Here is a 144179-nt window from a genome sequence, read left to right on the forward strand (position 1 = left end):
GGTAGTCAGCTATGTGAAAATGACGTAGAAAGGGGCAGGATGGAGTAGAGAGATACTTTAAGGGGCTACTTCAGTCATCTCTGGGAGAGATGACAGTGGTTGGTTGGGATTAGAGTGAGGATGGTAGAAAAGGAGAGAAGGGAATGATCTGTGATATACTTTGGAGGTAAAATTGATAAGACTTAGTAATGGTTTGGATGTAGGGGATGAAAAAGAGAATAGAATCAAGGATAATATCTAGGTTTTTGAGCAACTTAAGGGATAAAAATGTTATTCACTGAGATAGGAAAGGCTGGGGGAAGAACCAGTTTGGAGAAGGGAGCATGTTAATATTGAGCAGTCTGCTGGACGTCCAGGAAGTGATTGCAAGGAGACAGACATGTGAGACTGGAGCTCAGGGAGACTTCAAGTTGAAGATATGCATCTGAGAGTCGTTAGCATACAGATGATATCTAGAGCCAGGCCATCAGATGCGATCTCCCGGGAGAACGGGAGAACGTAGAAATGGAGGAAAAATAATGCATTGGGTGAGCTGAGATCTTCCAAGGATTAAATGTCAGGAGGAGACGGAATTGCAACCAGCAAAGGCTATTGAAAAGATAGTGATATTGTTTGGGACTACCCTGTGTGTGACTAGGCTAGAGGTGGAGGAGTTAAAGGAGCAAGTAGGCAGTAAGGAAGCCCACTAGGGCCAGACTGTTGTGTCTAGCACTTAACACTGTGGCTGGCACATGAAAGGTAGCCATCCCTGAATGGAGAAGTGAGTTTTTCTGAGGCTCTCTAGCATGTTCTGGCCCATTTCTAGGTGTGGGGATAAGAAGTGAATATTTGGATTGGCTGTTTCCCAGTGGACTGACATCAGGGAACCTTCCATCTTACTTTATGAAGGCCCACTTTTAATAGAATTTAGAGAATTTGCTAATGACTAGTAGAGGCATTCCTTAGATTTAAATTTGGAAAGAATCAGAAATCACCAGCTTGCATTTTCCAAACCATTCAAGATGAAAATACTCGGTAAAATAGTAAGTAATATATGAACAAGCAAACACACAAGTAAAATTGAACTTTTATAGAAAACCCCAACAACCCTCTTTAGAACCTGTGGACTTTTTTCCTACTGTCAAAGAGATCAGTCTTTTACAAAGTTCCAGGCTGTGTGTGGGGGAGGAATGGGGTGGGGGGGGGGCGGCGGCAGGGCGAGAAGGTAGGTTATGAGCTACTTTTAATCTCTTACTTACTAGGTCAGAAATTCTCATTAGCCTTGGAATTTCACACTACTGTGTTTGACTATGATGACGCACATGTTTGGAAGGAAAAAAAAAAATGTGTAGGATTGAGGCTTAGGAAGTTAAATGACTTGCCAATAGTCTCAAAGTATTTAAACCCAAAAGCCATGTCTCTTCTCCCACCCTTTGCTGACCCCAAGAAACTTAAATGATGTGGAGGTTAGAGATGACTAAGATTTTTCAATTTACTAGTTTTAAGATACACTTCATTATTTAAAAAATAACAAGCAAAATCTTAACAATATGGGTAGAGAAAATTAAAGGGGCATTTTAAGCCCTTCTAAATGATGTTGGTTCTGGTATTTTTTAAATGTGTTTAACATGAATGAATCTGTCTTCTTTTACAGGAAAAATATAGAGGTGCATTCCAGAGGTGACAGTTCATGGCACATATAGTTAGAGCATGCTATTTGGCACTCATTTCTGTCATCATGTCGCTGTTGGTTAAAGCAACAATAGGTAAGAGATTTCTGTAATCTATCTGTGGAAGGATTTGTGGTTTAAATTCTCAGTTACAGATGAAAAACATGCATTTGTGGTAAATGTTCTGGTAGTTGGACTTTTGTGGTCAATTGCCCATCTAAGTGGATAATCTGGTTCTATGTATGTAACTAAATAAATTTTATTTAATTTATACTAATCATTAAGAGTTCACTGATAACATTTCCTCTTGAAAATGGCTAGGTAGCCAAGCTCAGCATCTTGAATGAATGTTTTACATTATAATGTATTCTAAGAGGGTATTTAAGTTTGAAGTCAGCTATTTTTTAAAAGCGGTGGCTGGCATTTTCTTTGCTTCTTTCTATTGGGAGCTTATTTTTTACTTTCTGGACTATTAGGATCAAAGAAGATCAAACAAGCAGAAAACAAACATAACTAAGATAAGAGAAAGAGATGTCATTTTAGTTCTGAAAATAAAATTGAGAACTTTTTATTTTAAAAGAATTTTCAGTACTTCCTTTATTTGCTTTAAATAACATGTTTTTTACATCAATTTCTATTTATGGCAGTTGATCCAAGAAATCTTACAATTACCTCCCCCCCCCCCCGCAAAAAAAAAAAAAAAAAAAAAAAGACTTTCAGTGAAGATTTTTATATCACATATAAAAATTCAGAGTGAATCTATAATTCTGAGTGGGTTTTTTTTTAAATTGGCAATTACTAAGTACCACCAAAAACTGTTAATTCTGAATAGTTGTCATATTTATTTATACAAAAACTTCAATAATAAGAATGACCTGTCTTTTTAAATAAGAGTTTAATGTGGTAACTGGCATATAGTGAATAATATGGAGAACTCTCTTTTTTCATATTAGCCGTATTGGGTAATGGTTCATCTAGCCCAAGGTCTTCCATCTTGAAGGAATATCAAAATATGGCATGGTAAGACCTAATTTCCATCTGTTGCCAACTACAAACACACCAGAGCCCCTGAATATTTTCTGTTATAATATAATGTTATAGATTACACATACGTTATTAGTATACTACTAATATAGTAAAAGAGGGAACTATTCCAAAATCTGTCCCTAAGTTTTTGTAATAGCCTTTTAAAATTGTCTCTCTTTGGAATGAGTATTTAAGTAAGCTTCATAAATCATAAATGGGGATGGAAACAAATGTGATTTATTCTGGGAAGTACTTTTTAGTAGTCTGGTGAATAATTTACATACAGAGAGATTGGCTTTTCCTGGAACTGTGTTCTTGAATGTTCTTCCAACCCTTTTTTCTCACCACTTTCCTATTTATAGTTCTGGTTATAATATTACTGTTTTGCGAGGAATGCATGTTTTATTTCAGTTAGACTTTAATATGGTGGCCTTCTGTTCTCATTGTGCATCACCAATACAGCCAGAGCAATGGTGGTTATTTATATTTCCAGGATTTGATGGAGTTCATTTTGCCCTGCATTTGGGGAATGAATGAACCCTCCATTTTGGAATGGGTTGCTTATATGCCAACGTGAGTATTGCTTTTGTGTCTCACAGCAGATGTGTGCAAGAGAGGAGATGTGACTGTGGAGCCTTCCCGCGTCCTTCCACTTGGATCTGCTGTCAATATTTCATGCTCATTAAAGCCCAAGCAAGGCTGCTCTCCGTATTCCAATGTTAACAGGTTAAGCCTCTACAAGTTTCACCAAAAAATAAAGTCCCAGCATGGCCACTCCCTCAGTTCGCAGGTCTCAGATCTTCCTCTGGGCACCACAGTGTTTGTCTGCAAACTGGCCTGCAGCAGTAGTGAGGAGATCCATATATGTGGGGCAGAGATCTCAGTTGGTGGTGAGCATTCCATTCTCAATTCCTAAAAATTGGAGATCGTTTGGTATTTGTCATGTGTTAAGCAGAAAGCCCAGTATAGGTCCATGTCCTTTCTTCTCCCACCATGTGGATATAGTTTATCTTGATAGTAACATGAGCACCTCAATGTGGGAAGTCCAGAAATCTATGAAATTGGGGTCTCATTTTGTAAGGCTCTATTTCCTCCCTCTCTTCTTCCCTCTCTCCTTCCCTCTCCTCCGTCTGCTTTTTGTCCATTAACAGCATTTACCTGTTGGCCTTGGATGCCAATGGCAGGAAAATGGATCTCTGCAATCTTCATGCCTTCTTGACTTTGAGAATTTGTTCAAAACTATAACCTCCTAAAAAGAAGAAAGAGATGTCTCTTTTGGACTTACACAGCCCAGGCTGCCTACCCAAGGCTGAACACTTCTCCCCTCTCTAACCTTATATACAAAAAAATAGTTCTTCCATCCATAGTCACTCCTGGCCACTGATACTTATACTTAGCAGAGGTTAAAAGAAAACTATCATTATACTTATCTTTTCTTGGGTTTTCTTGAAAACTGCCTAGGGCAAACCTGACATGCTAACACTCCCTAGGAGGAGGAGAGTTGTATAGTTCCAGGGAAGCAAGAGTAAGGGAGCCAGGAAAGTAGCGAAGCAAACACAAGGTGGTTAAGTTACTGCGCTGGTCACAGAGGCATCAGAAAGTACAGCTGGTTGCTTGGTCACTAGGAACATCCCTAGAAAGAACATATGGAAATGCAATGACAGGAGAAAGAGAGAAGAATTGAACTGTCTGCCTTTGGTCAAAGCATCAGCTGCCCCTTACAGCTGGCTTACACTGCTGGCCCCTCCAGGCAGCTGCTGGGAATAAGAGCTAAGATGTCAGAGTTGGCATCTGTAGCATGAGCCACAGTGCACAGAGTGAGCCAGCAGAAGACCTGCCTGCAGCTTGCAGCCTGCAGCCTTAAAGGCCCAGCCAGGCAAACCAGTGAGCATACATGGGTCCTGTGGTTCGTGTGCCCCTGTGGTTCCAGGGAAGGTCCAGAATAACAGGTGAGAGGCATGAAGAGAGGAGGAGCAATTGCTACAGCAGGCTGACCAAATGCAAGGACAGGGTCCCTGTCATAAAAACAGTGATTTAGAACTCAATAAGGCTCTTTCCTGGAAAGGTGAAGCCTCTTCTCTGTGACCTATAAGGATATGGTTGGTGCCAGCCAGTCTTCCCGGAGGGTCACCACAAGCATTGAGCAGAACACCAAGCAGTGGCCAAACAAATCACTGGGGGACAAGAGACATAAACTAGGTCCAGTACTCCTCTTTCAGTTCAGAGTCTCCTGTCCACACCCTTATGGATCATGTACTCTCAGCTCTGACAGCCTGTGGCGTCATAAGAGGAGCATGGGCTTTGAATTCCAACCCTGCCACTAGCAACGCACCCTTCGACAATTTCAATTCTCTGAGCCTCAGTTTCTCCCTCTGCATTATGGAGATGCTAACACCTACCTCCTAAGATGGTTTCAGTGATTAGATGACACCTTGTATGCAAAGTGCTTCATCTGGTACCAGACACATAGGAGGTACAGAGGTCATGAGTGCGGAGATTGCACATCTGTCCAGTGTTACTCTCTTCTTTCCCTTAAGAGAAAGCATGAGCATTGGTTATAGACAAAAGGAAAAATTTTCTAAAAAACACCAGTGGTCCCCACCTCCCTTGTCTTCAGAACTCCTGAATTTTTCACCCAGGTAATTTGCCATCTTTCCAGACTGACATTGCATATTTGTATTAGACATTCCCAGCTCTGTGATGTCCACAGTGCTGCTACGTTTTTTGTTTGTTTGTTTGTTTGTTTTCTGGTAGCCTAACAATAGCCTCGGAAGTCGTATCCTTGCTAGATATCCTTAGCCATTTTGTTCCATTTCCTGTCTTTGCTCAGATAAATTGGAGTGCTGCAACTCCTTTTCATGTTTTACTTTTCCATCCACGGTATGCGTTTGTGACGGTCTGCACCAGCAGCGGACCTGGGGAGGTGGGGAGGAGATCTGTCAGGTGCAGCTCAGTTGGGTGGTGCTGCCTGCCTACCGGAATGTTGCTTGTGCAACGTGCTCAAGTCGTAACCACACCATGAAATGGCTGCTCTTTGAGCAGGTTTAGCACCTTTGAGGTCAAGGACTGACTGGAAGCAACACCTTTTTCTGAACATGGCTAGTCATTCCAGGAAAAGACACAATGAACGTTGGTTTCACCCAGTGTAGTAAGAGTAATCCTACCTAGTGAGAGAGTACGCAGCCTAGCCCATGGAAACTACTCAGTGTCTATTTAAATGATTAATTTATAAATGTCCGTAAAGTATGGACTCCAAGTGAAGCTGCAGAAATTAGATTTAGATGGTACAGCTCTGACGGGCATGAGTAGGGCCAATGGATAGAAATGTCTTGGCAGTACATTTCAGGTCAATGGAGAAAAAGAGCCCCCGATTTTTAAAGATTTATAATATGAAGTGGACTTTATTCTGGAAAGGTAAACTCATCATCACTGGGGCCATGGAGGTAGCATTGGGTATTCAGCTGCCAGGGAGAATAGTAAAATATGGTGGTGAAAGGCTTGGACATGAGTCAGCCACACCTAGGCTGGAGCCCTGCTTCTGCCACTTCATAGATTTGGAATCTTTGGCAAGATACTTACCCTCCAGGTCTTAGTTTCCTCTTCAATCAAGTGAGGATAAGAACAGTATGTACCTAATGTAGCTGCTGTGACGTCCACTGGAGAAAAGCCGCACGTAAAACACTTAGCACAGGACTTGGCATATAGTAAGTGTTTGACCATAGTCACTGTTATTGTTAGTAGAAGAAATCCATGCCTCGGAGGCAAATTTGAACTTGATGGGATCTAAAATAGCTACCAGCTTGTCTGGGTATGGGACAGAGAGAGGAAGTATTGTTATCTTGTGGACAAATAATAACAATGTGACTGAATTATCACTTTGTGTGGCATTTCAAATATGTGGCTTTGCTCTTTATTTTTAAAGTTGTTCCAGAACAGCCTCAAAACTTATCATGTACACAGAAGGGAGAACGCGGGACTGTGGCCTGCACCTGGGACAGAGGACGAGACACCCACCTACCTACTGCGTATACTTTACAGTGAGTGAGAGGCTGTTCTTGCAGGGTTTTGTGGGTCTCTGTATGACATTTAGAAGTATCTAATAGTTCTAGTTTAACGGGTGAGAAGAAGCAATAGACAGCTCTAGATCATTAGATGTTTTTAAAAATAATGCTAGCGTTCATAAATTAAAACTGGTTCATTCATCGAAAGTGTGGGAACTGATGCATGGGTCTGAGGTCTAACTCAGAGTTCTCTTCAGGGCATCCGAGGCCAATTTTTTGCACGTTCTTCCCTGCTCTAGGAGGGTTAAACTGGCTGCATTATATCACTTTTCTTGCAGACGCTTGTGGTCATGATATATAAATAGACTCTTCCTTGGGGAGCTTTCCATCAGCCTGGTAGAGTTCCTTTTCGAAGCACCTTTGTCTGACCTGCACGAGCGTCCACAGAGAGAGTCTGGGAGTTTCTGTTTCTTGAAGTTGATTCCATAATCCCATCCAAAGATCCCGCTGGGTTGCACTGTGCCTAAGTGAGCAGCAGATGGGGAAAGGAAGTGGGCCCCAGGGTTCTGGTCTGTACTAGAAACTGGCACTTCTGTGCAGTAAATGCCAAGGTGGACCATGAATCCTTTGGATCTGACCTAAGGAGCCAAGACGTCAGACAGGGTTTGGGGAATTCAGGCAGTGCAGGGATGCTTACTCATCTCTATGAATGTCCAAAAAATAAAAATAAAAATAAAATCTCAGTCCTACCAAAGAAAGGGAGAGGGGGAAGTATGGTCCTATTTATGACCATAGAATACAAATATTCCCATAGTGTACCCTCTAGTAATAAGACTGACCCTAAAAATATGTCTAGAATTTTAAGTTTTGAACGTTTTGTTCTTTTGTATTAAAAGGGGGAAATAGCACATAAAATATCCTGCTAAACACAGATGTCTTTTATTCACAGGTTAAATGGACCAAAAAATGTAACTTGGCAGAAGACGTGTAATGATTATTACTGTGACCATTTGGACCTTGGAATCAACCTAACCCTGGAATCACCTGAATCCAGTTACACAGCCAGGGTTACTGCTATCAGTGATCTTGGAAATGCTTCTTCATTTCCATCCACATTCACATTCTTGGACATAGGTACATTTTATTTCACTTTTGGTAGGTGTCATACGTTGGCACATGAACATTATTTTAAAAATCACTTGAATGCCCTATATGTGATTGTTTCAAAAGAGGTAGTGGTTGATGGAAAGTGACCAACAAGCATAGGCATAGGATAAACATTACTTTGATGCAGGTAAAAGGGTGCATGACCCTAGAGCTATATAGAGATGGTTGTAAAAATTCAACATTATTCTCCATATTGGACAAACAGGAGCCCTTGGCTTCAAATCCCACGAAGGCACCAGCTGCCAATAATACTATCTGTCTGAGAGAGGGTCCTGTGAGGTTATCTCAAGAAGCTCAGTGTAGGCCATTCTTGGTAGAGATGTCTTTTTACCCCCATGGCTACTCCACTCTTCTGAGTTAGGCTACATGTAGGCCTGCTGGTCTGGAGCAGCTGGTGCAAACTATAAATAAAATGTATCAAGGTTTACATGCCCCTAGCTCTGTGAATACTTACCTCTGCTCCTCTCAGCCTGGTTGCTGGAATGAGCCATTCCCAGCACATTTCTGAGCAAATATAATTGGCCCAGATGAATCAAAGACCAGTCCCAGGCATTCCCAAATTCTGCCCATCCCAGGTAGGACTGGGTTTCTGGCCTGCCTGAAGTCCCAGCCTCACACTATGTGTTTCTCTTCTCTCTTCCCACAGCACCTCTTTGCATACACACTGCTAACTATAAGTCTGAACATAGGCATTTAGTATGCATTTTCCTATCACACTTCTCCTCATCTACTTTGCGTCTCTTTACATAGGCATCTCTAAGCCACCTTCTTCCCTCTTATTCTTTTCTTCTGCTCCCCTGTTCCTATGTCCCCTTCTTGTGACTTTTCTACCAACATTTCTTCTCTTCCTGAGGGGATCACCTCTAGCCACCTCTAACTCAGCATTGGAACTCTCAGATTTGGCACATCAGGTTTTTTTAAAAATCATTGAATTAAATGGAATCAACACTATCATTGCTGTCGGTGGTAGTTTATTTGGTAAAAATGAGGGTACATTAAGAGGAATTGTTTTAAGGATTTAGAAGTGAATCAGACTTTTTCTTCTTTCTAAAAGCCAGGGACTTCTCCCTTGTTTGTTTCACCAGATTGGGTGGTCATGCGTCTTAGAGATGAATTTTGTTCAACTCTTGATAGCTCATGTTAATACATAAGACAGTTTCTGATTGTGGAGCCTGAATCACACCTTTTTTTTATCCTGGTTACCAGTGAGGCCTCTTCCTGCATGGGACATCAGAATCAAATGTGCAAATGATTCTGTGAGCAGATGTACTCTTCAGTGGAGAGATGAGGGGATGGTGCTGCTTAATCGACTCAGATATCGGCCCAGTAACAGCAGGTCCTGGAATATGGTAATGGTCTTTAGAGTGAAGGAGGAAAACAGGGAGGGGTCCTTGATATTATTGCACAGACCTCTGTCTTTTCCTACCAGCAAAATATGTAGTTTAAGAATATTTGCCCAAAAGTATATACTTGAGTTATACCAGAAAGCCAGATATACTTCTGTTTATGAAGAAATATCTTGAATTCTGATCACTGATTTTTTAAGTTGCAAGCTTCTGTAGACCAGTATTAATTTTCTATATTTTGTGTCTAGTAAAGGACTCATTTCTCCTTGTTGTTTTTTTTTTACCCCTGCCCCATTATTACTTTTTAGTAATTTTTTAACATATTGGAAACAGAAATATTAGGGACTGTCCATAGAAGTTTATGTGGAATTTAATATTCTAAAGATAAAGCCCCACACTTTGATATATTAGGCATTGATTTTTTTACAATAAAAAGTATAGGATTATAATTTCTTCCAGTATTTTTTAAAACTATAATGTCTTTTTTTAAAATATATTTTTATTGATTTCAGAGAGAGATAGAAACATTAATGATGAGAGGGAATCATTGATTGGCTGCCTCCTTCATCCCCCTACTGGGGATCGAGCCCACAACCCAGCATGTGCCCTTGACAGGAATCGAACCCAGGACCCTTCAGTCTGCAGGCTGACACTCTATCCACTGAGCCAAACCAGATAGGGCTAATCTATGTCTTATAATGACAAAGGATCAGTTTCATATACAGCTGATATTCAAGAGATGTATAGTAATTAAATATCTTAAATATTTTTATATAAAGTTTTCTATTTGAACCCAGTTTTGTGTCTTTATAAGTATTAAAATATGCATCACATTCTAATTGTGATCAAATGTAGAAACTTTTCCAAGGCCTTTATGAAAATTGGTAGTTTTCAACTTATACTTCCTTTTCAGCTAGTTTTAGGAATCCCCTTGGGACTTATGTAGATAGGTTCTTAATCTCAGGAGATTTTTTTTTTTCTAAGACAGTATTATTTCAGTGTATTAAGTAACCCAGCCATTGATATTTCTTCTCATTGAATGACAGATCTAAAAAAAAAAAAAAAAAAAAAAAGAGTTACCTGGTCTAGTTTTTTACCTTTTTCTTAAAATTCTTTAAATTAATAGAGTATTAATATGCACCTTAAAAATCTTGTCTGTTTGAAGGTTAATACTACAAATGCCAAAGGAAGACATGATTTGTTGGATCTGAAACCATTCACAGATTATGAATTTCAGGTTTCCTCTAAGCTACATCTTTATAAAGGCAGTTGGAGCGACTGGAGTGAATCATTGAGAATGCAAACACCCGAAGAAGGTATGTGTCAAAAAAAAAAAAAAAGCAGAATGGAGGCAGGCGTGGGGGAGAAAGGATGGAGGGAAAGAAGAAGATGCAATGATTTCCTTGGAATAGAATCACTAAAGTACTGATACTGAGTCAAAGAGTATGATTGCATTAATTAACAAGTTAATTTTCATAGGAACTTAAGTTCTGAAGCTGTCAGAGAGATTGCTAGGAAATATTGCTAGGAAATATTTATTAGGGAAGTCCTACTCCTGTTTGGCACATGTCATGTTGATGACAAGCTTAAGCTTTGGTTATAACTTCTTATTTTTTTAAATATATTTTTATTGATTTCAGAGAGGAAGGGGGAGAAAGAGAGAGAGATAGAAACATCAGTGATGAGAAAGAATCATTGATGGGCTACCTCCTGCACGCCCCCCAATGGGGACGGAGCCCGCAACCCGGGCATGTGCCCTTGACCAGAATCGAACCTGGGACCCATCAGTCCCCAGGCCGATGCTCTATCCACTGAGCCAAACCAGCTAGGGCATAACTTCTTATTTTTATTGCACTTACTATTTTTTTACTTAGTATCTCAGTAATTCTCTCTCTTAAATTACAAAGCTAAACCAGTAATTAATTGCATTCTTTCATAGTTAAACCTTGATTCAGTTTACTTTTTGCATTCTATGAAAATTAATCACAGAGCCACTAAAAGCTTGAAAGAAGGAAGATTCTGGAGACATAATATTTTAAAGTAAAATTTAACATCCAACAATCTTTCTCCTTCAAATACTGCAGCATTGCACTTCTTCAAGGCTTTGACTCACTGCTCAGATGAGTGCCAGCAGACTGTCCATAGCTATGAAGAGGATATCAAATGTATTTTTCAGTCTTATGGGCTTTTATTTTTGGCAATCATTGGGAAGATAATTTTACTGAAGTATAATAAAATATTTTTATTAGAGCAAAAATGCTTCTATGAACGTTATTCCAGTAATTAACCAATCTTGGGAAACAAAAGAAATAGCCATCTGAATATTAGTATTCAAAAGCTCTCAATTAGTTATATAGCATAGACTTTTCATAATTTGTGTAAATTTGGCTCAGGAAAAATTAGCACATAATACATTGCTTTATTATCTTGAGGTTTTATAATATTAATACTTATTTGTGAAACTTATGGATCTGTGTGCATATGAACTAACCTTGTGATTAAGTTACATTCATTTTCTGTGAGCTAGTAATGGCTTTTGGTAATTGATGACACTTATCAATGATTTTTCAATGATATTCAAGCTCCTAAAGGACCTATTAATAAAACATAATCCCTGAGATAATTGTCTATTCTTCCCCTATTCTTGTATGAATCGCATTTCTCTATTTAAAAAAAAAATGTTTAAAAATGAAATCATTCAACAAATCATAATTTATTTCCTCTCATTTCATAATAAAAATATCGTAAATTAACGTTGAGCCAATTGCTGTCTGCTTAAATGCTTGCCATTTTCATAATCCAGAGCTTATTCTTATTATCCTTGTATTAAACATAGTCAAAGTAATGAATTTTTTAAAAGCACTTCATGGATTTGATTTTATTTATACACAGTACAGATAAAATTCTTGAAAATGAAGTTCAAGGTAGTAAATATTTGTTATATCACATTAGGCTAAACTATAAACAAGGGAAACTCTGGACTTGTGAATTTTTACCTTCGATAATGACCTGTTTAGAGATGTCAAAAGGGTTTTCTTTTAAGTGTTTATCTGTTGAATTAAAAACTCTTCAAGGTAGGACAGTAGTAACTTTCTCATGTCTTATAAAATAAACCACTATCATAACAATGAGTGCAGCAACTTGTTATGGTTAAGAATTTGTGGATGGTTGTGAATTGAACCAAAAAAGCTGGCTCTTTCAGAGTAATTGCAGGCATTCATAAAGAGAGAAACCCATACTCTGAGATATACCACGGTTACCGAGCTCTGCTGGCTTCCTTTCAATGTCTAAATCTCCCTTTTTGGTGTTTGATCTTTCTGTGGATTGTTGTAGGATTTCTTTTCTCTTACTCTAAGCTGCATGGTTTTCACCTTTTACCACTATTTCTGTCATCAGTTTCTTTATGAAACACCAACTGATGTAAACCTAAAAGGTGTGAAATTTTTTTTAACACGCCTTCCTTTTAACCCTTTAAATATAGACTCATATGCTAACTTGACATTTAAAAAAATTACTAGTAAGCTTTTTTTTTTTTTTTAAGTCACTCTAAAACCAAATAATCCTTTGCTACCAAAACTGAGAGCAAAATGTCTCCTGGTGGATTGGGTACAGTTATTTATATCAGCAGGAAATGAGGTTGTTATTTACTCCGTATGGCCTTTTCCTATGCCATTAACTTTAACTCCAGCAATGGTCCTCCATAAGAAACACTTTTCAAATGACCACTACGTAAGGGCTAGGAGGAAAGAAACCATTTTCTGTGTTTAGGACAGTCCCACAATCAATATCCATCAAAGGCAGGCTTGATACTGGGAATCGAGCTACCATATTTTGCTTCTAGTGGGGAAACACTTTGAGTTTGGGCTGCCTGGGGTCCAGACAGGCCTGAGAATAATACACTCAAGTGCCGGGGAACGTGATCCCTCTCCACTCAGAGCACACAGGAGGAATTTTATGTCATTTTCATGTCACTGAAAAGGATTTTTTTAAAATTTGTTTTCAACCATTTAAAAATATAAAAACCAATATTATTAGTTCACAGGCTGTACAAAACAGGGAATGTGCCAGATTTGGTCCATGGGCCATAGTTTGCTGAGTCCTAATCTAGCTAAACTTGAAAGTTTCATACTTGTGCCTTCTTGCTCGAGGCTTGAGGAAATGAGAATGAATGGCTTTTTACCTTCTAAAGGGACTTAACGTGCAAACATTTTCATTAGAAAGAAAATGTGTTGTTGTTGTTTTTTTGAGAACCAATGCAGTCCCTACCCTTTGGTCTTCTTTTGGTCTCCTGTAAGCCCAGCATGTACCCTGGAAGAAGTGAATGCAGGCACAGCAGATGATAACATCTGAAGGCAAGAACCTATCACGGAGAACTTGTTTAATCAAGTAGGCGCTTGTACGTTCTATTTGAATTGAATTGTTTGAAACTAAATTTTAGATAAATGTAGCACAGCCTAAAGAGTGGACATCATGGAACCAAGGCAGTGAGTGACTTATCTCTCTTGCCCTGCTTAGAGCATGACTTGGACCAAAAAAATTTTTGTGCATTTCACTTAGTCCACTACCTGAAAGTTGAGATATGTCTTTTCTATATGGACTGTTTGTCAAATTCTCTAATTCCACTGTTCTTGGAGATCTTTATTCTTCAATTCACTGCCTGCTAAAACCTCTGTGGTGGGATGGCTTTCCACCCGATTCAGTTGCTATTGTCCCCAGCCCTGCACTACCTTGGCTTCAGATATAGATGCTGAGCTGAGAGAAGCAATGGCTTGGCTCTGATTTGGTTGCCACACAGACAGTTTCATAGAACCCTAGAATCCTGGGATTTGAGAGTTGAAAAAATCTTTGAGGTCATTTAAGTCATTTAGGCCAATCTCTTGCTTAGTTTAGGGTTGTTTTTTTTTATATTGGTGACTCTAGTTAACCCTACTATTTTCCCCTTTATATTGGAGGTAGTTTTATCTCAGGAAAGCTGATGTCCATTTCACAATATTTGTATATTTAATCATTTGTACCCATTTGTTGTTTTTTTAAGATTAATCTAATAATTATTTAACAATCATTTGTTCATTTGTTTATTGATCGATTTGATTGATTGATTTCAGAGAGGAAGGAAGAGGGAGAGAGAGCTAGAAACATCAAAGATGAGAGAGAATCATTGATCGGCTGCCTCCTGCACACCCCCCACTGGGGATCGAGCCTGCAACCTGGGCAGGTGCCCTGACCGGCAGTCGAACTCGGGACCCTTCACTCCACAGGCCGACGCTCTAGCCACTGAGCCAAAGCAGCCAGGGCTGTACCCATTTGTTTTGAAATCACTTTGACATATGGGCCTTTGACTTTCCTCTTCCCACCTGCCTATGATAGCTTTAATCTGTCTTTTGCTAGATGACACTGTGGTTAGAATTTTAAGTGATTTTGTGAAAGTTGACTATCAGAGATTCTCTTTAATATTAGCCCTTACATTGCATGAAACAGCAGTGGTTTGACACCCTTGGTCATGAAATTCTACACTTTGAAATTCATACAGGTTCAACTAATGATTTATCTTCCATAGTGACTTACACTGCAGGTGGCCACCATTAAAATTTCAGTTTCACTTGCAATTTCTCCTTTGAAGAGACTATGATTCTAGAATTTGGGTTTTGGCTCTGTAATAATATGGTAGGTTGTAGATCTTTAATGAGGCGATGAGTTTTCCTTTAAATTTCTTACCAATATGTAATTAACTGAAGACATTTAGTGCTTCGGTACAAGTCAGCTGGCTTTGACACTGAGCACACCCAAGTGTCCATATCCTGATTATGTGTCAATGTCCAGATTACCTGATTTGTGAAGTGTTTATATCTTTGCTCCACATAATGAGCTGTAATAAAAGAGCAGGGTCTTTGGGGACCTAGGCTCAGATCTCAATTTTGTCATTTACCAGCTCTATGTCTTTCATAAATCGTTTAACCTTTGTCAGTTGTAAAATATGAGTAATCATAGGCACCCCCTGCAATGTGTGGGATTAAGTAAGATAATGTGTATAAAGTGTCCAAATATTACCTGGCACATAGTAATTTAATACATGTCAGGTTCCCTTTTCTTCTGTTGCCTGTTCATTTTTCTCTTTGTCCATCTGGACTAGCAGGAAAAAAGTCCTGGCTTGATTCCTGGGTTACTCTTCATAACCCTAAAGGATTGAGAGTTTCAGGATGTCTTATGTATGTATTTCTTACTGCTAAGTCCTCACTGGTGGAAAGAGGGGGGAAAGAAAAGAAGCGAGCCCTAACTGGTTTGGCTCAGTGGATAGAGCGTCAGCCTTTGGACTCAAGGGTCCCTGGTTCGATTCCAGTCAAGGACATGCACCTTGGTTGCGGGCACAGTAGGTAGTGTGCAGGAGGCAGCTGATCGATGTTTCTCTCTCATCGATGTTTTCTAACTCTCTATCTCTCTCCCTTCCTCTCTGTAAAAAATCCTTCCTCTCTGTAAAAAAAAATCAATAAAATATATTTTTTTTAAAAAGAAAAGAAAAGAAGTGAATGTTTAGAAAAAAAATAAAAACAGAAAGAAAAGAGGGCAAGAGAGGCAGGAAGAGGAAGTGACAAAGGAAGAGAATAAAACATGAAAGAGGGGCACCCACTGGTGTGGAAGTGTTGTAGAGAAATCATAAGCCTTCTCAGAACCAGGCAACTGCATGGTGCAGAGTGAAGACCCCAGGCTCTGAAATTAAACAGACCTGTGTGCAAAGCCCGGCTTCTCTGATGATTAGTTCTGGGACCTTGAACAACTCCTTTACCTCTCAGCGCTTCAGTTTTCAAATGAAGAAAACGTCAGCTAAGTTTTATGAGTGTTTACCATGTATCAGCACTCTTCTGTGCATTGAAATTCTCCAACAGACCATGTGGCGTGCAGAATTATGATCCTCACTTGCCAGATGAGGAAACTGGCTTAAGGACATAGTTAACATTTGTTCAAGGTCACAGAGCTGGGATTTGCCCATAGATGTTCTGGCTCTGGAGCTCACACTTTAACCGCTGCCCTGAAGCTACCCACATCGCGGTGGTAAGGAGGACGTGAGGTGCAGCTGTGGATGGGCCCACCCAGGATCTGTCCATAGTATGTGCTGGTGCATGTGCTCCCGTCCTTTCTCTCTTTCTCTTCTCTCCCTGGCTGCTTGTCTTCTGTTATCCAGATGGAAGTTAGTTTTCTGGAAATTTCCTTCTGGTTAAAAGGAACCTGCTACTCCAGAAGGAACCCTATTGTAGACTCACCTCAAATACATTCTACGTGTCACTGTTAAACAAGTGAGGTTGGCCCACTTACACAGACACACACACACACACACACACACACACACACACACACCCTCCCACTCTAACACATAGGAGTTGATTATTTCATTTCTTTTCAAGCATGTTTGATTAACTTTCTTATATTAAAATAGGTCATATTTGATCATTGTCTTAAAGATTGGTGGATATTTCTTCTATCAGTGCAGCCTGTGTTTTAGCATCAAGTAGATAATATTGCCTGCTTTGTTCATTCATCATGTAACAAAGAGTTATTGGGAGCCTATTATATTCTAACTATGGTGCTAGATAGGAGAAATATTAAGATGCATGAGATAGGCCTTCCTTTCAAGTAGATCATTGTCTAATAGTCATAAAACCAATTAATTTTACTATAGCATTAGGTCAGGAATGGAGATTAACACAAAATTTATTATTTGTATTTTGTACTTTTACAGGATCAAAAAATGTGTTCCTTATGATTTCTGTCTTTGGTTTTGTTTTTGTTGTTGTTGTTGTTTTTGACTGATAATTCCTTATGCATTCCAATAAAAAAGAAATAACCACACATGTTTCGAGTTATTTTATTAATATATGTTTTAAGAGTAAGTTATGAATCTAATTTCCTCTGCATCATTTTATTTTATTTTAGCTTTTAAGGTAATTGTGAGCTTTCTATGGCCAAAGATATACATGCTCATTGTTTAACAAAAAAAGAAGAAAAATACTGGGGCACAAGAAAATTGAAAGTATCTTATAATCCTACTCTCCCAGAATCATTTATGAAATAACCCATTGACTTTTAAAGGTTTTTTAATGTATGTATATTTATATATATGAAAATATGTTCTTTCCCCTTCAAATCAGAGCCTACGGGGACATTAGATGTCTGGTACATCAGACAGAACACTGACTACAGTAGACAACAGATTTCTCTTTTCTGGAAGGTAAGTTTTCAATGTCAACTTAAAATTCATGAGAATTGCATATTTGTGTTTTTTTGTTTTATTTTGTTCTTATTGAGCTATAAGTAACATATAAAGAGGATTCTGTATTTGAACAGTATGTTTCAGGATGGAAAATGGCCCTTTTTCACACAGTGAGGCTTCAGAGACTTGGTTGGTGCTCATTATCTCAGCCGTTTCTTCATGACACTCGCCTCAGAGTCATTTACTTCTGCCAGATAGGGGTGAGAGCTCTGACTCCACACAATCGCATCTTTTCCTCATCCACTTCCCCATCTTTTCCTCGTCAAGGTCCCTTCCATCCCTACGTATGCCCACCCTCGGACCCCACTACATCATCTCTTCTGACTCTTGCCCCCTCTATCACCCTTCTCTCCTACATACAGTGTGCCCAGCAGTGACCAGGCCACCGGACTTATGCGCTTTTGGGGAAATTAAAAACTGGAAATCTGTGGGTGTGGATATTTAGGAATATATTTTCTACTAGAGGCCTGGTGCATGAAATTCGTGCACAGAGGAGGGTTGTCCCTCAGCCCAGCCTGTACCCTCTCCAATCTGGGACCCCTCAAAGGATGTCCGACTGCCCGTTTAGGCCCGATCCCTGGGATCGGGCCTAAATGGGCATTCGGACATCCCTCTCACAATCCAGTACTGCTGGCTCCCAACTGCTTGCCTGCCTGCCTGCCTTCCTGATTGCCCTTAACCGCTTCTGCCTGCCAGCCTGATCACCCCCTAACCACTCTGTTGCCAGCCTGTTTGCCCCCAACTTCCCTCCTCTGCTGGCCTGGTCACCCCTAAACTGCCCTCTCCTGCAGGGCTGATCACCTCCAACTGCCCTTCCTTGCAGGCCTGGTCCCTCTCAACTGCCCTCCCTTGCAGGCCGGATGCCTCCCAACTGCCCTCTCCTGCTGGCCATCTTATGGTGGCCATCTTGTGTCCACATGGGGGCAGGATCTTTGACCACATGGGGGCAGCTATATTGTGTGTTGCAGTATTGATCAATATGCATATTACTCTTTTATTAGATAGGATAGAGGCCTGGAACAGGGGTGGGGGCCAGCTGGTTTGCCCTGAAGGGTGTTCCGGATGGGGGTTCCCTTGGGGTGTGGGGCGGCCTGAGTGAGGGGCCTGTGGTGGTTTGCAGGCCAGCCACGCCCCCAGGCAACCCAAGCGGAGGCCCTGGTATCTGGAATTTATTTTCCTTCTACAATTGAAACTTTGTAGCCTGGAGCGGAGCCAAGCCTAGGGCTCCCTCCGATGCTGGCAGCCATTTGTGTTGGGGTTATACTTGAAACTTTGTTGCCTTAAGTGGGTGGGCCTGGCCAGGGTGTGCAGAAAGCTTTGCTTCCCCTGTTGCCGGTGGCAACCCTGGCCTGCTCTCTCAAGCTCCATTCTGCCGCCATTTGTTTGAATTTGTTTACCTTCTATAATTGAAACTTTGTAGCTTGAGTGGAGGCTTAGGCCTGCAACGGCTGGCAGAAAGCTTGGCTTCCTTTGTTACCTAGAAAACCTTGCTCTCTGTGGCTGTAGCCATCTTGGTTTGGGTTAATTTGCATACTCGCTCTGATTGGATGGTGGGCGTGGCTTGTGGGTGTGTCAGAGGTATGGTCAATTTGCATATTTGTCTATTATTAGATAGGATGGTCATTGAAAAGGGAGAGGGAAAGCTGCCCTACCTCAGGAATACAAATAATACTGAAAAATAATAGGAACGGGAAGGGAAAGCAGATCTTCCTCAGGAATAGTAGTAGAATAGCAGGACGTAGGGTAACCTTCCGGAAGACAATGTGGCTAATGTTATTACAGGATGTCAAAGTTTCACAGGGTGCTGAAAGCCGGCACTGTCGCTTCATTTAGTCCTTACCCAAACCCTGTGAGGTAGGTACTAGGCATCCCCACTTGACAAATATAAAAACAGGGTTTGCCCTAACCGGTTTGGCTCAGTGGATAGAGCGTCGGCCTGCGGACTGAGGGATCCCAGCTTCGATTCCGGTCAAGGGCATGTACCTTGGTTGCGGGCACATCCCCAGTAGGGGGTGTGCAGGAGGCAGCTGACCGGTGTTTCTCTCTCATTGATGTTTCTAACTCTCTTTCCCTCTCCCTTCCTCTCTGTAAAAAAATCAATAAAATATATTTTAAAAACAAAACAAAAAAAACTGGGGGTCAGAGAGAGGAAGTCCTTCCTAAAGTCACCCAGCTTACTGAGTGCAGAGCTTGGATTGAAACTTGATCCAGAACTCTTTCCGCTACATCCTTTGTTGAAAGAAAATGCTCTTTGAATTGAGCTACTAATTAGCATGCTCATAATAAGAGCTGTTCAGGTGCACCGTACTCTTCCTTTTTTCCCAAAACCTCCTCCAGATAAGGGTAAATAAACAGTTTGGAATTGTAAAGCTGGTGAGCACAAAACCAGAAAGGATCAGAGTAAGGAATAAAAAGTCCTCTGGTGGAATTAGCATGATCGATTTGGATAGTTGCAATCTTCTTCAGATTTAAGGAATGAGCCAGGCAATCAATAAGCTCTTTATCCCTCTTTTCCTTCCTCTCTCTCTCTCTCTGTATCACACACACACACACTCACACAAAATGTCTGGTCGAAGAGGGGACTACTATAAATAGCATGGTGAGTCATAGTCAAGCTCTTAATTTCGAAACTAAAACCAAAGCTTAAAATTTATTTTAAAAAAATGTATTTTTTATTGATTTTTTTACAGAGAGTTAGAAACATCGATGAGAGAGAAACATCAATCAGTTGCCTCCTGCACACCCCCTACTGGGGATGTGCCCGCAACCAAGGTACATGCCCTTGACCGGAATTGAACCTGGGACCCTTTAGTCAGCAAGCCGACGCTCTATCCACTGAGCCAAACCGGTTAGGGTAGCTAAAAATTTATTTTAAAATAAAGCCATTTGTACTAGCAAGACAATTCTCCAAGCAAGACATTTAGAGCAGTCATATCTGTGCCTATGATAGGAGAACCCAGCTGAATTCTTGGCTCCTGGTTTTCATTTTCACAAGTAAATGACTGGTTAAACCCAAAATTCCTCCTCCCATAAAGATTTCTCCTCCCAAAAGGTCTTCAACATACATATGCAAATTCTTCTCTGCTTCTCATTCTGATCTTGCCCCAATCCTCACAAAGTATAGGTTATAAAATGAGGTTTTGGAATTCAAAGGGACTTTAATCCTCTTCCAGTCCACCCTTCCTCTCATGAACATTGCTCCCGTATTAGCCAGGACAGACAGATGTCTCTGCTGGGTCCTCCTGAGACAGGGAGCATTCCACTCTGTCTGCAGTCCCTGCCAGGATGGGCATTTCCTGTTGTTAGAAAATCTTCCTGTAGGTGGGGCCAGAATTGTAGATGCTTGGACTGGAGCTGGCTGGAATAAGAAATCAAAAATGCAAATACTGGGAGCTTCTGGAACTTGACTGTGGTCATGACAGGGAACCTGCAAAGCCTTCAGTGACCGTCCAGCCTCAGAGGCTCCTGGGAAAGTTGGGTCTAGTCCTCAGTCTTGTAGGGCCATTCCTGGGCTAAGTCCTTTCCGGCTAAATCCTTTAGTGCCAAGTCCTGGGCAGCTTCCAGGGCCCCAAATAGGCCACTCACCCGAGGGTGGGAATAAAGCACTGGCCGGAGTCACCAAAGTGAGCAGGCCTGCTTTGGACCATAGAACCACCAAGTCCCAGACTCTGGCGCCAAAGGGAATTTAGCCAGCACGCAGTCCCACCACCTGTTTTACAAATGTGGGAACAGCCTTAGCCGGCTTGGCTCAGTGGCTAGAGCATTGGCCTGCACACGGAAGCGTCCCGGGTTCGATTCTGGTCAAGGGCACGTACCTCGGTTGCAGGCTCCTCCTTGGCCCAGGCCCTGTTTCTCTCACATCAGTGTTTCTCTGTCTTTCCCTCTCTCTTCCACTCTCTCTAAAATCAATGGAAAAATAATCTTCGGGTGAGGATAAACACACACACCACAACACACACACACACACACACACACACACAACAAACAAAAAACGGGGCGGGGGGAGGGGGTTGGAAATGCGGGAACAGCTCTAGGGAGGTGAAATGATTTCCAATGAGAGGGCCTGACCCTTCTGTCTGGACCACTCCTGTCCCCCTCGTCCTCCCGGGGATTCCTCATGCGCACCCAGGCTGGCTTGAGAATTGACCAGGTGGCGCTGAAACACAGGGGACTCAGACGAGAAAGAAACGCTGCCACCAGACCAGGTGCTTTGTGGTGGGGCCCCAATTAGACTTCACTGGGGAAAGGAAGCACAGACATGCAGGTGGTGGGTTGGGTTTTTTTTAAACTGTGATTAATACTGGGAAACCCAATGAGGGGACACCCCACCATGGCGGCGGGGAAATTTCGGATGTTGGGACCAAAGGAAGCCCCAAGTAAAACCCCATTAGTCTGTGAACAAAGCGAGAGCAAGTTTCTCTTGCAGCTGGGGAAATGTGAGGTGACCTTTCATTTTTGCAGGATGTTTACATTAGAGGAGAACAGCCAGGTGCTGAATGGGCACAGTCTCTGTGAGTGTGGGTGTGCATGTATGTGAGCGTGAGTATAGGCGGGTGTGTATGTGAGTGATGCGGGTGCATGTGTGTTATATACATGTGTGAGTACAAAGGGTATGTGTGAATGCGTGTGTGAGTGCGTGTGAGTGATATGTGTGAGGGATATGAGTGAGTGGGGATGTAGGCATGGAGTTGTCTGTATGAGTATGTGTGTAAGTGCATGTATGTGAAGGTCTTAATCCATTTTGCTGTACCAAAATACCATAGACTGTGTGGCTTATGACAACATCAATCTATGTCTCGAAGTTCTGGAGTCTGGAAGTCGAAGATCTGGGTGCTAGCATGGTCGGGTGAAGGGTGTCCTCTGGGTTGCAGATTTTCTGTTGTGTCCCCACATAGTAGAAGGGGCTAGGGAGCTCTGTGGGGTTCTCTTTTATAAAATCACTAGAGGCCCAGTGCATGAAAATTCATGCACTGAAGGCGGGGGGTCCCTCAGCCCGGCCTGCCCCCTCTCATAGTCCTGGAGCTCTCAGGGGTGGGAGGTGACCTGGTGATCAGGGGAAGGCAATGCCCCATCACACCTCTGCTGCTGCCACTGCCAGCAGCGCAAGTCTCGGCCGGCCCTGGTTACCTGAGCCTCGGGCAGCCCTGGGTGGCTGGGCAGCCGCCATCCAAGGCTTGCCTGTGCTTTGGGCCAGCCCTGGGTGGCTGGGGGGCTGAGGAGACTGGGGGACTCTGGAGGCAGGGCTGAGGGGACTGGGTGCCACAATCTTGTGGCTGTGGGCACCGCCATCTTTGAGGGTGGGGCAATCAATAGCATATTCCCTCCTTATTGGCTGTGGGCGCCGCCATCTTTGCAACGGTGTGAGGGTCAATTAGCATATTCCCTCTTTATTAGATAGGATTAATCCTATTCATGAGGGCTCTATCTTCATGACATAATCACCCTCCCAGAGGCCCCACCTCCTGACACTGTCACCTTGGCATTAGGGTCCCAATCTTGGGGACACACAAACATTTAGACTATAGCAGTGAATAAGTGTGAGTGTGTGGGAGGTGTGCATGTGGGTCTGAGTGTGGGTGTGAATGTGTGTGAATATCATCTATGTCTGTATGAATGTGAGTGTGTGTGTGAGAGTGAAGGAGACCTTTGCTTTGTTGTTCTGGTTCCCACATAATTACTTATTTTCCAAGCCCTTGGTTTCTCCTGAAAACTGCATTTCTTCAAAAATATCCTGTACTATTTTTTGCCATAGTTATTTTTAAGAGAAAAAATATTTTCTCCATTGAAGCCAAAAAGTACCACCTAATCCATGGAATGCAATAAAAATACCTGGTATTGTTAAAACAAATGTAATAACATTTAGAAACTGTTTCTCTGTCATGAACAACCTGTTTTGTGTGAGAGGCCTTCACAGGAGGCTCTTAGCAATCCTGTCCCTCAGAGTCCCTCTGTCTCTGTGCACAGTTTCATACTGTTTCCTTTGCTTAGATTAAGCATTTCAGTCTGTGAGTCCAATACACTGTCCTCCAAGTTAATACAACATGTATCCTTTAAGAAGAAAAATCACCCTTTTAAAAAACTTTTATTTATTAAATTGGACTGACATTGGTCAACATGAACATTTAAATCACCTTGAATATACGTAGATAAGGATATGGATATAGATATAGATATGGATATGGATATGGATATGGATGTGGATGTGGATCTATATATGGATATGGATGTGGATATGGATATGGTTATGGATATGGATATAGATAGATACATGTGTAGATACAGCTATAGATACATGTGTAGATATAGATAAGAGATAGAGGTATAGAGATACAGGTAGGTAACATATGAAAAGATGATGGACAAAGCCACATTAACCTTTGTAGTTTCCTCTGTTACTTTCTTCAGAGACCTCTCACTATCTTGATCATAACAAATTAGAATCTTTCTGAAATTATGAGGCCTGATTTATTTATTTTTATAAATATATTTTTATTGATTTCAGAGAGGAAGGGAGAGTGAGAGAGATAGGAACATCAATGCTGAGAGAGAATCGTTGATCGGCTGCCTCCTGCACGCCCCCCACTGGGGATCAAGCCCGCAATCTGGGAATGTGCCCTGACTGGGAATTGAACCATGACCTCCTGGTTCATAGGTAACCGCTCAACCAGAGGTTTGTTGTAAATCCCCAGAGAAGACTGGCCGCCAGGAGCCTGAGGGCTTATATAATTATAGGATGTATGCAATCTCAGAATCAATATTTAAATACAAAAGGCACCAGACAGGAAGATTTCAGTAGTTTGTCACAAAATTCAATTCTGTCTCTTTCCTTTCCCCAATCCTGTCCCATAGAAGGCTGGCACAGCATTTCAGAAGACTGTTTAGGTTTCTTTCTTTCTTTCTTTCTTTCTTTCTTTCTTTCTTTCTTTCTTTCTTCCTTCCTTCCTTCCTTCCTTCCTTCCTTCCTTCCTTCCTTCCTTCCTTCCTTCCTTTCTTCCTTCCTTTCTTTCTTTCTTTTTCTTTTTTTTTCAAGGCAAATATCTTTACGCCTGCAGGAGGGTGCGCCTGCATACGGTCTGGGAGCACACGCACACTGAGCAGGCAGTAGCTCCACTTTTTAATCCTGACGCACATGACCTGTCCCTCACCCTTGACTGGAGCTCAGGTGCACAATCTCTCACGATTGGCTAATTTAAAGGGAGGGGTTGACCTTTGCTGTTTCAAGATGGCGGCCCCTAGAGGAGCTGCAAGCCTGCGGCCAAGATGGAGGCTGCCTGAACTGTTCTTTGACAGAAAAGATGACTTGTTTATTCTCACAATTCCCCCCTTTTCTTTATTTAAACTCTTTTCTTCAAACTCGGCTGACATTCATTGACTTTCATGCTCTGCAGTGTCTCGGAGGAGTCTGATTTGCTGTTTGGTCCATGTGGTTTCAGTTAACCTTTGAATAATACATGGGAGGATGTAACATCCCATCACTGTAGCTCCTAATTACAGGGGTGAACATGGACACTATCGCTCCCTTCCACTTTCCAAACCGTAGCTCTAGTGAATGGGAGAAGGGAACCCCGATCCCAGGTTCCAGCTCACTCATCACTAAAGCTGCCTTAGGGCCTCAGTGACTGTCCGTCTGACCGTGTTGTCAGGGGTGAATGTACAGCACTGGCCCCCAACATTATACATATTCCTCCTCCTTCTGCCAGAATCCTATCCAAGGCCAACCTGATTGCTTTCCCTGGCTTTCTAATCATGCGTATTATACCAGCTGTAAAGTAGGGATTTTTTGTTGGGTAGCAGAATGGCGTCAATGACAAAAATAAGAGAGTAGGTAGCAGAGAATTAACAGAAAATAGAAAACTGAGGTGGAAAGGGGAGTTAAAATTTCACTCTTATGTAAGTTCCCATTATTTTGCTGTTTTTCTAGCTGCAAAACAGGATAGAAATTATGTGGGGGTAACTACCGTGAGGTGTGACTGGGAATTAAATCGGTTCAGTGTAGCACAACTGGGCAGTGTCTGCCAAGTGCCAGCTGGCACCACAGTGGAGAAGAGCTCATCCTCTCGCCCGGCCAGCGTGCTCAGTGGTTGGGTGCCGTCCTGTGCACCAAAAGGCTGCCCATTTGATTCCTGGTCAGAGCACATGCCGAGGTGCAGGCTTGATCCCTGGTAGGGGGCATGCAGGAGGCAGCTAATTGATGTTTCTCTCTCTCCCTTTTCCCCCTTCCCTTCTCTGAAAAAAAGAAATCAATTTAAAAAAAATCTTTAAAAATAAAAAAGTTAATCTTCTAGCTAGAGCTATACTACCTGACTTCGGGTTCCCGCTTTACCACTTAATGGCTGTGTGTTCTTGAGCAAGGTGCTTAACCTCTCTGTGCCTTATTTTCCTCAAGAGTAAAGTAGATAGCCCTGGCTCAGTGGATAAAGCATCAGCCTGCAGACTGAAGGGTCCCAAATTCAGTTCTGGTCAAGGACACATGCCTGGGTTGCGGGCTCGAACCCCAGGAAGAGGTGTGCAGGAGGCAGCCAATTAATCATTCTCTCTCATCATTGATGTTTCTCTCTCTCCTTCTCCCTTCCTCTCTTATATGTTCTTTATAATCAACTATGTGGCATTGGTGAGACTTCCTTATAGAGCTGTGGTATAAGCCAAGTCAAGATGGCTTTTCTCTCCGTAAATTGACAGAAGAGTCATGTGACTATGATGGGGAAAGTACCAATTATGATGATTTTTGTATTAGAGTAGGTGAGAGAAGGGAACTCACCCAGTGTCTTTACACCTGCCGTGGGCCAAGCACTTTTAGAAACGGTTTACTTCCTTTAGCCCAGTGGTCGGCAAACTCATTAGTCAACAGAGCCAAATATCCACAGTACAACGATTGAAATTTCTTTTGAGAGCCAAGTTTTTTAAACTTAAACTTCTTCTAGCGCCACTTCTTCAAAATAGACTCGCCCAGGCTGTGGTATTTTGTGGAAGAGCCACACTCAAGGGGCCAAAGAGCCGCATGTGGCTCGCGAGCCGCCGTTTGCCGACCACGGCTTTAGCCCATTGAATCCTCCAAAACTCCTATGCTGTACATAGATTTATCCTCATTTTACAGATGAGAAAATTGAGCCTCAGGGAAGTAAAATAACTTGTCCACAGCTGCTATGTGGTGGAGCAAGAAAGCAAAGGGTCTGCCCAAAACAAACAAACAAACAAACAAAAAAATCTTCACAGAAGTTTTTATTTTTAAGTCCTAAGAAGAAATAATTTATCAATTCAGAGAAACACCCTTTCTCTAATGTACTTTAAAACAAAACAAAACATAAGGGCCCTGAATTCGGACACGTGTTAGATTTTGTCCTCTCGTGGATTATGTTCATCGAGTCATTTCTGATGCTGAAAGCCTTTTCAGGCAGCAGAACTCTTAGAACAGGTTTATGAGGGGGCTGTTCACTCTGCTTCTCAGACAAAGTCCAAAAGGCTAAGTTTACTAAGTTAACGCATTTCCCACTGGACAGAGCAGGAAGAAAACTGCAGGAGAGGGGCAATAGGACAGCTTTTCCTTCTTTAGCTTACTCTTACCAATAGGAGAGTGGCAGTGGAAACACTGACTTGAGACCAGCTTCAGTGCTGCCCAAAAAGGTACAAGAATACCAGGTCTTCCAGACACTCTCAGGGATGCCAGGAATGGTCCAGACATCCCTTCCTCTCCCACATCCACCAGGGGGCGCACTAAACTCTCACGTTTCTGTGGGGGCTACTTTTCTGTGGGGAGTCAGTTTCTTAACCATTCCGAGGTTCAGCATCCTCATAAGAACTAAATGTAACAACAGATATAAGCTCTTGACTCATGGCATGGCCCGATAAATGATAGTTTCTCCCTTATCACTCACCCAAATAAACAAATCTATAATAATAAAAGTGTAATATGCTAATTAGACCGGACATCCTTCCAGATGACTTTTCGGATGAAGCCGGGGCTGCGAGGGAAGCCTGGGTCCCGGTTGTCAGAGGGAAGCCAGTGCCAGCAGCCAGGGGAAGGAAGGCCTACTCTTGCATGAATTTCGTGCATCGGGCCTCTAGTACTGAAATAAAAGTCAGTTCATCTGGAAAGACCCAGCTGGCTCCTCAGGTAGTAGTTCTTCTGGGTTCACAGCTGGTCCCCTTGTGACTCAGGGCCATTGTCTGGGGGGAAAAAGAATTCCGGATCTCCACCTCCCCCAAATTGCTGACCTCATGTTCACTGCTGATGCTCCACATCAGAATATACCACAACCTCACAGTTAGAGACACTGCTTTGCAATTTTGGGGCCGAAGGGTGGCTGGGGATTCCAGCTCTGACACATGGTGGCCCATACTTACCCGTTCATCACTCAGACTCACCAGTGTGAGGAGCTCACGTCAGAGTAGACAGGCCGCTAGTCTAGAAGCCAGGAGCCCTGGATTCCACTCTCTCCTCCTCCATTGATCCCTTGAGTGGCCTTAAGCAAGTCACTTCCTCGCCCTGGGGCTTAGTTTCCCCATTGATAAAAGGAAATGTTGAAGTAATTGTTAATCTGTGGAATCCCTTCCTGTTCTGCTGTTCTGTGATGATTCTCCATTCCGTCAGGGCCACGTGCGATTTAAGGGTGATGGATGACATACATTTTTTGCAAATTTTATGTTGCTATTAAAAAAAAACAAAAACCTCAATTAATTATCCTGTTTTAAGCTGCTACTAGCCCAGCTGGATAAATACTTGTTTTCCCATTGGCTCACTGAATTTTTTGTTTCCAGGATCCTGTTGGACAAGTTAGGCTCAATTTTTAATTTGGTGCAGGGGTCCTCAAACTTTTTAAACGGGGCCAGTTCACTGTCCCTCAGACCGTTGGAGGGCCGGACTATAGTTTAAAAAAAACTATGAACAAATTCCTATGCACACTGCACATATCTTATTTTGAAGTAAAAAAACAAAATGGCAAAAACACCCGCATGTGGCCCGCGGGCCGTAGTTTGAGGACGCCTGGGTTAAGGAAACCAGTTACGTGAGAGATTAATCTTTATCCCGAAACTTGAGCTTCACATTTTATAAAAGCATAACTCACGAAATACATATTTGTCTGACTACCTCAACCCCACCCTCACCTTCTCACTGATACTTTCAACTCTAAGTTACGGGATATGGAAGAAAAATGCAAAGTATGGTCCAGGCCCTTTACTGCCCTCTGGGAACCATCACTCATTTTCCAGACTCACACCTCTGGTCCCTGGATCACTGTGATCAGCTCGATTTTCACAGCATTCACTAGGCAAGTTCCGTAGACGACTTGACATTTCCCCCCTTCTTTCAGCATTCTACCATAGCACTGACTGAGAGTGTTGAGGTGTCTGAGCAGGACAATGAGAGAGATGATAAAGGCTGGTTTGCAAGGTGTTTTTTCCAATTAAGGCTCTGTTTGCTTAGTTGTCAGAGTGGACCAAAGCCTCTGTGTTCCTGGCAAGAATGGAGAGCTTGGTGAACTTGGTTAACTATGGGGATGCTGTCCGGTGGGGCTGCTTAGATTGGGGGTGGGGTAACAATCCTACCTCTGAACCTGAGAGGAAACAGATAGTGAAGGACAGAATGAGAGATAGCTGAGGGAATGGTCTTCCCTAGCCAGCTTTTGCTTTAATTTACCCTGTTATTTTTTTCTCTTATGACAAAGGGCATGTTTATTAGTAAGTTTAGAACACCACAATTTCAAAAGCACTCCCTTATTTTAATTTACACAACAGGCCCATGGGGATGGCTGTGGTGGACATTTGGAATGATGGATATTTTCTTGGTTCTTGCCCAAACACACAAAGATGTCTTCTAGGGAGAGGCTGGACGTGCACCCCAAAGAGCCCTCAGCAACGTGGTATTTACCTGGTGCATGGACCATGGTTTAAGATCCAGTCTCAGGCCTTGTGGATCCAGAGAGGCACCTAGGACAGGACCTGCATTAACCACGCTCTCAGAGACTAAAATATAATAAAAAGCTGCATGTTCATGGTTAATTTATAGTGAAAAATTCAGCTGTTGGGCAAACCAGAAGGCTTGAGTCAGCGGATAGGAATATTCTTTCTCAGTATGCTAATTATTTTGGAAACCAAATTATAATCAGAAGGGCAATTTATTCACTTAAAGTGAAAAACACCAATTTTAACCGAACCAGATGTTCATGCTGGCCAAGCCTCTGCTGACAGATAAACTACAAATTATTAGAAGATTGCTTAGGGAGTAGGGAATCAGAGAAAGGGGCATTTGACAATTTTAAGGTGTGTCTTTCAGCAGCTTGAGGCCACCCTGCACCCCATGGAAGGAATGGCCTTGCCAAGAAAACTGTAATGCTTACGTCTGGTGAGCTAAGCCTTCCTCTCCATGCAGTAGGCATGGACGGCCACTGCCAATGCTGACCTTGGCAACTCTCCACTCTCATTGCTTCTGTTTCCCATGGTCCTTGTCCAAACAGGGTTACAATGCAAATAATTAGTTTTCTGCTTACTTTCTGGGATTGCTCCCAAATGATCTCAATTGGAATTTTTGCAGTTCCAAAAATTCGCTGGGTTCACATTTAAAAAGAGTGTCTTCGTTTCCTAACACAGATGACTCATCCAATTCATCCAATGGATTTTACTAGTTTAGCTCTTGAAAATCTTGTTTTTTAATTTTTATTTCATGAGCAGCATTGTGCTTTCTATTTAAAAAGGTGTGTGTGGCCCTAACTGGTTTGGCTCAGTGGATAGAGCATCAGCCTGCAGACTGAAGGGTCCCAGGTTAGATTCCGGTCAAGGGCATGTACCTTGGTTGTGAGCACATCCCCAGTGGGGGGTGTGCAGGAGCTGGCTGTTCGATGTTTCTAACTCTCTATCCCTCTCCCTTCCTCTCTGTAAAAAATCAATAAAAATGTATTTTAAAAAATAATAATAAATAAATAAAATAAAAAGGTGTGTGTGTGACAAAGTTAGAAATGGAGATTCAGAGGGGCTGAGTGTCTTGCCCTGAGTCACATAGCTGGTGATCAGTAGAGCTAGAACTCAAATCCAGATCTTCCCAGTTTAGAGCCTGCTCTTTTTCCATTGAATGCAATTGAGTTTTCTACCGGTAGGAAGTTTCATTTTTCAGCAAGAAAGAAAAATCAAGGTGCTGTTAAGAATTAGCTTTAAAAAATGTTAAGTGATATTTTTCTCTTAATGGTGGGGATGGGCAGCAGCATAAAGTGTGCAGTTGAGGAGCTGAGAAGAGGTAAATAAAAAGGTCATTCAGATGTAGCCACCAGCTGCAGGGGACCATGAGGTCCAGGCACAGAGCATCCAGCGACCTTGTCTGAGCCTACATAGTAAGTGGATGTGTTTTGTTGCAGAATCTGAGTGTATCAGAGGCAAGAGGAAAAATCCTCCACTATCAGGTGACTTTGCTGGAGGTGGCAGGGGAGAAAACCACACTACAGAACATCACAGAACATACCTCCTGGACCTGGGTCATTCCCAGAACTGAGAACTGGGCTGTGGCTGTGTCTGCAGCTAACTCAAAAGGCAGTTCCCTGCCCACTCGTATTAACATAGCGGACCTGTGTGGGGCAGGTAAGTACCAACTTTTCTTTAATATTCTCTGTGGGAAACCGTGTCTTACTTATCTCTTATCTTCCCCAGGCTCAGTTCAGGGCCTGGTGTGGGTAGCCCTGGAATTTAGACTTTTGAGTCAACAGCTTTCAGAGGTTGTCTTTTTCACTCAGCCTATGAGTGGCCTTGGACAACTGAATTAACACTTCTGGGCTTCAATTTCCCTGTCTCTAAAGTGGGGATTACATCATCTGCTTTGCAGGTTATTGTAAGATTAAATACAGAGACTAATATATAGCAGGTGCTTAATAAATGTTACCGTACTTTCCGGCATATAAAACGACTGGGCGTATAAGATTTTCCTGGGTTAAAAAGTCGTTTTATACACCGTAAAATATGGTATATTGGGCTATATTGATGGGATTAGATATAATGGATTAGATATATTGGAATACTGTATTTTCCGGCGTATAAAATGACTTTTTAACCCAGGAAAATCTTATACGCCCAGTCGTCTTATACGCCGGAAAATATGGTAGTTAAGGAAATATTAGTTGCATTAAATTGAACACTAATATCTGGCTAATTTTTCCAGAAGCAAGAATAATATGGGCTGTCAAATTCTAGAAGAAAGCATTTTATACCTATAGTCAAAACACATTTTAAAACCAATCATATTAAAATGAAATTCTGGCTGTAATGAAACTATAGTAAAAAAATTTTTGTTATAGTTCTTTATACCACAAATTTAGATATGAATCCAGTTATCTACATTGAAAACCTCCCAACTAGCTATACACATTTTATAGCTGCATTCTCTGAAAACTAACTTCTTTGGATAAAAACCTATAATTAGTAAAAAAAAAAAAGTATAAAAAGAAAGAAAAAGAGGTGTGGGGGAGGGAGGAAGGATGCTAATGCTATTTCTCAAGGCCTTTTTCCAAAAATGTCTGATAGAATAAAACTCTAATAAGATCCTTCCTTAAAATTCAATGTAACAATTTTATCTACATGTGAGTCTAACAATCATCATTTTGAAGAAGCTTCTACCAAAACATGATTATTTTATGTATACTATTAATTCTGGGTTATATATCTTTTCAGTCACATATCTATAAACATAGAGACAATAGAGTAGTGAAAATAAGTAGAAGAAAATACAAGTAAATATTGATAACCTTGGATTGGTATATGAGTTAGGAATTGCTCTTAGGAGTAAGGGTTGCTCTTAGCAGAGGCCTGACCACAGTGACTTATTTATTCTCACACATTAAAGAAGTCAGAAGTAGCCAGCCTTCTACAGGGCTTTGTGACATCATCAGGACTCCAGCCTCCTCCTCCTGTTCCTTCTGCCAAGTTGGCTTTCGTCCTCAAGATGGATGAACTCCTGAACTCCGAGGTGGTTGCCTGAGTTCTAGCCATATCCATCCAGGCGGCAGGAAAGATGGAAGAGAGGAAGGCACACCCCCTCTCCCTTGAGGAGCTTTGCCCCAAGTCACATACAACATATTTGCAGCCATTGACTCTAATGGGTCACCAGGTCACACCCAGCTCAAAGGAGGCTCAGAAGTGTATTTCAGGCAGCAATGTTTCCTCGCTAAAGAAGATGAAGGCTGGTGGGTATTTGATAGGCCACTGGTAATCTCGCCTCATGTGTAATCCGTACCTACGGCAGAAACCTGATGGAAAAGATGGATTAACTATGGGGAAAAAAAGCTTAAACTTTCTGCGTAGTAAAATTTAAAAAGTTGAAAACACCAAAAATGAAACTTTAAAAATATGAGTAACAATTTTTTTCAGAGTACCATAATAAAACCATGTTCCCATTTTCAGATCTAACAAATGTTAACAGTTGGCCAGGTTTTCTTTTCTATTTTAAAATCATTATTTATTTGTTTGTTTGTTTGTTTCAATTACAATTTACTTTCAACATTACTTTGTATTAGTTTCAGATGTATAAATAGAAATTTAAGAAAAGTATATATCACTTTTTTTACAAAAAGAGGATTATCAATCTAACTTTTTAAAAAATATATTTTTATTGATTTCAGAAAGGAAGGGAGATGCAGAGAGAGACAAAAACTTCAATGATGAGAGGGAATTATTGATTGGCTGCCTCCTGCATGCTCCACACTGGTGATCAAGCTGAAACCCAGGCATAGGCCCTGACCAGGAATCCAACTGTGACCTCCTGATTCATAAGTCAAAGCTCAACCACTGAGCCATGCCAGCTGGGCCTATCTAACTTTTTAAAATAAGAGATCAGGGATATGAACAACAACTCAAATAATAAATATAAGAAGAAGAATAATGACATGAAAATATCTTCAGCCTAATTACTAATCAATGAGATGCAAATTTTGAAAAACCATGAGAAACCAAATCAGACTGAGAAAGAGTAAAAAAATAGTATAATCCACATTGGTGAGAGATTAAAGTATTCTTGTACCCTGCTAGTGGGTGTGTGCACTGGCATAACTTTCTAAAGAACAATTTGGCCATATGTAATAAACTTTAAAGATAAACATACCTTTTGACCAAGAATTTTTTTCATTAGGAATGTATCCTCAGCAAATAATAAGTACTTAAAATATATAGGCAAAAATATGTTGGGGGAAAAAAAGTGAAACAGTACAAATAACCTAAATGTAAAATAATAGAAGATGAACTGGGTTAATATATCCTGACTCTCACTGGCAGTAATTTCATACTAGCATTAAAGTGATGTTGTAGCTATGTTTTTATTGCCATGGAAAGATGCACATAAGTACAATGGTAGGCTTCCAATAGTGTATGTGGGATAATGTCATTTAAAATATGTATTTACATGAATATACATTTTTCTCATGTTAAAAACATTTAGTGGGATATAGATGGAAATATTAATAGAGGTCATCATTGCATCATGGGATTGCAGGTGATTTTTCTTCCCTTTTGCTTGTTATACTTTTTAATTTTTTTCTTTGATGGGTAAGGACTACATATGTAACTTTTTAAAGTGAATTCTGTGGGAGAAGAACTCAAACCATTGTTTATATCCTGCTGTTGTTGAAATGCAGTATGTCAGAATACCTTACTTCTTCAGACCTCACTGCAGAGGAGTTTTGGGGATATAAGCTTCATTATTAATTTTCTGGGCCCATTCCAGACTCTTTATTTAGATTTGATAACAACTTCTCAAAATGACACATTCTTTATTTTAGAGTTGGCCTCTACTTTATTCATTCAGTAGTCCTTTATTGAGCATACACTATCTAAGTCAACTGAACTCCAGCAGTAGGTTAAAAAATAAGATCCTCCAGTTATATTTACTCAGGTGGAAGGGCAGACATATAAACGAGTAAACTGTAGTATAGTAATTGTGAGATTAGAGGTATGCACAGGACGCTCTAGGAACAGAGAAAAGCCAGAGTATGGGCTTGGAGAGGAGGCAACAAGGGAACAGGATATGGAGAAGACCACTTGGTATTAGCCAGGTGAAGGGATGCAGGTGTGCAGGCAGGAGGGTTTGTTTTAAAGAGGGATCTGAGTGAGCATATAAGTAAAAAAAAAAACAAAAAAACAGAATCAGGGGTAGGGAAGAGTTGAAAATAAAGGGGATAATTGATGGAAGGAAGACCCTGGGGAGCTGGAAGTTGATGGAACCCAGTGACATAAACAGTTAAAGGAACATTTCTTCCTCTCAGAATGGACAGGTATTAAATAAGAATGAGGCTCAGTAAGGATGAGCATGTAGAGAAGGTACGGAATGACACTGAAACAGTTCTGTACAACTGAGCTGTCTCTAAGAAGGTCTCAGTCCTGGAAACCTTGGATTCTCAAGAGCCTTTACCACTCCTAAGACCACACCTGACCCTTCAATGTAAAGTTGTGCATCTCAGAGTGGCCAGAGGACAGATTGGCAAATTACATAATCCCATCCTTGATGGCTCTTGTCTCACACATATTCTGAATAATCTGTAGAAATATTGTACCATAATTTTGTGTGTCCCTCTCTTTCAGTATGTGTTCACACTACTCACAATAGGTAGAATTATGTTGATTTTGAGAAAAGTAGGGACAATTTTATTATCCAAGGTGCCTGCCATCACATTGCATATCAAGAAGCACTAGAATGTTTTTGTTGATTTATCATGAAAATTGAATGTGTGCCAAACCCACAGTCAACAAGTAAAACATATTTCACACCAGTCCTTGTGCTCAACAATTTTTGAAACTTTGGGAAGAATCAAAAGCCAGTAGAGTCATAAACAGGATCAGACAGATGTCAAAGACTTAAGCCCCAGGAGGGGAAGTAACTTAGCCAAGATCGTCCAATTAGTGGCAGAGCTGGTCAGAAAAACCAGGCCACCTGTCTCTTTCCAAATATCTCCTGAACTTCCTAACTCTATTCAGAAGCTCTCAGTGGAAATGGAGATGGGAAGTTGAATGATTGAGGCTAAAGGAATAGTTTGAAGGGTCACAGAGAGGAAGTGACTTGTGAGGCGAGATCTGCAGGAGAGAACAAGCCCTGGCAGACCTCAGCGGGAGGACATCCAGGCTGGTTCCTGGCAAGTGTAGTGACTCAGAGGCAGGGCAATGCCAAGTTGATTTTCTTAGCTAATTCCAGAGAAAACAGTGGTCAGAAAGGCTCTGGCTATGTTAGCCCATCACCTGCCAAAGGGTCTTGTGAACCTAGGTGTTCAATAAATATTTACTGAATGAATGCATTTCATTAAAAAAATATTCCTGGCATAGGAAGTCAGATACTAAGGCAAATGCAGATAAAGGAACCACAGCTGGGGAATTCCAGTTTGTGGAATTAAGCAGGTTACAGGCTCTGACTACCATGTCCAGCCCTGAGGACGCCAGGGGATGGCAGAGGCCTGTGCAAAGGGGAATAGTGATGAAGGGAAGGGCTGAGGCAGCACTTTCTGTTGCACTCCTTTTTCTTGCCTGTGTTGTTCTGATATGATCATTGCCTGGGCATTTCTACTGTAGGGCAGGCAAGTCCTGAGAGCAGGGCAGAGTATCTTCTAAGAAGCCCTGGAACCTCATTGGGGAGAGGAGCTGAGAGCAAAAAGTGCCTGCGAGCTGGCTGGCTCTTGAGATTTCTGGTGCCATCCACCCTGTGGGCCTGTCAATTAAGAGAACAAGAGCCCCACTCCCCCATAAAGGAAAGTGCCAGACATAAAAGCACAGGTAAGTTCTGTAGGTGCCGGGGACACCTATGGGGAACCTGTGGGCAGGTAGAGCTCAGTTGGCATCACTACAGGCCCTCTGACCTCGAACTCTCCACCCTGAAAAGCTCCTCCTCCTTACCTACACTTACCTGTAGGAGCACGAGCGACAGCTAAGCTTTCACTCCTCCTCCCACTGAACAATGAAGGTTAAGGCTGTTGATCAATCCAAGAAAAATAAAACATGATCCCAAAGGAGAAAATTAGGAGAAATCGGAGGGGCACACATTTGGGCGGGGGTGGGGGGAGGGGGCGGGGAGAAAGCAACAAATAGAACAACTTGTGCCATAGGAAATATAACGAATGCAACAGAAAGAACAAGAGTTTAGAATAAGCACAATAAGTGTCCTCGGGAAGGAAGAGAAGAGAGAGTGATAGAAACGGGTGGTTGTGAAGAAGCCCGCAATAAAGAGGTTCGGAATGGAAAGTCTAATGGTTGAAATAAAGAACTCAGCCAATGGGTTGGATAGCAAAAAGGACTCATTGGGAGACTGAGCGAGTGAGTGGAATGTTGGGTAAGAAACTCTTCCAAAAGGCATCGGACACGGGAAAGAAGATGAAAAAACAAACTTAAAACACTGAGAGCATTGAGAGGGAAATAAGGATGACCGCCTAAAAGGAGTTCCAGTGAGAGAAAAAGTAAATGAAAGGGAAAAGATTATTGAAAGTATTTATCAAGAATCTTACTGTGTATGTACCACTCTGGTGCAGGATGTCAGTCGTAGGGGAGGCTATGTGTGTATGAGGGGCACTTGGAAAATATCTGTACCCTCTGCTCATTTTGCTGCGAACTTAAAACTTCTCTAAAAAATAGTGCAGGATGACCACCAAGCAAGGTTGATCCTAGGAATCTAAAGATGGAGGAATCAGAAAAATGTGTCAATGTAATTCATCACATTAATACTGAGAGGGAGAGAAAAAAAGGATATGTTCTTAGCAGATATAGACAAGTATTTAGTTAGAAAAAGTTTTTAGTAATATATTATTTTTAAAAACCTATAGAGAAACTATGAATAAAATAAAACTTTTTAGTGTTTTAAGACTTTCAACCAAAAACATACAGTAGTAAATAACATCTTAATAAAGATATGTAGGCACCTTCTCTTTAAAATTAGCAATAATATAAAAACAAACAAAAAAAGGAAATAAGAGATTGAATTTAAAGATTGGAAGGAAGAGATATTTAAGTATGCAGTTAATAAGATTATTATATGAAAAATTCAGCATGGGCAATAGATAAATTATTAGAACTAATTAGAGAGTTTAGCAAATTCCTCATAAATAAAAATAACACATACAAATTAATAGTAGAAAATAAGATTCCATTTACATAGCAAACTAAAAGTATCAAATATTTAGGAATTAAACTAACAAAGAACACATGAAAACTTTAAGGAGGACTTTTTAAAACTCCATTAAAAGATGTAAAAGGAGAGCTGAGTAATCTTTTAATGGAACGATTTAACATTGTAACAGCATCAGTTTTCCCTGAATTAAACTATATATTTAACTTAATTCCAGTAAAAACTACCAGCTGGAATTTGGGGGGACCCTAATAAAGTGAGTCTAAAAGCTATGTGGAAGAATAACGTTTTATGTATAACCAAGACTATTTTGAAAAAAGAAGAGCAAAAGGAAGAGGAGAGTTTACCAACAAATAGTCAGACATCACAAAGCCTGGTAATGAGATCAGTGTGTTCTGCTGACGAAGCTGACCAGACCCAGACCTAGTCACATATAGAACTTTGTGTATGTTAGGGATGGTGTCACACTTGAAAAAACGTACTCACTGTGTGGGAAAAATAATAAAATTTATTCCCTTAAAAGAAAAACTTTCAGTTAGGTTTGGATAAAAAAACAAACAAACAAACTTGAGTGTTAAAGGTAAAACCAAAAGTCAATAGGAGAAAATGTGAGTATTTTCATGACCCCTGGATGGAAGGATTTCATAAACAAGACTCAAAATGCACAAACCATAGATAGGTTTACCTACAGCAAATTAAGTATTTATGGGCAACAAACACATCATAAAGGTATCAGAGAGTCAAAAGACTAGAGTAAGATATTTTTATTTTTTATTTTTTTAAAATATATTTTATTGATTTCAGAGAAGGGAGAGGGGGAGAGAGATAGAAACATCAATGATGAGAATCATCGACCGGCTGCCTCCTACACGCCCCCTACTGGGGGATCGAGCCCGCAACCCAGGCACGTGCCCTTGGCCGGAATCAAACCTGGGACCCTTCAGTCCGCAGGCCGATGCTCTATCCATTGAGCCAAACCAGCCAGGGCGAGTAAGATATTTTTAGAGTTGAAACCTGACAAGTGATTAAGATCTAGAATATGAAAGCTATTTCTGCAAATCAGAGACAAGACAGGAAACTCAGAAAAAATGAGCAAAGTATATGAACAGGCAGTTCATATAAGGAGAAAAAGTCAGATGATTAGTAATATATGAAGAGAAGCTCAGTCTCATGAGAAATCAGAAAACGAAAATAAAACCACAGTTAAATACCACTTTACATGTACCAGATTGGCAAAAGTTATGAAGTCAGAAAATACCACGTGTTAATGTGTGGGGGGTACGGGGCGGGGAGGAGATCTCTCAAGTTTTTCTTTTTGGAGTGTCAACTGATTGGCTATTTTAGAGACCATACTGGCCATCTTTAGTGAAATATGTGAATTATTAATGGAATGATTTAACATTGTAATAGCATCGATTTTCCCTGAATTAAACTATATATTTAACTTAATTCCAGTAAAAAAAAAAAAAAAAAAACGGCTGGAATTTACCCTATCATTAAGCAACTCTGCATATACATCTAGAGACACTCGTGCCCAGGTACACACCAGGACATGCGAGAGAATATCCATCATCTCCTTGTTTGTGTTAGTGTCAATTTAAGAAGGTCCAAACCTGAAGAGAATTTTTATAAGAGTTTATTTGAGCCAAACTGAGGACATATGCCGGGGTATAAAGATCTCAAATGCTCTGAAGAATAACAGTTTTTCAGTTTCTTTTGTGCGTTTGACATTAAAGAGATGATGTTAAGGAAGATTGCATGAAGGTGGGAGAAAGCAAGGCAGGGGTTGGATTAGAGGATTATGTGCTTTCTTAAGGGTGGTTATGCCTTTGAAGGGTATTCCTTCTGGCACTACTTCTGTTAACCTAGATGCACAAAAACAATGGACAGGGCTGGCTTTAAAAACTCTCACTTAAGTTACAGGACTGGGGTGTGACCACCCACCATGACCTGCCAGGTTAGGAATTTATGATTTATTTACAGCACCTTTTTCTTTTTTGGTCTACATCAGTAAAGAGTTGGAGGGAAACCTGCTTGTCACTTGGAGACTGGGCAAAGAAGGGGTTGAGGCAGCCGTCTAAAGGAATGAGCTAAATTTACATATAGGAACCGGCTGGATATATCTCAGAAACAAAGTTGTGTGGGGGAAAAAAGTTAGAAAAAAACATTAGATTTACTCCCAACACAGTTCATGAAATAGCAACTCGCAAGCACAAAGCGGCACTAATTTTCAAGGATCCACATATATCTGAATAAACATTTACGTAAGCTGGACTAGAAGGATTCCTATTACATTCACTAGAGCAGGTATCATTGGGGACACAGAAATGGAAAGTGAAATGAAATATGAAGGGGAAATAATTTTATAAATAACTCTACACGGGGTCCTTGTCCAAGCTGCTGATGCCAGATCTCCACGAATTGAGAAGTACGATGAACTTAAATTGAGAAGTACGTGAACCTGAAGACCTTAAAAAGAAATCAGTTCTTCTAAAACTTTGCTAGGATGAGTTGTTATGTTTTATATCTTGATCCACAGTGATCTTTGTTTTCGTCCCTCCCCATTTCCCCCCATAAAGCGTTGCTGGCTCCTGGCCAGGTCTCTGCAAACTCAGAGGGCATGGACAACATTATGGTGATGTGGGAGCCCCCCAGGGAATCCGCCTCTGCTGTCCAAGAGTACGTGGTGGAATGGAGGGAGCTCCATCCGGGGCGTGGCACGCAGCCCCCTCTGAACTGGCTACGGACTCCCCCCAACAACGTGTCAGCTTTGATTTCAGGTACTTAATTGTTCACCTGCCTTTAGGAGGGTTACTAAATTCACATTTGTTTGAGGAAATTGCAGGTGAGAACCCCAAACCCTGCCCTTCAATTACGAGTGGCTACATGAGAATGCAGGAGAGTGATGACCTAGGGTCCTTCAGGACAGCACCCCAGAATACACCATGGCTGCTATGGAAGGCCAACCAACTGGTCGCCTAAGAGCTCCAGTATCTATGGAAAATCCACATGCCTGACACGGTGCCATATAAGTGAATAAACCAAATGAGCGTGGCTGAGAGCTAAGTAGTAACCAGTCAATGTGATGGGCACCTTACTTTGGGGAGTTCATTTAAGTCTCAGAAATACCATGTGCAGCCCATTATATAGATGAGGATTCCAGGAAATCTTCCATGCTCAGGTCTGCTGCCTATTCTTGTGATAATAAATTCAGAATTATCTATATAATTGGTGTCACTAATCCTCAAATTTCAAATCTGTCGGTTACAATCAAGTGAAAGAAAGCATCTGAAAGCATATTGAGATGATTGGACAAAACTTAGTCAATATCCTTTTTAAGTGTAAGTTTAAGTACTGGTTCTGCAGCCAGACTATCTAAATTTGAGTCCTGGCTCTGCCCCTTTCTAGGTTGGATAATCTAGGGAAAATTAATTTCTCTGTGCCTCAGTTTACTTATCTATAATATGGGGATATTAATATTATCTACCTCATTGGGTTATTGTGAGGACTAACTGAATTAATATAGAGAAAACAGTGCCTAGCGTATTTTACGTGCTTGATAATTTAGCTAGCATTATTATCATTACTCGTAGCCCTACGCACGAATCCGTGCGCCAGTAGCTCTCTGTGGGGCCTGGCCCCTCCGCACCTGCTGCCCAGAGGCTCTCCGCGGCCCAGAGGCCCATCCGTGGCTGGGCATGGAACGATTGCCTCGTCACTGGGGCGACGATGCAAACGTTCCCCCTCCGCCCCCAGCCACTCTGTGCCCACTGCCCAGAGGGCCTCAGCGACTGGGGTGGAACGCTTGCCTTGTTGCCACAGCAACAAAGCAAGCATTCTTCTAGGCTGCTCATGCTGCCTGCTCTCAGTGGCCGCCCCCCCAGGACTGGGAGACTCCATGGGGCTGAGAGGACTGGGTGCCGCCATCTTGTGGTTATGGGCATCGCCATCTTTGTGATGGAGTGATGGTTAATTTGCATATTACCCTTTTATTAGATAGGATTATTTCACAGAGCTAAAATTTTAGTAGATTTTCAAGCTCTAAATCCCATAACACTTTCATCACACCATGACAGTCATTGCACCTGTCCAGGAGGACACACATGCCTTGCTTAAGGCAGCAAAATTACACAGATGAAATAAACAGACCACACTGCGTGATAATACATGAGCTGGCCCTTACCTGTGTGCCTTTTTTTTATAGTCTAGCGGCTCAGATTTTTAGTGAGTTGTGTTCAATTGTAAGCACAACACATAAACTGAATGCTGCCCAGTGAGCCACAGAAGGTGAGCAAGTCCCTGGGCTTCTGGAACTTTTAATGTGGAAACTACTTAGCACATGGAAGAGAATTCTAGATGAGGGCGGGCTGAATTGATGGCGGCTGCTGCTGGCTTTGACATGTACATGAAAAGGAGGATGCATTCTTTACTGTTTTGGAGGGCAAAGCTGAGGCCTCTGCATGGGAATGATAAGAAGGCAGATGCCCGCTCTGTTTTGAGAAGGAACTTTCCTTACTGGTTACGGTCTCTCCTAGGACAAGTGCTTGTCCCTGGAGTTGTTGCAGTGGCACCAGTTTACCCTGAGGGCTGCTTTCCCTATCAAATCAGATGAAACAGTGCCTAGAGCAGGTGTTTAGTGAGCTCCAAACTGCTGCAAAATTGCAAATGCTTATTGTCAACTGTATTAGGGTTTACCCCTGCAGAATAGTTTAAATCATATAGTCCCTACAGTTCCTTCCTTTTATGATTCTACACACATACCATAAAGTAGATGAAGAGAGAGAATGGTTTCCATATTTAGGAAACTGAAATGTTTTTAAGCATTTTAGAAATATTCAATTGAACTAGATCCATACACTAGTTGGTAAAATAACTTTAATAATGGTTTTCTTGCTACTTGAAAACACTTGATGAACTATTAGTTTGTGTTGCTGTTACATTAAGAAAATAAACTCTTAAAAAAATTAATTCACACCATGAAATCAGAGGGGCCCTCTCTCCTCAGTGAGTTCACTCATTGCCTTCGCATCCTCAGCTTCTGGCTGGGGCCCTTGCTTGTAGTGGGCCTGAAGACAGTCCAGCTCCAGGACTGTAGGTCGGTAAGATTAGGCGAGGGATCATCAGTCCCGCCCTGTCTGCATAAAGATGGTTCAGGCCATACGGAGCCACATCTTTTACACTATGTGGCCATCGCCGTGTGTAGAAAACCTTCCCTGGTTCCTAGGCTCTTTTGGGCCCCCTTCTGCATGCTCCCTCATTCTTCCTCTAGGGTTACTCCTCCTTAGTGGTCATTTAGTGTTTGCCTTCCCCCATACTTAATAGGGGAAATTAGCTTTCTGCAGAAAATCAACCTAAAAGAGTCTTTATAAACATGGACACCAGGCATATAGGTATGCATGACAGAACGAGGAAATGAGCCGGTAGTTGGGGCCAGGATAAAGAAATAAAAATCTTAACAGTGTGGGGAGCAGGGCTAAGGAATTTTCGAGGTGGAGGGCAGACGTGATTAAGGAGTGTTTGTGTAAGATTTAGCCAGTACAGTGGGAGTCCTCAAGATCAGGACCAGGGAACTAGCTTGCTAGGGCTCCACGCTTTACAGAAAAGGAACTGTCACCTGAGTTAAGGAGCCACATTTTCTTCCCTCCTCCACGTAGGGTAGGCTCTTCACAAGCCGCAGCCCACAGCTTCTGTAAGAGCCGTTCCCAAGGCTTCTGCCCTCAACACAGTCTGCGTGGCAAAACGTAACAAAAGCATTTGCCGGCTGAGCTCATCTGGAACTCCCACGCCTCTGTATGGCACGGTGGTTGGTTGGCACCTTCCTCGACGAGTAGGAGAGCAGCCAGGCACTAGCCCCTCTAAAATGAAATGTGATTCCATTCTCCACGTTGCCCTTGGGGCCCCTGGGTCTGGATGCCACCCACGTATAATCTTTGGATACTGGACTGAGCTGACTGCGTCCCTACCTCCCTCTCACTCAGTTCGTGAATACAAATGGGAACTCGCCTGTGGCCTTAGTCTTTTCTCTTCATGGTCATTCTGACAGAACTGGTGGTGTGTTTGAGCTTTACATACGGCTTGTTTGCTGGAATATTTATAGGACAGCGAGTTTTCTTATAAAACACACAGTTTAGTAAATTATTCAGTGATGTAAAATTCTTCTTCCCCAAAGAGGAAATGTTAAATCCTAATCAATTGTGCGTGGTAGGGGACCAGATCAACCTATGGCAGGGCTTTAAACAATATGGGAGAGAGCCCTTGTTTTGACCACATGATACTGTAGTTAGTTACCGAGTAGGGATTATCTCTCTTTTTCCTTTAAATTTTAATGGAGAATTTAAAGATATGTCATGGGCGGTATCTATGAGAGGGCCCTTTTTCTTTTTAACAAGTAGAAATAATGGAAATAAGGAGCTTGGGCAGGAAAGAGCGACTTGCCAATAAACTTCGTAGCTGATAGAACATTGCACAGGGTGGCAGTTTAAAAGCTATGAAGGTGCATTAACCCTTTGCACTCGGATGTCAAGTGTGACTCGACACGGTTAGCAGTAGAATAAAGGAATCGAAAAAAGCAAGCGAGTGCAAAGGGTTTAACATTCCCGGGGATCTTCCACGCTGTGAAGCAACTTGAGATCTAATTGGATCATGATGCAGGCAGGTAGAGAAGGAGCAATGGGTCGAATTGCACTGACTGCGTCCCTACCTCCAGAGGTTGGATTGCACTGAGCGTGCCCTGGTTAGCCACACCCGAACGTGTCACCCCCAGCTCCCCAGTCAGATCCTGATAAGCGTCTGTGGAATTGAAGAGTCTTCCAGGTTCTGTGCCTGAAATACCCAGCCTCACTTTCTGATAAATGGCAAATGATTTATTTGTAGACATCAAAGTTTTGTTTTGTTTCTGAAGGTGAGTTTTGTTTCAAAAGCTGTGTGTTTATATTTAAATCCTGGTTGAGACTGGGCTAGCTTTTGTCTCCTTAATCACGATGGCCTTCAAAAGAAACTCAGGTTTGCTTAGTTGTTCACTATGAGGCGGACTCTGGAGTGGGGAGCCATGGCTTCCAGGAGGCGGTTCCATGGCAAATAGGAGGCTGAGATTTTGTAACAGGTCATTCCTTTACCCTTGAGCCATCTTCACACTAAGAAAAGGCAAGAAATGCCTTGAGTGTGTCTGTATCAGATATGGAGGTGGCGCCTTTAGTGACTCACAGGTGATACTGCCCCTGTGATAAGAACTCCCTTTCCTTGCAGAGAACATAAAACCTCACATCTGCTATGAAATCCGCGTGCACGCACTGTCAGGGACCCGGGGAGGATGCCGCTCCATCCGGGGTGACTCTGCGCACAAAGGTGAGTCTTGGGAACCTCTGGCCACGTTTTGCTTTAGTTTCGTGATTTGGACTTGAAGGGGTGACAAAGCCTCCTGTGCTCTACTTTACAGCACCACTGAGTGGCCCCCACATTAATGCCATCACAGAGGAAAAGGGGCGCATTTTAATTTCGTGGGACAAAATTCCAGCCCAGGAACAAATGGGCTGCATCCTCCATTACAGGATATACTGGAAGGAACAGAGCTCCGCTTCCCAACCTCAGTTTTGTGGTACGTGTGAGAAAAGAATGCTGTGGGGCCTTCCTTGTTCAGATGCCAGGAGGACACTGGCACATGCATGTGCATACATACACAAAGTGCTAGTACCGTGCCTGGCACTTAGTAGATGCTCAGTAAATATTGTGAAATTAACTGAATGAAGGAAAAGACATCTAAACTCATATGCACAGTTACTGGATATATGTTATGTGCCAAGCAAATTAAAGAAATGAAGATTATGGACCAGGCTCTCAAGGAGCTTATTCACATCGGGAGGTAGCATTTCAAAAAGCAATAAAGACACTTTAGTACTATTATATAGACCCTTGAGGTTTACAAGGTATGCATTTGGGGAACTTTGGAGTCCCCGCATTTACAAATACCATTATACTATACTATTTTATTCTCAAAATGGGTAAATTACGATACAACTTAAGTAATTCCTTATAACCTATAATCTATACTAATAAAAGGATAATATGCTAATTAGACTGGACATCTTCCGGACAGCCTTCTGGACAAAACCACGGTGATGGGGGCTGAGGCAGAGGTGGTTAGGGGTGATCAGGCCAGCAGGGGAGAGCGGTTAGGGGTGATCAGGCAGGCAGGCAGGGGAGCAGTTAGAAGCTAGTGGTCCCAGATTGTGAGAGAGATGTCCGGCAGTCAGACATCCCCTGAGGGGTCCCGGATTGGAGAGGGTGCAGGCCAGGCTGAGGGACCCCCCGCCCCATGCCTGAATTTTGTGCACTGGGCCTCTAGTCTCTCTATATAAAAGGCTAATATGCTAAGTGTCTGACCGTCCAACTGGTCGCTATGATGTGCACTGACCACCAGGGGGCAGACGCTCAGTGCAGGAGCTGCTGTGACGCGCACTGGCCATTTACAGAGAAATGGCACCACGGACCTGGCACTGACAAAGCAATACTCGGCTTCCCCCAAGTGGGACACAGGCCCCGCCACCATCCCGGAGTGACAGCCCACCAAATCACAGCCGACGCTGTCAAGACCCCATGGCGCAAAATGCGGCCCACAGCCCAGCCCAGCCTGGAAACGGTGGCTGTGGGTGCTGGGTAATGATGTCGCATAGCAGTGCCCAGCTTCCTCTCCCTAGCGACTAACCTCCTTGGAGTTTCTTCAGCCCAGGAACCCAACTTGCTTTATAGCCAAGTGCAAACATTTTACAGTAGAAGTCCTGGAGTAGGTAGATAGACTTGGTGGAATCCTATTTTCTTTTCATTAGCCAGCAAGTGGAGATTTAGAAAGTTTAGAAACTTGACCTGATTGAAAAGAAGTAAGAAATGGTGGAAGTTGAAAATGACTTAGGTTTTCTCACTGTGCAGAATATAGTCAAACACTGCTACAATTAAATATTTTACTCTTTGTTCTCCCTGTGTGATCTACAATAATAGTCTGCTTCCTGTTGATATTTACTGCTGTGTTGCTTGACAATTGCCTGAAAGAGAAGTTGGGGTGCTTCACTGGGCTGGAAAAAGTTTTTGGACATGGTCAGTTGTATGTTGCTTTCTCTCGAGTTCAAAAAGCATGTGACGTTAATGTTAAAGTTGTAAATACTTCATCACAAGGGAAATTAGTCAAGCACTCTGAAACTGTTTTTACTCTTAATGTGGTATACAGAGAGATATTAGAATAAGTTTAATCAATTTATCAGTCATTGTTTTTATGTCATGTTTTTGTTTTCATATCATGTCTTTATTGTTATTATTTTTAATCAATTTATATATTATTTTCATGTACATTTTACTAGTTTTCTTTCACCTCTGACACTTCTATTATAGAGAAAGGGCAACTAGCGATATTAAAATATATCTTCTAATTAATTTTCTTTCAATGTGCCTGAATCTGTGCACCGGGCCACTAATTATTCTATAAGACTAAAGCAATTAAAATAAATTCTGGCTGGAGCATAATCTTGAGTGACTTCATGAATCACATATTCATAGCAGCTCCAAGGCACCTGCCAGACTTGATGTTCTAATTTTGATTTATTCTGGTTTGCCCTTCTTATTTCAAAGGCAGCTTTCTTTCAGGAGAATTTATCATAAAGAAGCAACTTTTTTGTTCATTCATGAGAAGTAGTGGGTCCAAGAAGAATGTAACAGAGCCACCCTGAGATGTGGGTGCCAGGGTGCTGCCTGCAAGAGGGATTATTACCTGGGAAACTTGAGCCGTCGGTCCTCTCTATTGACCTTATAAGACCTGCAGTGTTGCTTTTCTGAGTTAGGACTTTTGAAGCTAGTTAATTTTTATTATATAAATAATACTTGCAAGTGATAAAAACATTCAAATAATTCAGTAAGACATAAAGTCAAAATTATTCCTTCCTTTATACTTAGACTGTTAGCAGTTCTTTGTATGTTCAGCCAGAAAAAATTTTAAGACCTACACAAGCCTATCTATCTATCTATCTATCTATCTATCTATCTATCTATCTATCTATCTAAAAGCCTAATATGCAAAGTGTCCCCTCGGGAGTTCAACTGGGAGAATGGGAATTCAATCGCTCACTATGATGTGTGCTGACCACCAGGGGGAGGCACGGAATATGGTGGGTGACCAGCGGTGGCGGGCCACTGAGGGAGCTAGGGAAAGATGAGGCAGGGAACCTGATCAGCCCTGATCGCCGGCCAAGCCGAAGGATCCTACCTGTGCATGAATTTCGTGCACCAGGCCTCTAGTGTTTTGAATAATCATCTGTATTCTGTTTTTTGTTTGTTTGTTTTCATCTTTATTGTGGAAAGTATTACATATGTCCCCTTTGTTCCCCCATTGACCCTTCTAACCCACCCCCATCCCCTGTATTCTGATTTTCATTTTGCTTTTACTTCTCAATAATAAGTACTGGAGATCTTTCCACATCAGTCCAGATGGATTTGCTTCATTCTTCTTAATAGCCCTCTAGTATTCCATTATAAGACTTTACAGTCATTCACTTAACTAACCCACCATTGATAAATAGGATGTATCATTGAACAGAACTGCTTCCCACTGGGCCAGCCAGGGTCAGTTCTGAAAAACACCCCAGAAGGTGATGAATCAGTTGACCTCCTCCTGAGCCATTTTGAACTCTTTATGTGGAATTTGCTCCCCTCCACCTCCCAATTTTCATTTTGGCAGAGTTTAAACCGAGAGGCCTATTTACAACCAGACAGATAAGCATGGTCATTTGGTTCATAAAACTGCTGTTGTAGATGTAGAAGAAAATACCTACTTTATTTTGCCACAAATCTGATGACTCTAAAGTCTATATAAGGGTATTTAAAAATACATCAAAAGGGAAGGAGGCCCAGATTCAAAGTCCTGTTTTATACTGGTTTAGGTTATATTCCTTTTATTCATGAAGCACATATTGATGAGTAAGACCCATTCCCTGTCTCACAGAGTTCACAGTCTATTGAAGGAGATGGAAAAGCACACACACACACACACACACACACACAATGTAACTGCTATGATCAGGGACTGACAGCTGTCTATTGCATTTGATAACCAGAAATCACAGGTAAATTCACAAGTGCAGCTTCTAGAGAGTGACAGAGGGCAGGAGGCTGAAGGAAAAAAACACCAGGATGGAGGTTCCACAAGAGCAAGAGCAGGATGGAGACCCAAGGGGGAGGGCGCTGTCTAATGTGTCTTGTGGCGCTGCCCACTAGGCCCCAGACTGACAGACATGCAGGGTGCGGTCGGAGCGCTGAGCCCTGCTGGGCAGGAGAGGAGAGGTGTGGACCTGGGCTGGGCCCCGGCACCTGCGTGTTAGTGCATTCCCAGCGGATTATGGTGTGAGACTTCTCCTCGGGAAGTTTGTGGGTACCACCATGTGCACCAGTGCTCTTCTGTACTGGTGCACACGCTGTGCTTTGCTTTACTTGACTATTTTTGCCCACAGAACCTAAGCATCATGAGGGCAGACACCACTGTCTCCCCTGTTCTTACAAGACAGCCAGGCACACAGTACGTGCTTAATAAAAACAGTATTTGTTGAATAACAAATGGGTGATTACCACCCTCCATGTTGTTAAATCAAGGTAGACAGTTAGGGAAAAACTAATTTTCGGTAATAATGCAGCTGTTTTGCTGGAGACCACTTGGTCTTCTTGACCTTCTTACCCACTGCCTGTCAGATGATTGGCCATTATCACATCTTTCTAAACTGGTGCCTTTGTCTTTTAACCACCTGAGCCTAAAGTTTCAGAGGGCTAAGAATTGAATGGGCCTTTTTATCTGTGCCTGAGATCAAAGCCCAGTCCCAGGCAGCAGAACCAGTATTTCCTGCATGATTTCTTTCTCCCATTACTCGACTCAGCCTATTTTGCCAACCAAACTGCTAACACCATCCTCCTCCTTACTGCTCCCCCATAGTTTCTTATTCTTCAAATATATTTATTTTTAAATATGTTTGTGTGTGTGTGTGTGTGTGTGTGTGTGTGTGTATAAACCTTTTGGCCCAGCACACCATTCAAATTTCTTCTCTTCTGTTCCGACATCTTATTTCACTCCCAGAGCTAAGGATGCCCTCACACAATCTGATGGTTGACTCCCTGATGCTTGCTGATGCTTTGCTGCAGCAAGATGAGCAGAAGGTTGCTTCAAAATTAATTTTTTAATCCCGACTTAGGAAGAAGGAAAGAGCTTTTTTAGTTTGATCTCATAGCTTAAGTCTGTGCAAGCAATTTCATCAGGTTAGAGTAGGCTTGGGAATTTTCCACAGGGTACCTTTTTTCAACAGGATGTAAAATGCAGCAATTGCTCTGATAGTCACAGCTCTTAAATGATCCGCTCCAACCTCAGCACCTTTGGGTGGAGTGGATGTAATATTACAGGGCTCCATCTTGCTGGGCACCCATAGTGAGCAGGGGTGGGGAGTGTAAGGGGTCTGTTTTCCTCACTGATGTAAACTCTTTGATGCAGATACAGTGCCTTTGTATACTTGTGCCTTATCCAGAGCAGACGTTAAATACATATTTGTGACTGTTGAAATAATTTCAGCAAATAGGGTCATCATGCGACTTGTCCTGGGGTTTCTGAGTTAGTAAATGTGATGCTGAGGCACAAAATGCTGAGTTCTCGTCACCAGCACAGGGGCAAGTCTGCTGAGCAAGCCAGCAGGCTGCTCCAGTTGAAGTTCTGCCCTTCATTGTATGTCCCCCCACCCCAATCCCTCCCAGAAGATTGCTGAAGGCTACTTACTGAAGGCTACCTACAAACAGCCTCAGTGCATTGCTCAAAAACAAAATCTTCCCTGCTGAGAATCTACAGGGGTGTGGAGAGCATAGGGAACTAATGATTTAGGCTTAAACTGCCAAAATAAACCTAATCTTAAATACTGCTGCTCTAGGTTTTAAATTTTACATCAAATTGTAGCAGATCATCATATTAAGCCTACTAAGCTCAATACTCAGTGCTTACAAAAAAAAGTGGAAAATCAAAATTAATATATGTTGCTTAAATATGTTTCATTAATTGCTAAACTTAGCTTTCTAAAAGGTCAACTGAAAACAATTTGTATATTGAATTTCTTTCCCAAAGATTCTCAAATATACCTGGTAAATGCCAGAAACATTATAGGAAATAAAAGGCGTTAACCACTGTGACTCAGTTGGTTGAGTGTCGTCCCATGCACCAAGAGGTCACTGGTTTGATTCCCGGTTGCAGGCTCCATCCCCAGTATGGCGCATGCAGGAGGCAGCAGATCAATGATTCTCTCTCTCTCTCAAGTCAATAAAAACATTTTTTTTTTTTTAAAAAATAGGAGTTAACTACAGCTAAATAATTTCAAAAGCAAAATGATAAAAATTCTTTCAAAAGATTTTGCCCCAGAAAAAATATTTACTTCTTCTAATATGCTGGAAAGTGAGACCTGCATAAATGACAGCATGTAGGGCCTACTAAAGTGTTAAGTACTAATTAATTAAGACTATTTTAAAACAGAAATGTGCTTTTCTCTTTCAAATTAAATGAAGCATTAACAAATAACAATGAGTAAAAGCCCATATTCAAATATTCCCTTTAATCTGTACCTTGCTTCCTTTATCTTCCTCTCAGAAATTCCCTATAGCGTCTCTGAAAATTCACATCCAATAGACAGCCTGCAGCCCAGAGTGAGATACGTCCTGTGGATGACAGCTCTGACAGCAGCTGGCGAAAGCCCCCAAGGAAATGAGATGGAATTTTGTCTGCAAGGTAAGAACAACTTTAGAGATAGAGAGTCCACCCTGGGTTCCCACACAGGTGTCCAGTCCCATGGCTTTAGCATGGAGATTATCAGGTTTTCTTTAAGTTGCTCATAGCTTTCTTACTGCTACACCTTTGCTCTTGTTTCCTGTAACTGGACTGCCCTACCATGTTATTGTCTGCTTGGAGACAGTGTCTACTCAATTTTTAAAACTCGGTGGAAATGTTTCCTCCTCCAGGTAGCCTTCCCAAATGCACCTCCTATTTCCCGCATAATGTACTACATTTGACCCATATTCAAACTCCAATGGGCAGGGACTGGTATCTGTTTATCTCTATCTTCAAGGTCTAGAATGGTGCCCACCACATAGTACTTGTTCACTAAATATCCGTTTAATGAATACTGAGAATAATCTCAACAATAGCAATAGCAGCTATTGCATATCAGATAGTTATGTACTAGTCATTGTGTTAAGTGCTTTTATACCATTTTAGTTTGCTGGGGCTCCTGCAACCAAGCACCATAAATTGGGGGTTGCTTAGACAATAGAAATTTATTTTCTCACATTTCTGGAGGCTGGAGGTTCAAGATCAAGGTGTCAGCAGAGTTCGTTTCTTCTGAAGGCTATGAAAGAATCTGTTTTATGCCTCTCACCTTGAGTCTGGAGGCAATCTTTGGCGTTCCTTGGCTTGTGGATCTCTGCCTTCATCTTCACGTTGAGGTTTCCTTGTGTCTCTGTGTTCAAACTTCCCCGTTTTATAAAGACGCCAGTCATATTGGATTAGAGGCCCCCCCCTACTGCAGTCTGACCTCATCTTAACTAATTACATCTGCAACAACCCTATTTCCAAACGAGGTCACTTTTTGAGGTACTGGAGATTAGGACTTCAACATATGAATTTTTGGTGTGGGAGAACACAATTCAACCTACACAACACATACTTTTGCTCGTTTAATCTTTTTTTTTTTAAATATATTTTATTGATTTTAGAGAAGAAGGAAGAGGGAGAGAGAGGTAGAAACATCCATGATGAGAGAGAATCATGGACCGGCTGCCTCCTGCACGCCCCCTACTGGGGACCGAGCCCACAACCCAGGCATGTGCCCTTGACTGGGAATTGAACCCGGGACCCTTCAGTCCGCAGGCCGACGCTCTATCCACTGAGCCACACCAGCCAGGGCTGCTTGTTTAATCTTGACCACAACCATGTAGTGCCTGCTTTACATGATTATACCTGGTCACACTACCAGGCGCTCAATATGAAATGAATAAAGGAATGAGGGATTAGGATGCCTTTTACAAGTGTAAGGTACAGAAAAATTACCCAAGGTCATAGAGGTAGTAAATGGCAGAACTACAAATCAAACTCATATTTGAGTTACTTAAGGTTTAGTATGTAAAGTGACCCAGCTACCCTGGGCTTCCACAAGCTAAGTTACATTGTTCTCTCTGGCAGCACTAGCTTGCATTGGCCCCAAGAGTAAAACACACTGTTCTTGCTTTCTAACAGGGAGTATCAAGTTGGTTATTCAGGACTGTTGTTCTGTGCCAGGTACTTCTCCACTGGGAAAATTAAAAACCCATCTTCTTTTCAACCCCCCGCGACTCCCATGAAAGTTAACTTGTGAGCAGTTAACTAGATGAAGAGCTCAGCATCATTCTACTTGTGGTGCTCCAGACTGTCCCATCTGCCCAGGAAGGAAGGCAGATGCGGAAGAAATGTCAGATTGGGCTGGTTGTATGGGGTGGTAACAAGGCTGCCTGCGTTAACTCCCCCATTCAGCCCTGGTAATACACCTTTCACTGAACCTAGCAGGTCTCTGGTCCCTAGTTTCCCTGCTCACCCTCCCTCCCAGCCTGTCCTTTATTCCATCAAAAGAATCTTTCTGCAGGACCCCTAGTGCTGACATTCCACCTCTTGCTGCAACGCATCATCGGTTCCCCAAGGGCTTCAAGCTAGGATTCAAACTGCTGTTACCAGGACCTGCATGACTTGGTCCTACTCTCATTCAGCTTCATCCTCTGCCTCACACTCATTTGTACTCCAAAGCAAGGCCAGACTACCGTAGTCCCCTGAAAGTGCTACGTTGTTTCCTCCTCCCATGACTTTGCATAGCTCTCGGTCTAGTCCGCACTTCCCTAACCTGTCCGCTTAGCCAACTCCTGTCCATCCAACTCTACACTTTTGACATCATGCCTTTTGGGAACCCATCCTGAGCTGTAAATGAAGTCATATCCCATGCTGTTCTCTGCTACACACCTTGCACATGCCTGTTTTACAGTTGTTTACATCTCTCTCTTCTGGCTACATTTACAGTTGTTTACATCTCTCTTCTGACTTCTGAAGACAGCAGAACCCATGTTCCTATTCACCTTCATATCTCAGCATGCAATAGGGCCTGGTGCATGATTAATAATGAACACTGGATGAATTAATGAATAATTCTGACACATGGCAAAATACATGTTCAGAGGAAGAAATCAAAACAATTTCAAAGACCCTACTTATAGAGAGGGTTTATCCAGTGGTTTGGTAAAATTACTAGCTCCTATTTCTCGAGGGCCTTCTATGTTCAGATACATCGTCTTGGGCTTTAAATACACTAACTCTAATGTTCACAGAAACCTTCACGTAGACATCATCACTCACCTTTTATGGATCAAGAATCTGAAGTCCACAGACCACAGATCAGTCAGTGGAAGATTCAGTGCAGTTCACAGCCAGTGCGTTGTCTATCAAACTCTTACCCCACCCACAGAGGAAGGAGCCCTTGTAGGGCTGGAGCTCCTCCCAGGACTATAGAATTGGCTCCCTGGGGCCCCTCCTCTTAAATGAATGGATAAAATGACTCGGCCTGTTCCTGGGCCCAGCTACCCAGGAGCTGTGGGACGGCCCAGAGTTTCACACGATAGAGTATTTTGAAATGTTCACTGAAGATAACTCAATCACAGGGTTTGCTATCTTTTCAGGTAAAGCCAATTGGAGCACATTTATGGCACCGAGCATTTGCACTGCTATCATCATGGTGGGCATTTTCTCAATGCGTTACTTCCGGCAAAAGTGAGTTGGGTACACCTGCCAGTTTTGGTAACTGTCTTTTTAAATGATAATTGTTATCGCTGCTATGAGTCCAAGAAATGGACACTCTCATACATTGCTGGTGGCAGACTAAATTTATTTCTTTTATTTCTTTTTGGATTGGCAATATATATTAGATTTTTAAAAATGTCCTATCATTGACCTAGCAATTTCTAACTAGAAATTTATTCTAAGTATATCATAAGGGTATGCTAAAGTATTGTTCATAAAAGAAAAGTAATTTGAAACATAAAGACCCAATGACATGGAATTAACGAAATCATGATATAGCTCATGCTATCTAGCAATATTATGCATCCAGAGAAAATGAAATCATGAATATTTGCTAGATTTTAAAAACAGCTTGCAAAAGATGTACTTCCATTTTTTAAAAACATAGTACACACACGATATTATCAGTTATCATTAAATTTGGTTGTATATAAGAGAAAAATCCAAAATAATATGACAAACTAGCAAACAGCTTCTCACCCAAGTAAGGGAAGTAAACTCAGGTCAAAGATTGGTGAATAGCTCCAGTGCATCTTTCTGCTCCATTATCCTGACACTGGCTTCCATCCGTTTCACCTCATGGTCCAATGGCTGTAGGAATGATAGCCATCATGCCTGCTCTCTACAACTACAGGGAAAAAGAAGGTGCCCACACTTCCCTTTTCAGAAGACTTTACATGAAAAAGTCACACAGGATACTTTTGGTTAGATTTCATTGGCCAGAACTTGGTGAGGCAGGGAGGTTTAGAAGTGTGGCCTTACAGCTGGGTTCATGGTTGCCCCAATACATTAAGGTGTTCTTCCCAAGTCGGAGAGGAAAACAGGTATTGGGCAGTAATTAACACTCTCTGCCCCAAGAATATACACCAAAATATTAATGGCAGTTATATCAGGGAATAAAATCATAGGTGGTTTTAGTTCTTTTATTTATATTTTCTAAAATTTCTTTAAACATATTATTTTATTGAGAGAATTTTTAAGGAGGTAGTTACTCAATACAAAGTTTTCTTCAGATGTTATATAACATAAGAGAAGAGATAAAAATAAAACTAGCTCAAAGTCATTCTGCCAGCTATTGAACTTTTCTGAAAGGCTTTACATTCATTGAAACCCTGTGTGTGATAGGTACTTCAAAGCAGAGCTCTCTTTAGGTAGATTTTGAAAAAGTTTAACTAAAAAAAGAGTTAACTAGGATCACATGTATCCTCTTCAGGGAAATAGTATCAGCAATGGTCAAAGCTTCTGCTGAGGAAGGAAGGAAGGGAGGGAGGGAGGGAGGGAGGGAGGGAGGGAGGAAGGGAGGGAGGGAGGGAGGGAAGAAAGGCCCAAATATACTGGCTTTAATAAAACAGCTTATTTCTCTCCCATATAAGAGATAAGTCATCCAGGTTGGTTGGCAGCTCTGCTCCACTGGGTCATTTAGGGACCCAGTTTTATTCCATTTTTTTGGCCCACCACCCTTTGGGCGCTTGTCCTCATCTGCATGATCTATCCTAGGTCACAAGTACCTCTGCTTACATTTCTTTGGAGAAAAACTAATCATATGGCCACATCTTTTTGTTTCAAAGGGCTAAACACATTCCAGAGCTTACCATTCTTATTAAACATCAAAGCTAAGGTTTTAAAGATGTGTCATATTGGTCTTGAATTTTTAAAAATATAGTCAAAATATTTAACCATATGCATTTATAAGAAACAATTTAAAGGAATTTTTTCCTCCTACATCATAAAAGTGATATAAAATCATTAAAAAATTTAAAACCTAGAGATGTAGAAAAAAAAAAAAAAAAACCATATTTCCTCTGATCATCAAACACAAGTATTCTAAACAGTTTGAATGTTTCTCTACAGTATTTTTCTTGGCATTTTTTTTGCATGGTCTATGTTTAAGTTATTTATATCATTTGTATCGGGTTTTGTTTTCTTACTTTTAGCATAATTTACTTGTTATTACAAACTCTTTATAAACATTGTAGTTACATGATTAGAAAACTCCCAGGAGTAGGGACCATGCCTTCTTGTTTGCTGTCCTACCCCAGCACTGTGCTGGTCAACAGTGAATGCTTGTTGAATAAACGCATGGCTGCAGAGTGACATTACAGAGCAAAAGTGCCATCATTTATTTAGCAAACCCCAAGTGACTGCATTGTGACTCCATCACCTATCCAAACTTCACAGAAAACGAGTCCGTCCTTACATGATGCATTATCTTTCTCCTTCAGTGTTTACATTTCACTTATTTGCATACCCCTGCACTGAAATCACTGTGCTAAGAACCCGTGCTTCCATGTCACATGGACCCACTAACCTAATGTCAGTGTTTTCTATATCTACAGGGTATCTGTTCTCCTGTCAGCCCTCAGACCTCAGTGGTGTAACAGACAAATTCCAGACCCAGCGAACAGCACTTGGGCCAAGAACTATCCCATTGTGGAGGTAAGGTATAAAGCCTCAGTGGTCAGTTGATGGGGTTCTAGACATGAGCATATCTAAGTTTCCCATTGTAGTTAAGAGGAAACCTGGGTACTTGGAATCCATGAATAAACTGAAGTCATTCACACTAGGTTACCATCTGAGTCGTTACTGCCCTGACGGGAGTTTTCTGAAGGTTATGACCTAGACTCAGACTCATTGCTTTTCATTCCTCTCTATGCCTATGTTCTCCTCCACCTTAACTTACTTTAAAAGAAATTTTAAAAGCAAGTATTTTTGCCATTTGCTTACCCCTAGCCTGACACTGACTCATTCGAATTTGAGATTTGAGGCTTTACCATAATGTTTGTTCCCAGCCCCGTCTGAGCATAGAACAGATAGAACCCAGACTATTTTGGTTTTAGCAGGAAGTCAGTAAGTCATCCCACTGTGTATGGAAAAGATTTTAGGAGAGAGGTTGCTCAGCTGGCAGATGAGAGAGGAAGCAAAGGGAGGCGCTGCTGTGCAGTCTGAGGAGGTGAGAACAGCTCATGGGGGGCCAGATGGTCCATCTTTGGTGGAAGGTCTGGAAGCTTACGACATCTGAATATGGAGCAAGACTGTGCATTTATGGAAAGCGGAGGGGAGGAAAGCGGTATGCAAATATTCTTCCCAGGCCCAGGTTGTTGGCAGCCCCACACTCCCTTTCTCACACCCTATAGCCCTTCTCCTCCAAGATTCTTCTCTTCAAATGCCCAGTGTATTTTATTATCCACACCCTTCCTCAGGCCAGAAGCCAACGGTACCGGCCGCTGCTCAGGTAAAGAGCTGGTCTCAGCTATGTCTGCCTCAATAGGATTTCAGTCCCTGCAGTTTAGTGCCTTTGAGATAAGGCTGGGATGCAAACCCACCTCTGCCCCTTACTATGTGGATAACCCTTGGGCAACTTGCCTAACATCTGAGTCCTAGTTTTACCCTCTCTAATGTAGGAATTGATAGTATCTCCCATGTATACTGTTATGAGGATTAGGAAAAGTAAAGATTATTCTTAATGTAAAGCACATGGTTTAAACAAGACGAAGATCATTCATTCACTTTCTTCCCAGGAAGACTCATACTTGATGTCTCTTCTATCTGTTGAGGGGTTTTATCACTGTTAAGTTATCATAGCAAGAACAGTAATAATAGCAATAGCTTATGTATACTTTTACATTTTATGTATGTATTTTTCATATATATCATCTGCATGATATATAATTATAGTAGGGTATATAATTATATTGTTTATATACATATATATTATTTTATATATACCAGGCACTTTAAAAAAAACATTTTTCATGTGTTAACATATATCCATACAATAGCTTTATAAAGGTGTGCTATTATCCTCATTTTTCAGATGAGGAAACTGAGGCACAGAGGACTAAGTAACTTGCCCAGCGTTAGTCAGCTAGTAAATGGTGGATCACAAATCCACATAAAAGCAGGATGTGCCATCCACCAGTATACCATTCCTTCTAAAAGATCTTTAAGTACTGGGTATGAGGGGAGTCTTTCTCAAAGTCAGTGCCTCTGAGCTGAATAGATTGAGAGGCCCTCCCTTAGTGGGAATACTGTGATGACCTGTGGAATGCACTCTGTAAGGATGCCGCTGCCAGCATTAGAGGGGATTCAAGGACTAAGAGTTGAACCAGCTTAGCTTTAAGATCACTTTCTTCCAATGCTGAGATACCAGTCTCATGTCCTAAAAGCCTGAAATAGCATGGTAGGAAGCAGCTCTGGTCAGTCATCGACACCTGGCTTCCGAGCTGGTAGCTTTGGGTTGTGGGCATGACAAGAGCCCATAAAAATTCTACAAGAAATGCTAAGAAAGACACACAAAGGGTTAGAGAAAGTAACACGGGAAAAGGTTAACAGAAATTGCCACACACATACCCAAAGTTGTATAGTATAAGTATGTTCATTAGGGCACTATAAATAGAAGCCAAAAATTGGGCATAATGTAAGCTGCCACTAGGACAGGTTGAATATTTTGAGTATATCTGTACAGCAGGATGTTATACAATTATTTTTAAAAAAGATATGTGTCTAAAAATTTCTAAGATATTTAAAAGTGAAAAAAGAAAAATTTGTAAGTTTCTAAAGTGGGTTCTTACTTGCATAAAAAGGAGAGATTTTATACCAGTACACACACCCCTCCACACGCTCACAGATATTTCTGTAAGCCTACATGTAAAATTGATAACCCGAGTGGCCTTTGGGGAAGGGGTTGGAGATATGAGGGCGACTTAATTTTCATCATAAATTTCCTTTGAGTTTTTAAAATTTCTTATAAAACTATATATCTTTTGTAAAAATCACTGGTAAGTTAGAAAACTGTAAAAATTTAGCTTGTACATGGCATCTGTAATGAAGGCCTTGAGACAGCCTCAGAGCCCTGTGTCGCCTGACCTTTGAAGTGAGTAGTCTGGCTTTAAAGACCCAAACTGCTCTCCTGGTGACAGACCAAATCCAGACCAGATCACTCTGACATTTGACAGATTTGGCAGATGTCAGAACTACAATAGTCTGTCTTCCAACTCCAACAAAACGTTTTCTGTTTGCAGGACCTATATGCCCCTACCCTTTCTTAACATGTGGCTAAAAAAACAGGTGTCTTAAAGCTCTGGTGAAAAAAAGCCAAACCATAAAGGGGATCACTGGAATGCTAATCCATTTTGAGCTTGTAAAAGCTTAAAATAGTGTCCATGAGGCACCTGAGCTAATAGTGGTATAAAAGGCCCTGCCCCAGGACTGTCCGCCACAGGGCCTGCTTTATCAAGGAACAGCTCTATCGATACTGCCCAAGCTTTTAGGAAGGCAGGTGAACACCTCACCTTGTGATAGGAGCCATTTCCACACCCTGTAATCTTCGCTAGCAGCTCCGGCAGCCCTGCTTCCTGAGCCACCAGCTATGTTCCAAGCCACACCCACACACCAGCACCACTGTGGGCAGCGATCCAGAAAATAGAAACACACACATACCCACTATTTGTGGGCCCTTGGCGACATGGTCCCTGTTTGCAAATGGCTTTGACATGCTTAGACATGTTTTTTTTTTATTCGTGCACCAGGCCTCTACTCTAGTAGTATGATATTGTGCACTTTAAATATTTTTTTTATATATATATATTTTTTATTGGTTTCAGAGTGGAAGGGAGAGGGAGAGAGAGAGATAGAAACATCAATGATGAGAGAGAATCATTGATCGGCTGCCTCCTGCTCGTCCCCTATTGGGGATTGAGCCCACAACCTGGGCATGTGCCCTTGACCAGAATCGAACCTGGGACCCTTCAGTCCACAGGCCGACGCTCTATCCACTGAGCCAAACCAGCCAGGGCTAGACATGTTTTTAAAAAGTGACATTACTAGTATAGGACACCATGTGCCAAGAACGTAACAGGAGGTTGCTTCCCTGCTGTAATTCAGTGGAGGCAGCAGTCATTAGGGGCTTCAAGAAAGAGGAAGGTACCTGGCTGGTGTGTTTCAGTGGTTGAGCTTCAACATATGAACCACCAGGTCATGGTTCGATTCCCGGTCAGGGCACATGCCCAGGTTGCAGACTCGATCCCCAGTTGGGGGTGTGCAGGAGGCAGCTGATCAAGGATTCTCTCTCATCATTGATGTTTCCATCCCTCTCTCCTTCTCCCTTCCCCTCTGAAATCAATAAAAACATTTGAAAAAAGAAAAACAGAAAGAGGAAGGTGTCAAGCAGGGGATGGTACCATAAACAGAAGCCGGTAGAGGCTGGCAGTGGAAGCAAAAGTGTGGCATAGAGAGAAAAAACTGTGTTTAATAAGACTAGGATGGTGTGCCTGAAATAATTTCTGAACAAAACATGTGGAAGTGGAGGAAGGAATCTGATGGATAAGGTCAGGGCTGGAAGCTTTACTGCATATGGAAGTCCAAGCCCTGAAAGGCTCCGGAGCTTTGTAAGATCGATCAGTCAACGTGAAGGTGGTTTCCAGGATGCAAGGAGAGCCCAATGAAGCCCCTTAAAATAAATGTTAATAAAGTGCTGGGACTTGGAATCAGGGATCAGCAGCAAGTTTGGAAAGGAGAGATACGACATTGAAGAGTTGTAACCAATGTGCTGTTGAGAAGGTAAGCAAAAGAAAGTTAGTTACAGGGGGAAAAAGAATGAAAACTTACTCCAAAAAAGTTATTCTAGAGGGGTCATTCTTTAGAGGAGAACTGATGAAGATATTATCTAAAACCTTTCAGTAGTTGTATCAAAACCCAAACTCCTTAGCATCCCTTCATGTGACCTCCTCCTATTTCCAAAGCCTGCTGGCCTGTCATAACAACTAGCAGGTTCCAGAATAGACCAGTCCTTTTGCTCACAACCTTTCTGAAAAAGTACTATGCTTCTCAGGATTCAGTTCTGGTGTGGCCCTTTTATAGTCTTCCCTGCCTCCTCCCCCAGACAGAGGCAAGCTCAGCCTTTCCTTTGCACAGTGTGTCTCTACCCCAGAGGAAAAGCAGCTAGTGCAGTTTGACTCACCAGAAACAGTCTGGTTGAAGGCGGAGCAGGGCGGTGAATCACTCATTGGCTGGGGGTGAAGAGGAGCCCAGGACTCCTGCTGTCTTCCTCCCTGACAATGTTAACTGCTTCTCTTACCTCGCAAAGGGCCCGGTGTCCACCTTGAGCTGACTAGGTATTGCTGGCCGAGGCCTTTTGGAACCTGGAGAAGTCAGTTGTCCAGGCTGCTCACTTAGCATAGCCCTGAGCTTCTTCCTCCCGTCTCAGGAGGTGCAGCTGCCCGTGGACAGGCTCCTGACAGACCGGCCCGCTCCGAAAGAACCTGAGCCCCTGGTCATCAGCGAAGTCTTGCATCAAGTGACCCCAGTCTTCAGACAGCTCCTTCGTGCCAACTGGCCAGAGAAGGGAAAAGGAGACCAAGGTCACTATACCTCTGAGGAAACAAGGTACAGTGCCTCGAGCTTACCACCTCCAAGAGCTCTCATGGCGGAGACAGGGCAGCTAGTGGATCTCTACAAGGTGCTGGGGGGCAGGAGCCCCAACTCAAAGCCAGGAAACCCAGCAAGCCCCTCCCGGGTCCTCCCAGGGGACTACCTTCCCACCCAGGAGGGCTACTTACCCTCCAACGTAGATTACCTCCCTGCACACGAGGCTCCTGGAACCGAGCCCCCGGAAGAACCGGAGCCTCAGCACATCTCCCTTTCTGTGTTCCCCTCAAGTTCCCTGCACCCGCTCCCCTTCTCCTGCGGCGAGAAGCTGACTTTGGATCGGCTGAAGATGGGGTGCGGTTCCCTCATGCTTTGACTGAAGCTTGAAACTTGGAAAGTCAAAGTGCTCCCAACCAGCGCTGCAGGCCCATCCACCCAGCCCTCTCCTTGCTGTCACCACCTCTGGTGCTACCATTAGGTCTGGTTGCAGCTAGAGGGCAGTCAAGCCAGCTCAGGGTGATCTCAGGAACTGAGAGTTGGCTGTAACCCAGATACCTCAGCTTGCCTTCTCCGGAGGCTTGATATTACATCGTTCACTGTGTGGTCCTACAGACTCCAGTCTAAGTTCCCGCAACTTTCTTGGCTTTGCTGGAGAGTGGAAACCAAAACTCTTACTGGCAATGGCATACAGTCCTGAGGACTATTCACACAACTGTTTATAAAGCAGCTACTACATACCAGGTCTTATGTCTCACCAGCCTATCTGCACTGTCCAGTACTGGCTGTTGACTCTTTGGAATGTGCCAAATATGACTGAAGAACTGAATTTTGATTGTCATTAAGTCACACATGGCTAATGGCTACTGTATTCAACACAACTTCAGATAATGGACTCAGTGAAAATTATGGGGGAGCCTTCAAAACAGATCAGCCTAGTTTTACAATTGACATAAAAGACCCTGGCAAACACCAATATAAAAGGATTTCCAAGATGGTTCTGACTGTCCTTATTTGTGGAGGCCTAAGAATGCGTTTTCCCCCCTAGCTTTGCTAGTTTGTTTTGCCTTCACCATTCAGTGAATCCAGAGCAGCCTGATGGTGGAAAGCTACTGTAGACGCACCGTAGGACCCTGAGCAAGCGGCCTCCCCTCTAAAACCAGGTGTCTTGAAAGGGAGTGGGCCACATGCTCTCCAACGCCGTTTTCTTTATGATGCAGCAGGTGCCGCCTTCAGGACTAGGGCTATCTCAGGGTCTAAAGACCCAAAACTGCCACACTCCTGTCATCTTTCTCCTGCTTTCCCTCCTGGGGAAAACTGCGCTTATCCTCAGAGTTCTTTTCCTCAGCACAAATTTGGAACATGACCCATACTTGACTGTTAGAGCTGTGGCCCTGGCCTGTCACCCCCCCTTGCCCGTCACTGCCTCCATCCAGTCTGTAGGCATTTCTGCTAAGCTGGTGGGGTCCAATTGCTGATAGTAACTTTTAGGTCCAAGGTTTTTTTATTCTTAAATCCCTGTCAAGCATGCAACCTACCTCCTACCTCCATTCCACCCACTGGAACTGAGGTATGTGTCCCTCAGAGCTTCAGCAACTGAAGTAACAAACATTGCTCTGCTGTTCACATCAAACTCTTCACCCATGCTTCTTGCCATTCCAGACTTAACATATTTTCTCCCAGGCTTTTCCTTCCTTACATTTCTATTCTACTCTCTTTAGCCGCTGAGTGTAGTCCCTTGCATCTCAGCAGCTCCGTAATTGGCTTGTTTGCCTCATTTGTCTGCAATGGGCCAAGACAAGGATACCTCCTTAGAAGGTGGCCAACCTATCACCTCTTGACAATGGAAGCCAACTTTTTTCTTGCAATACTTTTTCCATCCTTGATCTTTTGATTACCTTTCCATCTTAAGTCACTTTGCCCTTCTCCACTTGGTCTCAAAGATGGCTAGCTCCCAGTCTTCCTTACACCCTCATTTCCGCGCCCTCCCCCCCCCCCCCCCCCCCCGTTTGTTCCCTTAAAACCCAAGGGGAGAATGCAGTGGTTTGTTTTCCTAAAAAAATAAAAATATTAAACAGGGAGACTTCTCTGACTCCTAAAGGCTTCTCCTTGTAAGGATGCAGAGGCCTCCTCAGTGGTCCCCTAGCATTATGCCCATACAGTCTACTTCCTCTGGACTGTAAATAACTTGAAGGTGGGAACCATGCAATCTTCTCCAGAACCATACCAAGGACCTGATAGGCTATCAATAAAAATTAAGAGATGTCACCGGCCACTTTCATTGTGTTCCATCTGTCCCAGCAGCCAGTCTAGCTGTATGTGCTTCCTCTTTATTGGGACAACTGAGTTTGCATTTGTTGATCCCCAACCCCCTTCTGCCCTGCTGTCCACTGGCAGCACTGCCATTACACATGTAGCAGAATTTAAAAACGTATCTGAGCAAGACATTGGCTGCTCACATTGCCAGAGAAAATGTCTTCTTCCCATGAGGGTGGGTAACCCTGTTCTGTCCTTGCCCTAAGTAGTTTTCACACACCCCCTTTCTGCCCACACACAAAATTCCAAGTCAGGTTGCTTAATTTACCAGGACTAGGTAGAGCTCACCAAGATCCATACAACCAGTTTTATTCCTCAAGAAAACCAGCGATGATTTAAATCTTCACTCCCAATGTACATCCAAAGCCAACCCAGGAATCTCTGCTCCAAACAAACACATTAAATTTCTTTGTTCCCTCTCTTCGACTGAAATATTTTAATGTCCAAGTTCACACATACTGGATACATGGGACTCTCCACCACTAATCCTTGTGTAGAAATCCTCTTTGAATTGTTCCTTGAAAGGGCCTCTTTCCTAGGAGGCAGAGATTCTATTTCCTGTGCTTGTCTTAAACAAAATAGTGCTATCTAGTTTTCTTTCACGGTCTTTTCCCCTCCACCCTGTCCCAATTTCCCAGTTTCCATTAATAGCCTACAGCTGCAACTCACCAATGCCTGAGGCCAGTGAAAAGATGCCAAGCTAGGCATTCTATTCTAGTGAATCCATGTTTGATTCTTGGTTTTTCCGAAAACTGCTTCCTTCACAGGACACACTTGTCGCGTATCCCAGTACACTGCTCAAGACCTCCAAAGGAGCCCTGCTTTTCTTTCTAATGTGCAGGACTCATGGATGTTCACATTATCCAAGCTTTATGATAGGTGAATCCTCAAACTACTCTCTAGAACAAGGGTGGGGCACGTCCAGCCCCGTGGGCCGTATAAGGCCCAGGAAATCATTTGGTCTGGCCCTACCAAGGCATTAAAGGGTAAGTTAATTAAATGTTTGACCGAATATAGAAGGCCAATCTTTAAGTTGATAATTTTGCTTGGCCTCCAAATGATGTTATAAATATCCAAATAGCCCTTGGCAGAAAAAAAGGATCCCCACCCCTGCTCTAGAATAAAAGATCAGAAAGGTCTCTTCCTCCCCCCCTAAAAAAGATAATTCAATCAACTGGCTAGTGGACAACTAAAGAAACCAGTCATATATTTACATCAGCCTATTCTGGAATGAATTTCAAATTAAAAATTTGCAAACCCCCCACACACCAAGTTAGATTAAAAAAAATATTTGCAACATGTGCCAAAAATAACACATTCTTACAGATCAATTTGAAAAAAGCCAATACTTCAAATAAAATAAACACAAAACATTAAATGCTCAACAAGTATGAAAACAATTACCTGCAATCAAATAAATGAAATTGATCACCACTTTTCACTTACCTGATCAGCAAAATTTAAGGAATAACCAGTATTAATCAGAGAAACTGGTGTTTGCAACCAGGTATGCTAGCTAGCTTCTTTCTGGAGGCTGGGCGGTAATTTTTAAATGCTTTTATTGATTTCAGAGAGACAGGGAGGGAGAGGGGAGAAAAATATCAATGAAAATCGATTGCCTCCTTCTTGCACACCCCCTACTGAGGATTGAGCCTGCAACCCCGGCATGTGCCCTGACTTCCTGGTTCATCAGTCAATGTTCAACCAGACACACACAGGCCAGGCCTGGCAGTATTTTTTAAAATTTGAATACACAACTCCACTCCTACAAATGTAGACTAAAGAACAGACTTTATAAATAACAAATTGAATGAGATTTATCACAGTATTGATTAAACCAGAAGGGTTCGTTAGTAGGAACTTGGCTAAATCACCTATACAAAACCATTACCCCTATTTCATTATGCTCTGAATAAGAAAAAATGCTAAACTAAAATGCCTCAATTTCTATGGTGCATGAGCCCCTAACCCTCCTCTGAAATGCCTGAAATTGGTATGGATCTTAGAATTGAAAAGCATATTGTGCAACCTTTCAAAAAGTTTAACAATATTTGACATGGAAACGGTCAGCTACTAAAGAATGAACATAAGGATCACATCATCAAATCAATGCAGTTTTTGAAATATATACAAAAATGGTAATAGTGGTTTCTAACCATAGGTTTTCAAATTACACTTCTGTACTTTTCATTAAATACTCCTTACTCTGATAATTGGATAGTCAACTAAATATAACCAATTTTCCCCCCAAAGACCTGACACAATGGGTCAAGACACTACCAACCACTTTATGATCCATGTCTCTTTCATCCTCCACCTGACATCTTCACTGATCTTTAGCGCTGTCAGCTGGTAGAAAATTCATTATGACACACTAGGTGCGAGTGGGGATTGGGGATGTTAAGATTAATAACTGAAGCAATGCATCTTTGAAATACCAAGTTTATATAACAAGCCAAATACTGCCAAATTCCCATTCAACATATAACACAGTATATTCGTTCCTTGGTATCTTCAGTGGTTTGGTTCAGGACTACCCCCTGCTCAGATACCAACATTGTTGAATGCTCAAGTCCCTTGTACAACGTCAGCAACAATGTATTTTTTTGAAATACTTTTAATCCTCAGTTGAATCTGTGGATCTGGAACCATGGATAGAGAGGGCCATATTCAGTACATGCCGTTTTTAAGATATGTAACTCAGTTCCACCATAGCTGGTTTAAGGTAGACGTTATCTCCACTATACAGAAAAAGAAACTGAAATACAATTAGCGAAAGTCACACTAATACCTAATACAGGACAGTCTAGTTTCAGGGCATAACTTTCAGCTATACAGTTCTTCCTATGCAAATGACTGCTCTACAAACTTACATCAATTGGGGTTCTGACTATAGTTAACTAAAACTGATGTTATCTTTGGAGCTGTTTTTACTAAATAACCCAAACCTGGCATTTCCATACTTCCAAAGTCCTAGATCACTCTTGGTTACTAAGAAATCTACCTTAAAAACAAACAAAACCACACAGGTAAATTTTTAAGTTGACAAATCTGGAACTCCTGAATCTGTTAATTGATCTACCCAGCTAATCTAAATCCTACAAGGCACAGGTAGGCAAAGAAAGGAGAGAACACTCCCAAGAAAATCCATTTATACTAAGAAAATTGATAAATGGAAATTTCAAGCTACAAATATCATTAAGCCTTTTAAATAGAAAAGTAACCAGAGCATTTGTGCTCTTTAGTTGTAATAGCTATAACCCCACTGGATTTACCTACTGCTTTTTTTCCCCAACACGAAGATTATTTGCTAAGCAAAAAGGAATTACGACTACATTAACTCAATTTTGTTGCTATTATTGTTAAAACATAAATGCCTGTCCTTTACTCTATGGGAACTGGCTGCATGTGTTGTTAGTAGTCATTTACTTACAAGTGGTTAAGTAGTTCTGCTGAAATTTCAGTCACATCTCTAAGAAATATACAAACCTATTATGTGCTTACAATGGGGTCCCCTTAAGTCAACTGAGGCCACTTTTCAAATTCCACAACTTTAAGGATTTACTTCATAAAACCCTGGCCTTGCCTAGGCAAGAGAATGTGAGGTTCAAAATAGCTTTTCCTCCCTTGCCAATTTCAGACATTTTACTACTTATAGGTAATAGGAGCCAAGGAAATATTATAAAAGCTGTTATAAGATTCTCACAGAGAATAAGCTGTACTGAAAGGCCCTAAATTACCACTGGACAGGCAGACCCACCCACAAATTTTCACTATATTCAAAAGATGCAAAAACATTAAAAAAAACACCTTTGTTCCTTTACTAAAGAAAATCACAATTTACTTGCTAAAATGGCTTATACATTTCCCTGCATAGTAGGTGAGAATGCGGCCTGTGTTAACCAGAGGACATTTTCTTGTGCTATACCAAGTCCCAAAGACCCCTATACCCAGCCTTCAGCAACCAAAAAATCAAGGTGAAAAACAGGACACTGCAGGATTTCATTTAGAAACAAAAATCTCACTTTATTCCATCACAAAGGGAGTAAAAGACCACTTGCCTTCTTTTCTCAACACCGTTGAAAATAAATTCTTCTCTCCTGCGGTGGTTCTTCTCATACTTGTGCTACAGCTCCACAAGATGCCTTTGCATTCCTATATACACTCCCTTTAGTTTACCCTCTCCTCTCTATGGCAGGGTAGCTTTCATTGCAACTTTTTTTTTAAAAAAAGAAAAACACCCACTTTAAAGTGTAATAACATAGTAGCAAGAGTGATGATCTTGGGAAAAATGGGGGGGGGGGGTGAAGAGGAAGGGGGCACATTAATGCTCTCCTGTAACCTGGAGGTGCTAGTTATGTTCCTCAATCAACAGTATAGGTTTTTATTTTGTTAATAAAATTACCATTTTTTCCTGAAGAGAATTTCTTTCTCATATGCCAAGTATTTTCACTTAGCATTCATTATACAGCTTCCAAAGCACTCCTCTGCCTCAGTCAGCATGACTTCCAATTCTACCTCTTGGCAAAAGGCAGGGAAGTCAGTCCAATTGTTAAAAACTGATCTAGTGGATTTTGTTGAGAAACAGTGACAAAGTGCCACTCAATCTTCAGAGAATACTGTTATGAACAAAATACAGTGGTCTGTAGTACACACTATACCTGCTAGGTATGTGATTTTTCTCCTATGCTAGTGACCAATGAACATGTCTTAAAAGTAGCTTTATCCAATCCAGTCTTCCCAAGCACTCCTCACAAACTTCTAAACTACAGCACCTAAGTGAAGCCTTGTACATGTAAGGTTTGTGTAAATAAGACCAAGTTGAAACCAAATTATTTGTAGTTTGTAGGAAAGGTTCTTCCTTTTTTACTGAGGGAAAAAAACAACAGTGGAAGCTTCACTGGAAATTCAGAATTTCCAGGGAGAAGACAAACCAACTATCTTTGAAAAGGTATCTGCGGTGTTCAGTTCAATTCACCAATTATTAAATCCTAAACATTTTCAGGCATAAAATTGGAGTGGGGTAGAGGGGAATCAACCAACTTCTCTGATGTGTTTAAGTCATCAATTTCCAAAACAGTCCCTGGCAGTCTAAGCACAAAATGTCTAAATGTGCTAGCCTATTATTGTCAGAGTGTGGTTGCCAAACAAAGCATCATTTCACCATGGATTATTACACCCAAGGTGTGAAACAAGGAATTCCAACATGCAAATTCCCCAAATTCCTGACATTTAGCTAATAAAAATTTTTTAATACAATCTGATAAAATTCTAGGCCAATATCGAGAACCAAGTTCAGCTGGATCACTTTATACAGAATCATCATTCTAGGTAGATAAAAATGCTGTCTTCCAATTATAAGTCTTTTAAGTTCCTAAAGTCTGTTAAATCAGCTATAACTGCAATTAGTGATATAAACAATGCCTAAAGATAAGCTATTTCCCATTTTCCCTACTCAATTCACCAAATAACAGGTATCATAATCCTGAATATTAATTAATCCTTCATTGTTCATATTTCCATACCAGTAATGCAGCTGTTATAAGGAATAAAAACCACAGCAAGATCCATTCAGAGCAATCCTCATTACCTGATATGAATCCATTATCTAAATAGGTTAAAAAAATCCATAATCAGAATTCTCATAGACGTTATCACCAGGTATCTTTTGTCTTGAATGCACAAAGCTTAGAGAATAAAATGCACCAGGCACTGCCACTCTCTCTCAAGTGGGCAGCAAAAGGGACAAAAGTTACTGATTTAAAGCACTAAGTACCTACATAACACTTCAATTTGGTAAATTATTTTCTAACTTGTATAGGCTATTTCTCACCTTTTCTTTCCTTCCATTTAGAAGTGAACAACTGACTCCCAGTTATTCAATACAGAAATCATCAATGGCACAATATCCTAATAAAGTAATTCTCAGAAGTCATTCATTCCGTCCTAGCTCAACCTATGAAGTTAACAGACATGTTTTCTTACCCATTCAGAATTCTCATCTCATGGAAAAATTAATCACAATAGAAAGATTTCAGCACTAAGTGACAAGAAGTGCCACTAAACATGAATCATGAAACTATAACCATGGCATTAAGCTTACTTTTATAGCAAATTTATATTTTCCTTAACAGCTTTTAGGATAACGTATTTAAGTTACAAACTACGTAATCTTTTCTTAAAATAACAAGATCTTTACTAAGTGGCTACCAGATATTTTGGCCCTTATCCGGAGTATAGAAGAGGCAAAAAAAATTTGCTTGAAAATTCTTCTGATTTCACAACTTCCCACAGGTTAGGATGATTTAATTTGTAGCTAAAAATGATACTTTTAGTTAAAAGAACTCATATGGTAACCTAGGAGTGATGGCTTAGATCAGGATTCAGCAAACACTTTCTCTCATGGGCCAGATAATGTTTTCAGCTATGTGGGCTACATACATCTTTATAGAATAGTTTTATTTCTAACCCTTCATACCCCAGGCTTAGATGTAGCACTTATTCAAATGACACTTCCATACTATTACTTTTTTTCTGTAGCCAAAATCTTGATGGCCTTAATCATTTATCTTTACACCCTAATTACTTTCTGAAACTTCTAATTCTTTAGGATACAACCTTTCACTATATTCTCAGACTGAAACAGACTTAGTCCAATCATTTCTCATATAAACTTCATATTTTCCTAACTTCAAAATCAAGTAAGAGTCTCAAATGGAGAGAACATATCCAAGGTAAACCCAGGCTGAGCAAAAAGTAATTGAACCCAAATTTCTGAAAGCTGACAATCTATACCTCAACTATAAAACCTGACTATTTTGCAGATGTTAAATTTGGTCTGAAGCTTGACTAGAGATCATTTTACTGCACTATCACTATAGTCTGCAAAGTATAATGGTAATCAACTTCTAGGCTTTTCCCACTTAACTTGGAGATCTGGCTTTTATAAGGTTCAGACTCAATAAACACTTATTTACATGTTAATTTCAGCATAATTACAAATGTTTGGATGAGAACCTATTTTCTAAGCCTCTATTTACTTTAAAAAATAGAATTACATCCACCTGAGAGCCAAGGATTTGTTATACCAGTTACTTAAATGTTGCGATAAGATGTCCATAGTATCAGGTTCCAGCAGTTTCACATTGCTCCTTAATTTTTAACCTTTAATACTCGTTGGTTCCTTCAATACAGAGCTAGTGCTCTTGAAGATTATTTTTGAAATCCAAAATATAATATTTAGACTTCATATGCAACTCCCTAAGAATATAACATTTTTTTCTATTTCAGTGCTATCATCACTAGCAATTAGAAAAATAACACATTCAGAATGAGTACTTAATATACTCATACTTAATATATGAGTATACTTAATATACTCCAAACCCATACCAAAAATAAGCCCCAAATATATTTACAACCCTGGAGATGATGTGTCTGTCGTACTTCCACTTTTAAAAGTGATTAAAGTAACTAGATGTGTAATACCTAGTGACACATTTAAAGATCTTTTGTAACTCCACACAGGTCTCAAAACAGTATTTAAACTAAAAAAGAAATCATATTCCAATCATTTCAATGCAAACTGAAAATATCCTAAGAAATAAATTCTGGCATTACTTCAAATTAAAAGCATCCATGAAAGTTCACTAAAACATTCAATCAGCCACAATTATTATTTATGGATCTGTATCCATTAAGGGATTTCTTTAGAGCAGTGGTCGGCACACTCATTAGTCAACAGAGCGGCAAACCGCGGCTTGCAAGCCGCATGTGGCTCACGAGCCATGGTTTGCCTACCACTGCTTTAAGAGTATTATATCCTGTTTAATACTCCCTTCAAAAAACAGTGGTGCTCAGTATAACTAACCTTTGCATTCAGAATGTGATATGCTAAGAGAAATGCCAACTGTAAAGTTAGTCCTTGGAATTCATTTTATAAGAATGCAACTTTCTAACTATAATACTCATTATAATAGGCATCCCTCCCAGATAAACAAAATCTAAGTGTAAGGTAAAAAATGAAATATGAGCATTATCTTTGGGGTGCACACACAGGCCAGAAAACACATGACGATAAATGGGTTCCTATTTGATTGTTTTTATGACTTTTAAGAAGTGAGCATGAAAATAAAATCTTTATTTTCAGTCATTACCCACCAATAAAAGAAAGTTAGGTTCACAGTTTTAGCTTGACACAAAGTGAACTAGGAGGCAAATTTACATCCATCAGATACAACTAATGGACCAACTTTTTAAAGTTCAGGCTATTGTGAAAGCTTGCAACATATCAGATATTGCTGTGTATTCTCTACTGACAAAATGCCAGCAATGGCTGACAGCGAATGGAACTTGTGAAGTGTTAAAAGCAGGTGTTTTCTATATGTTGCTAGAAATCAAGAGGTTTATAAGCAGGTTTCAAGTCCAGAAATGAGTTAAGATGAAAGTCCAAACACACTAACTTAGGAGGGATCAAGAGTCCATATGGACTAATTTAACACTTGCCTCTGGGTAGCAGTTATGTTGGTAAATATAAAATTATATTAGACATTAGCACCAGTACAGAACACACTCTGCATAAGATCCAAATCACCAGCACAAGTTATTCATCAATCAAAACCAATTACCTCCTTCCTAATAAGATGTCAAGCTAGTAGGTAACTAGGTTAAAAAATCTAATTCAAATGAATAACTTTTGTACTGTACATCTCTTTTGGAAGTATATGGGAGAACTAATCGGCAAACAGCAGACATTTTATGATTTTAAGATTTTCATATTTTAAAAACTGGACATTACCACACATAGGTAGAAAATTACTGAAAATGAGTGACGAAAAAATTTAAAGCTAAATAAAATTCCTTTTTTCTGCTTAAAAATAAATATGGCAGAAAATTAAAAAAAAAATCCTAGAAAACCTGTTTATTGATCATTCTCTCCATGTTTACTAAGTGCGTTGACGCTCCCATTCAGGAATCCATTATTAACCTACTTTTCTAATGTAGGATGAGGTAAAAGAGACTTATTATTTTCTATGGAACAGTCATTTATCAACTTAAGACCAAAGCTAACAGCAATATAGGAAATTAGGCAACAATAAGATTTTTGGCTTGTATTTCATGGGTGGTGCTGCTGTTCCAACCTTAGAAAGTAAAGCTGTCTGCTTTCCAAATTCCAAAAAGTAACCCACTCCCACATCTTACCATACTAATCAGGCCCTTTGGTTTCTTTAGAACGGGAAGGGATAAAGGATCATTGATTATGGGTATATAATTTTGATTTGGGACCTCTCACAAACAAATCATACAGAGTGGCCAGAAGCAGTTTAAAATAATATGAATTAACCAAATCAACTTTGCTATACCCACCCTGTAGGAGGGGGAAAAGCCCAACACCCATAAAACTATTTCACCTGACAGGATGTGTTTTTCAACAGTTATAAGTCGTTTAAACAACTTTCTATTAGACTGTAAGGTGTCTAGTCTGGTTTTTGAAATGGGAAAGTCACACACTTTCAAATATAGTTGAAATTGTCAATCAATTATAAATTGAACTTAATGAACTATGCAGGAGCGAGGATTAATAAACCAATGTGCTTTGAATTTGTTCAAGTCTGATATTTCTGTATATAAAGTTTAGCATATAACAGCTATCATGAGAAGTGAAAAAGGATTTTTCCCCAGAAATAAAAATATTAAAACTAAGTTAAAATACGTAAAGTCATTAGTATTCCACATAGCATAAATTTTGACAATCAGAGTTTACATGTCCCAGTTGACCACATGTGTAAATGCAAAGCAGGTACTAAAACGGATATTATGTCCAATATTTAAAACCAGTTTGTAACTGGGGGAACATCTAAATCCTTAATTAAAAAACACAAATGAAGTGAAAGCTTTAAACTGGTACACATGTTCACACCTATATTTCAAGTTTGGAAATGCATATTTGCAAGCAGCAATACAAAATATCCATGAAGTAATGCATAATCTCTGAAAATTATGAAAACATCCCTGCTACCAATACATTTCTAAATACAAAACTGACTACCATATTTGTTACTTCTGTGTAGCGAGAGAAGTTCATTTTCAAAACAGATAAAATTCAGTCTGTAGGTGTGAATGGTATGAATGACAGTCTTTTTTTTTTTTTTTTTTTTTTTAATTTCTTAGACGGTTGGGATCCTTAAGCATGCAAAACCTCAGAGAAGTAGGGTCCACAAAGGAACCAGGGTTATCTTATGGCATCCAGTTAAGCCAGAGCTGGGAATGCCTCTGGGTCATCTACATCAGGAGCAGACGCACTTGACTGAAAAAGAAACAAACCAAAATTAATAATGCTCAAACCTTGAAAATAAATCGCCAGTGTCTACATGTAGACACAGAACTCTAAAATGTCTTGAAGTTAAAATACTAATTAAATACTCAAATGTGTCAAACCTTTTACTTAAAGGCAAAATTATGGATCAGACTAGGGCCACAAATATTTGCAATGAGTCTTGCCCTGGATTTCTATCAAGATCTAGGAAAATTCCCTAGTAACAGCCTGGGTTATTTTATTTTTCTAATACTCATACAAGTGGATTCATATGGGATATATGTGGAAATTCTTACTTTGTTAAGCATTCCTGTATTTTCTCCACTTGCTAAATAATAATGGCATTAATTTGAAAGCAAACCGATTACAATTATTTTAAGCAGCATATTCATCAATATTAGAATGGGACCCGACTGCCAAACGCTATTTATAAAACACAAATAACTGCCCCCCCAAAAAAAAGTATTGAAAAGGTCCACATACATAACATTGGCTTTAAAAGCACCTGGTATCAGGGGAAGAAACAGAAACAAAATATCACTACATTGTTACTGGTGACCATAAAAATCTGTAATATTTAAACTGCCACTATAATCAAACACTGGCAGACCCAATCAAGCAAATGGGTCCCCCAATTTGTGTTATCAGTTCAAAATTCAGGAGGACATCATGATTATATACTAGATAGACAATAAGAGACAATGAACTAACTAAAAGGTTTTCTCTAATTTAGTTTAGTAATATCTAGACATTAAAAGCTTGAACTTTGACATCAGACAGATCAGAGCTCAAATCTATAGATTACTAGGGCTTATATCAAAATATTTCATAAGAACTTATAATTATGTGTTGTACATTATATGCAAGGCATTGAAGATGACAAAAGTGAATCCCACCTCTTACATAACAACCTAGTAAAAAAAAAAAAAATCAAGAACTAAAAATGTGTTCACTAGGCCATTATCTAGTGAGTTTCACACAATTAAACGATTAGACACAAAGGTTATGTTAAAATGAGTCCTAAAAAACAGTGAAGGCAAAGGATGTAGGTTGGCATTTCAGGTAGACCTTGTCAAAGGCCAAGAGTTAACTTCGTTCCCTGTACCGAACTCCTCCTCTGTAAAATGGGGATGTCAACATAGTAATATGAATCAAATGACACAGCACATAAAACGCCTAGCACAGCACCATGACCAGCACCTAATTAAGTATTCAATAAAGTGTGGTAATTTAATTCTACTGGCAACACTCTTTAGTCATTTAAACACTTTTAAAAATTTATAACCAAAAATGTCGTTTCTTAAAAAAAAAAAAATTTCTTTTTTTTTTAACTTATTGATTTTAGAGAAGAGGTAGAGGGACGAATGGAGGTGGGAGAGACAGATAAACATTGACTTGTTGTTCTACTTATTTATGCATTCGTTGATACTTGTATATGCCCCAACTGGGGATTGAACCCAAAACCTTGACATTAGGACACTTTCCAGGGTCTACCTTTTTTCCTTCCACTTATGTCTCCCAAAGGACTTTAAGCAGTGAATTTACCAAAAGAGGTCCTTGAATTACTTAAAAGGACAAAATATTTAAAACTTACCTTGTCAGTCCTGCTGCCTCGGTTTGGACGTCCACCGCGCCCACGGCCACCTCGTCCTCCTCTGCCACCACGTCCTGGGCGGCCAAGGTCTCCAAAATTGATCTCCAGCTGAGACGTTATATCATTTGCTGGCTTCCGGAAATGATGGTCCATAACGGAATCTTCAGCGTGAGCCTGAAAATTTAAGTAAAGGCCACTGGATGATTACTAGGAAAGTAATGCTGCAAATTTCGGAATGAGTTTTCTTCTGGGCCTTGCGGTTGATCATCAACCTATGAACCAGGAGGTCAAGGTTTCATTCCTGGTCAGTCAGGGCACATGCCCGGGTTGCAGGCTTGATCCCCAGTGGGAGGGGGTGGGCGCTGGAGGCAGCCGATTAATGATTTTCTCTCATCATTGATGTTTCTATCTCTATCTCCCTCTCTGAATTCAATAAAAGTATACTTTAAAAAATTACAGGTGATGCAAGTCTCAATTAGAGGTATCTAATCACAACCACTCAAGTGACTGGGCCTCATCTCAAACCTAATGAATCATAATCTTTACCAGTATATTTAAAATATGCCTTTCAGATTAGAATTCCCATCAACACCTGATAAAGACATGGATAGCGTGTGAGGTTCCTATTATTGATAATACTGAATCTCTTTATAAGTTCTAAAGAAAAATTTACTCTATATTCTTCCAACCATGAGTTAAGAAATTGTATACAGCCGAAACAGGTTTGGCTCAGTGGATGGAGCGTCGGCCTGCGGACTGAAGGGTCCCGCTTTCCATTCTGGTCAAGGGCATGTGCCTTGGTTGCGGGCACATCCCCAGTGGGGGGAGGGGGAGGGGGGGGTGGGGGTGGTGTGTGTGTGTGTGTGTGTGTGTGTGTGTGTGTGCGCGCGCGCGCGCGCGCGCGAGGAGGCAGCTGATCGATGTTTCTCTCTCATCGATGTTTCTAACTCTCTCCCTTCCTCTCTGTAAAAAATCAATAAAATATATTTTAAAAAAAGAAATTGTGTACAGACTTCTGTTCATACACAACTTTTATATTGTTCTTTCATATAAATAGGAGAGCTACAGATTCAAGTGAATCACAACTTTACATAAGGGAACCTTGAAAAGCTGCACCCAAATAAAACATATCAAAGGAACCATCCTAAAAATGAAAACATCATGTTTGTGAAATCCAGATCCTACACTTTGTATTTACGTCATAAGCTACATGACCCAGTCTGCAAAAAACAAACACACCAGAGAATTTTATACTGCTTAATACCTAACTTCTATATATATTTGAGATGAATGAGTTTTAATCTTTGAATTGGAAACTTTTCTTATATATTAAGGTACATTTTAATTTTTCTCCATACATATATACACACACACAATCCTCTTTTCTGGAGGAATATGAAAATTTTGTTCTTTCTAAATATCTTATTACAATTGTTAATAACTACCCTTTTTAAAAAATATATATTTTATTGATTTTTTACAGAGAGGAAGGGAGAGGGATAGAGAGTCAGAAACATTGATGCGAGAGAAACATCGATCAGCTGCCTCCTGCACACCTCCCACTAGGGATGTGCCCACAACCATGGTACCTGCCCTTGACCGGAATCGAACCCGGGACCCTTCAGTCTGCAGGCTGACGCTCTATCCACTGAGCCAAACCGGCTAGGGCTACCCTTAAAGTACAAATAAATGTTGTATTTGTATCCATGCTTTCATCCCTTTAATCATCTAATACCGAATTAACCTTTTGCACTCGGGATGTCGAGTGTGACTCGACAAGGTTAGCATCGGTAGCAGCTCTTTTTATACTCTTCGAATGTATCAATAATTTGAAATATAAAAAAATCCAAATAAATAAGTTTGTATGAAAAGAAACTCCAGTTTTTTATTCTACTGCCGCGCTTTGTAAAATCTGGGGTATTTAAAAACTTAAATCCCGAGTAGAATAAAGGAATCGAGAAAAAAGCAAGCGAGTGCAAAGGGGTAAGTGTCAGACCAACCTAATTTAAAGGCAATAGAAGGCTTTGTAAAGAAGCCTAAAAGGTATGTAAGCCCACAAAATTGCTAGCAAATTAAAGTCAATTATATATACTGTCTAATTTTTAAATGTTTGCTATTGCAAAGCAATCTCAATCTATTAATCAGAAGCTTTTACAATTTTCTAGAGCACAGAAACAAAAAAAAGTCTAAGTTGATATACTACTGAAACAATCTAAAAGATTTTACTACAATATAAAGGAAGTCTGAATATTGAGGACACATCCCTAACCTTTGAATAACTAGTAGGATAAATTGGCAAAGCATATGAACGTGTCTTGATAGTGAAAATGTATTGGTTTCAAAGTTATTCATAACCAATTTCACATTTTATAGTTTCAAAAATATCTAATCATATACATCACCTTGTATAATTATTTCTGAAAAGCACACTGGAAAATACTTAAAACTATGATACCTAACCTAGTCAATAAAATACACAAAGAGTATTACTGACTCGTCTAAAATTATATCACAATTTTGTGTGTGTCTTGTTCTGGAGAAAAGTTCAGTCAGGACCTCCTAACAGTTACAAATAATTGTATCAAATTATTTGCCCAATAAATCTTGCTCATATTAACCTAAGTAGTTTAATAATTAGTTCAACAATCTCCCCAAGGAGAACTTTCAAAGTTCCTTAATCTGAAATCCTATTTGTTTTACCCAGATATACAAAACAACTGTATCTGCAAGCACTATGAAAAAATAACCACATGTTCTAAATGAAGCAAACTGGTTTTTTTTTTTTACTATATGACTTGACACTTAAAAGACAATGTCCTCAAATTTTATACTGTTTTTTAAAAACACCTCTAAATCTAGAAAAGTATTTAAAACTCTTCAACCTGTTTCATTTCAAATGTTTCCAAGTTTGCTTCACAACTATTTTTTAAAGAAAATTAAAATGTATTAAGATCTTATTGCATCTTTTTATTACAGGTTGCCTTCATAACATTTTAACTTTACGACTAAAATCTCAAACTTACACAAGCTTTAAAAGGATGTAGCAATGGGACATTCCTCTAAGAATGTGCCCCAAGGCTTAAGCAGAAGATGCCAAAACAAAAGCCACCAACATATCTTTCTCATTAGTTTCCATGTTTTGTAAGTAAAGGAAACCTATAAATTAATTTTCTGGTCTTTACATCATTCCTCAATAAAGAAGGGTAGTACCATTTATTGAAGAGTCCTGACCATTACATATGGCATAGGCAGACAGTTTCAAGTATTAATACTGTATAAATTTAGGCATGATTTTTAAAAATATCACAACTTTGAAAAGACATACTGTATTTATGAAATATAGTAATTGTAAGATATATATTGACTAACAGCTTCTGAGGGTGGAGGGGGGCTACCAGATTGAATATAACAACAGATAGAAGGACTAAATTTCTTCAAATATGCAGTTTATTTGGTAATGCAGCTTATTTTCCTTTTTGAACAATTTACCTAATCCAACGACACTATGTAAAGCTTTTCTTTTTTATAAAGATTATAAAAACAAAAATTACAAATGTGTTGAATTGTCAAGACATACCTAAAAATTTTCAAAAACCACAAAAATTTTACCTCTTCACTCTTTGACTTATGAAGAACAAATCCCTTCTTCCACTGACCATCAGCACCTTCATTTGGTTTTCGTATATTAAATTCTACTTTTGCCCGGTCCTTATTTTGAATAGCCTTCCACTCATCCAAAGTCATTTCTTTTGGACCCTCTTCCTTTACTTCTTCAACTTCGTTTTCCCTGTGAAAAGATGTTTAAATTTTATACCTACTAGGTGGCTGACAAAAATCTGTGTTACTTATAAGAAAGAAGTTAAATCTTGTTAATCAATCTTTTAGGGGAAATTATCCAAGGATGGAAGGATCATAATTTTTGTAACCCAATGGCTAACATTAATTTGGTAAGTAGTCAATGCTTATTGTATTAGTGAGTATGGATAAGTAAAAAAACACAATTCATAAACTTTTAAATGCTCATCAGTAATACAACCTGGAATTGGATTATCAAACATAAAGAGAAACATCAATTGGTTGCCTCCCATACACGCCCCAATTGGGATTGAACCTGTGACCTAGGTATGTGCCCTGATGGAAAACCAAGCCCGCTACCTCCTTGGTGCATGGGATGATGCTCCAACCAAGCCTCCCCGCTGGGGCTAACATACACATTTCTTAAAACACTACTTTCTCTTAAAACCGTACCGTTACATAATTAAAATATTTGGCCTAACTTCTCCTAAAACATTTTTAATTTCCCACAATACATAACTTATAACATGTCATCTAGAATGCCCATGAACCACACTTCACATTCTAAATATAAAAAGAACTGTTCCTCTATCCTTTATTTTAGGATAACGCTGATGGCAAAAAAAAAAAAAAAAAAAAAAAAAAATCTTTAAAAGCCAAGTTTATACAAATCCTGGATTCTATATATGCCAACTTTCAAACCAACCTGAGTGTGGGCGGGAGACTGAGGTTTCACTAGAAATAAAACTCTCCACAAAACATATTGGTTCCAATACTTAATAATGAATTAGTAATTTCCAAATGTAATTCTTAGATTATAACTATGATATATTATGAGTTTCCCTTTTTGCAGAAAGCAAGCCTAGAAATCCATTATTTTAATCTAGTATCAATTTCCAATTGTCATCAAACAAGTTGTTTACTATTTTGGGAGCTCTGCTTCTTTCCAAAGATAGCAGGTGATCTAGTTAGCCTTAGAGCTCAAATATCTCCCTCTTCTATGCTACTCTGTACAGTCTGACTAATCCTACCTTAAAATTTCATGCTTACATTGAATTGATGAGATTTGGATATGAGGTCCAGCTGTCAGTTTACAGATGAGAAAGCTAAGAAAAAAAGTCCTAGTTACTCCTAAGTTGTGACACAGCCAAGAATGTAACGTTAACTCAGCACATTTTGTCACATGGAACCAGGACACCTACCTTCAAGGATTGTTGTAAGGATCAAGTGAGACAAAACAAACACTCTGGGAACTATATATAAGGGAGTCAAAGTCAGCCAAGCACTGCTTTATAAATTTGTATTTCCATATTCAAGATACAGTACTATGTTTAGATTCTCTCCACTCTGGAAACTGCTCTTAATACCATCATCATAATCTTCTTTAGACCAAATACCCTCAATTTCATGCCTGGGTCCTGAATTAAGGATTTGCTTCCAATACCCTATCAATAATGCATGATTTCCTTCTGGTAGACATTTAGAATCTTTGCAGGTCACACTTAAGGTGATTTAAATATGGGCTCTTTATTAAAGGAAGAATGGTTGTATTGGCATTGTGAAGCACTCAATATTACGTAAGGCTCATTTAACTCATCCACAATTTCACTGTTTACCAAATAAAATTATTACTCTATATAGTTTCATATAAATGAATTGATAAAGTTCAAGACATCATTTAACACCATGTATTTTTTCTACTGTTTCCAATAATAGCAAATGTATTATTCCTTATTCCAATAAACCCATGGAATAATGATACCCTAATCATTAGTAATAGTTCACTATAAGAGCAATTCTTCCTTAAGAAAAAGCAAAGTTTAGAAAAGCATCTCCTCCCTGACTGATTTGAATATGCCCCGGTTAAGAATTAGACCTAAGTAATCTATAATGCAAGACTTTAAACCACAATACCATAAGAAATGACTGGCATATAATTTCTGCTTTGATTGATGGAAACTAGAGAAAGGCATTAAATTATTTCTACCAGCTTAACTTGAAACTTTAAAACTCTCTCACCCTTGAATAAACAAAAACTTCAAAACCAGGTCTTCTACCTAAAAAGACTCTCACACAGACAATGAAAATGATTAAGAAAGCTAGTGAATAACATATTTGGCATTTGCTCTCCTCATAAATTTTAAAGCAAGTCAATAACGCTATGTTCCAAATTCAATGTTGATGGAAAATAAATTTCAAAGAGGCGGAATTTTAAAGTAGTCACGTTTCCTAGTTTTAAACTGTCTCAAAATAAAACCTGCAGTTACAGAGTCCAAAGTACTTTGCACTATGAGTTCTAAACACTACAACTTCTCTTATTTCAACCACTGGGTCTAATTTTTAGTAACCCCCAATTTCAGATTCTAGTTAGTTCTCACCTATTCGATGTCTCTGGACAGCTATCACTTGAATTATCCGTTACTTATATATCTATTACCATTATTTCTATCAAGTAAGGTTAGGTAAAATGCATAGCATCTTATTCCTATTCTCTAATTTGAGGTTACAACAGTTAATTTTTGTGCTTGGGGCTAGCAGGTTTTACTATCTTCCCTTATTTTTTTAAGACAGCAATGGTAATTTTAAATAAAAACAACCATTTCTATTTTTCAAACCACTAGAGCCCAATATACCAATATATACATGTATAAAACACTCCTCTATATAAACACTACTTGATGAATTGGGGTACCATGAAAGTCTCTTCTGTTAAAAAGCCTTCAAGTAACAGAATTAAACCTATTGGCTTTCTTGGTAAAAATCCAAAGTGATTTCAGTGCTTAGCATTACCATTATACATAAAACAACTTACTTATTTTCAGTGTCTGCAACTGGATGTTCTTCACCTTCAGGTGTTTCCTCAGTCACATTTGGTTGCTCCAAGTCACTGCAATTATAAGATATTTGTTTCTGAATGTATTTTGGGGACTCTCTAAGGAAAGAAAAAGAAAGGCATCTAGGTCCATTTACATGTAGCTGAAGAATTCATTACACAAAAGTATTTTAAAATCCTCACATTCCCCAAATAAGAGTCTTTTCCTACTAAATGTATACTCCAGTAGACCTTTAAGAGGAAACAATTTAAAAATGTATATTGATCCAAGTTATAGTACTTTACTCAAAAAGTAACAGGACAGAAGTTAGTTTTAAAATAATGCCTCACTTGCTTATCAAATTTTTCTAATAACCACAAGGGTCAATAGCTACAAACTATTAAAGATACAGAAATAAGAATACCCAAACAACTTCAATGCAGGGTTTCAGAAAAAGCTATATATCCATATGAAAAGAAAAACTGATATCACATATACTGAAATGTAAAAAAATTGGTCACTTGATACAACTATAATATAAACATAGCCAACAAGAGGTTATCTTGAATGGAAGATATACAAGATATTTAGCTATAAGAGCTATTCCATTCTTGTCCCAAGGACAAATAATATTTAAGAGTTATGGGTGAGCCTCTAATAAGGTATAGGATCAATTTTATGAAAATTATTTTTAAAAATCAGAATACCAACGTTAATTCATCTTTGACAGTTCCCCAGTTGTGAGATCCGCTACCTCCACGTTTGTCCTCGTGCTTCAGGCCACTGTAATGTGAGAAAGAACTAACAAAACTGAGTTAACATAATACTCTTTAATTCTAGAAATTCAAAGCTTGTTTTATTAAAAAAAGTAGACTCAAATACAATATAATAAAAACCAATATAAGACTTACGATCTATCACTTCCACTATGCCTATCAAATTCACGTTTGCCACGAGAGTCAAATCCATCTCCTCGGCCCATTCCACGTCCACGTCCTCCTCGACCTCTTCCAAGACCACCCCGGCCTCGGATAGGCCGGTCAATAATCGGCCTACAACAAATAAAGATTATATACATCCCAGGTTTCCAGAAAAAAGAATAGGGAAATTCATTCAAAGACTCAAAAATACAGGAATACATTTATTGGCTCATAAGCCAATAGTCAAGCCATGTTTTAGAAAATTCAAAACAATCTATTTCTAAACACATAAGGGAAATAAAAACTAGGAAGCTACTCCCACCACAAGAACATTCATTTTACATTATCTAAAACTTATTAGTGCACATACTTTTTGTTATTCATTTTATGTAATAATCTAATAAAATCAATACATTTAATAATTAAAATAAATCTAACCTGCATAATGAGTAATCTGCTTTGCTATAAACAATACAACAAAACTTTCCTGTTAACATCTGGGGATAGCAAGAAAAAGAAATTGTCTATTAATTCAACTAAGTGTTTCACTATAAGGAATCTAAGGTTGAACACTAAAAACTGCTATTGAAATAACAATTCAGATGTTTCTTTGAAAAACTGATAAACATAACAAGCCAAACTGCTACCTAAGCAATTATTGCTAATTTATAGTTTTGTGTTGAGACTCTATAAACTGACAAAACATGAAGAGACTTGAAAAAAATCTTGCCTATCAACTGAAAATTCTCCTCCTTCACCCTTTTCTTCAAGTGGCTTTTCAAATCGTCTTTCACGAGGTGGTCGCCGTTCTGGTCTCCTATCAATTATTTTCCCTTCACCCTGAAGTTGTTGATCAGGTCTTCTTCCAACACGTCTTATTCCTAAAATGATAAAGAACCAGCATTAAGCAAATTATTTTTACAACTCAAAAAAATTTAGGCCTAGACTTAAAAAGGTACGTTGTTAACCTTCAGGTCCCCTAACTAGCACATACTGTTGAAAAAGGCAAACACTGGGCATACCTAAAGTGGAACAAAGTACTTTAGAGAAACTCCTATTTTAAATAAACTTGTTTCAAACTTCTATCTAGTTTGCCAAGTCACTTTCACCCCCTAAAAGCATTCTCTGCAACTGACTTGGAAGTCAACTGGGTAGGCAGCCATTATTCCTCTCCCTTTTTAAAATGCCAGTCTCTTACTTTAAAATTCTAAATTTAAAGAAATTTTAGGCCAAATCCGGTTTGGCTCAGTGGATAGAGCGTCGGCCTGCGAACTGAGGGGTCCCAGGTTCGGTTCCGGTCAGGGGCATGTGTCTTGGTTGCGGGCACATCCCCCGTGGGGGGTGTGCAGGAGGCAGCTGATCGATGTTTCTCTCTCATCGATGTTTCTAGCTCTCTATCCCTCTCCCTTCCTCTCTGTAAAAAAAAAAAAGAAATTTTAGGCAAATGACACATTTTGGCTTTAAATATACCAAAGATAACACCAGCAGCCATTCATAAATAATAACCAAGAAAATCCATACACATTCACATTCAACAGATAAGGACCCTAAAAAAATTTTTTTAAAGGCCAGACTTTTACAACAACCTCAGTAAAAAAAAGACTGATAATTCTATGAAATTACAAAATTGAAAGGAAAACAAATAGCATCTAGGATTACATATCCACAGTCTGAAATAGCTATTTAACCAGAAAAAAAAGTACCTCCTCTATTAGTTTCTACATATGTTTTATTATACACACTACACCTAACAGAAAAACTGTTATGCAATCTCTAAAATACTCGATATTTTGCTATTATGGATGGAGAACATTTCTTTTGGTTTGTTCTTACCAGTGCATTTACCCTGTTAGTATCTAATGCCAAGAAGCAATCAATATGCATTATTGGTGGCCTTAAGAATAACTAGACTGATGGTTAAACTCATGTCTGTAAAATTCCAGGTATGCCATAATTCCCAAACCACAATTTCTGACAAAGCCAAACAGCAGCCAAGGAACTGTTTTTATAACAAGATCTTAAGTTGATTTACCCTGGTTCTTTCTAAGAAAGTGGAACACAATCAAGACTCATCCAATTGTTCAGGTGCTTGTAACTAGAGTAAAACAGTAAATACCAAACTCTTTGATGAAATTTTAAAGTCCATTCCACATAAACTCTCAGTATGAGCACACTGTTAGATGGTACACCAAGGCATCTTAAATAAATTTCATCAGAGCTCAAGTGTATTGGGGTGGAGTTTGGAACCAGTCTTCATAATGATATCCAAGCCAAACACACCCAAATGAACAATGGCTTATATCCCCACCCATATTCAATATCAGGCTTACAGAATCTAACAAACTTACCGAATATATTCACCCAATAGTCATCATTTAAAAATGCATGCTTCTCTTGATATATTTAGCTGTATTTGCAAGCTCACTTGATTTTCACTAGATAACAGGCTTTTAATTAAAAAAAAAATCACATTGGTCTATACTCAGTGATAAGTCTGTGGTGTCAATTCTCAAGTTCTTCAAACGGACAAAAGACTAGCTACAAAGCTAATTCTTATAATATGAACATTATATATCTAGGGCAGTCTAGCGCTGTACCAGGACCTTTCTTCAAAAGCACAGAACACATGATCAGGCTAACCTTCCTTCCCACTACAGGAGGCAGACTTTGTAAGTCCCCTTCCCCAATGCCCACATCAACTGACAGCAGGATCTCAAAATGAGTATTTTTCATTCATCATTTTCCCTTTATTTATAAACTTGTTTTATGCAATTTAAAGTTAGGAGTGCTCTGAAATACTGACCTAAGAAAAACTTTGATAGCTAATGTGGAAGATTTCCCAAAGACTACTGAATTATAAATTTATGAAGCAATTCTCACCTTTGTAACTTAAAATACTGGTTTCCAGGTAAGAGCTTATTTCAAATAAGGGCTTTATGATCAAAACAAACTGAGGGATTTCAAACATGCTTCATTCATCCTTTGAACGTTCAAAATGGGTGCACACACCTACCTTGCACATTTTAGATTTACACTTCAGACTCAATTTTTTCATGTGCTTTCTTGGGATTACTCTGATCAAAGAGGTAAAGATGAGCAGTTTAAATAATTACACAAGCTATTCAAGCGAGTGTTCCTTAACACAGAAATTAAACGATTTATTCAGTTGTGCTACAGGTTGCTCTAAGAACAGGTATTTGGCTTACTCGGTGTACACGTTTTCTAATACAACAACTTATGCTTCCCCCAACCTGTAATTTTAGTACAGGAACTCTTTTGTTTTACTCACCACCTAGTTCTTTATGTCAAAACATCACAGAAGTTCTAGTTAAGAAAACAAAACAACAATAAAACACCCACACCACCAAAACCCTAAACCAAAATATAACACACGTGTTTAAATTAAAAAAAAAGAAAATTAGTTGAATGCTAACGAATCCAACCTAAAGCTAATGAGAAACAACTCCTTTCCGGAGCACGTGGCAGCAAAGCGAAATTTCAACCAATATAGAAAACCAACCAAGATTCGGAGCTTGGCGATTTGCTATGGATCCCCTATGCTTTTTTTTTTTGCCCCCAACTGTTTTTGCTTTTTCCATTCACCACAAGACAAACACGTAATGCGTGAGAACGCAAAATTCAGGCTTCAGTCACTCCTGCGAAGTGTCCAGCGTGACCTGGAAGCAGCTCTTCGCCGCCGCCAATGAAATGCCGCCCATGCTTCCCGCACGTGCGGAGAACAAGCTCCACTCCAAAGAGCTCCCTGCTGCTGCTGGGACGGACAGACAGCCCGGGCACTCCTTCACCACGAGGTCGGGGCCGAGCCACACCACCTCCAGCACGGGGTGCGGGGGCGGAGAAGGGGTCGCGACGAGAGGACGACCCTCGGGACTCCCCGAGAGAGCCGCTCTCCGTTCAGAATCCCCGCGTCTGCGTCACCGAATGCAGCCAAATCTCTCCCCTTCCCAACAGCTTAACTCACTCTAGCAACTTGCTAAGTTTAAACTAGTGGAGAGGGTGTGTGTGTGTGTGTGGGTGGGGGGGGGGGGGTGGTACAATGAGGCGCATGAGGCACCTAAGGCAGGTAGATTACTCCGCAGTACCCGACCCCCCAGCTTCTCACTAGGGCCCCCCAGCACCATCGTGGGACAAGATGGCAGGACAGCAGCCTAAACCAGACTACCGCACCTCGGAGCAGCACTGAGAGCGAGCTCTGAGCGGGAGGGAGCCGGGGACCCCACGCTTCCCGGGAACCTCAGGCCAACACCCGCCGGCGGGACCGGCGGGATCCGGCGGGAAGGCCACAGCCGCCAGGACCCCGGGCACGCTGAGGGCGGCTTCGCCTCCGGGCCGCGCTCCTCCGCTCAGAACCTGAGGCGGGAACCCTGCAGGAGGTGGTGCGAACTCGAGGCTACCACGCTCGCAGGACCGGGCTTTGGTCATGTGGGGGGAACGGGAGGAAATCGCGGCAGAACCTCCCGCGGACGCTCGGAGCCCGAGGAGCAAGCGGTGGCCGCAATTCTGCCCCGCTCCTTCCCTCACGCCGGGTCTTCCCCCACCTCCCACCACGGACTTACCTTCTTTCTTAAGCGCCACGGGCGGCTGCGTCTCCTCTTTCTTGTCAGCCACGCCGACGTTGGACGGCAGCGGGTTCTTGCGTTCTTTCTGGGACTCTTTACGCAGCTGTTTGCCTGCCGCATTGGAGTTGGTCTGGGCTGCGGCCTGAGCTGCGCTCTTAGCCCCGGGGCCCCCAACACCGCCCCCGCCGGCTTCTTTTTTCTTGTTCTCTGCTGCCTTCAACACCTCGAAGGGGTCCGATTCGTCGTCAAATAACTGGTCGAATCGGTTGGTGACCACGCAGCCGAAGCCTTCCTGTAAATGCCCAGGCATGATGGTGGCTCGGCGGCGCGTTCCTCCACGGATTGCAGCGGGCCGCGCCGAGCCAGGAGCGCCTGCTTCAGCTCTTCCCACAAGATGGCCGGGCCGAGAGAGGGGGGCCGTCTTCTCTTCCGGTGCCAGGCACACATCCGGGAGCGGCCGGCGCCGCAGGGCACCATGGGGCATGTAGGCCAGAGTTGCTTTTACCGAGACGGTTCCCGACGCCGGGACTATAATTCCCAGGATGCGCAGCGCGACAACTCTTCGCGCGCGCCTGGGAGTCCCGACTTCACGGAGCGAGTGGGGCGTGCGAGGTGAGGGAGGGGAAATGCGGCGGTGGGCGGAGTCCTGCCACCTGCTCTCGCAACCCTTGAAACTCTCGAGTCTCGAGCCGTGCTGGAAACAGGAAAACGTGACTGCGTGTTTTGCTCCCGAAAGTGTTCTATCTTTGGTTTTACTCCCCCAGTCTCCGGCCCAAGGCTAACTTTCTCCACCTCTCCGGGAGGGTCAAGGTGACTCCCCAGATCTTACAACTGGAGACGCACAAACTTCCGGGGCCAGCGGGGGATGGCTGAGGTGCCTCCCTGGCCTCACCCAGACAGGACCCGACCTGTTTCATTTCGAGTCCCTCGCTGCACGGTTGCTGGAGTCGCCCTCCTGCGTCCCTAATAATGAGTCGACAGTGTTTAACGTGACGCAGAATATGCTGCTTCTCGCAGAGAGACGTGAACTTGGAGAGCAGAATTATTAAAAGGACAACTGTCACGTGGGAGTGTTGCGCGCCTTTCCTGGGTGAGAAAGAAGACGGTTTTGCGTCGGATGCTTTAACTCCTTGCAGGGCAGCAATAGCTGGACAGACACTGGGCAAGCCTCGAAAAGGCACTGTTTGCAGAAACACTTTCTAGAGTCCGTTGTCCACTCGTGTCCAGCAAGCCAAGGATTGGGTGTTAGTAAAATGTGCTCAAGAAATAACATGTTAGAGCATCTGAGCGTACGGTGTGCTGGAGAGGTACACGGAGGAGAGGAAAATGTCAGCGACTTGTCGCATACTTAAAGCATTCATATTAGTTGAGACTATTAACGTCTAAGGTAATTGAGTGTCCATGCATATTCAAGCATATTGGGTAACACTTGTAAGTGTTTAAGTTTATCGTCATAGTTTTTAAACTTTTTTCCATTAACACAAAATATAATAGAAAATGCACCTCTGTGTTCCAGGTGCTGTGAAGAACCTTAACCAGGACAAGGTAGGTGCTTTTTAGGTAGGTGCTTTTCTCTTTTCACAGATGATGAAACCATTTCAGAGGTGAAATGACTTATCAAGTTCACACCTCTGTTGAAATGGTAGTGCCAGGAGTTAACGCTGGTTTCTAACTCCACTGGGAGACTGTTGACATCAACTCCTTAATCCAAACTGCCTTCTGGTAGAAGTCAGTCAATTCTTAATTTCCAGTATTTAATAAGATGTAAATATTGTTGGCACATCAGGCAAAGTATGTAGCAAGGCTGAATGTGATCTTATTAATTTCTGAGCAGATTTTAAATCAGTTCCCTGCCAGAGAAAATAGAAGAGTCACATTACAGGCATGTGGCAGCAAGCCTGGTGGTTTTCTTTTTTCTAAATCCAGCCCCCACTCCTCAAAGTCACCTATTTCTCTGTTGCCTCAGTCCCTGCCACACACACTCCGTTTTCACACACACACCCCACCCCCTTCTATAAGCTCTGGCTCTTGTGGATCCTACCAAGATAAAAGATAATGAGTTTTTGACCACATTCTTCAAGCACCTATGAAAATAGCTTAAGTGCAATTTGGAAGATCTCCATGCTTTAAAAACATTTTCTTTTTACCAAGGGTTGTTAATAGCTGCATCTTTGAGATATATGCTACAACTTACCTCCTTGTGGCCACTGCCACAATATTAAGAGCTAAAACTTGATGTTTTACTATGTGCTTGGTGTACTTTACATGTGTGATCTCACTTCATCCTCACATCAACTCTTGCATTTCTAAGGTGAGGAAGATGAAGCACAAAGGGACTAAGTAACTTACCTACTTCTGCCATCGTCTGGGGAGTGGGGCTGGCCTGTTCGTAGTCATTTTTATCCTATGTACAGATCCCTGGTTTCTTCAAATAGATTTTTATGATCACCAAGCACTATTACAATAAGAATATTTAAATATAAGCTACACATAGAGGAATTGTATGGCTATGAATTTATGAGGTTCACTTAATGCTCTTTAGAGGATTTACCTATTAATATAGCATAAAAATATGAATAAAATTTGGGGGTAGGGGGGAAAACTTGTAAGCACTTTCAAATTCCTTCTTTCCCTTTCTTCTTTCCTGGAATTTTGTTTAATCCAGGAAATTTTTAAAGACCATTTTTAAAGTATACAAATAAATTTCAAAATGATAATTCTTTTACATCTCAAATCAATCATCTGTAATAATAAAAGCATAATATTGACCGAACGGCCGAACAGCGGAATGACCATCCGGACGACCTTCTGGACGAAGCTGGGGCTGCGAGGGCCTATTCTTGCATGAATTTTGTGCATTGGGCCTCTAGTTATCTTATAAGTAACTATTTTCACTAAAGTTTCCTTTCTCCTAAGAAGTTAAAATAGTTTTTAAAAATATTTAAATGTCCCTGCTACTTTCATTAGAAAATAATATTGCTGAATAAACCTAAGGGAGGAAGAAAGGAGACTTCATGGCAGACTTATTCAAATTAAAGGCATGCATTGTAAAGTGACAAGTTGTACCACTGATGAAAAATGTAGCAAGCTCTCTTTAGCAAGCTTAAATCACATATTGTTCTCTGAAAAATACACAACTTCACAGCCTTTACCTATAGCATGCTCTGAAAACAGTAAATGCTGAAAACTATCCAAATATCTTGATTAAATATCCAATATGTTTGCTTAATGGTTATGAAACTGAGCAACAATATAATACCTCCTTGCAACCCTCACTTCCCTTTAGGATGCTAATACTCAGTTTTCAACCACATTACAACTTGTTTTCACCCATTTCTTAATCTCAATCCTCTATTACTGTTACTATATTTTAATCATAATTATTAACAAGTATAATTTGAGCCTTTATTATATACTTAACACTGTGCTAAGTACCTTACATACATTTTTTTCTTTAATTCTCAGAACAACATTATGAAGTAAGTAGTATTAGAATCTCTACTTCCCCTTTACAGATAGGAAGACTGAGATTAGGAACCTCTCCCAAATTCACATTACCTGAAAGAGTTCAGGCAGTCTGATCTCACAGCCTGGACACCCAACAATTATACTTGTGAGGAACATTATATTGCTGCCACCTGTAACAAGAGAAAACTATTATTCTGTTAAAACACTTTTGGGACACCACATAAAATGTAAATAAGAGACTCTAATTTTTAATGTACTTTAAATACATTATGCATTTTTAAAATAAAAGCAATAAAGGTGGTTCTTTTTTAAGGTATATTTTTATGGATTTCAGAGAGGAAGGGAGAGAGAGATAGAAACATCAATGACGATAGAGACTCATTGATTGGCTGCCTCCTGCACGCCCCCCACTAGGGACAGAGCCTGAAACCCAGGCATGTGCCCTGACCGGGAATCGAACCTGTGACCTCCTGATTCGTAGGTTGATACTCAACCTTCGAGGCACACCGGCCAGGCTAAAGGTGGTTCTTGTGAAGAAAGGGCATAACATCTATGTCTCAGGATGGAATGCTAAGTATAATCTTGCAAGTCGAGGCTCTTGCTAAAGTTAGAATATCAAAGCTAAATATAGAAATATTACACTATTTTGCCACCTCAAATTTACTTTGAAGGTTGATCCTCTTATTTTAAACTTCCCTTTTTATCCTGCATTGCACTCTTAAAAATAAAAACAGCTTTATTGAGATATAATTCACATGCCATATAATTTACCCATCTAAAGAGTACTATTCAAAGGTTTTTAGTCTGTTCACAAAGTTGTACAATTATCACCACTATCTAATTTTTATCACACATACCCCCCCAAGGTAATCCATACCCATTAACAGTCATTCCTCATTCTCTCCCACACCAGTCCTGGGCATGCAATAATCTACTTTCTGTCTCATAGATTTGCCTATTTGGTTATTTCATATAGATGGAATCTTGTAGTACATGGTCTTTTGTGACTAGCTTCTTTTACTCAGCATGTTTTCTAGGTTCATCCATGTTGTAGCATGTATTAGTACTTCCTTTTTATGACTGAACTAGAGGCTTGGTGCATGAAAATTCATGCACAGGAGGAGGGGTCCCTCAGCCCGGCCTGCGCCCTCTCACAGTCCGGGAGCGCCCAGGGGCGGGAGGTGACCTGGCAATCGGGAAGGTGACGCCCCATCACACCTCTGCTGCTGCCACTGCCAGCAGCACAAGCCTCAGCTGGCCCTGGTTACCTGAGCCTCAGGCAGCCCTGAGCGCCTGGGGAGCTGAGGAGACTGGGTGCCACCATCTTGTGGCTGTGAGTGCTGCCATCTTTGAGGGTGGGGCAGTCAATTAGTATATTCCCTCCTTATTGGCTGTGGGTGCCGCCATCTTTGTGAAGGTGTGAGGGTCAATTAGCATATTCCCTCTTTATTAGATAGGATAATTTTCCATTGTATGAAGAGATTATACTTTATTCATTCACCTGTTAGTGGATATTTGGGTTAGTTCTGCTTTTTTGGCTGTTATGATATTTGTTTGCAGGGATTGTGTAGACATACGAGTGTCTGTAACCAAATGAGCTGAGTTTGGGGTGGCAAATTGGAGGACAGATCCTGTGGTGAATACCAGGCAATTCTATCTGTGTGTGTTTTTAAGTTGCTTCCAGTTTCCTTTTTCAAGAAGAATCCCTCAACTAACATGGTAATAAGGTTTAAACTTAAACCAGGAAAATATTCTGTAATCAAAATTCTCACTTGTTATTCTAAAAGGGGCCAGCTCAACACATTCTTGAAGTTTTAACCTGATAGTTTAGGCATTGAGAGGGCAAAGACATTTCTTCCTGATCCAACGGGAACTTAAACATTGCTCTATTGCTCTTTTTTACTAAGAGAAAAGTTCCCTCTATACTGCAACTGTTTTTGGCTTCTGTGAAGTGGATTAAAGGCAACAATACCCAGCAAAGATGTTGGCAGAACCTTTCTTCATGGTGACATCATATTATTTACCAGGAGCTACCAGAGAGCTGAGACAGAACATGTCCAGGTAGTATTCCTAAAACTGAAAAATTAGAAGAGACCATTGTAAGCACAATGCTGAGACATAATAGCACTGAATGAATAGTAACCATTATCTCAATAGCTTGAACTGATCAGAGGTGCTACTTTTTTATTTATTTTTTTATTTTATTGAATTTTAACAGAGAGGAAGGGAGAAGGATAGAGTCAGAAACATCGATGAGAGAGAAATATTGATCAGCTGCCTCCCGCACACCCCCTACTGGGGATGTGCCCACAACCAAGGTACATGCCCTTGACGGGAATCGAACCTGGGACCTTTCAGTCCTCAGGCCAACGCTCTATCCACTGAGCCAAACCGGTTTCTGCCAGAGGTGCTACTTTTGATTGCTGGCTGGAATGTCTTAGGTTTCTGCTGCTCCCAGAGGAAACAAATTGTAAGAGTGAAGGAAATGGAGTCTCCATGGCTAGAGATTATGTTTAGAAACTTTGGAGCACTGTGTGTATGTGTATGCACGCGCAGAGGTCTCAGGTCAGGGAGAGATACCGGAGTGAGGGCTAAAAGGGCTAGCTGCCCACCACCCCCACTGGGAGTTTATTCCTCTAGTGCCAACTTTGTAGAGATTGGGTATTCCTTTTAAATTTTAACCTGGGGTCTGATTTCCTTGACATTGCACACAAAATTTTGCATATTACCAGGGTAGAAGCTACTTTCATCAGACTCCTGAAATATTTCCGAGCAAATCTACCAAAACAGAAGGTAGATTACTGGCTGCCTAGGGCTGTGGAGGGGCAGTTGAGAAGAATGGGCAGTGACTGCTAATGGGTATGGAGTTTCTTTTTTTTTTTTGGGGGGGGGTATGGAGTTTCTTTTAGGGGCCAGTAAATTGTTCTAAAATTAGATTGTAGTTGTGGTGGTGGTTGTACAACTCTGTGAATATACTAAAAAAAATACATTGAATTATAAACTTTAAATGGGTGAATTGATGATATATGAATTATATCTCAATAAATAAAAAGCATCTATGACGATCAAAGGACTAAGAACCATTGCTGTCTGGCATGAACCTTTGATCATGTTCTATTTTCCAATCCCAGGATACTCACAGCTATCATGTACTGAGTGCTTACTATGTTTCAACCACTGTACTAGGTGCTCTACATGTATTCATATATTATTATATAACAAACTTTGAGGTAGGATTATTATCCATACTAAACATGAAGCCAGTAAATGGTGGAGACGGGATTTGAATTCAGTTTCACTCAGCTCCAAAAACTCACATTCTTCCCATATGCCACCAGCGAAGTACCCATATTAGCTTTAAAGATACCTATTTTCAGTGGCAATGTACTGCTTTTCCATTCTGCTCTATTCAGTCATTACATTCTAATAATTCTTCCTATTATCTCCCAAACATCTCCTCTCTGGATCCTAAGGCTAGCACTCCAATGCAGGCCTTCATTTCTCTCTAGGAGTATCACTGTAACTGTTGGCGCTGACTTAAAATCTGGTCTGGATCATCTGATCATATCACTCCTAGACTTGACAGCTTTTCATGGCTCCCCATTATGTAATCTGGAGCCATCTTTCCAGCCTCCTTCTTCCTGTCTCCCACGCTATGCACCCTAACCCTCAAGCCATGTAGGACTACTCACTCTACCCCATGCACATGCACATGCTGCATGTCCTTCATATACCTTACAAGTCACATATTGTCCTAATAACTAATGTTGCAAATTCCTTCTCATCTACCAGGTCTTACTTTGAGTTCACTTCCTGTAAGGACCCCCCTCTGACCCTCAAACACCATGACCTCAGACCCCCCCATGTGTCTAATATTACTCATTTCTACCCCATTTGCAATACTTACCACACTGAAATGTCATTGTTTGTTTATTTACCTCTTCTAGTAGTTTGTAAATTATTGCAGAGGGTGTTTTGTTTAGCACCTTCACACTTCCCCCACCCTGGTAGCATGTAAATGGTTATATTGGAGGAATGTGCCTCATATTTCCCAGTAGATTACAAGTCCTTTTATTTCAAGTGCTTAGCATACTTCTATTTTCTAAATATCTGTTTAACAATACTTTATACTTACTGAGCATTTACTGTGTGCCAGATCTAAGCATTTAATACTCATTTAAAGCTCAGAATAACTGCGTGAGATCAATGTTATCATTAACCCATTTTACATAAGGGAACTGAGGCACCAAAAATTTCAATAACAAGCTGTGTGACCTAGAGCGTGTAAATGGCAAAGTTACAATTCAAAGTCTGGTTGCAATGTCTGCACTCTGACACTATGCTTTTTTGCCGGTGTGTGTGAGTGTCTGTCAAGTGAGGGAATGCTATCTAATAAAAGAGTAATATGCAAATTGACCATCACTCCAACACACAAGATGGCCACCCTCATGTGGATACAACATGGCTGCCACAAGATGGCCGTCAGGGGAGGGCAGTTGGGGGTGATCAGGCCAGCAGGGGAGGACAGTTGGGAGGGACCAGGACTGCAACGGAGGGCAGTTGGGGGCGATCAGGCTAGCAGGGGAGGGCAGTTGGAGGCAACCAGGCCAGCAGGGGAGGGCAGTTGGGGGGGACCAGGCCTGCAAGGGAAGGGCAGTTGGGAGGGACCAGGCCTGCAGGGGAGAGCAGTTGGGGGGGACCAGGCCTGCAGGGGAGGGCAGTTGGGTGTGACCAGGCCTGCTGGGAAGGGCAGTTAGGGGCAAACAGGCTGGCAGGGGAGCAGTTAGGCATCAATTAGGCTGGCAGGGGAGTGGTTAGGGGGTGATCAGGCTGGCAGGCAGAAGCAGTGAGGGGCAATCAGGAAGGCAGGCAGGCGAGCAGTTGGGAGCCAGCAGTCCTGGATTGTGAGAGGGATGTCCGACTGCCCGTTTAGGCCCGATCATACCTGGATCAAGCCTAAACGGACAGTCGGACATCCCTCAAGGGGTCCCAGATTGGAGAGGGTGCAGGTTGGGCTGAGGGACACACACACACACACACACACACACACACACACACACACACGCACGAATTTCGTGCACCGGGCCTCTAGTAAAGAAATAGAATCCCTTCCAACCTCTACAGGAGTACAGCCCAGGAGCTCTGAACCTATTGAAAGAGAGAGGATAGAAAATGCATTAGGGACTGGAACACACTTAATTTCTCTTGGGCTTAGGTTATAGATTTCATTGGGATTAGTTGAAATACCATATTTTCTGGTGTATAAGACGACTGGGCATATAGAAGATGTTCCTGGGTTAAAAAGTCGTCTTATTCGCCGGAAAATACGGTACATACTGTGAGAACTTCAGGAACATTACAAGCAGCATAAGCAATTGTGAGTTGAGGGGTAGCAGAGCCTGGGCTTCATCTCCAGCTGTGTGAAACTGATTCCATTGGGATGATATGGAATAAAGCTGCTCCCCGCCTCGCATCAAACCATTACCCCATGCCTTGGTCAGTGTTTCTCAGTGATTAGAGCGTCGGCCCATGCACTGAAGGGTTTCGGATTCAATTCCTAGTCAAGGACACATACCCGGATTGCAGGTTTGATCCCTGGCCCTGGTTGGGGTGTGTGCGAGAGGCAACCAATTGATGTGACTCTCTCACATCAATGTTTATCTCTCTCCCTCACGCTCACTCTTCTCCCCTCCCTCCTTAATTCCCACTCTCTCTAAAAAATTTGATGGGACAGATATTCTCGGGTGAGGATTAGCAAAAATCAAAATCAAACCGTCACCCCATTTAATGGCCATGTGACCTGGGCTCATTTCTTAACCTCTCTAAGCCTGTTTCCTTATCTGTTAAATAGGGTTGTAATTCTTAGAGATCTTTTAGGATTTTGAAGATTCAATGAGTTCATACATGTAAAATACTTAAAGCAGAGCAGAGAATGCTCAAAAAAAAAAAAAAAGAAAAATGAGGGAAAAGTGGTTTCCTCTTGGGAAGGATCCCTAAAGCCGCGTAATCATTTCAGTGGTTTGTAAAGAGCTACCAGCACCTTTTCTAAGTCAGTAGAAGAGGAAAGAAAAAGGATCCAAACTTAAGCCAATTCTGCTACTTTACATCAAGTTTAGAAATTAAATGTTAGTAAAGAGGCCATTGTAAATGTTTGTTAAAGGGAAATACTGAGGACACAATACAAATAAATAATCACCTTAGTAATTCTCCATGGCTCATTTAGAGTTTCCTAACCATATATTTATACTTAGAGAACCTCTCTTTTGAGGAATATAAGTAGCTTTTAAAATTAGACAGAACCTTTCTAGCTCAAGTAGATTTTGAATTCTGTTAATAATTTTAAGGGCCCTGTTTCCTTCTTTCCCTCAATCATTTTTTCCCCCTTTCCCCTCTAGCTACACATTTTCCCCCACAGCTTTTTGAAATCCATTTCCACTAGTAAAATATCTGAGTTCCCTTTTGTTTATGTTGAGAGGAAATGGTTAAGAATTAAAGTAAAAGAAAAACAGAGAAATACTCAGTTCCTTTGGCTGCCTGCCAGGAAAAATGCCGAATGGCAGACGCCTCACTGAGTGCTACCCAGCCACAAACATGAGGGATTGACCACCACAAGATAACAATCCTACAAGGGAATTTATACCAGCAGCCTAAAAATTGGATGACTTTAGAAACTTTCCTCAACGAGGTCTTACAACCAGACTTAGTAAAATATTAAGTTCTTAAGCTCCCAAATCAGTCACTAAACAAAGCCTCAGGTCACATGTAAAGGATTCAGATATGTTAATGCTTTAATCTGTCTGGGAGGCTATATAGCCGGTTGGTAAAGCACACTGGGGCCAGAGAGACCTCAGTTTGGATCCTGGCTCACTGTTTACCACCCTGGTGATTTTGCACAAATTGCTTATTCTTGCCAAATTATTATTTCTTCATCTTTAATATTAGGAATAAAACAGTACCCACCTCACAGGGTTGTAGTGAGGATTAAATCAAAAGTTTCTAACCCATTTAAGTAACCTGCTCAGTAAGTGCTAATTACCACCACTACTAATTTTGCCAGTCCTCAACATTGACAAGTGGGAACCAACACCTCATACTACACCTTCTAGTACAGACGCTTCAGGACCAGGCCATTCTTTGTTTGCTTTCATTATGTCTACACCAGTAAATCACCCCAATGGATCTGGGTGGGTCTAAGAACTCAACTATGAGTGTTCAGGGCACAGGAAATCTATAAGGGAGTGACTTGAATCAAAGACAAGTGATATACTCATTAATAACAGTACCTATTTGAACACTTAATACCTTATCCTACTTAATCATCACAATAGTCCCTATGGGAGTATCATTAGTCCTACTGGGTAAGTAAAGAAACTGAAGTACTCAGAGGTTTACCTATCTAATAAGTGGTGGAATTGGTTATTTATTACAAGATTATCAAACACCAAAACTTCTTCTCTTTCATCTCTAAGGTCTTAGATCTGAAGGCTTCAAGATTTAGCAATGTAATCTAGAAAAGCTTAGTATTTTTATGCAACATGAATTGTGGCATAAGGTAGTTCCTCCCAGCAGTCCTTACTCCACCTTAAGATCAGAATCCCCCATTAGCACACTTCTCAGAGACACGTGATTGGTTTGAAGAGATTCCGAGCAAGACGCATTTTAATCATATTAGAAAGACACCAAAAGACAGGGCTAATACCCAGAAGCTGTCTTTTCTATCCACACTCGGTAATGAATGCCTACCAACAGGGCAGAGCTTGCAGGGAAGCCCCAGTGAGGCAGAGCACCCAAACAAAGCAATGACTTGCCCCAAATAGCTCTGTGGTAGAATGTATTTTTCCAAAGACGAACACAACAATATCTCATCCCACAGACTCTTCTGCAATGTGATCTTGCAACTCCCCATCAAGAGGTGGAGTCTGTTGCACTTACCCTTCAGTCTGGGCTGGTCTTAATGACTAGCTTGAACAATTGAATGTTGCAAGTGACAAGATATTCTGAGTGTTCCCAGGTGGGGTCATCAGAGGCATTTCAGCTTCTGCTTGTGACTGTTGGAGCACTCGCTCTTGAAATTCTCTGAGAAGCCCACACCACACAGAGAAGTCGTATGTGGGTACTGCAGGTGACATCTCAGTGGAGCTCCCAGTCAACAGCCAGCATCAGCTGCCAGCTTTGTGATGAGGCATGTTGGACATCCAGTTTAGTCAAAGTCTTCAGTTGACTGCAACCTCAGCCAAGACTAGCTTCATAATTTATAGGACCTAGTACAAAATGAGTATTTTGGGTTCCCTGTTCAAAAAGTATTAGGAGATTAAAGACAGCAACAGCAGGTATTGAATCAAGTGTGAGGTCCTTCTAAACAGGGGGCCCTGCGTGACCACACAGGTCATGTGCCAGGAAGCCTGTCCTGACCATAGTAGACTCACTGCAACCAGTTGAGAGACCCCCAAGTGAGAACTTTCCAGCTGAGTCTAGTCAACCCACAGCACTATGAGACATAATGATAAATTGTTATTTTAATGCACAAAGCCTTGGGGTGGTTATGCAGCAACAGAAAGAACAATTCCACAAAACAGCTGCAGGTAACCCTAACCAGAAAAGTGTTAAAGGCAGCAAGTCTATAAAATGACCCACTGCTTGATTTTATACAATTAAGCATATAAATCCCAGATCTAGGAGTAAGGCTTCCCTGGGGTCAGAGAGCTTTTTCTGTCCCTGATAGAAAAAGGCAGTCAATACAGTGGCCTCATTAATAACTAAGAGAAGAGGCAGCCCCACTTAAAAAACAAACAAGTCAAACAAAATATGCATGAAGTTGTATTCTGCTATTAGATTTGTTGGAGTGATGGAAAGAAGTTAAAAATGAGGAAGCCAGCCCACTTTGGTTATCTTTCTGAGGTATCAGGGAGGATGAGAAAGTTTTCTGTAGGTGTATAAATAGTTTGATTTTTTTTTTAAAGTGAAAAAGTTGGATTCTGCAAACTTAGCTACTTCAATGTGCATCCTGGGCTAGATTCTTGGAATAGCAGATTAAAGGAATTGTTTATGAATTACTCAGAGGAAGAACTGATCACTAGGATCCCACATCGATTCACTTGGAATAAATCATGGTAGACAGAGGGCTTGGTACACAGTAGGTAATCAAGAATTAATCTTATTTTTTAAAGGAATTACCACACATTTTATAAAGAATGCAAGGCATTTAGAAAAGCATTTCATGAATTCCCCAAAGAAAAGAGAGAGAAGTGTGGGCCACAGAATAGCGGAGTTAAGTCATTAACTTTATAGAAGTCAGAAGGAATAGACCACCTAGCCTATCTAGGATAGTGGGATAAGGCATGGGTTTTGATGCCATTGCTTGCACCATCTTATTTGCTAGCAATAAGACCTCGGGCAAATTACATAACTTCTCTCAACCTCTGCCTCCTTGCCTGCAGAGAGTAAATAATAACACATGTGTGATAGGCTTGAAGTGGTTAACGAGAAAAACCCAGGTCAGTTGGCTATGTCCAGCTCCCAGAGGACCAGAGCAGGTGGTTCCTCTGCCAGGGAGACAATTACAGTGAGAGGCAGGAAACAACCAAAGAGGAAAAGGTTTTTGAGTGAGAGGAGAGTCTTCCAGGCAATACTTGGCTCAGAAGTCAGCCTTTTTTTCAAGAGACTTTTTTTTTTAGAGACATAGGTCCCTAACAGCCTGTCCTTTCACTATAGGACTGAGAAGGGTGGCTGACATTCCTTCCGAGGGATTTTAACTGGAGGGAGAATCATGGCTCCTGATACATGTGGGTCTTTTCTATAACTATTAAGTACAGAAGCAAAACATAAGAATAATGTAAGTCCAGCAAAAGAAATAGATAGTGCAGGGAAACCCATGCTTGAAAGACCCAACTTTGGGCAGCTTCAGAGACTGGAGTTTTGTGCAGTTGGCAGATGAGCCTTAAAACATAAAAGTCAACAATTCAGGGACAGTCCAGGAGGCTGGACACAAGGCCTGGACCTCCCATTCAAAGCCCTCCAGACTTTTGTTGTTATCTCCAAATAAGGTTATATAGTTGGCTGTCTTAGAAATACACTTACAGACTTGAAAGAAGGTCATGCTCATTATACAATTAAAAAATATATTTTTTTTATTGATTTCAAAGAGGGAGGGAGAGGAAGAGACGAAACATCAATGATGAGAGAGAATCATTGATCGACTGCCTCCTGCACACCCCACACTGGGGGTCAAGTCCACAACCCAGGCATGTGCCCCGACGGGGAATCGAACTTTGACCTCCTGGTTCATAGATCAACACTCAGCCACTGAGCCACACTGGCCAGGCCATTATACAATTTTAAACATGCTTTTCAGGGCTGAACAATAATACCTATAATGTTTTATCAATTGATATTTGTAACAATATTAATAAATTTAGTAAGATAATCCTGTAATTATTTTGTTCATAGCAAAAATATATTGCTTTTATCATATGTTAACAAAACTGTTACAAAAAACCTCTTAATATAAGCATGACAATTTTTGTAATCCTGTTTTAGCATTTTAAAAAGCATACCGAGATTCTCAAAAACCGTACATGGCCTGTGCTTCTCTCAGCCTCTGAGAGAGGCAGATGAAAGCCAGGCGCAGACTCATGACAGTGAAAGTAGATGATTCAGGCCCGACAGCACAGGAGCCCCCTGGCTGAATTTCTCCGGAATCAGAGACAGGATTTGGCAATGCTGTTCTAACTTTATGAGTTACCATTTATGTGTTTGAAAGTACTTCCTCTATAGATACTAGTTTTCACCTTTTAAAAAAAGGGGAAGATGTTGGACTGAAAGATCTCTAAGATTTTTTTTTTCTTTAACATTTTTAATGCAGCTATTAATACCCGAGTTGAGAAAGGTGATCCTCAATTCCTTATCTCATACCTTTGGAACCACAGGTTTTCAGAATTCAGAAATTGTCAGATTTGAGCAAAATAATATGTATATCATATATAACACTGGTGGGGTATACAGCAGACCTGTAATTAAACATTATTTCTTCAGAGAAAGATATGAATATTCATACTAAATGGGAAATAAAGACTATAAATAGACACATGACATGTGAGCTCAGTTCAGGTTTTGCCACTAAATAAATTCAGGTCAGGTTAGGTCTTACCAGGAATGAGTTGCAAAACAAAACAAAACACCACCAACTTTTAGCTTTTAGAATTTTTCAAAAGATTTCTGATTTATGTAGTTAACCCCAGAACTACTCAAAGGTGTGTCTTCATGTTAAATGAAATTGATACATATCTAAATATGTTTCAATAATTCTTAACAAACTTTAAATTGTTCATATTAGAATATACCTTGCCCTTCGCTTTTTCATCACTGATCTTTTTTTTTTTTCAATTAAGGTCCCAAGGTAAAAGAAATCCTTCAGATATGGAAAAAGAAAGCTAGCGGGTAACTGTGAAACTAGTTTTCCATATACAACAATACCATGTTATTTTAAAATACCAAAACACTAGTCTATTTGTTGGCATTTTAAAAAAACTTTCAGGTTTTAAATCCTCTGTTTTGGTGATGTATCCTAAAAATTACACACTGCATTAAAATATTGAGTCAAACAAAGGAGCATGTTTTAAAAAATGTTCTCACCATATTCCCTCCCCTGTTTAAAATCCCCTCCAAGGTTTGTTAGCTTTGTTTTCAATTTCCTATGTTTGCAGAGAGATTGGCAGCTTTTCTTAGGTATAGTAGGCATTTGTACTTTCCTCAGAACCTGTTTCTGTCTGAGGGTGTATTTTTATAAGGAAGGTGGGAGATAGAGAGGGTGGGAGGTGGGTAGGGAGTGGCACAGAAAGTGTATAAGATGGTGGCCAAGGGAATGAGGGAGGAAGGAATTGAGAGAGGAGATGGGGAAGAAAGGAGAGAGAATGGGGAAGGAAACTGTCAGGTCCAATTCCAGTCCTGTTCCTGGAGCCTAACCACCTTTCCTTCCTCAGGACTGCCTTCCCTCAACATTCCTTCCCTTCTGTCTTCCAGATTAAGATCCATTTTTTCATAGCCTGACTACCATACTCCTAGGATAACCTATTTTTAACCACGATCTTCTTTCCTAGGCATAAGCATCCTATCTGGAGAAAGTAAAGGCTCAAGGTTACAGAATGCCCAGCCACGGCCCCTGGTCTTTCCTACATAGAAAGAGCATTCTAGGACCAAGTATAGAGGACAGTGAGAACACATCACAACCAAGTATGAAGGTACCAATCTTGTCATTTTGCATTGAGGTTATAGTCCCTGCAATCTTGAGAGTATCCATCATTTCAATAACTGGTATTTGTCATCAATTTCCTAGTAGACCAAACAAGATCTTAGTCAGAAAAATCCCAGTGGGTTTACTCTAGTTTCTGTTTTCACTAATCTATACAGATAAAGAACATGAGTTTAGAAGTCAGGCTGAGACAAATTCCAGTAGATATTTAGCTTCCTTGAGCCTCAGTTTTCTCATCTGTAAACATGGATTTAAAATACCCACTGCCTGTAAATCGGTGTGTAGTAGAGATAAAGAATGTAGCATGCCTCAAGCAGCAGCAATGCATTTTAAATGCTTAATAAGTGTTATTTCCCTTTTTCTCTTTATCAGAACTTGTGGCTCCAGCACACTAATAGAGAGGGCGTAGAAGGTAGACAAGAGAGAGGAGAGGTATGGGGCCTCTGACATGACAGGTCTTCTTAACTAGACCTAAAGAGAAAGTTGACTGATACATCTTTTTTAGATGTGAATGGTGTTAGAATGGGAAAAAGGGACAATTTACTAGAATCTAATTATTTCCCCCAGTTTATCTGACACTTTAGACACATCCCTTTCCTTTCTCTCACTTGTATTGCCCTCGTGACTCTTCTGGCAGAAAGGCACCACAGCAATAGAGTATCATCTTTGTGATCATCGCTGAAGGCAGTGGGGCAAGAGGTCGATAGATAGTTAGTGATTACACTAAAATCAGATAGACTTTGTTTCCAGTTCCAGCTCTGCCATTTATTGTGGCCATAGGCAAATCTTGAAGTCTCTGTTTCATCATCAGCAAAATGGTATAATCTTATCTTATTCAAAGGGTCATTAATTTGCTCACAAATATTTTTGAGCACTCAATCCTTGTGCCAGGCATTGTCTTAGATGTTGGGGTTAGACAGATCACAAAACAATATCCTGCCCTTACAGACCTTGCATTCTATTGGAAGAGACAGAGAATATACAAAGAAATGTAATTATGTCAGATGATGACTAGGCAGATGCTTGACTATGGAGAAAAATAGAGCCAGGTAAAAGGATTGGGGGAGAGGGAGCAGGTTACTCTTTTATATAGGGTAGTCTGAAGAGCTTCTCTAAGTCAGTGCCCTTTGAGTAGAGACTAAAGAAAGCAAGAGAGTGAAAGTGTTCTAGGCCAGCAGTCATCAACCAGTGGTCCGCGGAACACTTTTGGTCTGTGAGGTCCGAAAGGTTGGCGACTGCTGGTTTAAGGAAACCTTTGGAGCAGCGTCACCAACCAGTGGTCAGCGGACCACTGATGGTCCGTGAGGTCTGAAAGGTTGGCGACTGCTGGTCTAGGTTATTGTAATATTTAAATGACATAATGCAGATAAACTCTTAGCACAGTACCTGGAATACACTGGGTACTGTACTGCTGTATATATCTATATATATAAAAGGCTAATATGCAAAGTGTCCCCTCAGGAGTTCAACCAGGAGACCAGGAGTTTGATCACTCACTATGACATGTGCTGACCACCAGGGGCGGCGCAGAATGAAGGAGGGCCATGGCTGGCAGCCGGCAGCTAGCAGCCGGGGAAGAAAGGTCCCGGCCAGCAGCCTGAATTTCATGCACCGGGCCTCTAGTATATATTTATTGGCTGAATTTCATGGCAGCCGGCAGCTAGCAGCCGGGGAAGAAAGGTCCCAACCTGTGCCTGAATTTCATGCACCGGGCCTCTAGTATATATCTATACTAATAAAAGGATAATATGCTAATTGGGGCAGATGCCAGACAGTGCCCCAGTGGCTGTGAGGCCTGGGTCTCACGGAAGCCATGGGCTCAGGCAGCCATGAGCCCCGGTGGCTGCGAGGCCCAGGGCTCAGGCAGCCGTGAGCCCTGGCAGCCGGCAGTGGCAGCAGCAGCAGCAGGGTGATGGGGGCAGCGCCTTCCCCTGATCAGCCCTGTTGCTTCCCGCAGACGGAGTTCAGAGGGAGTGGGCCTAAGCCGTCAGTAGGACATCCCCTGAGGGCTCCCAGACTTTGAGAGGGGGCAGGCCAGGCTGAGGGACCCCCACCCCAGTGCACGAATTTTCGTGCACTGGGCCTCTAGAGTGTGTGTGTGTGTGTGTGTGTTGATTTCAGAGAGGAAGAAAGAGAGAGAGAGAGAGAGAGAGAGAGAGAGAGAGAGAGAGAGAGAGTCATTGATTGGCTGCCTCCTGCACACCCCCTACTGGGGACCAAGCCAGTAACCTGGGCATGTGCCCTTGACCAGAATCGAACCTGGGACTCTTCAGTCCACAGGCTGATGCTCTATCCACTGAGCCAAACCATCTAGGGCAGCTGTTTATATTTTTAAAGAACGTATTATGTTACAGTGAAAGGTACAGGTAGGTGAAATCTTTCTAGTTCCACTTAAAACATGCCAGAAGGATGATGATGGCTCAGAGTACTTTGTAGACACTTTTTTTTTTTTTTGCTAGCCAATAAAATGCCAATTCTACAATCAAAAGTACTTCTGTGGAATTGGGATGTTTTAACCCAGCAAAAAGAGTGGGGAAAGACGTCCTCCAAAGGAGAGTCTTCACTTCACATTCTTTGTGACAAATATTCCCAACTCTGAAGTTTGCATGTGTGAACTGTTCCCCATCATCAACAATAATCATGGTGATAATGACATTTAATTATGCATTTATAGGTTTGTAAAAGCTTTTCTTTCAAAGATCTAAAGAGTATTTATGGACATGACCTAATTCACCCTCACAATTTCCTAATGACTTGTCTAGTCCCATTTATTAGATGAGGAAACTGAGGTATAAAGAAGCTAACTAACCTCTTCAAGGTCAAACAGTTACGTAGACAACTCCAATCTGGATCCCAGACTTAATTTTCAGGTCAGCTCTCCTTTTGCTTGACTCTTCATCTCTCAGGATCTCAGAGAAGACAAGATGGATGCATTGAAAGGAAGCCATGATGTCAGATGTCAGAGTGCTCACCCCCTGTTCCTCACATAGTCAGTGATCAGTAAATGTGTTGTGTTTTTTTTTCAAAGCTCTTTAAGAGGGGGCTTCTTCAATACTACCAAAATATTAAAAATATAGCATTCCTTTCTGCTTCCTGATTGCCACCTTGTGCTTATATGTCACAATGGCATCACCAGATACAAACCTTAGTTGATGAGAGAGGCCTAGTTTGGAAACTTAAGTACAATTATTTGGTTTTTCTCTGTGAAAATCAATAGGAACAGCCAGGGAACTCATTTGTGTTGAACACCTGCTCTAGGCTAAGCCTTTTACATACATTATATGTTATTTAATCCTCACAACAAACTTTTACAGTAAAAGTAATTGATCACACTTTACAAATAAAAAAACACAAAGGTATTCAAAAAGTTAAGTAATTTATTTAATGTCACATGGCTTATAAATAGTAAAGTTAGGATTCAATCCTATATCTCTATCTGACATCCAAGTCTTGACATCTATAAGGTCAAACTGCCCATTCATATTGCCTCATTTAAAGTCTGTGCCTGCAGCCTGATGACCCAAGGTCAGTCATTTATGACCCATTTCTCTCTTTATGTTAAATATTAGCAAAAGAATAAAATCAGCAGTTGAAATTTTAGTAATGCAATTTTACTATTTTTAAACTTTCCTCTTAAAAGTTTTAACAAGTTAGAATATACAGCTAACATTTGGAATTTTGAAAGTCAATCTGGATTTTAACTATCTAGTCTATCCCTTAGCTCACCAGCATTGACAATTGGTAACTTTCTAGGTAAGCATTTCAGTGAACTTCTTTTTCCTATAGAAGTGACAGCCTGGATTTCACAGGTAAGCACCTCTGGAGACAAGAGGAAGATCTGAAAACTGGACCTCAATAACATTGAGATTCTCAGGTACCAGAAGTAATGTCTTGTATTTAAATGTTACAGACTTTGGAAAGAATTTCATTTATAATTCCATTATTCATATCATCCAAATTGGTAAAGTGATGACACCAGTAGATAAGTTATGGGTATGTAATACCTTAAGCAACCACCAAAAAACTATACAAAAAAGTATACTAAAAAATACTATAGATAATCAAAATGGAATTCTTAAAAATTGTCAAGTAACTCAAAGAAGGCGTAAAAAGAAAAGAGAGAAATAAAACAGAATAAAATAAAATGGCAAATTATGACCTCACATATTAATAATGACATTTCATATAAATGGTCTAAATATAACAATCAAATGACAGAGACTGGTAGAGTGAATTAAAAAACATTATCCAACTATATGTTGTGTATAAGAAACTCACTTCAAGTATAACAATATTGACAGGTTGAAAGTCAAGAGAAAGAAAAAGATATGTCATATAAACATTAATCAAAAGAAAACATGTGTGGCCATTCTTATCTATAATAATAAAAGTGTAATATGCTAATTAGACTGGATAGCCAAACGACCTCCCGGACGTGCTTCCGGATGTCCTTCTGGACGACCTTCCGGATGAAGTCGGGGCTGCGAGGGCCGAGCCCCTTGCATGAATTTCGTGCATCAGGCCTCTAGTATCAGATAAAGTACACTCAAGTTAAAAGAAAACTACCAAAGACAGAGAGAGAAAATATATAATGATAAAAGATACACTATACCAAAAGGACATAGTAATCCTAAATATGTATGCACCAAACAAATAAAAGATACACTATACCAAAAGGACATAGTAATCCTAAATATGTATGCTGAAAAATATGTAAATCAAAAACCAAAAGGAGAAATGGGCAAATTTAAAATTATAGTTAATATACCTCTCTCAACAATTGTAGAACTAGACAAAAATTAGCAAGAATATAGAACTCAGCAACACCATCAACCAACAGTATCTAATCAATAGAATATTCCACCCCCACAACAATAGGATGCACATGTTTTTCAAGTACCCGTGGATCAAGTGCCAATATAGAGCATATCCTGGGCCACTAAACAAAACTCAACAAAATTAAAAGAATTAAAAGTATACAGAGTACATTCTCCAACCACAATGAAATCAGATTAGAATAACAGAAAGATTACAGCAAAATCTTCAAACACTCTGTAACAAAACAAAAACCATCTAAATAATCCCTGGGTTAAAAAGGAAGTATAAAAAAAAGGAAAAATAAATAAAAAGGAAGTATCAAGAGAAATAAAAAAAGTACATTAAAATAAATGAAAATTCAACATATCAAAATTTCTGGAACACAGCTAAGAAATGCTTGCAGGCACTCCTTCTGTCCTCTGAATCCACCAGCACTTTGTATGTTCCTTTAACAAAACTTTCTGTCTTAAAACCATTCCTCTTATACCTTCTTCTTTCGACTGTGAGTGGATAATATTTACTTATTTTTCTATGCCAGCCTCTGGCTTAGTGCTCAGTAAAAGTTGTTTGAACAAATGAACAGAGTAAGCTACTTGGCTGAACAAAATTGAGGCCAAGGGAATTTCTGCCTGGGATCAGGAAGTATTTATGGTGATTCAGTGCAAGGTACATGGGCCCTTATAGAGGAGGCTCCTGCACAGGCACAACTCTGAGCAGCTGCCTAGTTTGTCTCACAGGAGAGCCTCCTTGAATTTATAGCTGCCAAAAGTGGTGTTTGCTTATGAATATGAAAGTAGAGACAATTAAACAAACATAATTTCACATCTCTGCATTCAGTAGAAACAATTTCTTTAGTTAATTATCTCAAAATCGGCCCTCTTCTTATTCCTCCACCCCAATTATCCAATTTCTCCCACTCCTTGCTTTATTCCTGAATTAATAGATTCATAGAACCATAAAACCAGAGTTCAGAAGGACCATAAAGGTCATTTACTAGTAGTACAGTCTTCCATTCAATAACTGGATATGCTATAGTCAGTACAGGAGTGAGCTGCCAGTGTTTCCCACAGTTGACTCAACTCCAAACTCTGAGAAGAACATTAGTGAGAACAAAGTGTAAGGCATAATCTCAGTAACGAAGGCAATGACATAAGAGAGCATAACTCGCCCCTTCTAAAACAAAACTTTCTACTAACCACCTAAAGGCATACCTATTCTTGAGAATTATCTAAAATCAGAAGTTGAGTGTGCTAAAAATCAGTCAAAAGTCTTACATGTTATGAGGCTGGGTCTATTCCTAGAAAACTAAAAGTATGATAAAATCCTTAACTCTACAGTCTTGACAGTGTATTTTCAGGATTCTGTTGATAAGTTTATATCTTGTTCTTTTCCCTCACAATTGATAACACATTCAATTGGTTGACATATCCAGTATGTGTCCAGGTATATTTCTCAATGGCAAAGAGTAAGTGGCTCTTTATATATATGTCTCTTGTGAGCCTGGCAAATTAGTCTCTTAGCATTTGGTCATATCTTGATGCACTTGTCATTCAGTTTATGAGCTTTAAAGGGGATATAAGCCTTCCTGGAAATCTGGTGGCTATACCTAATTAATGTCATCGTCTGGAAGACTCTCCAGATGATCAACTAACTTAAGTTGCCCAAGTCAACAACTAAATTTATCCCATGCCTTTCCATTCAGATGACAACTTCCTAACAAAAGATCACACTGCCCAAGCAAATGCTCCTTGGATTTGCAATGTCCCGATAACCCCATTGTAAATTGACAATATCGGTAAGTAAAAAATGCATTTAATACACCTAAGCTACGAAGCATTATAGCTTAATTTAGCCTACCTTAAATGTACTTAGAACACAATATAAAACAAACAAAACACGCTGGCAACACAGTACACTGCAGAGTATAGGTTGTTGATTCTCCTGGTAGAATGGCTGACCCTGCGGGCTGGCTGCTTGGCTTCTTTAAGAGAGAGGGAACACAGTATTAATGGGCTGCTTTTCATTCTTTGCTTGTTGCCTTTAGAAATGCTAAAACTTGCCTCCTTTTCCTTTTCCTTTTCTTTTCCCTGATGCTTGTTCTGTTCCTTGGAACTATGCTGAGAAAATTTAAGCTTTGTGTTAGTTAAACCAATGTTAAAAGCCTAAAATGGCAAAGTAAAATTAAATAAAATAACCCAGTAACAATGGCAACAAAGAATATTATCTCTGCACTCTTACGTTTCTTTTGTGATAATGAAAAAGAACAAGAAGTACTGATGCAGCAGTCATCACCCCTATGGAAATCCCAGAGAGGAGGAGCTTCTGAGAATGTAAAGCTGCAAGTCAGCTGCAATTACCCTCCCACTCTGAAGTCAGCAGGGCTAAGGGCTGACTGTGCTCACCTGCCTCATTCAAGGTGCGTAAGAACTGGCATTAGTATAGCCTACTTAATAGCGCGTGCTTTCTGTCAGGATACTGGATTAGGAAGGGAAAGACAAGTGGGACCTGTTTGTCAAGGTCCTAAAATGGGAATTTTCCTGGTTATACACATCGCATTGAGTATCAGCACCAATAATAGTGGCTACAGTGACAGGATCAAAAGCTTGGCTCTTGGTCTGCTGTTAATTATTAGATAATGTATCCCCAAAGCAGGCTGGCAGAATTCACATTTCAAACTTAGAAATAGTCTGCATCTTACCTGAGCCTTTATGATGAATGTTTGGCTCAAGTTACATTTTGTTGAAGCTAATTTTGTATTAGAGAGTGTTTAAACCTTGAGAAGGTTATGGGTACGTTTACAAAAAATGTGAATTCAGAGCTAAGATATTCTGAGCAACTGCTTGGAGGTGATAATTGAAAACTAGGGTCCTCAAATAAGTGTCAGTCTTTTCTACATTTGATTTTTCCTCCCTCCTTCTCAGCTTTTAATTCCTGTTGAGATGCCGAAGCAGTCTGAGTTGGGAATACTAAACAGCACATCTGAAAGGCTAACTTTAGGCTTTTAAGCATCTGTAACCGTGGCTCCTAAAATGATGATGGTAATTTATAAGAGGACCAGCAAGGCCTAACAGACTAAACATCTTTGCTTGTTCTTTTCTTCAGCCTGAATCCCCAGGGTTAATCCATGAGATACCTTCCTTCCAGTCACCCAGGCTGAAAGACCAGCCAATTTCCTTCACCTTCCTCTTTTCCCACCTCCTGTTGATTTTGCTTTGAAACATTTTTTTAAGTATGTTTGTTTCTGTCTCCTCCATCCACACCTACTATTTAGTACTCTACCTTTCCCATGAATCATTGCAAGAGTCCCCAAACTAAAAAACACAACTGTTAATACTTGCCATCTCTGGGCTAGAGTTTTAGAGGTACTTTTACATATCTAGCTATACATTTACATACTGTCTTTGAAATTTGTATGTGGCATGAACTGCTTTTGTAATCAGAAAAAATTGTTTAATTAGAAAAGGAATGGGCAAGGGAGATGTTACTCAGAGAGGCTTCCTTGATGCAATGGGACAGGAGTGGGGTAGGAACATATGAGAACAAGCACATTTCTGTAACTTTTTCATGCGTAGCATAACTGGGAACCAAACTTTAGTTCCTGCAGCGGCTAAAGCTGCACAACTGTCTTCTATAAATAGTTAGAAAAACTGGGTCTGGATTCTTATACAATATCATCTGACAGACAGGATGGAAAGGCATGTTGGTCAGGACTGACAGAAAGAGAGGGGAGTGAAGGAATGAGGAACAGAAAGTCCTAAACAACTCATAATATGGATTCGTTCTTAAAGGGACTCCTCAGTGTTAGACTCATATAATAGGAATTCCCTTTTTTCCAAGACTCATCGTTTAGACTCACTGGTTTACAATCACCAAGGAGAGTCAGCATGTTTTCCTGACCCACCTCCCCTTCCACGTATCACAGGTGCTATTTATGGAGCTGCCTGGATGAGCGGCCTGTCCCAGGGTCCAGCCCCACGGAGGCCTTGTGTACTTTGTGACATGCTCTCTCTAAGGCTGGGCAATAGTCAAGCCTAGCCAACAGCTGCTACTAGTTTTTAAGGAAAAAAAAATGCTAACAGGGAAGGGAGAGGACAACACAGAAGACTCCTAGGGAAAAGGAGTCTTTATCTGGTGTCCTCACTTCCGATTAGACCCAGGCTGGAAGTGTAGCCCACCAGCTTCTTTCTCACAGCCGAAACGAAGCCCGAAGACTGAGGTTGTCCTTGGGCTGTGTGTCAATTTCCTCTTGGTTCATCTTCCCTGCAATTAGTGCTTGTGGGGGCTCTGGAATTAGGCCATAGGCTTGTGTTTGCGGAGGTATGGAGAGGGTTCTGAAAGCCCTTACCAAGCAAGCCTTCCTAAGGAGTACCTGAGCAGCAAGGGCACATGGATTATATTTACAATGAGCAGGGAACTAAGGAAACGAGACACCCTCGCTCAATAAATGTCTGTTAAATGAATAGTAGAACGTGGTGGTCAAAAGCATGAGCGCTGGAGGCTTCACCCGCATTCAAGTCCTGTTTAGCTGTGTGACCTTTGCAAAGCTCTCTAAGTAAGAACACCTGGTTTCTAGTCCAGACTCTAATAACTGAACGTGCTGGCCAAGTCATTTTACTTCTCCAACTCTCAGTTTTCTCATCCATAAAGTGGGATAATTATACCTGCTTTGTCTGCCTTACAGGATTGTCAGTGGGATCAAATGAGATAATGTCATAAAGGCCTTTTGTAAATTAGAATATACTATACAAATGCAAGCTATTATTATAGTTAATTCTAGTGCCTACTAAATAATAAACTGGTAGAACCAACAATCCTATTGTCATCAAACTGAATCTTACAAAGCAATTTCCCAATTCTACCCACTCTACCTTCTAGGCACTTCCACCTACCTCCTCCCATGACTTTAGTAAAAGACAAGAGAAAGAGAGTAATAATTTTCCTAATTAACTTTCTCAATTAGAGTCCTATGAAAATGTCTCCAAAGAAAAGGGGAATGCATAGCAGAGTGTGTACTGTTCTGTGTAGGCCTGCTCTCTATTCCCCAGATATTTTTGGTTTTGTTTGTTTGTTTCAGTGCTCTGAGTCTTAGGTTATTTTACACTGTCATTTGGGTGTACATCAGCAGGTTAGTATCTGGCCTTCTGTTTGCCGCAGCTGGCCAGGTGAGCATACAAGGGTTACATCCCCCTTGTGCCCTCATTTTCTCCCATCTGTAAATTTAGGAGTTAAAGTAGATGACCTATCAGTCCCTTCCAGTCATAAGGGTCTATAATTCATCTGGAATTGGGTTCCCTGACTCTGCCCACTCATGATAACTTTCTTTAAACGTTTTGGTACTGGGCATGTGCAATTTCTGTTGGGATGAGTTAAGAGACAAGGAGAAAAATCACAAACACAGTAATCACAGGAGGTACCTGTTAAGCTTCTTTCCAAATCCTTTTCCCATCCCCTCTTCTCTGGAGTGGGTTCAAAGGCCCTTTTGAAAGAGTTGGACCATTGGTGGGAGTTGGGAGGTCAGAGTAGATTTGAAGTGAGAATCCTCAGCCCCATTTATATTTTCTGCAACATAGGCAAGTTAATTACCTCCAGTCTCAGTTTCTCCATCTTTAAAATGGGGCTAACATTTGCCTTATTTACTTTATTAGGTTTGTTGTTGGGGCTAAAGTAAACTGCTAATGTCAAAGTGCTTCGTCGTTATTATTTACAATACAACAAAGATTGATTCTGGAATCTGAGGGCATAACCAGCACTTAAATCCATGCAGACTGAAACCCAAAATTAGAATCGTAATTGCCCAGAGCCTAGAATAAAAGCATTTCTAGCTGCCTATCCATCCTTTCTGTCTCCACAGCACATTCTTCTCAGGACCTTTGTATTGAGTAAATTGTCGAATGTTCCCATTCTCAGATGATTCAGGCTTACTTTCTTTAAAATGCCTCAGATATCTAACACATAACCACCACTATATTTAGAAACCTCTGAGCAGAGCCTGGAATTTGGAACTGCTTCCTGCAGCCAAGCTCCATAGGTGCAAGGCACAACTGCCAGCCATTTCTCATTGTAAGTCAGCTTGATCCCATAGCATCAGCACAACAGGCTACAGGTCTGTAGCAGGAGTTCACCTTGGCTGGGGTGAGCCAGCTCACCTATTTGAGGAGGACTAGCTAGGTAAGTGACATCACCATTCAGCCTAATTACCCTTAATGGGTTTACAGCTGCCTATCTGGAAGAAGAGAAGAACTTTCAAAATTCTGTGAATAATTTTTCCTTTCTGCATTCCACACTCTCTCCCTGTGTGATCTCAATCATTCCTACTCTTTTCTGATGTCTTTTGCCTGAGGTTGAAGTTATCATCTGTTTACTGCACTGGCACCTCACACTCAGTAGGTGCCAGGTGGAGGTCCTCACCCATGCACCCACAAACCAGCTGCTCCTCTCCTGGTGCTTCCCAACAGTCTATAATTCCAAAACAAAGCGATGATCCTTGACATCTCCTCCCCACCACCAATCTTTCATCAAGCCTAGCAGCTCTAATATCTCCGAAATTCATCTACTTCTCTCCATTCCTGCCGCCACTCGCCTAATTCAGGCTGTGATTATCTTTCGCCTGAATTAATGCAAGAGCCTCCCAACTGGTTTTCTTACTTTATTCCTGCCCCCTTCTGATCCAAGTTCCACAACAGAGACCTTCTGAAGTCTGCAAGCCTGAACATGTCATTTGTTCCTTGCTTACATGTTTAAATGGCTTCCAGTGCTCAGAGAAGAAAACTCTAGGTGTCTGACACCGTCTTCCAGGCCCTGCGTGATCTGGCGGAGCTCACATCTCTAGCCTTACCTCTCACCACTCCCTCCCTTTCATCCCATGTTCTGGTCCAGTGGCTTTCACCCCTGGCTACACATTAAAGTCACCTGGGAAGCTTTTACAATATACCCAAGGCTGGGCTCTATCCAACACCAATTAGATCAGGACCTCTGGCAGTGGAGCCCTACCCGACTGCTCCTCAGTTCCTGCAGAGCACCATACCCTCTCCCATCTTTTATCTTTCGCACGTGCTTTCCTCTAACCACGCCTCCCCTCCTGACACCTAGCTGACTCATTCACCCTTCAGGCCTCACCTGGCGCATCGTGTTGTCCTCCAAGAGGTTCTCTCCAAGCCCAATGCTTCAGGTCTGGGTTAAGTGTCCCCTCGCATGTGCTTCCAGATCAATCATCCTGTACTTCTCTGGCAGTAGTACCTATTACACTGCTGCGTCCTCACCTCTACACGCTGAGCTCTAGGAGAGCAGGGACAGGGCCTGCCTTGCTTGTCATTGTATCCCAAGCATCTAGGACAGTATCTGACACCGTGACTTTATAAAGTTACCCTGGTTGTTCCAGACTTGCCCATCTCTCAGAGCAGCAGGGGCTCTGTTCTGATCCATTTCTGAGTTCCTTTACTCAGTCATTTATAAATTCTTCCAGCAAATATTTGAGAATCTGGTATGTGATTGGTATTAATCGTCCTGAAATAAATTGGACTTCCTCAAATAAAAATTCCCCACAGCTTGGGCCTGAGATATATCTGAGGAAAGGGTCTCATAAAGTTTGCCTGGTTCACAGGCCCTGGAAGCTTCCTTCTGTGCTCACTCCACCCCTATTCCACACAGGGAACCAGGCCAAGACTTACGCATGATCCTTTCCAAGGATTGTTTCTCTGGATGCCTAAGACCTCGAATGAGGAAAAAATTGAAGGGATTATAGTAAGCCCTGAGTTGATGACCCCAATGATAAAAACTGGCTCCTTAAGCATCTATAAGTGAAAGCACAGGCGAGTATCACTCAGCGGGCCTCTGTCCCCTGCCCCCAACAGCTTTAGGGGTCCACCGGTGGACAGCAGACAGCCAGAGCCCAGCATAGCCTGGTGTGCAAGTTCCCAGGCAGCCTAGAAAGCTCTCAGCTCCTCCCCAACTTGCCCTGGGCTGGTTCTATCCAGTCAGAACTCTGCACTACCACCAGGAAGACCTGGCAATGTTCCAACTTCACCTCAGATAAATGAACCACCGAGAGTAAAACTAATCAAATGGGAGTGCAAGGGAGGGAGAGAAGAAAGGACAGAAGGCAGAGGCAAAGAAGAAACTTGCATTACAGCAGAGATAGTAATGAAACTGGATAACATTGCTTGAGTGTTCTTCATGTGCCAGGCGTGGTGTTGAAGTCATTTAATCTTCAGAAAAAAACACCTTGAAGCCCTAGTCACTGATGTGAGAGCAAACCTGTGTTCTTAGCCATGATGCCAAAAATCTGTGCAGGGAGTCAAGTGAAAAGGAAGCTAATGGGCTTGGGGCTCTGGGAAGGGCTGAGCAATTGGATTCCTACTTTCCTGAAGGTGGGGTAAAGGAGGCTTTAAAGATACGGAGGTTGGAAGAGAAGAGAGTGGTACCAAGCTGGAGATGTTTGAGTGGGAGCCCCAGGGTATAATGATGATGGCCCAACTATGGCTCCGCTGGTATCTGGGTGGTGTAAAGGGGAAGCGAGGAGGAATTAAGTTTCATCAAAGTCATCAAAAATGGCAGAGGGGGAAAGAGTAGGGAGTTACGAGCTTCCACAAATAGGTATTGAGCTTTCTATGCGTTAGGCAAGACTTTAGACTCTGTGGACACAGTGGTGACCAGGACAGCTAATGCCATGTGATCACAGAGCTTATGTCTCTGTAGGGGTGACAAACAACAACAATCAATTTGCACATACACAAGAAAAATGCCCTTAAGTGGTAAGTACTGACAAGTGATGGAGGGGCTACTTCAGATTGGGCAATCAGGAAGGCCTCCTTGAGACAATGCCATTTGAACGGGATGTGAAAGGCAATAAGCAGTCAGCCATGTGGAAATCAGGGGGAAACAGCATTTCAAACAGAGGCCCTAAGTGGAAACAAGACTGGAAGAAGAATGAGGCCAGGGTCCCTAGCACGTAATGACCAACCAGAGAGGGGTGTGGAATGAGGTCTGAGAGGTGGGTAAGGGTGGCTCATGTGAGACATTATTGTCCACGGTTTGCTGTTTAGATTTTAATCTTGGGATAGTGGGAAGCTGTGAGGGTTTTAATTAGGAAAGGGATGATCTAGTGTGTGTGTGTGTGTGTGTGTGTGTGTGTGTGTGTGTGTGTGTGTGTGTGTTTGGGCAATGGTTAGAGAGGGGAAACGGGTCCCAGCAGAAATAAACCATCTTTCACAAGAGGTTGTTGGGTTTGATCTTTTTTTTTTTCATATCTCGAAGTAGAATGCATTTCTAAGGGTCAACTCCCAAGGTCAACAGTAATCTGAGGAGTCTGTCTGCTCCCTGTGGTTGTTTGTGAGGAAGTCAGCGAGGCACAGACCAAACCTCTTATTATGGAGAGGCCGGCGTGTGTGTTTTTCGTTTACACTGAAACACAGACAACAGAGTGTATTTTGAATCTCTACTTGTGGAGGGTGTGCCTCCGACTGCACCCCTTCCGAAGTACCTGGACCTGCTTTCCTAGTATCTGTATCATTCTAACAGTTTAACAAATGAAGCCCTGCATAATTTCCTCAGCTGATTTCCCCAGGGCTCTGGCTTGGGGAGTTCCCTTTCCTGTCATAGGAACCAGCACTGACTTTGTTTTCCTTTCCTGCCCCCAACACTAGGGCAATAGATACGGGAGTCACTTCCCTGACTCCACACTGCCCCCTCCGTAGGCCTCAGATTGTCCCTGTGTGGGCTGGATCCTTCTGTTCCTTCGGTAGTCCAGACCCCTCATTTTCACCAGATTTCACTTGGACAACATGCTGGGGTGAGGGAGGCGGTGACCTGGGTGAGGGCAGCCCACAGAGATGCCTTTGCACTCTGACAGCCACTTAACTCCCCAAGCCCAGAGCAGTGGGCAGGCTGTGCCTTGTCCCAGCCTGGGTTCCATATCAAGAGGTTGCCAGCAGAGCCTCTGTGAATGTGGTTGATTCGGAGCAGGGAGTCCACTTTTTCTTTTTTCTTTTTTAAAAATATATTTTATTGATTTTTTACAGAGAGGAAGAGAGAGGGATAGAGAGTTAGAAACATCGATGAGAGAGAAACATCGATCAGCTGCCTCTTGCACACCCCCTACTGGGGATGTGCCCACCACCAAGGTACATGCCCTTGACCGGAATCGAACCTGGGACCCTTGAGTCCGCAGGCCGACGCTCTATCCACTGAGCCAAACCGGTTTCGGCTACTTTTTCTGACTTCTTCTTTAGTTCTGGTTGCCATGGCACTGCATTGGAAGCCATCATACAAGAGTGGCTTATGCTGAGTGAGGACACCCTATGTGCCTAACTGTGCTAAAACTTCTATAAGCCCATCATTAAGGTCCTCATCATCTTCCTACAGAGGAGGAATCTTTATCTCCATTTTTATAGAGGAGTCTCTGAAGTTTGAGTAACCTACTTGCCTAAAGTAACAGAGACAAGATTCTAGCCCAGGTAGCCAGGTTCCAAAGTCTCAAGGAGCTTTTCTATGATTTCAATCTCAAGGTGACATTCTGACACAGTTTACTTTCGGAATCTCAATTCCAAAATTTTTCCACCATGGACTCGACTATCTAAGATTCTTTCTCAGTATGAGCTCTGGGAAGATGTGGAGGAGGTTCTGATGGATGATATTGAATCTGAGGTTCTAAATTGCTCACAAACAACCTTGTATTATTAATTAATGGACTTTTAAGTGCCACACATGGAAGTGTTACCAATGTTTTTAGAATTATAGATGTAAAATTGACAATACTTAACTGTTCTATCCATTTAAAAAAATTTTTTTTTTGCTTCAAACATTTTACTATCAAAAAGGAAGGAAAGAAGGAACAGTGGGGAATAAAAAAACAAAACAATGTGTCCTAGCTGGTTTGGCTCAGTGGATAGAACATCAGCCTGGGGACTGAAGGGTCACTGGTTCCATTCTGATCAAGGGCACGTACCTCGCTTGCAGGCTCAGCCCTGGTTGGGGCATGTTCAGGAGGTAACCAATGGATGTGTCTAGAATTCTCACATTGATGGTTCCCTCTCTTTGTCTCTCCCCCTCCCTTCCACTCTCTAAAAATCAATAGAAAAGATTTCCTTGGGTTAGGATTAACAACAACAACAACAAACAAACAAACACACACACACACACAAACAACAACAACAGAAACAACAAAAACCCCACACAAAAAACTCCCAAAACAACGAAATAGGAAAAAAACAAAAAAGAAAAGAAATTATTTAGCCTTGTTTTTGGCCAACTACGCTAATAAGCGCCCTGTGCTGAGGATCTCACTGTAGTCACATAGACCATCCTTAGACTTGAATTCTTGTCTAGCTAAAGCTCAAGACTTCATATCTATGTGTCCCAGGATCCGGGTGAGGCCTCGTGCACCTAGGCCCGGGTGAGCCCAAGTGGCCCTGGGTCTGGGAGAGGCCAAGCGTCCCTGGGTCCGGGTGAGACCATGTGTCCCTGGATCCTGGTGAGGCCTCGTGCACCTAGGCCCGGGTGAGGCCACGTGCCCCTGGGTCTGGGAGAGGCCAAGCATCCCTGGGTCCGGGTGAGACCATGTGTCCCTGGATCCGGATGAGGCCTCGTGCACCTAGGCCCGGGTGAGCCCAAGTGGCCCTGGGTCTGGGAGAGGCCAAGCGTCCCTGGGTCCGGGTGAGACCATGTGTCCCTGGATCCGGGTGAGGCCTCGTACACCTAGGCCCGGGTGAGCCCAAGTGGCCCTGGGTCTGGGAGAGGCCAAACGTCCCTGGGTCCGGGTGCGACCATGTGTCCCTGGATCCGGATGAGGCCTCGTGCACCTAGGCCCGGGTGAGGCCACGTGACCCTGGGTCTGGAAGAGGCTAAGCGTCCCTGGGTCCGGGCGAGACCAAGTGTCCCTGGATCCGGGTGAGGCCTCGTGCACCTAGGCCCGGGTGAGCCCAAATGGCCCTGGGTCTGGGAGAGGCCAAACGTTCCTGGGTCCGGGTGAGACCATGTGTCCCTGGATCCGTGTGAGGCCTCGTGCACCTAGGCCCGGGTGAGCCCAAGTGGCCCTGGGTCTGGGAGAGGCCAAGCGTCCCTGGGTCCGGGAGAGACCATGGGTCCCTGGATCCAGGTGAGGCCTTGTACAACTAAGCCCGGGTGAGGCCACGTGCCCCTGGGTCTGGGAGAGGCCAAGCGTCCCTGGGTACGGGTGAAGCCAGATCCTTGGTCCGGGTGAGGCCATGCGCCCCTGGATCCATCCGGGTGAGGCTGGGTCCCAGGCCCGGGTGAGACCACGCGCCCCTTGGGTATGGGTGAGGCCACGTGCCCCTTAATCCGGGTGACGCCGTGCCCCTGGGTTCGGCCGAGACCAAGCCAGAGGGAGTCGGACCTCCATTACCACCATTTGTCCACCATCCAGAGCTGAGGGGTCAGGGCTGACATGTACACATAAGGAACTACTGGACATTGAAATTGGGTCTCAAAAGAACTGTTGGTCCAGGGGGAAGCTCGCTACACATTGATTCATTTGTCTGTCAGCATAACTATTATTGCTCGTCTCACATTTAGTTCTTGTTAGTATATATCTAGTGACATATGATCTCGCTCATCTAGGGGAAATGATGAACAACATAGACTGAGGAACAAGAACAGAACCAGAAGCAAGGAGGCATCGATCGGACTATCGGGCCTCAGAGGGAGGATAGGGGAGGGTAGGGGGAGGGTAGGGGGAGGGGGAGAGTTCAACCAAGGGACCTGTGTGCATGCATATGAGCCTATCCAACGGTTGAGTTCAACAGGGGATTGGGGCATGCGTGGGGAGAGGGGTGGGATGAGAATGGGGGGATGAGGATAAATATGTGACACCTTAATCAATAAAGAGATATAAAGTAAAAAAAAAAAAAAAAAAAGACTTCATATCTGTAGTGCATGATTAATTTAACAAAAATTAATGGGTTGAGTCAAATATGGCCCAGGATACACAAAAAATACCAATATTTGGCCATTGTGAGGTTGATTTATTCCCTATTGAGGTGTGAGATCATTTTTAGTGAGACTGAGATTTTAGAGACTTGAGAAGAAAACTGATGTCATGATTCTCTGAGTTCCTGAGGAAACATATGGAATTTTTTGGCTATATATTCTTGGTTTTATGGTTCATTTGGCATCTCTCCATGCTAAATTTGAACGCAAATGTCAAACATAATTATTATATATGTAAAAATTCATCTCTCAGGGCTTTCATTCCTCATCTGGAAAACGCGGGGGTAGACCAGATGCTCCCTAAAGGGCTTTCTAGCACTTGTGTTCTCTGGTTTATGTATTTTGGACATTGCATTTCACTTTCTGTTTACTATAAACTGAAAAAAGTGAAAAAGGATAATATCCAGCCTTCAATTTTGCAACCACCTTACAGTTGACCAACAAATTTGATGTCTAAAGGATTATGTTACTTCAGACTAAATAAAAAGAACAGAAGACACCCAGATTATGGCCTTCTTGATGAAGTTCAAGCCCAGGCATTTACAATGACTGCCCTGTGTCACAGACAAAAGGATTTTTCCATACCTTTTATTTTAAGGAATTAAAATAAGGTACTAAGCCAAAGACAGCTATGGTATTCAAGCTTTTTTGTGTTTTCACCCAGAATGTGTATTGGTTTTTTGGTTCTTTTTTTTTGTGTGTGTGTGTGAGAAAGCAATCTATAGATGACAGTTACATAGGCCTCTTTTATTTTTAAAGTCATGCAATGTTGCAAATAAACTCTCCAATGCTCAGGTGTGTGTGAGGTGATATTTAGTAACAGAACCATTTTGTGGTTAAGAGCAGAAGTTTTAGATCTCTGTTTTGCCACTTAATTAGCTGGGCAACCTTGAGCACATTATTTAACCTCTATTAATCCTCATCTATGAAATGGGGTATATTATAGTTCCTTCCTTCTTTTTTTCCTTCCTCTCATTTTTCCTTCAACAATTTTTTTTTTGAGTACCTGCAATATGTGACTCAAGGCTCTGGGAATAAACACAGCAATGAACAAAGTTCCTTTTCGTATGTACCTGAGAATCTAGTTGAATGAAATAGATAAAAATAAATATGGGTGGCAGGTGGTGAGTGCAATGACCAGAGTAGGGATCTGAGGGATGGAGGGAAGCTATTTAGAAGGGCTGGTCAAGGATGGTGACATTTGAGCAGAGGTATAAACTAAGTATAAAGAAGAAGATTGCAGGTGGGAGGAACAGCAGGTGCAATGACCCTAAGGTGGGAGGTATACTTTGAGTGACTATTTAAGAAGAGTAAGAAGGTCCAGTTGGCTGGAACATTACCCCATGTAAAGTCTTTTGATTTTACTCTAAATAGTTGGGAAGCTACTGGGGGTTTAAGCAAAAGAGTAGTAACATAATCTGATGTATGTGAAAAGAATCAACTTTCCAGATGTTTTAACATTTGGTTTGACTATGTGTTTAAGGATTGACTTCTCAGACATGTGGTAAGATTGACATGAGTTAATGAGGCAGTGTATGTGAGTTGCTTAGCTGAGTAAACTCAAGAGGTAGCTCTTATTATTAGACTAGTAGTGAAGTTGATAGACCATTACTAATAGTAAGGTTCTACACTGATGATGATGGAGCATCTATCTGGGGCCCAGGGAAACAGGGAGAGAAAACCAACATTTCTTGAGCACTCACTCTATGCCTATGCATGTTTAGCCCAGATACAATATAGAACAAAGCAGCAAGCTTTGAGGAAGGAAAAGCAATGGCATCTAATAAAAAAAAATAGTTTCTGTGCCTTATACCAATCATGTCATGGTACGCAGAGCTAGTCACAACTTTGGGTTGAGGTCACTAGTAAGTGCACATTTTAAACTGGAAGAGTAGCATCAGGCCCTATTTAATTTTATGGGCCAGATAAACTTGCCAGCAATCCCAATGGCTCTGGAATCTGATGGCCTGGGTCAAAGTTCAGTTCAACCAATTACTAGCTGTGTGACTTTGGGCAAGGGACTTAACCTCTCTGTGTCTCAGGTTTCACATCTCATAGATGATAGTGATAACTATCAGTGTTTATGTGAGCTAAAAGCAAAGAAATGCACACATAATGCTTTATCTGACATAATTATATTATTTGCAAAGTTAAGTTAATTAGTGAGCCAATCAGAAGCACTTTGAAAGTGTGGAACCCAGGAATGGTACGTTATTTTCAGAAGACAGCAAAGGGCCCAAAATGGTATGTTACACAGAAGAGGCAGGGACCCCTTCAGTCCCCACTGAGCCAAACCGGATAGGGCCCCAAAACTTAATTATTAATAAGCTACTGTTGACCAGAAATTTTACTGATAATATAAACAATCGATTAACACATATTTTGCATGTTATATGTATTAAATACTGTATTCTTACAATAAAGTAAGCTAGAGAAAAGAAAATGTTTTTAAGGAAATCAGAAGGAAGAGAAAATACAATTATAATATGTATTGAAAAAACATCTGTGTGGAAGTAAACCCATATAGTTCAACCCCCTGCTGTCCAATGGTCAATAGTAACTGGAAAAGAAGTGCAGAACTTACTTTTAATCTAGGACAAAGGAAGGAGACAGGACATGTGCTGAAAGAGTAACAAAGGCACGTTCTGCCTGCTTCCCAATGTTGCCAGAGACCCTCTCTGGCAGAATAGTGTCTTCATGCTTGGGCACCTGGGTATGGTGCAAGGCCTTTGATTCTCTGAAGAAAGAAGTCTCCATCCATGCTGTGTAGCTGCACCTTGCTTTAAGCCAATCTGATAAAGAAACTAGAATGGAATCGTTGGTGATGAGGGCCTTTAGAGTACATTTATTTCAAACCCCTCATGGAGCAGATGCAGAGTTTTCTGTCCAAGAGACTTGCTCTTGGTCACACTGACAGTCGATGGCACTGCAGGGACCAAACCCATCCGGCCTTATTTCTAAACCAGTGTTAGTTCTACCCTCCTATTCTGCCTTTGCCCTAAAGGAAAATTAGTAGGTAGAGATTTGGTTGTCAAAAAGAGTCACAACAGAATTTCTTTTAATTGTCAGTTATCTTGGAGCTGAGATGTTTGTTAGAAATATAATGCAAGCCACATGTGTTTGTTAAAATTTTTTAGTAGCCATAGTTTAAAGAAGTAAAAGGAAACAGATGAAATTAATTTTAATAAAATACTTTAACTTAATATATCCAAAACATTATCCTTTCAACGTGTAATAAATATAAAAGTATTGATAAGATATTTCACATTCTTTTTGCATGCAAAGTTTTCAAAATCTTATGGAATCCAGCGATTTGAACTAGCCACATTTCAAATATTCAATAGCCACACCTGGATAGTGTCTACCATATTGGACAGCAGAGCCCAAAAGCATAAACACTATGGCTTAGTTTTTGTCTTACAATTTAATTTTTAAAGCATTCTTAATCACCTCTCTACATTTATTACAGAATGAGTGATTCAATTTAATTTTTAAACTCAATGTTATGTATTTATTACATAAAATGAACAAATATCTATGACTGTGTTTCATTTATTTAGTCATTTCTTCATGTAGTCATTTGTCAAAACATTAATTGAGCATCTCCTGTGCCAGGCACTGGGGACAGAGAAATGAATATTACAGATAATGTCCCTCTACTTAGGGAGCTTCTACTTTAGGGGAGAGACAGATAAACAAATAAACTAATAAGGAAGCACAAACAACAAAAGAAAAAGAAACACATTTGTGTTTCAAAGGACACCATTAAAACAGTGAAAAGACAATCTACACTACAGAATGGGAATAAATATTTGCCAAACTAAAAGAAGTTACATCAACTAAAAAAATAAAAAAAAAAAGACAATCTACACTACAGAATGGGAATAAATATTTGCCAAACTAAAAGAAGTTACATCAACTAAAAAAATAAAAAGAAAAGTAATGTAATATAATTAAAACATGCACAAAGATTCTGAATAGTCATTTCTCAAAAGCAGGTGTAAGGGTGGCCAATAAGCATATAAAAGCATGCTTAACATCATGAACCATCAGGGAAATACAAATCAAAACCATAATGAGATACTGTTTTATACCCACTAGGATAGTTATACTAAAAAATACAGATAATGATAAGTGCTGACAAGGATGGGGAGAAATTAAAACCCTCAGACACTAGTGGGGGGTTATGTTAAATGGTCCAGCCACCTTGGGAAATAGTATAACAGTTCCACAAAAGGTTAAACATAGAAATATCTTAGGACCCAGCAATTCCACTCCTAGGTATACCCATAAGAAATAAAAACATATACTTGTGCAAAAATGTTCACAGCAAAATTATTCATAATACATAAAAAGTGGCTAGTGTGTTTCAGTGGTTAAGCATCAACCTAAGAACCAGGAGGAGGTCATGGTTTGATTCCAGGTCAGGGTCCATGCCTGGGTTGCTGGCTCAATCCCCAGTGGGGGCTTTCAGGAAGCAGCCAATCAGTGATTCTCTCTCATTTTATTGATAATTCTATCTCTCCCTCTCCCTTCCTCTGTGAAATCAATAAAGATATATTAAAAATAAATAAAAATAAAAAGTGGAAACAACACAAATGTCTATCAACTGACAAACTGATAAAGAAAATGTAGTAGATCCATATAATAGAACTAGAGGCCCAATGCACGAAATTCGTGCAAGGGGCTTGGCCCTCACAGCCCTGGCTACTTCAGGCCCTGGCTGCCTCGCGGCCCCTGGCCCCATGGCCCTGCCCACTGGTCGTTCAGGAAGCATTCCACCTTATGGTCTAATTAGCATATTAGCTCTTTATTATATAGGATATTCTTTGGCGATAAAAAGGAATGAAGTATTGCCCTAGCCAGTTTGGCTCAGTGGATAGAGCGCCAGCCCGAGGACTGAAGGGTTCTGTATTCGATTCTAGTCAAGGACGCGTACCTTGGTTGCATGTTGCCTGGCCCTGGTTGGGGTGCATGCAGGAGGCAACCAATTATTGCGTCTCTCACATCAATATTTCTCCCTGTCTCTCCCTCTTCCTTTCATCCTCTCTAAAAATTGATGGAAAAATATCCTCGGGTGAGGATTAACAAAACAAAACAAAACAAAAGGAATGAAGTGTTGATACACACTATAAGTGAGCCCTAAACTATTATGCTACATGAAAGAATCCAGTAATAAAAAAATATATATATAATTCAATTTATATGAAATATCCAGAATTGGTAAATCTATAGAGACAAGTAAATTAGTAGATGTCTAGGGCTATGGTTGGGATGGGATGGTAATGGAGAATGACTGCTAATAGGTACAAGGTTTCTTTTTGGGATAATGAAAATGTTCTCAAATTGATCATGGTGATGGTTGTACAGTTCTGTGTATATACTAAAAAAACATTGAATTCTATACTTTAAATAGGCAAATTATATAGTATGTGAACTATATCTTAACAGAACTGTTAATACATTTATGTAGAGTATATATCAATGGAAGAAATGTTCATAATATGTGTGAATAATTTGGAATTTGTAAACTATATTATAATTATTTGGAAAAGAAATTAAGAGGAACCAAGATGGCGGCATAGTTAAACAACTAATCTGCTGCCTCACACAACAATTTCAAAAACACAACTAAAAGACAAAAACGTCTACCACCCAGAAGCACGGGAAAGCTGGCTGAGTGGAAGACTGACAACTAAGAACAGAAAGGAGCACAATCGCTGAAAAGCTGAGGTACGGAGGCACGCGAATCGGCGGCGGGCCAGCGGCGGCGGGAGGCTGGGTGCGCGGCTTTTCTTCAACCCGCAGGGAGACAAGCTCCCGATCACTCTGAAATCCAGTTTCTGGGGACACTCGGGGGACCCAGACACCTACGGGAGAAGCTGGACTCTCGGCCATCGGGTCGGAAAGTGAGAGTGACTTTTTTGCAGAGGTGCGCCCAGCAATCATTGTTTACTGCGCTGGAGCGCGGGGCGCAGGGACTTGGAAACGGGAAAGGCAGAGACAGCTGACGGCAGCCATTGCTGTTGGCCACGCCCCAGCCTAGTGATGCCCTGAGACCCTGCCCCGCCCTGAGGCCCCGCCCCGCACATTCTACAAACCCGCCCAGGCTCCACACAGCGGCTTTTGCATATAAATGGCCTGTTCTGTGGCAGCTTAACCAACTGCAGCTCCAGACTGCTCCAAAACCGCTCAAGCAAAGGAGGAGAAAACTAGCCCTTGCTGTAGCTCCTGCTGGGGAACACACAGTACACAAGGGTACACCAAGAGTGTCCACCTCAAGTAACTGGGAGGCTGACCCGTTGAACCAATAGGACACCTAGTACACAAAGCTACCCTACCAACTCAGGGAAGCAGAGAATATGAGAAGGCAAGGAAACAGATCACAAACCAAAGAAATGGAGGAAAACAAGCGACTGGACATAGAGTTCAAAACCACGGTTATAAGGTTTTTCAAGAATTTCATGGAAAAGGCCGATAAATTCAATGAGACCATTGAGGATATGAAAAAGGACCAACTAGAAATTAAACATACACTGACTGAGATAAAAAATATTATACAGAGACCCAAAAGCAGACTAGAGGATTGCAAGAATCAACTCAAAGATTTGGAATACAAAGAGGCCAAGGACACTCCTCCAGAGAAGCATGAAGAGAAGAGAATTCAGAAAGTTGAAGATAGTGTAAGAAGCCTCTGGGACAACTTCAAACGTACCAACATCAGAGTTATGGGGGTACCAGAAGAAGAGAGAGAGCAAGATGCTGAAAACCTATTTGAAGAAATAATGAACGAAAACTTCCCCCACCTGATGAAAGAAATAGACTTACAAGTCCAGGAAGCGCACAGAACCCCAAACAAAAGGAACCCAAAGAGGACTACACCAAGACACATCATAATTAAAATGACAAGAGCAAAAGACAAAGAGAGAATCTTACAAGCAGCAAGAGAAAAACAGTTAGTTACCTACAAGGGAGCTCCCATACGATTATCAGCTAATTTCTCAACAGAAACCATGCAGGCCAGACGGGAGTGGCAAGAAATATTCAAAGTGATGAATAGCAGGAACCTACAACCAAGACTACTCTACCCAGCAAAGTTATCATTCAGAATTGAAGGGCAGATAAAGAGCTTCACAGATAAGAAAAAGCTAAAGGAGTTCATCACCACCAAACCAGCATTATATGAAATCTTTTAAAAAGAGGAAAAAGAAGAAGAAAGATAAAAATTATGAACAACAAATACATATCTATCAACAAGTGAATCTAAAAGTCAAGTGAATTAAAAATCTGAGGAACAGAATAAACTGGTGAACTTAATAGAATCAGAGGCATAGAATGGGAGTGGATTGATAATTCTCAGGGGGAAAGGGGTGTCTGTGAGGGGAGTATGGGAAGAGACTGGACAAAAATCATACACCTATGGATAAGGACAGCGGGTGGGGGGAGGTAAGGGCAGAGGGGGGAGTGGGAACTGGGTGGTGGGGAGATATGTGGGGAAAAAGGAGAAACAATTGTAATCTGAACAATAAAGATTCATTAAAAAAAAATAAAAAGCTCTGACATAAGTTCTGTTAAGAAATCCACTGACTGCTAATGAAGGTTGCCTTTAGATGGTGGATTATGGTTGATGTTTGTAACCTTTGATGAGCAAGACTTAGTTTTATAGTAGGGGGAAATTTTTTAAATGAAAGAAATGAGATCTTACTTTCAAAATAGTTGCCTTATTAAACATTGTCAAACAAAAAGCAACTGAAAAGAGTTTCCACTGCCATTCTACAGAAAACAAAGTCTGATTGAGACCAGAAATGTCATTTTCCATGCTCCCTCCTACCTCCTGTTCTTCCACCCCTCAGGCCCATAAAAGAAAATGAATCAGAAAGCCCTGAGCAAGTGAAACCCAGAAATGTGCTGTGCTTACATCTGGCAGCCTCATGCCCTGGAGGTGAGGGACAGATATGCCTTCTGACAGTGAAAGTGGAATGAGGGAGGCCTCTGCCCCACTTGGAGGCAAGAATTAGGGCCCATGCCAGTTACAGGGAGAAGTTTTATTTTGTCCCTGGGCACATACTATATACTTATCTCTACTGAGGAAACCAGCTTTTCCTTCTTACCCCGCAAGAGGTGGAGCCAGTGCTGGCTCAGGTCCCTGGACGGGCTTAGACTTCCCAGCTGGCCAGCCTCCAGGCCAGCCAGTTGTCCATCTCTCTCTTGGAGGCACAGCTTTGACAAAGTCCTTGGCCCACTTTGGAAATCCCTTTTCTTTTGCTCTCCCAAACAAAATTAATTTGAAACGGATGGGCTCATCTGACATTTTTTCTCATGTGTTCAATTGAAGGAGGAAGGTCTCCTGGAGACAGTCCCCAGGCTGCCCCTTGGAGTCTACATTGCTCCCCAACACTGAGTCTGCACTGCATCCAGAGGCACACACCTGGGAGGGAGTGTTCTCAGAACCAATCTGAGAATTGTCTCAGTGAGCTGTTAGCATGGGAAAGTTTTATTTTGGAATATCTCCGAGAAAAATTGGACTCCGTGCGGAGAAGTTGCAATGAAGCAAATTGTCCTACCATCAGAAAGAAATTTTAATAACTGGAATTTTCCAGCGTGCAACAGGCTCCACAGTTGAGGAGGTGTTTCATTCTAGGAAGTTTGTGTTACAAGTTTGTTTCAGGCATTTATCAACTTATGAATGCAAAAAATTTTTTCTCAACAATTATATGTCTGCTACTGTTCTAATTTTTTCTCAATAATTATATTATATACTAGAGGCGCAGTGCACAAAAATTCATGCACTGGGGTGGCGGGGAGGTGTCCCTCAGCCTGGACTGCTCCCTCTCACAGTCCGGGAGCCCTCAGGGGATGTCCTACTGACATCCTGTCCTAAGTTGCACTCTGGCCTCCCTCTGCAGGAGGCAACTGGACCAATCAGGGGAAGGTGATGTCCCCATCATGCCGCTGCTGCTGCCGCTGCGGTTGCCTGAGCCTCAGCCCTCACAGTCACTATGGCTGCCTGAGCCTTGGCCTGGCCCTCACAGCAGCAGCTGCTGCGGCTTTGTCTGGAAGGGCGTCTAAAAGATGTCCAGTCTAATTAGCATATTAACCTTTTATTAGTATAGATACTAGAGGCCCGGTGCATGAAATTCGTGCATGGGGGGGGGTCCCCTCAGCTCAGCCTGTACCCTTTCCAGTCTGGGACCCCTCGGGGGATGTTCAATTGCCAATTTAGGCCTGATCCCACAGGACCACTGGTTCCTAACTGCTCACCTGCCTGCCTGCCTGATCACCCCAACTACCCCCCCTGCTGGCCTAGTTTCCCCCAACTGTCTCTCCCCCCCACCCCCCGCTGGCCTGGTCGCCCCTCACTGCCCCCCCTGCCGGCCTGGTCGCCCCATGCAGCCCGCTGCTCAGTCGTTTGATTGTCCCTCACTAACCCCCCCTACTGGCTTGGTCACCCCACTCAGCCCCCCCTGCTCAGTCGTGTGATTGGCCCTCACTAAGCCCCCTGCCGGCCTGATAGCCCCACGCAGCCTGCTGCTCAGTTGTTTGGTCATCCCCTCACTACCCTCCCGCTGGCCTGGTCACCCCACGCAGCCTGTTCGGTCATCCATTTGGTTGTTTCAGTTGCGACGGTCACTTAGGCTTTGATAGATAGATAGATAGATAGATAGATAGATAGATAGATAGATAGATGATAGATAATTATTGGAATACTCACAACAACCTTATGAATTAAGTGTAATGTTATCTCTAATTTATCGATGAGAAAAATAAAGCTCAGAGAGGTTCATTAACTTGCTCAGGGTCACATTGTGATTCAAACCTCAGTAGTCTGGCTCCCAAATTCATACTCTTAGCTACTGTAGTGAGGTCATATTTATGTTACTATCCCAAGATATGACTATAGGCCTCTCCATGTCAAATTATAAGACCATGATTCTCTCACCCAGAAGTGCCTGGGTCATTTCCAGGAGTCCCCATGAAGTGCCTACCTACACCGACAGCCTGGTGGATAAGGTACAGGCACCTACCATGCACCATGGCTTCCCTCTCAGGGACATCTTAGTTGTCAACACTGTTTAGGCAGCCTCGCTGCTGCCTCTGCCAACTATGCTGGTTGTGAGAACACCAATGTCCATGCCAAAGGGCTTCCTCGCAATGCACTCTAGTCCCTACACCTCAGCGTGCCTGTATTGCTGCGTTCTACACAGAATTGTGGAGAATGGTCCCACATTTGTACCAGTTTGTCATCTGAGTCCCCAAGAAATAATATTTTTGGCCAGAGTCCACTATGTCTCAACAGCAAGATGTCTTTCAGCTACTGACCCTCATCTTCTGGGTTACAGAATTTCAGAGACATTCCAGCAGTTGGAAGTGGGTCATCTGACATACTATCCCTCTCTGTCACCTTTACTTCTTTCTCAGCTGTCTCCTGTCACCTAGACAACCAAAATAAATAAAACTCTCTTTGCCCCAGCTATAAAACACAGAGCCTCCACACACCATGCAAAGAGACACTCTGTAAAAATGTCACCTAGCATGTTCCCAGCCCTTGCCTAGTCAGAAAGGACTGTGATACTTGTAAGCAGAAGCAGGATTCCTTGGTCAGGGATGCTGGGGGAAGGGGAGTTAGATCAAGTTGGAGGCTGGAAAGCATGGTAAGATCTCTTCAATCTATACTAATATAAGGGTAATATGCTAATTAGACTGGGTGGACCAGACATCTTCCGGACGTCCAACTTACTTCCAGACAAAGCCACGGTGGCGGGGACTGAGGCAGAGACAGTTAGGGGCGATTAGGCTGGTGGGGGAGCAAGCAGCTGGGGGATGATTAGGCCGGTGGAGGGGTGGGGGGGGAGTTGGGGGCAATCAGGCCAGCAGGGGAGGGCAGTTGGGGATGAGATCAGGCTGGTGCAGGGGAGCAAGCAGTTAGGGGGCAATCAGGCCAGCAGGGGAGGGCAGTTGGGGGTGATGACCAGCAATTGGACATCCCTTGTGGGGTCCCAGATTGGAAAGGGTGCAGATTGGGCTGAAGAACACCCCCCTCCATGCATGAATTTTGTGCATCGGGCCTCTAGTTTTAAAATATTAGGATCCTAAGTCCCAAATAGTATGATAGGAACCAAGTTGGTTCATCCAGTTTCCTCAAAATAGCCCCCATTGGGTAATATAGTAAATTATTGTTTCTAGTTAACGTTTTTAGCAGTTTCTAGATTCTACTTCATTTATGGAAGGTAAAGAGTGAAGTAACTGCCTATCTAGTGCAGCTCATTTTTGGGCAAGTGAAGAAGTTGGAATAGGGAAGCCTTGGGTCAATTTATTGATGGGGAGAACTAATGGCTCTGTCCAGTAAGCCATTTCCTTGAGGGAAAATTCAGAAATGAGCTTCCTGTGTTTGCACCCCAGTCTCTCTCATGCTTTTCAGGAGAGCAAAGGTAGCAAGGGTTCATTTAACTTTTTAATGTCTCCATAGTAACAAGAGGTATTCTTATTGTCTTTTATGATTAGTGTGAGAGGTTTGGGACATTCAGATTCTCTTGAAAGTTCTGTGATAATATTTGACTAAAATAAGGAAGAGACAGAGACAAGGGTGAGGCATATCACTGTGGTATACACGCCCTCCTCACACAAGATCCTGAAGTGCATACATGCTGCTTCATCTGCCTGGAGAGCTCTCTGTACCTTCTTTTAGAACACTAATCAATCACAGGATGGGGTTTTACTTAATGTAGCCAGCCTCAATTGTCCTCCAATAATCGTTGCCTCCTAGTATACTTATCTTACATAGTGTCTGTCCCCACATTGAATCTATGGACAGTAAAATATGGCAAAAGTGACGGTCTGTAACTTCCTAGGATAGGTAATGGCTTCCACCTTGGTCTCTTAGATTGTTTGCTCTGGGGTAGCCAGCCACCATGTTGTGAAGGACACTCAAGCAGCCACGTGGAGGGGTCCATGTGGGGAGGACCTGAAGACTTCTGCCAAAGCCAGAACCCACTTGTTAGCCAAGTGAGTGAACCACCTTGAAAGTAGATTCCTTAGCCCTAGTACAGCCCTAGATCACTGCAGCCCTAACTGATATCTTGACTACAACTTCCTAAGAGATCCTGAGCCAGAACTGCCCTGTCAAACTCCTCCTTGTCAACAGAGACTGTAACAAATATTAATGACTTAAGCCACTAAGTTTTGTGATAATTTGTAGCATGGCAATTGATAACCCATGCAAAGTCTGATCACAGGAAGGCCTCTTAGCATAAGCTCTGTGGTTTGGACACCTTTGTGGACTGTATCCTTGGGAAGCCAGAAGGGCAGTTTTCTCATTCTGTCTAAAGGAGTTGGCAAACTAGAGCCCATGGACCAAATCCAGTCCTCTTCAGGCCAAATATGCCCACACCATTTGCTTATATATTGTGTATGGCGGATTTCTTTTTATTTTTTTAAATATATTTTTATTGATTTTAGAGAGGAAGGGAGAGGGGAGAGATAGAAACATCAATAATGAGAGAGAATCATTGATCAGCTGCCTCCTGCACACCCCCTACTGGGGATTGAGCCTGCAACCCGGGCATATGCCCTTGAGTGGAATTGAACCTGGGATCCTTCAGTCTGCAGGCCAACGCTCTATCCAATGCTATGGCGGATTTCTTGCTGCAGTGACAGAGTTGAGTAGCTGTGACAAACTGGATGGCTCAAAAAGCTGAGAATATTTACTGTTTAACCCTTTATAGAAAAAGTTCGCTGACTCCTGTCCTAATGGAATCTACAGTCTGATGGCAAAAGGTCTCTCATACACATAAACAGATATACACATCCTCCCACACGAGATCCTGAAGTGCACACATGCTACTTCATCTGCCTGGAGAGCTCTCTACCTTCTTTATATGGCCAACTCCTACTCATCCTTCAGAACTCAGTTCAGATGCAATCTCCTTCCATCCAACCTTTCCCTGGTAAAATCCCTCTTCCAGGTTGGCTTATACATCACCACCTTCCCTTACTCCCCCAAGGTAGGCAAATTCTAACAGCAATCTTTCAGAACTCTAACCAATCACAAGATGTGGTTTTACTTAGTGTCTTTCTTCACCCCTGGACTGTGAGTTCTATAAGGACAAGGACTGTGTATTATCCTCCTATATAATAAAGAGGTAATATGCAAGTTGACCATCACACTTTCACACAAGATGGCCACCCCCATGTGGGCACAAGATGGCCACCACAAGATGGCCAGCAAGGGAGGGCAGTTGTGGGCAATCAGGCCAGCAGGGGAGGGCAGTTAGGGGTGATCAGGCCAGCAGGGGAGGGCAGTTGGGGGAGACCAGGCCTGCAGGGGAGGGCAGTTAGGGGTGACCAGACTGTCAGGGGAGGGCAGTTAGGGGTGACTGGGCCGGCAGTAGAGGGCAGTTGGGAAAGACCAGGCCTGCAGGGGAGGGAAGTTAGGGGTGACCAGGCCAGCAGGGGAGGGCAGTTATGGGTGACCAGGCCAGCAGGGGAGGGCAGTTAGGGGCAACTAGGTCGGCAGGGGAGGGCAGTTGGGGGCGACCGGGCCAGCAGGAGAGGGCAATTGGGGCAAACAGGCCAGAGGGGAGGGCAGTTAGGGGTGACCAGGCTGGCAGGGGAGGGCAGTTGGGGGCAACTGGGCTGGCAGGGGAGCAGTTAGGCATCTATCAGGCTGGCAGGGGAGTGGTTAGGGGGTGATCAGGCTGGCAGGCAGAAGTGGTTAGGGGCAATCAGGAAGGCATGCAGGTGAGAAGTTAGGACCCAGCGGTCCCAGATTGTGAGAGGGATATCCAACTGCCGGTTTAGACCCAATCCCTGGGGAATGGGCCTAAACCGGCAGTTGGACATCCCCCGAGGGGTCCAAGATTGGAGAGGGTACAGGCTGGGCTGAGGGACAAACTCCCCCCAGTGCACGAATTTTGTGCACCGGGCCTCTAGTTCATTTTATAACCTCGGAGCAATATACCTTCATTTATTCATTGCAGAAGCTTATTGAGTGCTTATTGTTTGCCAGATAAGTTACTGACACCAGGGTACACAGAGAAAGAGACCTTGCCCTTAGGTTGCTCTAGAGTGGAAGTGGAAAAGCAAACTGGCATCTTATACTAATAATAGAGGAATATGCAAATTGTCCAGGATGCCATCACATAATGACCAATCAGGACTGGGGTGGGGCCTGGCGGAGAGCTCTCAGCATGCCTACACCGGGGGTCCAAAGGGTGCGGCGAGGAAGGGAACGCAGATAGGCAGTTAGGGGGGGTCAGGCCAGGAGGGGAACGCAGATAGGCAGTTAGGGGGATCAGGCCAGGAGGGGAGAGAAGATAGGCAGTTAGGGGGATCAGGTCGGCAGGGGAGAGCAGTTAGGCAATTAGGGCAATCAGGGGAGGGCAGTGAGGGGGATCAGGTCAGCAGGGGGGAGCAGTTAGGCAGTTAGGGGGATCAGGCCAGGAAGGGAGAGCAGTTAGGCAGTTAGGGAGATCAGGCCAGCAGGGGAGAAGTTAGGGTTATCAGGCAGGCTGGCAGGTGAGCAGTTAGGAGCCAGTGGTTCTGGATTGCGAGAGGGTTCCCAGATCGGAGAGGGTGCAGGCCGGGCTGAGGGACCCCTCCCACCCTATGGATGAATTTTGTGCACCGGGCCTCTAGTCCTATATAATAAAAGGCTAATACGCAAATCGACTGAACGGCATACTTACTGGGAGCTATGGGAAGCTGCCCCCTCATGGTCAGTGTGCCAAAAGCTGGGCTCATGGCTGGCAAGAGCAGCTGCAGTGGCAGGAGCCTCTCCCGCCTCCCCGGCAGCTCCCTGGGGAGCGGGCCTAAGCCATCAGTCGGATATCCCCCGAGGACTCCCAGACTGGGAGAAGGTGCAGGTTGGGCTGAGGAACGCCCTCCCTCCCCACCCCACCCCCCGAGTGCACGAATTTCATGTGCTGGGCCTCTAGTTAGGATATAATGTGACAGAGATGAGTGCAAGCTTACTGTGAGCATATTTGCTGTTACCATGTAAACATCTGCAAAGACTGGTTTTTCAATATTTTTAGCATTTACTATATGATAGACACTGTCTTAAGCACTTACATATATTATAATTTATTTAATCTTTACACAACATGAAGCAAGTACTACAATTCTTTGCATTCTGTAGGAGATAGAGACCCAGAGAGGTCAAGTAACTTACCCAGGGTCACAGAGCTAAAATGTGTTGAATGAATTTCAGAGTAATTATTTAATTGAATAATTAATTCCAAATCCCAGAAACAACAAAGTATAAGGAACTGGGATAATGCTGTTCTTTTCTCTTTGAACACTAAGTGGATGGTTTCTTTCAAGTGGGAAATTCCTGCTTCGGACGCTTTTTGATGACTTGTGTTGTGTTTGGCATTTTATTTCTAGGAATCTCCTTCTGGAAAATGCTGCTGCTTTAATGATCAGCAGTTCTGGTTTTCTCATTGAATTGCACCATTTGCCAATTTGAAGTCATCCTGAGTTATCAGTTTTACATTCTTAGGGTCCTGGGCTGGGGAAGGTGGGGACACATTCAACTGCAAAGTTACTCTCCTGTCTCCAAATGGGTTTCCACCTTTTTCTTGCCAAAGTCAAATAGGAATATGGATTGTCTCCAGCTAGGATGTGAGATGGGACCTTAGTGCCTTCTTTCTGCCATCACTAGTCTCCAGCTGTGATCTCAGCTGCGGATTAATTGGTTCAAATCTTGAGTGTCATTTAAAAAATTGGTTTAAAGAGATTGCAGTAGTGACTAATGCTCCTGCTTCAGGCTTAAGGAAAACCACTGCCCCCTGTAGTATGAATCACTTCATTGCCTTCTATTTTCCTTTCTAGGAACGAAGACTATGGAGCTCAAAGGTGGTTCCTTTTAAAAACATATAAATGGTTTTATGAACCACTTGTCCACTCTGTTCAGGTAGCTCATGTGTGTTTGGTTCAGCCTTTCTCCCAAAAGATGTAGTTGCTTTGTGGTAAAGACTGGGGGTGGCGGAGTGGGAGAAATCCTCTGCTGAGGACAGTGACAGGTGCTGAGAGCAGGTGTGTCAAGGGATTTTGCTCAGCAGTTCCATTCAGAGGGACAGGCACAGGGTGAAATGATGAGGAATGGGTGTCAATGTAGGTGGGAGAGGGAAAGGCTGGTATATCCCTCATGTTCTTCTGCATATTCACCCTCATTCAACAAGTCCTGATGGAATCAATTATGTGCCAGACCTTGTTAGCAATCAGGTCCTAGAGTTTACAGTGGCTAATGAGACAGGCATGGTTCCTAAAATAGGGAGGGACAGGGGCAAGAGTGAGGCACATCTCACTCCTGCTGGAGCAGTGGGGAAGATCAGAAAACAGAAATTGATAACTAAGATGATTGCAAACTGTGATAAGTGCTAATAGGAGAAAAAAAAAGAGTGGGGTATTATAGAGAATAAATGAGAGTAGGGATGGGATAGGACATTTACTTTCAATGGAATAACCAGAAAAGGCCTAAAGATGTAAATGATTAGACTTAAGGATCTAAGGATGTAAGGATGTAAATTATTAGACTTAAGCGATAGTGAACACGAATGAATGATAAAGAAGCCAAGAGAGGATTCCAGGCTGAGGGACTGGGATATGCGAAAGCTCAAAGTCTGAGGTCAACGCAGGCAAACTGAAATAAGCGAAGCTGTTCTTGGGGGACCTCGAGGCTCCCTGCCTGAACTGCTTTCTCCAGAAAGTGTCCACCTGCCCCAGGCCCAGCGCCTTCCAGTGCTTCCTTTGTTTTATCCAAGCGTACTCGGGGTGGGAGCTTGAGAACCAGCTTCACTCCAGGATCCACAGCTTCTCTGGGCCCTCAGCCTTCAGCTATAGTTCTGAGGCAGACCAGCATATTCATCAAGAAAGGAGGACACTTATGGACTTGGGTTCCTTCTATTTTATTCTAGGGTGAGCGACGTTGGTAAAACTCACTGTTACAAATTACTTAGAATCTCTGAATTCAAGTGCTAACTTTGCTGCAAAGAAGCTGTAACTATCCATGTTACTTAAGTGCTCTGTGCTTCACTGTTCTGATCTGTAAAACAGGTCTTAAAAAAAGCATCTACCTCATAGGATTGTTGTGAGAATTTAATTAGTTAACATCAGCTAAATGCTTAGAATAGTACTGGGCACATAAACACTTAACAACCATGTTGTTACTATTATTAATATTATTATTACTATTATACCTAAGCTGTTGTACCCCCTGACACCTCAGATGGCAGTGAGGGTGATGTTATACTTTCTCCAGGTGCTGTTCTCCTTGGAGTCGAGGGATAGCCTTGATTATATAATTTAATTCAGAAGTCATTTTTATACTAGGTACTGTGTTGGACACTTGGCTTCATCATTTCCTTTGATCCTCCCAACAATCTTAATGAGCAGGTAGTATTATAATCCCCATTTTATAGATGTAGAAACTCAGGTTTAAAGAGTTTACCTGACCTACCTAGCACCATGACGCTATTATGATTCCTCAGTCCACCGCTGAGATTCTACCTCAGTGGGCCTGGTAAGGCCCCAGGATCCGCAGGGCAAGTACCTTTCCCAGGCTCCCCAGATCTGAGGAGCATGACCTCTTTACTGCCCTTGGCTTCAAGAGACTCCAACCTAGGTGAACTCTAGGGCTCCCTCTGGCTGCAAAGCCCGTGAAAATAATAGCCCATGCGTGCTGAATACACAGTTTAGTAAGGAAGGCAGTTTGCTGTTGTTAATAATGTTTTATAAGAAAATCAACTCAGTTCTTGGCATTGGTCCCTGCTATGGTCATCGTCTAGCAGGCACACTGGGGCTGAAAAACGTCTTCTGAGTGTTTTGCATGATGTAATTCCAGATCACAATTTCTCATTTCCAGTTCCATGATAAAATAACCCAAAATCTTACATTTCAGGCAACTCATTTCATAGTCAAACCTGACTGAACTGAAGTAAGGTTATTTGCAGATGTCATTTAAACCACTTGCTGTGAATATTTATACATGGCACTGCAAAATTTTCAATATGCTTGATTATGGGGTTGTATGAATTATCTTTAGTTACATAAATCATCCCAATACTCAATGGCTTAAAACAACAAATATTTATTATCTCACCGCTTCTGTGAGTCAGAAATTCAGAAATGGCTTAACTGGGTAGATTTGACTCAGGGGCCTGCAGTCAAAATGTTGCTGGGGCTGCAGTCACCTGAAGGCTTGACCTGGTTGAGGGGCTCTCTTGCAAGACAGCTCACTCATGTGGCTGTTGACAGGAGGAAGTACAATGCCTTTTATGACCTAGTCCCGGAAGCATCACACTGTTACTTTTGCTTTGTCCCATTTCTTAGAAGAAAGTCACCAAAAGAGGAGATTTAGATTCTACCTCTTGAAGAGTATCAAACAATTTGTGGATCCATTTTTTTGTCTTGGTTTGTTAATCCTCACATAAGAATGCTCCTCTCCCCTCCCCACATTGATTTTTTGAGAGCATGGAAGGGAAGGAGCGAGATGAAGAGAGACACATCGGTTGCCTCCCATACCAGCCCCAGACACCGGGGCTGGGGATGGAGCCTGCAACGGAGGTGCGTGCCCTTGACCGGAATCAAACCCGAGACCCTTCAGTCCACAAGCCAATGCTCTAACCACCGAGACAAACCAGCTAGGGCTGTGGACCCGTTTTAAAACGAGCACAGCAGTGCTACCCATAAGTATTCTGTTATATACACAATATGGAACAGTAGTATCATACTAAAGAATTCAAAAAGAGTACTGAATAATTATGAGTTGCATTTGGTATAACGGGTTATGGTTCTGTAGTATCATGATAAGCCTACCACTTTAAATAAGCTAAAGAAACAGAATGTTTTAGGATATTTGCAAGCTGGAAGGAACCTCATGGGTTATCCAGTAACTAGAGTTCTGCTTCATCTCCTTCACTCTACAGATGAGTAACTTGAGAGGAAGAAAATGTTTGCTTAGAACATAGTGAGCTATGTTTCAGACATTGCTAAATGCTTTAGGTATGTTTTTTAAAAAAATATTTTTTATTGATTTCAGAGAGGAAGGGAGAGGGAGAGAGAGAGAGAAACACCAATGATGATAGAGAATCATTGATTGGCTGCCTCCTGCATGCCCCACACTGGGGATCGAGCCCACACCCAGGCATATGCTCTCACCGGGAATTGAACCATGACATCCTGGTTCATAAGTTGATGCTCAACTACTGAGTCACGCCCGTGGGCCTTTACCAGTAGGTATGTTTTATTAAGTTCTCCCAGTTTTACTACTAAAGAAAGTAAGGATGAAGAGGTGAGTAGTGTGTCTTAGATTATACAGCTAAACCCCCAATCTCCCAAGTGCCAGCTGGGGCCCTGCTGCACATGTAACACCCCCACTCATGACCCCCAGATGTGAGAGTAGAGTTGGCAAGCCTAGGCACCATATCCCTGGAGGGTCAAGGTGAAGGTCTTCTGTCCATACATCCAGGGTTCACTCTAGTCTGTAGGTCTCACCTGCCTTCTGCTTCCCCAGCTAGTGTCCTGCCTAAGTTTCTCCTCCAGGAACAAGACAAGAGCCCTAGAAATTGCAGAGGCAGTGCCCCACTGCCCATTACCTCACCCTCAAGTTTGGATTCTGAACTTCAAACGGGGTGGGTGCTGCTGAGTTGTGACCTTGGGATGCCCTCTCAAGGTTCCTTGGATACACGTCATGTTCACACTCTCACCTAAGACATATTCAAGAACAGGGCCTCATCCCAGGGGACCATCACTAGAGAGAGTCTTCCCAAGGGCTGTCAGCTTTAAACTCTATGAGGATATGCTGTCATTAGGAATCTGAGTTAAAAAATCAACAGTGGTTGTAGTTACAAAGTCAGAACTCTTTTATTGAGGCATATCAGAAAATCTCATCCCAAAGAATACAACCTACAGTGGAATTAGCTGCGAAGTCCAGATGTAGAGGTGATTTCAGGTGTGGTGTGATACAGGAAATGAAACGCTCCAGAAGGCCTCTGTTTCTTCCATCTTTCAACTCCGCTAACTCTGTTGACTCAGACCATCTGACCTGGTCCCTGCACCCACCACTATCACTAGAGGAATGCAATTTTCTCATTGACTAGGACTGGGTCACATGATACTTCTGGATTGGGATTGGGAAGGGGAGGAGTAGAGAGCACCAAATAAAAATCTGTAGGCTCTTACTGGAAGTAAAATGAAAGGATGTTCCCAATAAATTTGACAAACATTTAAGCTCTTATTATGTGCCAGGCTCTGTGCCAAGCACTCTACGTGTACGATCTCATGTAATCTTTATAAATAACTATGATATGTATTAATATTATCCCATATAATAGAGAAGAAATGGAGGCTCAGAGAGGTTAAATAACATGATCAAGGTCACCCAGGTAGTAAGTGATGGGGCTGAGTTTCAACTGGTTCTCTCTGATTCAAGAACCATTCTTTTTATTTTTATTTTAAACAGTTTCTTTTTTATTAAAAATTTTTTTAAGATAGAGGAAGAGGGAGAGAAAGAAACATCAATTTGCTGTTCCACATTTATGCTTCACTGGTTGTTTCTTGTATGTGCCCTGACCAGCAATCAAACGTGCTCTTGTTGTTGTTAATCCTCACCTGAAGATATTTTCCATTGATTTTTTGAGAGAGTGGAAGAGACACAGAGAGAGAAACAACGATGAAAGAGACACATCGATTGGTTGCTCCCACATGCACCCTGACTGGAGCCAGGGATAGAGCCTACAACTGAGGTATGTGCCCTTGACCGGAATCAAACCCGCAGCCCTTCAGTCTGCGGATGGAGGCTCTATCCACTGAGCCAAACTAGCTAGAACCATTCTTGTCCCATTTTATGATGCTGCCTGTTGCATCAGTGTCCTCTAAGTCATTTAGGCTGGAAACATCAGTCTTCTCAACATCTCCTATTCATTGTCTACATTAATTAGTCATCAAACCCTACCCCCAGCAGATCTGAGCTTTCTGTTCCCATCTTCTATACATATTGCCCCTGTCCTAGGTAAAGATTTGATCCCTTTTTTCCTTAAAGATTACAGCAGCTTATAATACACATTTGTAAATTAAAATGACGGCCATTTTAACTGACAAATTCATATTAAAAGTTAGAATTACATATAAATCTATATCTCCTGACATTCTTTGAAAAATAGAAAAATTTGGTAACAAGGGACCCACAACCTACATGGCAACAATGGCTGAAACTGAGCAGCATCTGTGCACTGATGAGAAGAAGGCATCAGTGGTTCAGTTGACCAGGTTCCTGTTGCTTCTTTGCTTCTCCTCCCTCATTTAAATTCCTTGCCTGCCCACTGTAGGCATCTGAGTTTGCCAGTCCAGTATCTAGTCTCTTCCCATTCCAACTCCTTTTCCTGTGGTCATTAGAGTTATCTTCCTAAACCATGATCTGATTATTTCACTTTCATATTAAAAAACACTTAGTAGTTCCACACTGCCTATAGGCACACTACAAGCTACTTTTTCAGACCTGTGTCCAGCGGGACAAGCCTCCACACACTCAACTTAACCCATACCCTTCTGTAATATGCTCACCACTCCCTCTCCCACTTGTGTCTGCTCAAGTCTTATTCTCTGGGCCCCTAATGTCCTTTCTGTGCCTCCCACACAACTTTCTGTGACCAAGTCAATTCCTACCTCCTCCAAGAACGCTTCTTAAATCCCCTTCATCAGTATTAATGTGTTCCTGCTCCCTACACCAGGGGTCCTCAAACTTTTTAAACAGGGGGCCAGTTCACTGTCCCTCAGACCGTTGGAGGGCCGGACTATAGTTTTAAAAAAAACTCTGAACAAATTCCTATGCACACTGCACATATCTTATTTTTAAGCAAAAAAACAAAACGGCAAAAACACCCGCATGTGGCTGGCAGGCCGTAGTTTGAGGACGCCTGCCCTACACTATCAGTGCATTATTTTTGAGCCCCTATTGCGAGTGACATCATCATAGTACATATTTTTATAATCCATCAGTCAAGTTAATATTATGGAACACTACTACGTGCCAGGCACTTTTCTGAGTGTTTTACCCTCGCAATGGCTTTTGGATGCAGATTCTGCTGTCATTACCGTTGTACATTGATGACACAGAGAGATTAAGTCATTTGCACAGGATCACATACCTGGGAAGCAGTAGAGTTAGCACTGACAGGCAGTCAGGCCCCAGAGCCCAGATACGTAATCACCACCTTCTACATGTATCCAGCACACATTTGCAAGAACCTGCTATTCGCCAGGCACTATTGGAGGTGTTGGAAAGGTAAAGATGAATAGCAGCAAGCTCTCGGCCCTCGAGGAACTCACAGCGAATGGAAGGGGACTGACCCAGCACCAATAGGAGGGATCCGTATCACAGGTGGCGTTGTAGAAGTATAGAATGAGTGTGGACTCTATTCTTCAGGAACTGGGGCACTGGTAATGACATTCAGCAGGACCATGATGTGCTCTAGGCTAGTGTGTGTTACAGAAAGGTCACATTTATCCCCATAGGGAGGATGGGAAAGTGCGCAGAAAGGTAGAGACATTAAGGACATTTTTTTTTTTTTTTTTTTTTTTTTGCAGAGGAAGAGAGAGGGATAGAGAGTTAGAAACATCGATGAGAGAGA

At 41.7% G+C, this 144179-nt stretch overlaps 2 protein-coding genes across 6 annotated transcripts; one reads left to right on the forward strand and one right to left on the reverse strand.

Moving 5' to 3' along the window:
• Positions 1-1669: 1669 nt before the first annotated feature.
• IL12RB2 (interleukin 12 receptor subunit beta 2) lies at positions 1670-62122 on the forward strand. Of its 2 annotated transcripts, XM_054721148.1 has the most exons (15): positions 1670-1745; positions 3278-3565; positions 6598-6712; positions 7626-7810; positions 9050-9192; positions 10355-10505; positions 17331-17410; positions 30796-31015; positions 40097-40297; positions 44763-44861; positions 44953-45111; positions 51160-51297; positions 54261-54351; positions 56718-56817; positions 61586-62122. In XM_054721148.1, exons 1-15 carry the CDS (start codon positions 1670-1672, stop codon positions 62120-62122), a joined length of 2583 nt encoding a protein of 860 aa, XP_054577123.1. The 2 variants fall into 2 exon arrangements, with proteins under 2 accessions (XP_054577123.1, XP_054577124.1); XM_054721149.1 differs by lacking the exons at positions 44763-44861; positions 44953-45111.
• A 10056-nt stretch (positions 62123-72178) lies between these two features.
• Positions 72179-88503, reverse strand: SERBP1 (SERPINE1 mRNA binding protein 1). 4 transcript variants are annotated; one of them, XM_008139413.3, is made up of 8 exons: positions 88074-88503; positions 84227-84377; positions 83488-83628; positions 83288-83359; positions 82576-82695; positions 79578-79755; positions 75969-76142; positions 72179-74365 (listed from the first exon to the last, which is right to left on the reverse strand). In XM_008139413.3, exons 1-8 carry the CDS (start codon positions 88384-88386, stop codon positions 74309-74311), a joined length of 1206 nt encoding a protein of 401 aa, XP_008137635.1. In that variant the 5' UTR covers positions 88387-88503; the 3' UTR covers positions 72179-74308. The 4 variants fall into 4 exon arrangements, with proteins under 4 accessions (XP_008137635.1, XP_008137634.1, XP_008137637.1 ...); XM_008139412.3 differs by having other exon boundaries at positions 83288-83377; XM_008139415.3 differs by having other exon boundaries at positions 82576-82650; positions 88074-88502.
• Positions 88504-144179: the final 55676 nt, after the last annotated feature.

Source organism: Eptesicus fuscus, chromosome 9, assembly GCF_027574615.1.
Source record: "Eptesicus fuscus isolate TK198812 chromosome 9, DD_ASM_mEF_20220401, whole genome shotgun sequence".
NCBI classification, from domain to species: domain Eukaryota; kingdom Metazoa; phylum Chordata; class Mammalia; order Chiroptera; family Vespertilionidae; genus Eptesicus; species Eptesicus fuscus.

Bases quoted from the DNA above. Each gene is read 5' to 3' on its own strand.
- IL12RB2 (XM_054721148.1), top strand. From the start codon at position 1,670: ATGGCACATATAGTTAGAGCATGCTATTTGGCACTCATTTCTGTCATC. The intron at 10,506-17,330 runs GTATGTGTCAAA...CCTTCAAATCAG, and splicing joins AATGCAAACACCCGAAGAAG to AGCCTACGGGGACATTAGAT. The intron at 40,298-44,762 runs GTACTTAATTGT...CTTTCCTTGCAG, and splicing joins CGTGTCAGCTTTGATTTCAG to AGAACATAAAACCTCACATC.
- SERBP1 (XM_008139412.3), bottom strand. From the start codon at position 88,386: ATGCCTGGGCATTTACAGGAAGGCTTCGGCTGCGTGGTCACCAACCGA. The intron at 83,378-83,487 runs GTAAGTCTTATA...CAGTTTTGTTAG, and splicing joins CATAGTGGAAGTGATAGATC to TTCTTTCTCACATTACAGTG. The intron at 79,756-82,575 runs GTAAGTTGTTTT...ATCTTTTCACAG, and splicing joins GTTGCAGACACTGAAAATAA to GGAAAACGAAGTTGAAGAAG.